This window comes from Oreochromis aureus, linkage group 18, assembly GCF_013358895.1.
Source record: "Oreochromis aureus strain Israel breed Guangdong linkage group 18, ZZ_aureus, whole genome shotgun sequence".
Lineage (NCBI taxonomy): Eukaryota > Metazoa > Chordata > Actinopteri > Cichliformes > Cichlidae > Oreochromis > Oreochromis aureus.
In genome coordinates, this window is record NC_052959.1 from 1635792 (window position 1) to 1779970 (window position 144179).

At 41.7% G+C, this 144179-nt stretch overlaps 6 protein-coding genes across 8 annotated transcripts in view; all 6 read right to left on the reverse strand.

The window, feature by feature from the left end:
• Positions 1–14731, reverse strand: part of xkr4 (XK related 4) — a 20738-nt gene extending 6007 nt beyond the window's left edge. The window contains exon 1 of the mRNA XM_031747538.2: positions 13889–14731. Coding sequence (XP_031603398.1) covers positions 13889–14583 — 695 coding nt within the window. The 5' untranslated portion in view covers positions 14584–14731. The remainder of the gene's footprint in view (positions 1–13888) is intronic.
• Positions 14732–20678: 5947 nt separating this feature from the next.
• Positions 20679–65696, reverse strand: LOC116326318 (E3 ubiquitin-protein ligase RNF31). The gene is made up of 24 exons (XM_039601747.1): positions 65315–65696; positions 62356–62554; positions 61338–61484; positions 59618–59773; positions 55155–55211; positions 51669–51852; positions 51140–51308; positions 50542–50675; positions 49757–49929; positions 48868–49101; positions 48595–48780; positions 48344–48511; positions 48060–48245; positions 44482–44688; positions 44207–44380; positions 40803–40901; positions 35814–35903; positions 34411–34525; positions 32252–32364; positions 30935–31045; positions 29533–29581; positions 26286–26382; positions 23798–23963; positions 20679–22783 (listed from the first exon to the last, which is right to left on the reverse strand). Exons 2-24 carry the CDS (start codon positions 62551–62553, stop codon positions 22733–22735), a joined length of 3264 nt encoding a protein of 1087 aa, XP_039457681.1. The 5' UTR covers position 62554; positions 65315–65696; the 3' UTR covers positions 20679–22732.
• A 4414-nt stretch (positions 65697–70110) lies between these two features.
• LOC116326317 (potassium voltage-gated channel subfamily B member 2-like) lies at positions 70111–84697 on the reverse strand. The gene is made up of 2 exons (XM_031747532.1): positions 84113–84697; positions 70111–72123 (listed from the first exon to the last, which is right to left on the reverse strand). The coding sequence occupies exons 1-2, from the start codon at positions 84695–84697 to the stop codon at positions 70111–70113; spliced, it is 2598 nt and encodes an 865-aa protein (XP_031603392.1).
• An 8731-nt stretch (positions 84698–93428) lies between these two features.
• Positions 93429–101884, reverse strand: LOC116326324 (dnaJ homolog subfamily B member 6-like). Its single transcript, XM_031747542.2, has 8 exons — positions 101266–101884; positions 98827–98933; positions 98240–98349; positions 98005–98070; positions 96692–96802; positions 96406–96549; positions 96070–96283; positions 93429–94256 (listed from the first exon to the last, which is right to left on the reverse strand). Exons 2-8 carry the CDS (start codon positions 98889–98891, stop codon positions 94151–94153), a joined length of 816 nt encoding a protein of 271 aa, XP_031603402.1. The 5' UTR covers positions 98892–98933; positions 101266–101884; the 3' UTR covers positions 93429–94150.
• A 362-nt stretch (positions 101885–102246) lies between these two features.
• Positions 102247–113962, reverse strand: exoc3 (exocyst complex component 3). 3 transcript variants are annotated; one of them, XM_031747539.2, is made up of 16 exons: positions 113807–113962; positions 112499–112697; positions 112028–112247; positions 111730–111902; positions 110816–111028; positions 110237–110415; positions 109705–109821; positions 109262–109379; positions 108854–108979; positions 108098–108198; positions 107442–107552; positions 106127–106268; positions 105243–105365; positions 104939–105100; positions 104403–104524; positions 102247–102668 (listed from the first exon to the last, which is right to left on the reverse strand). In XM_031747539.2, exons 2-16 carry the CDS (start codon positions 112640–112642, stop codon positions 102464–102466), a joined length of 2256 nt encoding a protein of 751 aa, XP_031603399.1. In that variant the 5' UTR covers positions 112643–112697; positions 113807–113962; the 3' UTR covers positions 102247–102463. The 3 variants fall into 3 exon arrangements, with proteins under 3 accessions (XP_031603399.1, XP_031603400.1, XP_031603401.1); XM_031747540.2 differs by having other exon boundaries at positions 112499–112700; XM_031747541.2 differs by lacking the exon at positions 102247–102668 and adding an exon at positions 103465–103767.
• Positions 113963–122361: 8399 nt separating this feature from the next.
• Positions 122362–134773, reverse strand: LOC120434372. The gene is made up of 7 exons (XM_039602374.1): positions 134648–134773; positions 133686–133795; positions 129379–129461; positions 129183–129298; positions 123092–123194; positions 122849–123010; positions 122362–122471 (listed from the first exon to the last, which is right to left on the reverse strand). Exons 1-7 carry the CDS (start codon positions 134771–134773, stop codon positions 122362–122364), a joined length of 810 nt encoding a protein of 269 aa, XP_039458308.1.
• Positions 134774–144179: the final 9406 nt, after the last annotated feature.

Sequence of the window (144179 nt, forward strand, 5' to 3'; positions counted from 1 at the left end):
CACCTACCACCAATGTTCCCTCTAAGTTGCGCACGTGCGCAATTGCGCACTGTTGGCACGGTCTCTGCGCAGAGAAAATCTGTGTTGCGCACACAAAAAGAATTCTAACCTGAATTGAAATTAAAGTAAATATGTGCCGACACCGGTGTTTTAGCTAGCAAAGCGGCGTGGCTGATGTGGCGTGAAGCCACATTAATGACAACGTGTACAACCATTGGAGATGTGAGCAGGACAGACGGAACAATTGACGGAAAAAGTGTGGAGTTTTAAAATTGTGTTGATCGGCCACGTAAAACCAGAGTTATGATAAAAAATATCTGCAATGTTTGGTTTTCTTCCTGAATACTGTCGTTGTTTATATTTACTGCGGGAAGAAACGGTAAAAACGGCGTTTTACAAGGAAAACGCTCGAAAGCCTGTGAGCAAAGACGAAACCAAAACACCACCCACCCTTTCCTATTGGTCGAAAAATATACCATGTCGACCAATCAAAACGTGGCATTTAGTTGTTAAGAAACGGGGGGAAGTTTTAGGAGTGACGGCGGTGTTCTGAGATGTGAGAGATTTGCGACGTTTAGCGCAAATCTTGTGTAGTTAGTGTGTAGTTAGTGTGTAGTGTAGTCAATAGTTTTGTTGTGTGTGTCAGAACAATGAGGCGGCTGCTGAATGTTACAGGTGTTACAGCAGTGATACATCTCCTGTTGTCAGGCCTGCAGGTATCAGGCTGTTGTTCTCCTTTATCTCATAGTGGACAGAAATTATTTTTTGGCACAAAAATAATAATAACAAATAATTTGTGTGGCATCAGATTTGATGCAGAACAGCTGATTGTTCTGTAAATAGTTTGAAATGTTTATTTTAAAAAAACGCCTTGGCTGCATTTTTAGGTAAACAGCTGAAAAAATCTTTGTTTGCCAAACTGAGTTACTTTTTTGAAGTAGTAACTATATAATTAATTACCCAACATTGGTCATTATATGCTGTATTTGGCAGACAGAGTTACAGACTCTCTCCCAGACCACAGACTCATAATACAAGTCAGAGCTTTATAGAAAAAAAAAAAAAAGTTGTGTTTTCAAAATTGGAGTTCAAGTTATTTTTACTTCCAATAGTGTTAACATACTACACAGGTCATGAACAGGATTTTTTTTAATTTTCACTGTAAGTGGGTTAAAGCAGTTAATTAAAAGTAGTCTAACATAAATGTAAATGCTGTGATTTGATTATTTTAATAAACCATGTAACTTGGATGGATTAGATGCTGGCGTGACCACAGTGCACACGTCTGATGTCGCTCACAGTGGTCCAAGGGACGCTCAGGGAGTTTGTGTGTTCACTCAGACACATGAAAGATTAGAGGGAACATTGCCTATCGCGCGTTATTTTTAGAACGTAACTCCTGCCATAAACGAGGGACCGCTGTATACCACGGAGTCAGGTACTTCTGATTTTTTTTTAATTTTTTTTTTTTATTGAGCATCAACAATGTAGTACAAAGATATACATGTAGCAAGGCCACAATGCTCCTTTTTATATATTTACCCCACCCCAAAAACATATTGGACACCGATCCAGAGGGGAGAAAAATTAAAATAAATAAATGAATAAAGTGAATTTAAATGAGGTACAAGGAAATTCACCATATTTGAAGATGAGCACTTAAAGGGGAATAGTTTGCACAAAGTTAATCACAATCACACAGAAAAAGGATGTACGGCAGCTGTCAAGCGTCTGTCAGGTGGGTATGGTTTTAATTTTCTCTAAATGTTTTAGCAATGTATCCCAAACAGCAAAGAATCTCTCCTTCGACCCCTTGAGAGCGTGCTTTATTTTTTCCAACTGTATAAATTGTGTCAGGTCACTAAACCACAAAGCCGCTGTGGGTGGCTTTTTTGACTTTCAATGCAATAATATCCTTCTGCATGCAAGCAGTGTAGTAAAAGCGATTATGTTTTTATGACTCTTCCTTAATGTTCTATGTCCTCTCTCTGTGACACCAAATATACCCATAGGGTACATCTGATTTGAGGCCTTAGTTTTCACAGGAGCTACAGTATCCAGAGTCGTACGTAGTGAGGAGGTAAAATTATTAACAAGATAATTGACCTCTGTTGGAGTAGCGTTCAGATAGCTGCTCTGCTCTATGTTGGTACAGGGCATTGAAGATGATAACAGTGGGTGGATTATATTCTTAAACTTAGTTACAGCACTTTCAGAAAGACATCTACTGTGATAAAGTCTACTCTCCACTGCTGTGTAATCAATTATTGTAAATGTAAATGTTATCAGGAAATGATCAGACAGCAGAGGGTTTTCAGGAAACACTGTTAAATATTCAGTTTCTATGCCATACGTTAAAACAAGATCTAGAGTGTGATTAAAGTGGTGGGTGGGTTCTTTTACATTTTGACAGAAGCCAACTGAGTCTAATAACAGATTAAATGCGATGTTGAGGCTGTCATTTTTAGCATTTACATGGATGTTAAAATCAGCCACAATAATTATTTTATCTGAGCTGAGCACTAAATCAGATAAAAAGTCTGAGAAATCAGAGAGAAACTCTGTGTAAGGCCCAGGTGGACGATAGATGATAACAAGTAAGACTGGTTTCTGAGTTTTACAGCTGGGGTGGACGAGGCTAAGCATCAGGCTTTCAAATGAATTAAAAGTCTGTCTGGGTCTTTGGTTGATTAATAACCTGGTGTGGAAGACTGCTGACGATTTGGTGCAGATGTGGATACTATATTGTTCTTCCTTTGTGATTGTATTTATATTTAAGTTGTTTTTTAAGTTGTTTTTTACTGACCGTTAGGTTGTTTTTGTCTGTTTGGGAGCGGACACAGCAATAGACGTAGGCTGCCGGGGATTCCCATGATGCATTGAGTTTTTCCTTTCCAGCCACTCACTATGTGTTAATAGACCTCTCTGCATCGAATCATATCTGTTATTAACCTCTGTCTCTCTTCCACAGCATGTCTTTATCCTGTTTTCCTTCTCTCACCCCAACCAATCACAGCAGATGGCCCCGCCCCTCCCTGAGCCTGGTTCTGCCGGAGGTTTCTTCCTGTTAAAGGGAGTTTTCCTTCCCACTGTCGCCAAAGTGCTTGCTCATAGGGGGTCATATGATTGTTGGGTTTTTCTCTGTACCTATAAAGCGCCTTGAAGCGACTTTTGTTGTGATTTGGCGCTATATAAATAAAATTGAATTGAACTGAATTGATCAGTGCTGGTTGGGTCCCAACAACAGACTAGAAACAGACTGACCAGAGTAAATGAAATGTGTCATCTTTTATAGGTTATTAGTGTATGTATGTTGATGATACCTGATACTCACCACAGGAGGGAGGAAAGTTTTTCTACAGCACAAGAAACCTCTGGCAGAACAAACTACAACCTGAATCTACCCACGTGTTCACCAGGGAAAGAAAAGAGCAGTATGGGAGGAGCGGTCACAGGACTGTACCAAACATGTCAAACAGTACATGTGGCTGTAGCCACAGATATGAAATTCTGAATTAGAATTTGAAAAATTCTTGATATAATCCATTATAACATATCCAATTTAACTTTACAATAAAACAAAGAGTGAAAATCTATTCTGTTGGGTTGCAGCATGGACAGAAGCACGCACACTGCACCTCCACCTTTCCTCTCTTTACCTGAAGCAAACACTCTTTTGAAGAAATGCATCATTACTTTTCAGCTTGCCTCCAGCCTACATTTTTGTCTCTCTCTATCTGTGAATCATTCATTTCCATTGTCTCTCTCCCACTACCACTGCCACCAAAACACAGTCATTTAGCAGCATGCTAATGGACTGTGAAATTAAGTTCCAGTAAAGCATTTTAGAATTGAATCTGAGCTGATAGCATTTAAGCTGCAGTCTATTCATGGTCAGATGGACCAGACACATGGTGAAGCTGTGGCTCCAGAGGAGACTGAACGGTTGTGTACTAGGGACCTTTTCACTTCTTTGGTCCTAACTGGTGAACCTTTATCTAAAGTTCAGGATTGGGACCACACCCCAAACATATTCTTTCTGTCTGTGTCTGTGGTGGTGTTCTCATTTCTGTGTTTCTACAAACCATTCGATTGAGCTTTAGCAAGTTGCCACAGAGATGCCACCAAATACTGCTGGAAAGTAAGCTATCAAAATTACACTGCAGTTCAGTAACCTCAGCTAGCAAAACTTTCTCTCTGCTCCAGTCCAAACCTCTGATTCATTTTTCCTTCTTTGCCACTCATTTAAATTCATATTTCCAGGAAGAGTGGCTCAAGTCTGTTTATCTGCAGTCAAGAAATCAGCAGAATGATTTTACTAAGTTCACAGAGATGCCCCGGGGTGATCACTTTTGGCCTCCCAAAAGGTTCCTGGTTGCAATCCAAGACCAGAAAAATCAGAGCAACCTTCTGTCTGGTCCAGGCCACGATCTGCTATGTCTCCACCTATGAATCTAGCAAGATGTAGCTGGGAATTATATCAGTCAATAAGGGCCTTCAACTTCCATAAATTCTGCTACATAAATGGCACCAATTAGCTAGCTATGCAACAGTCTTTTGCCATCCCTTTCCTCTTTCCCCCTAATAATCAGTGATCTATAGCAAGACCCAGTTAACATCCAGTTATTTACATTATTTTTGACACCATGTGTATGGCACCAGATTGTCAGATATATCTTTCCCAAGTCTCTGTTTAAAGCTTTTATCTGTCCTCATTTTTTTGTGACTATTCTTTCTCTGTTCCAGGGGTGGCCGTAGCTATAGCTCAGGAGGTAGAGCAGGTCATCTGCTGATCGGAAGGTTCGATTCCTGACTCCCCCAGTCTGCATGCCAAATATCCTTGGGCAAGATACTAACCCCCACTTGCTCTCCGATGCATCCCTTGGACTATGAATGCGTATGAGTGTATGTTAAAAAGCACTAACTAACTGCTTGTTAGTTAAAAAGCACTGACGAAGCATAGAGTGCTTGTATGAATTGGTGTGTGTGGGTGAATGCGGCGTGTTGTGTAGAGCGCTGAGTACTCCAGGAGAGTAAAAAAGCCCTGTTTATATATAAGAATCAGTCCATTCAGTAATCTTCTGAAACAGACAGAAGAATACTGTCTGTTTCATTTATAAGTTTTAATAAATTGTTTGCAAATCACAGCAAATGATTTATTAAAAACTTGATTTGTTGATTTGTTATTTACTAGGATATTTTTTCATAAATACATTAAATAAAATGTAGAGGGACATTAAACTTGAAATCTTCCACTAAAGTAAAAATATGATGGCACTGTCTTTGTGACGAGGGAAAATCTGTAGTTGTCTGGTGAATGCACTTATTTATTTATTTTGTTTTGTTTGATAAATAGTTTTTTCCCCACATTTTGCAACCAATTTGAACTAGTGGCAGAAACCACCTGGTTGCAGCAACAGATTGCAGTCAGTCTGAGTCAGCCTGATGAGCGCAGCTTGCCTGGGCCACAGTTCTTTGCTTTAGGAGACTTGACTCAGCTGGTTGCCAACTGCTTGCATTCTGGTTCAGTTCAATCCAATTCAATTTTGTTTACCAAATCACCCAAACACATGCATGTTAGGTCAGCTGGTCGTTCTACAACTGGCCATAAATGTAAGGTATATAAAAAGCTTAGGTCTTTGGAATATAGTATTAAAAATGTGTAGTAAGATTAGAAAGATGCTGTATTACCTTACATCCCTTTATTGTGATTCCAGTTGATCTCTCAGTTTCCAAAATGAGATGTGCCTATGTGGCACCTCATAGTCCACCTTGAGTACCAACACCACTGTCAGAGTCAAAGTCTGAGTTTTAACAGATACAGAAACACAGCAGGATCATGATCTGCAGAGGAAATACTGACCTAGTTTTTATATGTTGCCTCTACACAACCACCACAGATGTGACTTAAGTGTAAATTTCAGGGGTTTAATAAAATTACTGCATTGGCAGTTATTACAGCCAATATTATCGTTTTTTCCTTTTCAAAAGTAATCCGACTTCACCTGGCCGCAACACTGACCTGGTCCTTTGTTGTTCACTGACAAATCAAGCTGATAAGAAATCTGGAGCTGATTCCAAATGCTGAACACAACCAAGGTGTCCATCACTTTCATCATAGTGAGAGTTCAGGTGAAAAGGTACCAAATTCCAAATATACCAACTATGAAGTCTAGAAAAATAATGACGCAAATGAATGAGAAACCCAACTAAATCAATCAGAAAGACAGAATAAACTTCATTAGAAGCCAAACAATCCATCAGTGATGCAGCATACTCATAAAAAGCAGGAATGCATTGGTCAGCTCAACAACAAAAGGCCTTAAAAATCACAGAAGACAACAACAGTGCAGGAATTCCTCACTTGTTAAGAGAAATCCCTTGCTAACACTGAGCCAGTTAAGAATACTCTTAAACAGGCAGGCGTATGAGTCTATAATTAAGATGTAAAGACAGTGCAAATCCACAATGACACAAAGTATGCTACAAAGCAACCCAAGAGTTTCTGAAGAGAAAGACATTTTTATGTGACACAGATCAGTCATCACTTTTTACCACCACCTTACTCTCTGCCTATTGGCCCTTACAAAGGTGCAACGTTTCTAACCACCAGCAAGGATGCAGTGAATGTGTCCACTATTTTGTATTTTTATTGTAGGAGAAAAAGCAAATGTTTTCTGCAGTTATGCATGCCTCTGTCCACAGGGGGCACCATCACTAAAACATATTTCTTTATCTAAATTGTTTCATAACAGGGTGAAGAAAGTGTAACATTATATTGATTTGAATGATTCTGTATTTGCAATAGTATCCATTTGAAAATGTATGTCAATGGGCAAAGCTTTACTGTACAACTGGAACATAATCACTGCATGAATAAACATCTATTTATTTATGCGCTCAGTGAGTAAACATCAACAAATAACACAAGAATAACCCTAACTGCTATTTCGACCCCTGGAGTCGAATAGTTCTCATAGAGAAGTATCACCCTGCAGTATAACAAAAATATATATGTACACATCTGGTTTTATGTATTTTATGTAGTTTATGGATAAACTTCTGTCAAAGATTTCATATAACTGTGATCTTATTTTCATGAAAACATAGAACTGGGTCTATCATGTAGAGGAAAGTAACCAGCATTTTATTTTACAGCCTGGTTCACTGTCCATGTGCAAACTGTAACTTTGCTGTTACAAACAGTCGACTGCTCTCTCTGCAACCACACGTGCAGTCCCTCTCCTGCTCTGAAGGAAGAGCATGAATAATGTAAGCAGTCGATAAATAAGCCTTTGAATGTGAAACCCACAACAGACACACAGCTTCACAGAACCTAAACTTAACCCGATTAAGCTTTAAGCCAAGTCAATGATGGTTCATGGTATGGTGAACAGTTTTGTAGGTGGGGTACTGAACACTTGAAAATATTGACACAATATTTAAATGTTTCTAATTTTAAAGAACTTGTGCTGATTAAAGAAAGCAGTCCTACACATTTGCTTAATGTTCACATTGAAGGTCAAAAACGCCATCCTGATTAGACACCATATTTGTCAGAGAGTTTAGAATTTCTTCCAAGTTGTAGCTTTCATTGTTTGTACGTGCTTCCTTTAGATCAGTTGGTGTCAGGTCAGTTTCTTTTTCAAAGCGCTCCTGAATTAAACAAAGAAGTTACGTTCACTGCTGTGTGTTTAAATTTACAGTAATAGATTACACAGCAGTGGGGAATACATCACTGTGGCTGATGTCTTTCTAAAAGTCAATTCCTCCACTGTTATCTTCCTTAGTGCCATGTGCCAGCACAGTGCAGAGCAGCTACCTAAACTCTCCTCTCACTGAGGATGATTATCTTGTTAATAGTGTTAGATCCTCACTGCATGTAAGTCTGGATACTGTGGCTCATCTCATCTCACTAATTTAGAAGATCTTTTAGCCTAGAAAAATTGTTGCATTATAAAAAAGCCCTCTGTAAAGCCAGAACATCTTACTACTCATCACTGATTGGAGAAAATAAGAACAACCCCAGGTTTCTCTTCTGCACTGTAGCCAGGCTGACAAAAAGTCAGAGCACTGTTGAGCCATTGACTTCTTAAAATTCTTCAGAAATAAAATTTCCAAAATTAGAGAAAATGATCCATAACCATCCCACAGATGTAACATTGCATACCGCTATTATTTATTAATTATTTATTGTTATTGATTTATATTCTTTCTCTCCTATTGATATTTCTGGGTTAACTTCAGTAATCTCTTCCTCCTGTCTATTAGAGCAGGTCAGAGAAGGCCTACCTTTAGTCAAAGACTCCTTTTTTTAATATCTGTTTTAAATAACACCAGTAGCAGGAGGCAGCTGACTCCAGCCACAGTCGGCCATCTCAGCATGAGCTGAGAACAGGGCCGCAGGACCCTAGGTGCCCGAGAACTGCCTGACACCTGGCAGGAACCTCACCATGCAACAAAGGGGTCAATCCACTTTAGACCACAGGCCTGAGGGCCAGCAACAACACCAAAGTGCCCAGCCTGGTGCCGTGGAGCCAGCAAGTACCCACATCCAACAACCAGTAAGAAGCGACAGAGATGGAAACCTCACACTCAAGAATAGTGTCCCACAGGGACCAAGGCTTAGTGAGCCACACACACACACACACACACACACACACACACACACACACACACACACACACACACACACACACACACACACACACACACACACACACACACACACACACACACACACACACACACACACACACACACACACACACACACACACACACACACACACACACACACAACAAAAGGATTGTTGATTTATCTACCTGTGCATTTTCAAATTTTTTGTGTTCCAGGTGCTGTATGTTTGTTTTCCTTACAGGTGCCATAGTTGAAGAGACATTGTGCATTTCTACTTCTACTCTATCCTTTTACCGCCTGTCCTGCATTAGACATGGTCATACTGTATACTACGTATAATCACTGAAATAACACAGATAGAAACGACAAAATAAACAGATAAGCCCTGAACAAGAGGAGCCTGTAGAGAATCTAAAGAGCTGTTCTTGGAAAAACAAAATGTGTACTCAGATCATTCCACCCCCAATCAAAGGACTTCCCTCTATACACAGACTACACAAACACCCATTACTACTCTGTAATATTTAATTTACATGCAATCACCCACACTGTAAATATATAACACTATTTATTTTTTTATATGTATATATTTGATATTGAAACTGTTCAAATGTATATAGTGCCACAGAACTGTGCACCTTACCCCTGTTTTTTCCACAGTTGTTGCACTGGGTAGGAGTTGCTCTGAATTTCATTGTACATGTGTGTAGTGACAATAAAAGGCATTCAGTTCAATAATTCTGATTGCAAAAGCTGCCATATAAGACAGGATTAAAAACCAACCAACCAACCAACCAAACAAACAAACAAACAAACAAAAAGAAACAGTGTGAGACGCCTGTGACACTTTTAGTCATTTTGAAGGTATTAAAGCATATTTGTGACCACAAGCTTTGATCTGTAGATATTTCTAAGTTCAGCTGATCGGGATTAAATCTTTCCTGTATGGAAGATTTCAAATGTCGATATTCAAGAAACCTACTGTTGCCGATTTCATATTTTAAAATGTGTTCCTGAAACCAAATAAAGTTGAATAACATGTCTTAGATTTTTTTATCCACTTCTCATGCCATGACAGAAATTTTTTGATTCATTTTACTCATAAATATCTGGACTGTTCCAAATGGGAGTTAGTTTACATGGGATAACTGAAGACTTCAATGAGGGTTTTATGTTAAGGCATAAATCAGTTATGGTGCGTGATACCTGAAAAAAGGGCTATTCTATTCTATTCTTGTTCTAGGCCCAGCCATGGGATGTATAAGAAGCTTGATTTAATCCATTTTGAAACATACAGTAATCTATTGGATACAAAGTAATGATAAAAACTTGGTAGTTCTAGACCACCGTGTTTAGACTTTTCAAACCTATTGTGGTTTATTTTTCCATAAACAGTTTGGGATGTTTGAGTCTAGTAACTTAAACCAGGCAGTAGAGGGTTTGTAAGGGACCAGTGAGAGATGGTATTTTATTTTCATTTTAATTGTGCTAACTTTTGAAATGCTTCAATTTTAAATATGATGAACCTGTCTCTATTAATGGGGTGCGTATTACAAACCTTTAAGGTGGCAGTAATTAAACCATTACTTAAAAAGTGATAACTTCACCCAGCTGTTTTACTTAACTGTGGGCAAAGCAGCTAACTGATCGTCTGCAGAGGAATCGTTTATTTAAAGAATTTCAGTTAAGTTTCATCATGGAATTGAAAGAGCTTTAGTGACGGTTCCTCGAGTAGACTTATCTCTGCGCTGTCCTGCTAGACCTCAGTGCAGCATTCAAAACTGCACAACAGCATTTTATTACAGAGATAAAAGCATGCCAAAGATTTGAAATGTGCTGCAATGCTCTGAATTTGATCTAAATGGAATGATTCTTGTACAGCGCTTTTCTACTCCATCTGAGCACTCAAAGCGCTTTGCACAACTTGCCTCCTTCACTTTTTTCTTTGCCCTGTAAGTTCTTTCTATCTAACATTCACACACCTTTATACTCTGATGAATGCATCGGAGAGAACTTGGGGTTAGTATCTTGCCCAAGGATATTTGTTATGCAGACTGGATGAGATGGGGAATCACCAACCTTCCAATTAGTAGGTGACCTGCTCTACCACCTGAGCTGCGGGCTGGCTGTAGCTCAGGTGGTAGAGCTTTAAACTCTACATAATACATTCAAATTTGTTCACGTAAACGGGGAGTCTTCTTCACGCATACAGGTTATTATGGCATTCCACAGAGTTCTATGCTAATACCAGTTCTATCTACAATATACATCCTTCCCTTTGGCAGTATTATTAGAAGGCATAGCATAGCACTTAATTCCTATGCAAATAATATCGATCTTATCTATCCATGAAGCCAGATATGTCATGGTCCTGGGTGTTTGCCAGGACAACACAATTAGTTAAACTTAAGACATAAAGACCTGGAGGACCTCTAATTTCCTGCTTCTAAATTCAGATAAGAATCAGGTTATTGTACTCGGTGTCTAACTAGATACTCTGTCATTGAATGCACATGTTAAACAAATATGCAGGACTGCTTTCTGGCATTTGTTCAAGCTCACTAAAATTAGAAACGTGTTCTCTCACAGTGAAGCTGAAAAATTAATTTACGCATTTATTACTTCTAGGCTAGACTATTGTAATTCATTATTAAATAAAAACTCCCTGAAAGCCTTCAACTGATTCAAAATGCTGCAGTAAGAACCGACAGGGATTATAAAGACAGAGCGTATATCTCTTATATTGGCTCCCTGTTAAATCCAGAATTATCTCTGCATTTAAAGGTCTTGAAGAATCAGGCCATATCTTACCTTAAGGACCTCAGTGTGTGTATGTGTATGTTTTTAAGAACAGTCAAATACTACACACCAGTAGGACTCAGTATGCCCTATTTATAAAGTTATTGGACGGTGAATAACACCTTAGGTCCTCCCATCTAAAGTTACCATTGTGTTTATAATGACAGGCTAATATACTCTCTACATAAAGATTTATATAAGTCACAGTAATTCTCTTGGAATTTGTTCTTTTCCAACACACATCGAAAATGACAAAGTCCCACAAACTGTTTGTATATCAAACAACACAAAGTCCAAACCCTGTGTGAGATTTGGCTTTACAGCCCTGTGTCTGTCCTTTCACATTATACGTTGTAATGGTAATCGTCTTTATGGGTCTGGCACAGAAACGGCCGCCTTCAAAGAAACAGGACAGCATGATTTTTTTCAAATAAAAGATTCACATATTTTCAAAAGGAACTTTATGTTCATTTTAACCAGAATGTTTGGGTCATGGATTGCAAAAACATTGTGGAAAAAAACAAAGCAATGAGCACTAATATCCAAAATCATGCAATATCCAGACTATAACCTTTCCTTTGTGGTTACTTTTTCCAATACAAAAACAGATGCATTAGCCTACCAGTGCATCAAAGATCTGTAAATAAGGGCTCAACCCTGCTCTGCACAAACACAGAGAAAGCAATCTCACCATGGAAGGGTGCATTTTCTGACAAGGCCATATTTCACGATTTTAAAGAAAGAAATCTTTCTTCCTTTGTCGTTGTAGATATTTGTTATTTAGGTTACTTAGAATCCACTGTGAATAAACAAACACCAAACAACCTCAACAAATGATTTGTCCAGATTTTAAGGTGTTACTCTGACTGGTTTCAGGAAGAAGGCAAAGAGCCTCACAAACTGACAAACATTCAGTTCAATTCAATTTTATTTATAAAGCACCAAATCACAACAACAGTCGCCTCAAGGCACTTTGTATTGTAAGGTAGACCCTATAAAAATACTGATTCGATGCAGAGAGGTCTATTAACACATAGTGAGTGAGAAAGGTGACTGAAAAGGAAAAACTCAATGCATCATGGGAATCCCCCAGCAGCCTATGCCTATTGCAGCATAACTAAGGGAGGATTCCCTTAGTTATGCTGCAAACTTTATACTTATACATATACTTCAATCTGAGCTGAAAATGCATAAACCAATTCACAATTTGCATATTTTGTAAATCTGTATTGTTTGAATCTCTCTGCTTTTCCAGAGGAATAAAGGAAGGGAAAATGTTAAGGTTAACAGAAATAAAGTTTGTCAGAGGTGATTAAAGTGCCATAACACCTTCTTCCTTCAGGTCTATAGGTGCAAACCTTAGAACGTGTACAACATATTCAGTTTAGTTCAAACTGTGAACGTATATTACAGTGGCCTACTACTAATAAATGACACTTTCTTTCAGCCTTTATTAGATAGTGTAGTAGTGGAGAGTGGACTATGAAATTGGGAGAAAGACACGCAGCAAAGGACTTCAGGTTGGACTCAAACCTGCACCACTTCATTTTAGTTTTGTGGCTAATGTTCGCCTGCTGACCCTGTGAGCTGTTGCCCATGACCTACGCTTTTAACACCTGCCCCACATCTTTACAGGATTACCAGCAAAAGACGGGTTTTAGGCAATTGTGAGAATGTGAATTTGTTCAAGTTATCATTTACTCTTATTTGGATTTAGCTGTTCTTCGAGCTTCTGATTTCCAATCTACTCCCAAGGTGTACATTTCAAAATCTTCCTTCCATGCATTTATCTTATGGTGTGAACTCTCTTATGGACAGGAACAGTTGATTGCAGACTTTCTTTGCAATCAAAGTTTTTCTTATTTCTGTCTGTTTTATTTACTTTTTATTTAGTCAATATTAATTATTTCTTGTTTAAAATATGTAAAATGTTGCCAGCATCAACAGTCTGTTTTCCTTGGTTTCTCTATGCTCCAATTTTCTCTTCACCTTTCTCTTCTATAACTGATTGTTGTATATGGAAACCCCTCCCTCCCTATCCTAGTTATGCTGGAGGTTTCTTCCTATGAAAAGAGAGTTCTTCCTACCTACCGTTGCCAAAAGCTTGCTCATAGGGAATTGTGCGATTAATGGTGCTTTCTCGCTAATATTGTGGCGTCTGGTCGTTATATATCTATATATTTTTTTAAGGAAAACAGAAAGGAGCCACAACATTTTATGTTGAACCACAAAGGCACCACTACCTTTGTGACTGGGAGGCCTGGGCTAGGTTCCTGTGTTTTTAACACAGGGTGGAGAGGTAAACACAGGAACATGTGTGTGGGGGTTAAAAATAAGCTGAAGATGGCAGCTGGTAGAAAAGAGCTGGTCCTAAAAGCAGCCGTCTGCTCTGTCATTTAAATATTTTAAACACACACATTTGCACGCCAGCCCAAGGCCTCCATCCTACCTCCATATCTGGCCCAGCTGCATGATGTGAATGACGGACTGGCCGAACCAAACACAGAAGGAGTAGTAGGCCGAACGTTTCCTATTCCTGTTTCCCAGCGCTGTGCTCGCCGTGCTGTTAGTAGTGGTGTTCTTGCTGGCGGTCGACGCCTGCCTCTGCGGCGTGGCCGGGTGGTGTTGAGCAGTAACATCACCGTGTGAGGCCGAGCCACTAAGCAATTTATTCCCATCCATGTGGGAGCAATCGGTGACAGAATCGGCACCGTCCTCGGTGCTGAAGTCGTGGACGAACCATCTGAAGCTAAAGAGCTGGACCGAGAAGGAACCCAACACAACGAAAAAGAGCGTCGGGCCGAACCACCAATAGTCGTGGCGGAGGTAGTAGTCGACCGACAGCCACACATCGGTGCCCACATCGGCCAAATAAACGGCCACGGCGGCTACGATCCACAAGCAGTCCCACACCGTATACTTCTGCTGCCCTCTGCCCAGACGAAGGCACGTCGAGTTTGAGCCTCCCCCACCGCAGCACCGCGACTCCCCGTTGGCAAAATCCCCGTCCCCGGTGCCCGCAGAGTCGAGCTGGCCGCCCGGGTGGAGTCCCTGCACCGAGCCGGAGTGCTCTGAGTTTTGCAGAGGCGTGAAGGCCACGTCGCTCTTCTTCATCTTCAGGACCCCGTCCGATTTAGCAGCCATTATCAGTATCTTGATTTATTAGCTAGTGTATTTTCCCCCCGTTGCTCCCCGCCTTTTCTCCTCTGCTCCTGCCTCTCTCCGTCGACACCCTTGTGCGTGTGTCTCCTACTCCTCCTCCTCCTTTCTGGGCAGGACTAGCTCGTCCACACTGTCGTCTGGTCATAATACAGAATGAAGACAAAAGTGAAGAGCGATCGAAGCCCCGTGCTTGGTCCAGTATTTTCGTCCATATCAGATTTGGACTGGCCCTATGCTTTGAGGATCATTCGCTCGCATACAGCGCACACAGGACGTTTCCGCTTCGTGTCCTTCTAAACGGCTTCCGTTTCCAGCGCTTGTAACTCACTGGAGCTGAGGCTGATGTTTGGGATGGAGATGGAAGCAGGAGCTAAGCGACAGGAGGACGGCTGCAGCCATCTGCTTGGCACAGACTAAAAACTATGACATCATCTCCCCCAACCCCCTCGACTTTCCCTCTCTTTGCTGTTTTCCGTCTCTCGGCAGTTTCCTTATCATTTCAGCGCTGTTACAATACAAAGACTCTCCTAAATCAGCCATGAAGAGCAAACATGTGTTCCTCTCAGTCTAACTATGCAGCTGATATGTGAACCAGGATAGAAATATCCGGAGGGCCGAACTCGTTTTCAGCACCATGGACAGATCCAGCTGTTAACTCAGCAGCATCTGCAGTACGTTGCAGTCCATGCTCTTACGGGATTCCCAATGTGGTTAAGTACTATAGTTCTGCCTCCCACTCAAACCTTCCACATACTGTGGCAACAAAGTTGGAAGAACACTATTTTAAAGCTGCTTAAAAAAATGTAGCATTAAACAAAACCAACTGACAAGGACATTAACTATTCTGAGAAATATGGACAGGGCAAAGCAAATGTTTTCGTTTACTTTACATGGAGAGTTCTCACTGACCTACTGAGGGGAAAGGACTGTAAGTGGACTCAAGGGCAAAATGTCATCTTTTAATCTCTTACTCCTTACCGGTTGTTAAAAAAGTAGCCTAAAATAAAAATAAAGCATATAAGGTAGACTGTTACACTACACATTGATAACGAGCCAGTGTTACATAAAAGGCACTCGATTTTCATATACAACATAACAAAGTCTGGTGTGGTATTTCCTATGAAACGCCATAATTAAGAATACAATAAATGTGTCAGTGCTCAATCTAAAAAGAAATATTCTATGGTCACTGAGTGGAGGTGCTTGTGTGTCATGGAGTCACTGCTGAGTGATATTTTACAATGAAACATCAGACAGAACATACACTGCAGTAACTTAATGAAAAATGAACTTAGTTATGTTTTTAGATGGTCAGACCTATCTTACTCAAATCTTTTTTTTTTAAAGCTAACCATGCTTACATTGAACAGAGTATGCACTTAGCCCTTGCAGACAGTCATAGCTACACAGTGTATAGTGCAGGTGGAGTGCTGCTGACCTCAACTGAGGATATTGTCGGGCGGTGGAAGGAATACTTAGAGGACCTCCTTAATCCCACTGACACATCTTCTGAAGCAGGATGAGGGGATGAGGGGGATGGCTTATTCATCACTGGGGGTGTTGTCACTGAGGCAGTTAAAGTGAAATGTCGACCAGGCTGTTGCTGGTTGACATTCCTCTACAATGTAGCAAGGATATCTAGGGGGGTACCTCTGGATTTGCAGACTGGGGATGTGGTTCTCATCTTCAAGAAGGAGGACTGAAGGGTGTGCTCCAACTATAGGGGGATCACATTCCTCAGCCTCTCCAGGAAACTCTATAGCAGGGTACAGGAGGAGTGAGTCTGTCTGTTAGTCAAACCTCAGTTTCAGGAGAAACAATGTGGTATTTGTCCTGGTTGTGAAACACAGGACCAGCTCTTTATCCACTTTGAGATATTTGGGAGTTCCCCAACCAGTCTACATGTCATACATAGCATTTGTATTCTATTTTTATCTTATTGAATATTTTATTCTATTTTATTCTACTGTATATAGTATTTTATTTTATTCTATTCTGTACAGTTGTGTACTGTATTTATTCTTATCTTATTTTATTCTAATTTTTCCTTCACAACTTTTGCACTGTCCACTTCCTGCTGTGACAAAACAAATTTCCCACGTGTGGGACTAATAAAGGTTATCTTATCTTATCTTATCTTATCTTATCTTATCTTATCTTATCTTATGTCAGAATATTCTATGGGAAGTACTTCAGGAGTATGGGGTGTCTGGCCTGTTGCTAAAAGCCATTAGATTTTTATACAACTGTTGCAAGAGCTTGGTTCACATTGCCAGCAACAAGTTTCGCTCCATCAGTTCAATTCCATTCAATTCATTTCAATTTTATTTATATAGCGCCAAATCACAACAACAGTCGCCTCAGGGCACTTTATATTGCACAGTAGACTGTACAATAATACATACAAAGAAAAACCCAACAATCATATGACCCCCTATGAGCAAGCACTTTGGCGACAGTGGGAAGGAAAAACTCCCTTTTAACAGGAAGAAACCTCCGGCAGAACCAGGCTCAGGGAGGGGCGGGGCCATCTGCTGCGACCGGTTGGGGTGAGAGAAGGAAGACAGGATAAAGACATGCTGTGGACGAGAGACAGAGATTAATAACAGATATGATTCGATGCAGAGAGGTCTATTAACACATAGTGAGTGAGAAAGGTGACTGGAAGGAAAAACTCAATGCATCATGGGAATCCCGGCAGCCTACGTCTATTGCAGCATAACTAAGGGAGGATTCAGGGTCACCTGGTCCAGCCCTAACTATATGCTTTAGCAAAAAGGAAAGTTTGAAGCCTAATCTTGAAAGTAGAGATAGTGTCTGTCTCCCGAATCCAAACTGGAAGCTGGTTCCACAGAAGAGGGGCCTGAAAACATATTTGTTCAAAATGTGCATTGAAGGACATGTCCTGGTCAAAAATGACTCCAAGGTTCCTCACAGTGTTACTGGAGGCCAAGGTAATGCCATCCAGAGTAAGAATCTGCTTAGATACCATATTTCTAAGATTTTCAGGGCCGAGTACAATAACCTCAGTTTTATCTGAATTAAGAAGCAGAAAGTTAGCGGCCATCCAGGTCTTTATGTCTTTAAGACATTCCTGCAGTTTAACTAATCGGTGTGTGTTACCTGGCTTCATGGATAGATAGAGCTGCGTGTCATCTGCATAGCAGTGAAAATGTATGCTGTGGAACTCCATAATTGACCTTAGTGTGTGAAGACGACTCTCCATTTACATGTACAAATTGGAGTCTGTTAGATAGATATGATACAAACCACCATCAGGGCTGCCCTTTGTCACTGTTTCAGTTCATTTTTATTGAAGAGAACAGAATTTGTACTTTTAGCCAAGTGGGAAAAGGCTTCTACTTGGATCATCTCAGATTCTCATCTCTGCTTTTTGCAGATCATGTGTTTCTGTTGGCTTCATTAGGTGGTGGCCTCCAGCTCAGACTGGAGTAGTTCACAGCTAAATGTGAACTGGCAAGAATGAGAATCAGCACCTCCAAGTTTGAGGCCACGGTCCTCATCCAGAGTGGAGTGCTCACACCAGGTCAACGATGAGTTCCTGCCCCAAATGGAGGAGTTTAAATATCTTGAGGTCTTATTCACGATGAGGAGAGTGGGGAGCAGGAGATTGACAGATGTATTGGTGCTTAGCTGCAGTGATGCAGACGCAGTACCGGCCTATTGTGATGAAGAGAGAGCTGAATGTACCAGTCGAACTATGTTCCTACCCTCACCTATGGTGACGAACTCTGGGTAATGACCGAACGAATGAAATTGCAGACAGAAGGAGCGGAGATGAGCTTTCTCCAAAGGGTGGCTGGCCTCTCCCTTAGGGCGAGGAGTTCAACCATCCGAAAGGGGCTCAGAGTAGAGCTGCTACTCCTCCAAACTGAAAGGTGGCAGCTGAGGTGGTCCGGGCATCTGACAAGGATGCCCCCTTGGTGAGGTGTTCCCACTGGGAGGAGGCCTTGGGTCAGAGAACGGCTTGATGTTCCCCCAGACATGAGGCTGCTGCTCCTGTAACTCGCCCCCGGATAAGCAAAAGAAAATGGATGGATGGATAGTCATAAGAAATGCAATTCACAATACTAGTTTAAAAAAGTATTGTATGCTTACAATACAATAAAATACATATACAGTCTCCTCAGTTACAATAAAACTAGATATCACTGGCTATCATATTGCCACTGGCTCCAGGTCAGTCCTCTGAGTGACTCGTAAAGTTTCAGGAAGTTACCCACGCGCTAACTTCAAAATCAAAAGTTGAAGATAATCCTTTTTGTTTGATGAAACATTGTTACTGTTAACTAAAATGAGAGTAGAACCATTCAAACAATCATGATTGTTTATCAAGCCAGTATTGGAAATTTAAGGTGTAGAAAGAGCTAAAAACTGCAGAATTTGTTTTTCTGCTTTGAAAGATTAAATTAAATGTTTTCTACGTTTATGATTGTTTATCATCGCAGAAATTCATGTTTTCCCGCTCTATTTACATTATACATGCTTCCCTTAGGCAGTATCATTAAAAGACATAGCATACATTTTCATTTCTATGCAGGTGATACCCAGCTTTATGTGTCCATGAAGCCAGATGTCACAGTTGGTCACAATGCCTCTGGACTGGCAGATCAGTGTGGTGGTACCCCTTTTCAAGAAGGGGGACTGGAGCATGTGCTCTGATTTCAGAGGGATCACACTTTCCAGCTTCCTTGGAAGGGCTATGCCAGGGTGCAGGAGAGGGTTCCACTTGTTAGTTGCACCTCAGATTCAGCAGGAGCAAAATAAATGTAAAATGGTAAATGGCCTGTATTTGTATAGTGCTTTACTTAGTCCCTATGTATCCCAAAGCGCCTTTACACTACATTCAGTCATCCACCCATTCACACACACACACATTCACACACTGGTGATGGCAAACTACATTGTAACCACAGCTGCCCTGGGGCGCACTGACAATGTGGTTTAAATAGAATAGAATAGCCTTTATTGTCATTGTACAGGGTACAACGAAATTGGAGTGCCACTCCCTTGGTGCAAAATACAATAATAAATATAAATGTAAAATATAAAAGGTACAATAAAACAAACAATAGTAAGTACGATATATACAGGACAGCAGCATTAATATAATGACAGTATGAATAGCAGCATAAAAACAGTTTCTGTCCTGGTTGTGGCCTTATCAGGCAGTGACCTCCAGCTTGCACTAGATTGGTTCGCAGCCTGATTGGGAATCAGGACGTCCAACCATTGTTATCAGCTAGAAAAGAGTGAAGTGCCCATTCCAGGTCGTTGATCAGTTGTTTCCCCGAGTGGAAGAGTTTAAGTATCTTGGGGATGACAAGTGAGAGCAGAGCGGGAGATTGACAGATGGATTGGCAAAGCGTTTATAGTGAGATGGATGCTGTACTAGCCTGCTGCGGTGAAGGTGAGCATGAAAGTGAAACTGTCAATTTACTGGTTGATCTATGTTCCTACCCTCACCTGTGGAGTAGGAACATAACTGAAATAACCGTAGCTGTTATTAAGTTGGTTAGGAGCTCTGGGTAGTAACTGAAAGAATGAGATTGAAATACAAGAGGTGGAAATGAGCTTCTTGGGAAGGGTGACTGGGCTCTCCCTTAATGATAGGGTGAGGAACTTGGTTATAAAGGAGGGGTTCAGAGTAGAGCTGCTACTCCTCCACATCAAAATGTTGTGAAAAGTTTTCTTAACTATGTGTCCTATCCTATTGTGAGAGTTTCAGTGAACAACTACCAAATGCAAGTACTCCAGCCTAACATTATATATGCAAGACCTAAATGTTGGAGCATTCTTTGGGCTCAGACTTACTCAACGGTCCTGGACACTATATCTTCAGTCTAGCACAGAGCTCATACCCTATATCCTCGATGGTATGGGAGGGACACACCCATGTTACAGAACATGTTCTTAGCATGAATGAAAATTATAACGATTCTTTTGATCACTGTTTCCGAACTGGATTTATTGTAAAATCACATAAATATAGGCTCTACATAATTTGCACATTGTCAAATTTTTATTTCCATTCCAGACAATATTTAATACGGTTCCTTGAATGTCCTGTTTAGAATAATGTTTGTGACTTTTGCTACACACCACATCATACTGTATATGTTGTATGGTTCATCTGCTTCTTGTGTAGATTAACCAGATGATCAGTATAAACATTACCAAACTGTATAAAAAGGCCATCAGTCATGTTATTAATGTTTTATTAGACACAGTAAATGACACAATACACTTACACAGGGACTTATGTTCTTGCTTATTACCTTTTAAACTCCCAATATGTTATTAATTTGGTCAAACTATTATCTATCTGTCAAGTGTAAGCATTATTATTTTTACATGCAACCTAACAATCTCAAATGGCCAGTAAAAACAAAGTTGTGGAAATGTAATTCACTGAAGTCCAGCATTTTATAAGAAAGGAAACAAAAGATGAATTTTTATGCATCAATAGAATTTGTTTGCTTTCTGCAGTAACAGCCTTTGCAAAACATGCAGTCACCTGTGCATTCTCAGTTTAGAGCCCTTCATTTCTTTTCATCCCTGCAGAGCGGACAACTTTTATTCTCTTGGCTCTTAACCTTATAATGTGAGCTTACTTAGTGATGCAAGGACTTAAAATTTCAATGAGATGTTAATTTGCTCCTAACAAATCCAATGTTATAGTCAAACTGATTTCAATACATCTTTCAATGAACTTTGGCAACGTAGTAAAACAAAAAAATACATTGCTACCTTAGTGATTCATTTGCTGCTGAAGCCAATTTAAAATAAAAGTATTTGCCCTTGTATTCATATCTGCGTATTATATAAGTAAGGCTACGTTTCACAGCTGGGGAGTGAAACAGTGAGCTTGAGAAAAGAGGAAAGTTTTGTTTTATTTGGTTGGCAAAATAAAAAGATCCAGCCGAAATACTGGCTGTTCATTTGAGGAAAAAAGAAGAAGCAAAGCCTCAGTGTACAGCACTGTGTAAATGTCTCAAACCAACTCATTTCTTTGAATTTTGCGAGGAAAATGGGAGCAAGTGCAGTGATTTTTGATTTTGAAACGTATTGAAACACACATGGAAGCCAAAAGCAGCCTCTGTACAATTCTAACGAGCTTCAAAGTCCAAAAGCTGAAACGCAGCTTTTGGACCTAAACTCCATTGATATTCATTACTGTACCTCTCTGATATCCTCTGTCCATATTGATGATGATTTAAGGCCTGTTGCCACTCATTTTCAGTCCGGTTCTTGTGTAGTTTGGCATACTGCAACCTTTTCTCTGTTTCCCTTCCTTAAGAGTAACAAGTTGTATCACGTAAATCACTCAGTTACTGTGTCGGAGCTTTGACAGATTTTTCCTCCTTCTTCAGGACATGATTTTTAGATGTTGTTTATCTGCTGTAGACAGGTTTTTCTTTTACAATTCTTCTTTTGTAATTCCCTTGGTCATGATGCTGTTCTTTAGAAATCACCTTGTTGGTACAGAAATATTATTCTATGCCTGTCAAAATGTGATATCTTTGGCATTTTTCACAGACCTAAAGAAGGGGAAACACACTGTTTTTGGAAGGTTGCAAGTGTGCCTACAAATACGATTTAAAATTGATTTCTTTGTGATGTTGTTTGATATGTGAAGACACATCACTGGTTCATCTCTTGAGTTAGGAGCATTTTTTATGAGTTATAGGTCAGTGTTAAATAACTTACCAAACAAACAAATATTCCTCTGAAAATGAGGCAACATCCAAACTTTGAAAAAACTTGAGAAAACCTGAAGAACTATTGCTCAAGAAAGTCTGTCTCTACGGAAGAAAAATGTAAAGAAATGAGTTGTTGCTCTACAATTTTACACAAAAGAAATGTAAATTGATTTAAATGATTTTGTCAGAGGTTGTCTCATGTTCCAGCCCACATACATCGATTTTGAAATGTGGTTTTCTGACAAAATCAAACTATTTATTTACACTATCACAGAGGTATAAGTGAACATTAATAAATTGTCCACCTGAAAAACATGGATCTTCTTGTTCATCTTGTCTTGTTGCTGAGTTTTAAGTTGAACGGTTAATGTAGTTACAAATGATATAAAACAGGAACTGAGCATTCTCTACTTCTTTCGTGGCACCTTATCACCGAGCGGTACTTCATCCATCAGTTTCTGAAAAGACACCACAACGGTGATGTTAACATATCTTATAGTCATTCAGATGGCCAAAACACAAAATACAGTCTGGTGAAGCAAAGATGCTCTATGTGGTGATTATGAAACACGGAAAATGTCTTTAGAGCCAGTATTCGATGTAGGTAATAAAAATACTAAATCATGTTTCTGGGGCTGCAGCTGCTGTGAGACACAGCTCAAAAAGCCAATTAAAGATTCATTCACTGGCCAGCATTTGTACAAGACACAAAAAAGCATACTTTATAAAAACCAATGCAAATACACACGGATGACATAAGTACAGCGGCATCAATAATATGATGAGTGTGGATGCAAGTGTTTCAGCTGTATAAAAACACAAAACAAAATTCAAACAAATCCTGAACCAACCACGCTCCTGCCTGCTTATGAAAGATAAAACAGAATATTAAGACCAAAACCTTTCAAATAACACCAGCCAACTTCTAACTGGTGTGTCACCTTTTGGAACCCACCACTCACTTAACAGGGAACAGGGAGAGGGGGAAAGCTCACTATGCTACTTATACAATCATTACACTTCCTCATTAACTCGATGTCATTAAATTTTTCATTTAATTTTGGTTATTAAATCTTACCATTAACTGTGAAGTGTCCCCATTTCTGTCTGAACTCTGAGTTGGTTCATGAAAATATTCTACCAGTTTAACATGGCAGTCTTACATTTCCCAAGTTTCTCAGTTAGGTTGGGATGAACTTTGCAGACTTGCTTTTTGTGAAACCAATTCTACATCTTTATGGTTAACATGGCCGCTGCGGTCAGGATAAAAATGTTTCATCATATTGTAAAGGTGACAAGTTTAAACAAAAATTGTATTAATTTACAGTGACCATTCCCAGAAACTAAAGGACCTAAACAATAGCAGAATAATGATCCACATCTGAACTAAAGATGGCCAGCATAGAAATGAAATGAAATGAAATGATGAAATTATGTTCAGCAGTGAAATATATATAGGTAATGATCCTCACCTCAAGAAGCCTGGTGTAGTAGGTGAAGGTGTCCTCCCCGTCCGTGTGGATGTCATCTACCTTGTACCTCCTGCAGGCCAGCAGCAGCTCGTTGGAGCTGTAGAGGGGTGCTGGGTCAATGGAATGGCTATTGATCAGGCTCACCAAGTACTCCCGGTAATGCTTCCTAGAAACCAGCACACCACCAAAAAATTATTTATATATCAAGTGATATCAGTGATCAATGAGTCTTAAACAGGGATTCAAAGAAATATGCCACAGTGAACCAGAGTTGCTCATTTTGTGTGTATACATATATAAAAATTCCCCACTCATCCCTACGGGCGGTTTATCCTTCAAGCTCGGGTCCTCTACCAGAGGCCTGGGATCTTGAGGGTCCTGCGCAGTATCTTAGCTGTTCCCAGGACTGCGCTCTTCTGGACAGAGATCTCCGATGTTGTTCCCAGGATCTGCTGGAGCCACTCGCCTAGCTTGGGAGTCACCGCACCTAGTGCTCCGATTACCACGGGGACCACCGTTACCTTCACCCTCCACATCTTCTCGAGCTCTTCTCTGAGCCCTTGGTATTTCTCCAGCTTCTTATGTTCCTTCTTCCTAATGTTGCTGTCATTCGTATCACTATATCTATCACTACAGTTGTCTTCTTACGCTTGTCTACCACCACTATGTCCGGTTGGTTAGCCACCACCATTTTGTCCGTCTGCATCTGGAAGTCCCACAGGATCTTAGCTCAGTCATTCTCCACCACCCTTGGGGGCGTCTCCCATTTTGACCTCGGGACTTCAAGGCCATATTCGGCACAGATGTTCCTGTACACTATGCCGGCCACTTGGTTATGGCGTTCCATGTATGCCTTGCCTGCTAGCATCTTGCACCCTGCTGTTATGTGCTGGATTGTCTCTGGGGCATCTTTACACAGCCTGCACCTGGGGTCTTGCCTGGTGTGATAGACCCCAGCCTCTATGGATCTTGTGCTCAGAGCTTGTTCCTGTGCTGCCATGATTAGTGTCTCTGTGCTGTCTTAAAGTCCAGTTTTGTCCAGCCACTGGTAGGATTTCTTGATGTCAGCCATTTCTTCTATCCGGACATGATGGTTACTCTTGTTGTTCCTCTTCTTTCTCGGGTTTCTGCTGCTTGAGGTATTCACTAAGCAGACTATCAGTTTTAGTCATCTTCTTGATGTACTTATTGGTTGTTTCATCCTGGACAGGGGTTCTGACACTCACTAGTCCCTGCGCTCCTTCCTTGTGATTAGCGTATAGTTTCAGGGTGCTGGACTTAGGGTGAAACCCTCCATGCATGATAAGGGGCTTCCTTGTTTTGATGTCAGTGGCTTCTATATCTTTGACCAGCATTATCCCAGCAGGGTATATAATGACAGGCAGGGCGTAGGTGTTGACTGCCCAGATCTTGTTCTTCCCATTACGCTGACTCCTCAGGACTCACCTTACTCTCTGCAGGTATTCAGTGGTTGCAGCTTACCTGGTGGCCTCTTCATGGTTCCAGTCTGCCTGTGAGATTCCTAGGTACTTGTAGCAGTTCACAGTATCTGCAGAGTTGCCTTCTGGTAGTAAAATCATTGTCTTGATGTCAGTGGCTTCCATCTATCTATTCTGTCTGTTCTTGTTTATTCTTTTTTTAATTTGTATTTTTATTCTTAACTTTATTCGTTACCAACTGCCTATACTTGTTCAGTCCAAATGACATTCCAATGTCATTGTTGCACATCGTAGTGGTATGGGTCAGTGAATTGATGCCTCATTCACTCTTAGCATACAGCTTGTTGTCATCCATGTAGAGGAGGTGGCTGACGATTGCCTCATTTTGTAGTGAGTCTCGCTAGCATGTTATGTAGAAGAGTTCACCAAGGGGGTTCAGGCCTATGCAGAATAGCAGTGAAGACAGGGCATCTCCATGGTAGATACCGGAATTGATGGTGACCTGTGCAATCGGCTCGAAGTTGACCTCTAGTGTTGTTTAGCACATCCCCATTGAATTCCTGATGAATGCTCTTAGGATTCTGTTAATCTTGTATAGTTCTAGGCATTCAGGATCGATGTGTGATGCATTGAGTAACAGGCTTTCTTGTAGTCATTCCAGGCAGGGCACAGGTTGGTCAGTCGAGTCTTATAGTCTTGGGTGACTGCTCTATCTACCAGGAGCTGGTGTTTTGCTGTCATCAAGTGCTTGCTCATTGGGGGTTATGTGATTTTTGGGATTTCTTTTTAATTGTAAGGTCTTTAACTTACAATGTAAACCGCCTTGAGGCAAACGATTTAGCACTATAAAAATAAAATGGAACTTAACTGAATCATTTTTATGCATGGATTCACAAGAGTAGTTTAAGTATTCTGGGACACAGACACAGGACAGAGAACTGTTAATTATTTTAATTATTAATTCCCTTATTTCTGTTTGTGCCAGAGACTCTGGGATCTAAGGAACATATTATAATCAAATCAAATATTACTCATTAAAAGCTCCATACTCGCAGAGTCCAGCATGTCCAGGTTGGGTCTGAGCTCCACAGGCTGCATCTGACTGCTGCCCGCCCTCATCTTTTTGCTCTATTACTCCACACAGATCTAAAAGGAAGAGAGGTATCCATTTAAAAAATATAGAAAAACATCTGTAAGAATTCCTTATAATATTCAGAACTTCCATTAATTCAGCCTGAGCTGAATTAGTTTTCAGGCCCCTCTTCTGTGAAACCAGCTTCCAGTTTGGATTCAGGAGACAGACACTATCTCTACTTTTAAGATTAGGCTTCAAACTTTCCTTTTTGCTAAATCACATAGTTAGGGCTGGACCAGGTGACCCTGAATCCTCCCTTAGTTATGCTGCAATAGGTGTAGGCTGCTGGAAAGTTTTAAGCCTAATCTTAAAAGTAGAGATAGTGTCTGTCTCCTGAATATTTATAATTTTAGAGATGTTGCACAAATGGAAGAAAGCAGTCTTACATATTTGTTTAATATGTGCGTTAAAGGACATGTCCTGGTCAAAAATGACTCCAAGGTTCCTCACAGTGTTACTGGAGGCCAAGGTAATGCCATCCAGAGTAAGAATCTGCTTAGATACCATATTTCTAAGATTTTCAGGGCCGAGTACAATAACCTCAGTTTGATCTGAATTAAGAAGCAGAAAGTTAGCGGCCATCCAGGTCTTTATGTCTTTAAGACATTCCTGCAGTTTAACTAATTGGTGTGTGTTACCTGGCTTCATGGACAGATAGAGCTGCGTGTCATCTGCATAGCAGTGGAAATTTATGCTGTGTCTTCTAATGATGCTGCCTAAGGGAAGCATGTATAATGTAAATAGAATTGGTCCTAGCACTGAACCCTGTGGAACTCCATAATTGACCTTAGTGTGTGAAGAGGACTCTCCATTTACATGTACAAACTGGAGTCTGTTAGATAGATATGATACAAACCACTGCAGTGCAGTACCTGTAATACCTACAGCATGTTCTAATCGCTCTAATAGGATATTATGGTCGACAGTATCGAACGCAGCACTGAGGTCTAGCAGGACAAGCACAGAGATGAGTCCACTGTCAGAGGCCATAAGAAGATCATTTGTAACCTTCACTAAAGCTGTTTCTGTGCTGTGCTGAGCTCTGAAACCTGACTGAAACTCTTCAAATAAGCCATTCCTCTGCAGATGATCTGTTAGCTGTTTGACAACTACTCTTTCAAGGATGTTTGATATGAAAGGAAGGACAGGCAGGAAAAAAAAAGGGGGGATGAAAGGATGGAGCATAAATGCAAATGTTCGTGAGTGTGAAAGAGAGAAAGAGAGAGAGTGTCGAGTGTATGTGTGTGTGCTTCTTTGTCACAACACGTACTTGAAAATGAGGCTCAGAAGCCCCAATAGCGCCCCCCGGGAGGTAGACGCAGACAGAGGTGGATCTAGGGCTCCCATGGCCAAAGGCTGTCAGTCCCAGAGGACCAGAAGTGACGGGCAACCAACCCTGCTACAGGCCACCCACCCCCGTACAATCCCAGGGCTCCAGGTGCCTAATAACTGCCCAGTACCCAGCAGTATAATGAAACAGGTTACATTTTCAGGAATGCAAATGTAAAAAGATTACCCTACAGAAAGCATGTCCCAGAGCCTAGAACCTACAGACAAACAGAAAGAAATGCTCCCAAACCAACAAAAGACAGATTAGTGCTTGACACAACATACAATACAGAAGGGGAGAAAATCCAACAAAATATTAATTAAGCTGGGGTTTAATTAATTTATTCAATTTAATTTCATTAACTTTAAAGCCTCCGCTGTCACCTATAGGCCAAAGTGTCCCAGCTGCAAACTTTTAAACTGGTAGAATAAAAAGACATTTGATGGATAGGTTAGCCATAAATGCTGTATGATTAGGTAATATTAATTACCCCATTGCTATATTGATAGGTTTCCATAACACTACCCTGTATACCTTACAAACCTTTGAAACCACATTTCTCTTTCTGTACAAAGAGGAACAGACAAATGCGGAGTAAGTTTGTCACAGGAGGAACAAATCCAATTTCTTTGCAATAAGAAAGCTTTTTGGATTTACACAGCCCCCCAAATTTCATAAAATACAGAAACATACACTGATTACTTGGATTTGACTGTTTAAAAAAAAATCTTATTTGTATTTCACCCTTAGTTACCATAACGACCCAAGGTTCCAGCGCACCCTGCCTGGGATAGAGTTACCAGGAGTGGATTGTGTGTCTGTCACAGGCGGCGGTCCTGGCGCTCCGATCCAGGCGTCTAACACTGGTACATGGAGTGTCACCTTGCTGGCGGGGAAGGAGCCTTAGCTAGTGGGTGAGGTTGGGAACTACCGACTAGATATAGTCGGGCTCACCTCAAAGCATAGCTTGGGCTCTTAAACCAGCTTCCTGGAGAGGTGTTGGACTCTGTTCCCCTCTGGAGAACTCGCTGGAGAGATTATATTATCACGGTCTGCTGTCCCCATGACTCAAACCCAAATAAGTGATAGAAAATGGATAGAGATACTGGTTTAAGTATTATTAAGCATCCCTGGTGGAATATTCAATTCTAATCAAAGGTGGAAGTTTGTCATTGGTTGAACACCCTAGAAAAGATACAGTGTTTTCAGGAACTCTGTTTAATTCCCAGATGAAAAGCAGAGTTATTTAGATTAAACGTTATGCACTTCTCTACTTGAGTCATGGCACTTACAAGATTTTCCGAAAACTTGACCTTTGACCTTAACTTTTCAAGGTCACTGGGATTCAGACGTTTTAGTCTGAATGGTATGAATTTTGAAATCCTAGTTGGGTGTCCATGCCGCCCGCTCAGCATCAGCCTTTTAGAGCAGAGTAGTTTAAAACAAAGAGAATCCAGCTACTTCTGTCAGCAGTCACATGGTTTATTTTACGAGTTTCAGTCAGAACTCATTCGAGCACAGGAAAAGCACTCATGAAGGTTACAATGATCATTCAATGGCCTCTGACTGTGGACTCAACTCTCTGATTCTCCTGTGCTTGCACTGCTTTTCACTCCCTTTCACCTCTGCTGTATTTAATCATTAGTAATGATTAAACTTGGGCTCTCTCCTATAGTGTGTCTTTCCCTGTGCTGTTTTCCACTTACTTGTGGGGCTGTTTAGTGTGCCCTCACTAATATGAATGCCATGGAGAAAATTTTAGAAAGTGCACAACTCCACAGCATCATCAAAAGTATTCAAACAAAAAACTTTGATGGAAGAAACAGCCTACCTGTCTGAGTTCCAGGGGGAGGTTCAGTGTTGAAGGCTACTCCATTATTCTGTCATGAAGATAAGATACCATGAGATGCAAAACAAACACTGACCAAATGAACAAATGAAAAAGAACGAAGGGTCTTTAGGATCACAGTAAAAATACAGAAGAGACTAAACAAAACGAGTAACATAACGGCTCTAAACACACATAAAAATATGACAATACACTAACCTCTCTGTCATGGTCCTGGGTCATACGACCCATTGTTTCGAGTTTCTTGTGTTTTGGTGTCATTTTGTATTATGGTTTAAGGTTTATTTTGTAGTCCTGAGTTTATTCTATGTTAGCTTTTTGCACATTTAGGCTCCCCTTGTGTCCTTGTCCTCTATGTCCTCCCTGTGTCTGTGTTTATGTGTGTTTGTGTGTCCTTGTGTCTTGTTTCCCTCTTCTGTTCCCATCCTTGTGTGTCATTCCATGCCCCCCCCATTACGTTTGTCTACGTTTCCCCACACCGTCATGTCTCCTCTTGCTCTGTCTCGTCTCTGTTAACTGTTTCCGCATCCCCCTCGTTCTCTCCTCCCGTTATCTCCCTGATCCATCTCATTCCCCTGAGTATTCTCTCCTCCCAGTTCTTGTGTCACGTTGTGAGTTAGTTTGAATCTTAGTGTTTCCTGTTTTATTTTGACAGTCTTGCGTTCCTTGCTCAGTGTGTTTAGTTTCTGTCTGGATGTGTCTAATTTGTCTCAGCTGTGCTCCCCGTGTGTTTCCTGTTCCCTCGTCACTCCTGGTGTATTTAAGCCCTCCGTTTCCCTCTGTCCAGTGTCCTGATCTCCCTCATTCCCTGCCGTGCGTTCTGCCTGCCCACCTGTTTAGTTTGTGTTTATTATATTATAGTATTTCTGGTGTTTAGCAATAAAGCTGCCTTCTGAGTTTATTCTTGCCTCCCTGACTCTGCATTTGGGTCCTATCCTGCCCGCTTTACACGGTCAGTTCATGACAATCTCACAAAAGACAACATGATGTCAGCACAGAACAGGCAGGGACAGTTTAACATTTAATTCCTGACCGATTCCAGATGTACACACACCAATCTGTTTAGTTTGAAAAACATTGTTTGGTAGTACGTTGCAAAGTGGAAAAGACAGAAATTTCTGCCTTAGGTTGAGATTAGATGCATGTAAGACGGAGACATTTTTAAAGACATTATTATATCAAGAAATGTATCTGCATTTGGGCTTAGGGGATTTGTTGACCGTTACACTTATTTCTTTTTCCTTTTCTGATGATGATAACGATAACATGTATTGAATGACCCTCTGCCTTGTTTGTGTATATTTTCTCTCTAATGAGAATGAAATAAAGAATGAAAGACAGAGAATAACTTTAAATCTCTTCAGTTACATGTATGTGTGTTTACCTGGAGCAAAGCCTGCAGCCTGGATGGTTCCCAGTCTCTCAGATAGAAGAGACAGTCTCTAGGATGATGGGCATGCAGTCCAGACACCGTGCACTGGTCCACTGCACAGGTCTGATGGGAAATAAGAAGAGAAAACAACAGCCATTTTTATTTTTCAGGTCTGTAACCACATTTCCCCCCCTGCTCATGTAACACTGAAATTAGCAAAAATTTAAAAAAAGGAAAATGTGACCCTTTATTAAACACTAATATTGGTTTTAAAAGACAGGACATAAATGTGCAACTGAACTTCCCACACACACGTCATCATTTCGTCGAGTTTCCCAGATGCAATGCAGAGTTAGTTAGATTAAACGTCATGCACTTCTACGACTAAAATCGCTGAAAGATGTAAAAACAAAAAAAATATCTGTACAGACACATTTGATTTATAGCTGTTTATCTTTTGAACTGTCAGTTGTGTTTGGCTCTTATTTTTGTTTAAACATTTGAAGAAATGACAGAATCACTACAGTCTGATCCAGAGGGCATGAGTGATCATGTATGTGTGTGCACTTTTGCATTTTTAACAATATGCAAATACACGCAAAACCAAATTGTAATGCATCAATACTGGTTTCTGTTTCTTGGAAAGATGTTGATGAACTGTTGCACCAAATACCAATGAATTAAACAAACACCAGAGCTGCCAACAGCTGTTTTGAATGTCTCATGTGAAACAGCCAAAAACAAGAAACAAAATCTCCGTGCTGCATTCGTGTGTCATCAGTCAATTTATTTTGGGTTGCTGATGTTCCACCTTTGGAACCAGAAATGCTGTGGCCCAGATGTGTGTCATTATGAAGTGGTTACTTTTGTTTCAGTCATTCAAGATTTCACATGAAACAAATCAAAAACAGTGTTTTAATAATCACATGCTGCTCTCCTATTTTAGGGATAAAAAATAAATCCAAGAGAAAAAAATACAATATTGCTAAAGTTGTACAGATGTTTTCACTACCCAATAAACTCCACAGTCTATGTGAAATAATCAGACATGGACTGGTTCTTTTTCCACTTTACCTGAGGGCTCAAAGTGCATAATAGAACTTCCTAATTCACCCATTCACACTCTAATGTATACATCGGAGAGCATCAGGGTTAGTATCTTGCACAGGGGTATTTGCATGCAGACTGTTGCAGCCAGGGACTAAACCACCAGCCTGAGCATTAGTAGATACCTCTCTGTCACACATGTATCCTAAGTAGAGTATCACATGGCTCAAATGACTCCTTGGAAAATGACACCATGAAGAGGACTGTATGTGACAGACTTACAGTGTGGAAAGGGTTGTTGCAGCCACTGCAAAACTGGTAACGACACTGTGAGCAGCAGAAATGCATGCAGCCTCCTTTAGACAGCGCATACTGAAAGCGACAGTTAGGACAAGCTAGAAGGAGGGAGGAAGGAGAGGACACACAGGTAGCCATTACATTCAAGAAAACCATTTTAGTCTGACGTACATTCCAACATCTTTCCTGACTTACATAAATGAGTTAACTTTACTTGGTCTCTTTCTTCCAGAAGATGATTGAATAAAAAGAAATATAAATGTTTTAACACACTATGAGTCGGTTTTCTCTGTTCTATCATGGGGACAAAAGAATCGGGGTTAATAGGCTCTAGGTGAGGCTAGTTAATGCCGCTGCCTCCCCTGTTTTTAAGTAGTTTGTTGGAACCAATGGTGTGTAAGAGGGACACAACCCTAAAACAGCCAGCCTGGAAACACAGCAGCACAAAGCTTGCCATAGTGGTGCTATCAACTACCTGATGCGAGATGTTGGACCCACAGCATGTACAGCCAGTCCAGGCATCGCTGTGAGGTGTGTCAAAGCTATGTAGAGCCATGGCAATGACTGAGGGCAGAGTCGGGGCTGCGGGTGTCTCCCCTGCTCTATGGGGAGGCCCAGACAGCAGTGCTGAGCCAGCTGCTGCCGTCGTGGGGAGAGTTTGGGAACATCTGCTCCACAAGATCACCACCGCCGGTTCAAGGGCTGTCAGATGGAGGCAAAGGATCACATGTTTGCCTACGGTTGGAGGATCTGTGACGTGGCGGCCAGGTGGCTGCAGCCACGCCCTGGGGAGGAGGAAAAGGTGACTGCTGGAGTTTGTCGTCAAGGACCACTCATTGAGAAGACAACAGAATGGGTCCTCTGCCATCGGCCAGGGAGCCTCGATGCAGCAGTGACTTTGGTGGACAACCAACTACTACGGTGGATGGAGGACCCTAGGTGGATACAGTCGCCGGTGGGGAATCCACGAGTGCCGGCCCTGAGGAGCAGAATCCTCAGCTCTCCTCCAGCACCACCGACTGCTGCGCCCCACAGAAATTCCCTACTGACCCGTTTTCCTCTGCAGGTCCTGGGAGCTACAGGCACTGGACCTATCTCACAGGGAGCCACACAGACGACAGGGCAGGAGTGCTGGTTCGGGCATCCACACGGAGTGCCCACTGATGGAGGAGGGACAGGTGTTCCGTGTCACTGGCCTCCCAGCACCTTCCCCTGGCCTGGGAGTGACATACAACATTCCAGTAAGGTACCAAAGGGCTATACACCAGGCTATGGTGGAGTCAGGCTGCATGCAAGACCTTGGTCTACCAAACTCTGGTTTGACTCTGGGCGTTTTTGGAGACAGAGTGGGTTTAGATCCTGTGTGTGCATGGGGATCATCAGCCATAGCGCCCGTTGAAATTAGGTATAAGGGCAAAAAGCATGGTGTCAAAGCTGCTGTTAGCTCATGCCTTGCACACGCCTTAATCTTGGGAAGGTGGGGGCGGCTATGATTTCTGGCTTAGTCCAGTGGGTTCAGGGGTGGGAGGCTGGGTAATGCAGCTGTGGCTCCATCCATCCATCCATTTTACACACCTAAGTGTTCCCAGGCCACCCAAGAGATATAATCTCTCCATTGTGTCCTGAGTTTTACCTGGGGCCTCACTGGGACATGCCCAGAACACCTTACCCAGGAGGCACAAGGAGTCATCCTTGTCAGATGCCACCTCAACTGCCTCAGCTGTGGCCAGTTGGGTAATTATGTCTCCCCTTTCCTTAAGATATTTAGTATGCAGTGGTCCCAGCATACTACGTATCTTAAGGACAGTCCAGTCAGAGGACTGGAAGTGACCGCTGAAATAACTCGCTGGAAACACAAAAGCAACAAGCTGACTGCCCCCGTGTTGTGTCGTGTCGTGTCAGGTGAACCAGCAGCAAAAACCCTGCTATCGTAAGATTTTTAGAAAGCTTGACCCCTGCCCTCAACCTTAAGGTTGAGCTAACCAGGATTGCCTTGCCTCATTTTCAAGTTATCACATTCACAAACTTGGCTGCCCATGCTTTCCCCCCGACCGGGTGAAAAACACCCCATTAAAGAGAGGACTCCACGGGTTAGGTTTACGCAACTAATCAGAGTCTGTGTGTGTTCATATGTGTGTACTTACTGATGCCGTTGTCTCTGAGGTATCCAGCCAGGCCCTGTCTCTGATATTCTGGATCATTCTCTCTTTTCCAGGACTGGAACTGTTCACAGGACAGACCTGCATGCTGAGACTCCCACTGCACACAAACAATGTTTACCAATGAGTACAGAACAGAGCATATAAAGGATGAATTACTATTGTAACAGTTACATAGAAAAATATTTATAATCACATAATATTTAATTTTCTTTTAAATTATAAATATTAATAATATTAATAATATTTATAAAGGCTTGGATTGCACACAAGCACAAATAAAATATGTGGAAAAAATGGTTGCAAATTGTCTACGAAGACTACTTCCCAAAATCAAAATATTAGTCCAGGGGTGTCAAACTTATGAGCCCCATCTAGCCCATGATATAATTATATATCCACAGCCACAGCCGTCTGTGCAGATCCCCACACAGTCCTCAATGGTTTTAAACAGTTTCTCTGCACTGGCTCTGCCAGGAACTTGTTTGCAGAAAAGCAATTCCTCCCTCAGCATCTCCATCAATGAATCTGACATACGTTATCAGTAAGCAGTCTTTGTTACTGTCAGTGGTTTCATCCATCTGCAGAAAAAGGTGGCTGTCACGCACCTTATCATTAAGCTGCTCCTCTATGTCCTTTGACATGTCAGAAATGCGCTCGCTGATGCTATTATTGGACAGAGGAATGACCCGTAGTTTGCTGGCTGCTGTGTCAGCAATCATAGTGGAAACCAGATCCATAGCACAGGGAAGTATTAATTCCTCTGCAACTGTGTGCGGCTTTTCACACAGTCCTGCACGGTAGGCAACTTTAGAGGAGCTGAGCTGAGCATTGCCAGCACAGATGCAGCTTTAGTAAAGAAACACTGTTGAGCAGTTTTTGTCTGAAAAAGTCAGCTGACTTGTCTTTGTGCTCTGGATGTTTTGTCTCCGAGTGGCGTCTTAGCTTGTTAGGCTTTAAACTGTCACAATCTAGCACTTTAAGACAGACGACACACTGCGGCCTCTCCTCATCACCCACTGTTGTGCAGGTGAAGCCAAAGGCGAGATATGCTTCATCATATTTTCTAGTCTTTGGCTTGGAAGGAAGTTGGCTTGGAAGGATACCTGCACATGGTTATTAGGCTTTCCCCACTTTGAGGGGGAAATGTAATGATTGAAGGGAGTCCATCCCTTCAGTCTCGTATTTTTGCACTATTCAGTTAGGACATAACTTTAACGTTAAGGTTCTTAAAAGAGTGGTGAAGAACAGATGTGCTTGGAATGTCATATTTTTGTGGCTTAACAAATGGATAAAACTGCAGCTCTGCAGAAAAAGTGAAACCATACAAATGGAAGAAGCTGAGCATAAAGTGGTAAGAAAACAAGAATACACAAAGAGAAACTTACAGGCTTTTTACAGTGAGCACAGAAACTGTTTCGACATTGAAAACAGGTGACCTTCAACTGGTCTCCATCATAGATGAATCCATATGAGCACTGAGGAGAACAAACATGAGAAGGGAAAGGAGAGGACAAGATAGAAATGTAATTGTACACTAACACTATAACGTAATCATAGGCAACATTAGTCCATGAAAATGACTTCTTGTATTCGGTAGAGTTGTGCTGGTTTAAAGAAGTTTGACTAAAAAGGTATTTTTAATTAAATAATTTCAGTGGATCTTGAAAGCTCCATGACATACAGAGTGCACAGACTCTCATGTAGTTACCAAGCACTCTGCAAGCAAGAACATTGGGTAAGATTAATTCATTCATTACAGCCTTTTCAAAATAAATTGCTGAACTAATAACTGGTAATGAGTCAGTCGTATTGTTGTGGAAGAATTTTGTCCCACTCTTCTTTGCAGAATTGTTTCAATTCAGCCACATTAAGGTGTGTGAGCATTTTAAAGGTTATGCCAAATAGGAACATTTTTCTTCATTTGTAGATATTGGCTCTCATTATGGTTCACTGGCGTCCCAGTGCCTCTGAAATGGTTCTGTACCCTGTTCCAGACTGACAGATGTCAGTGACTTCTGTCTATTTACATTATACATGCTTCCCCTAGGCAACATCATTAGAAGACATAGCATAAATTTTCACTGCTATGCAGATGACACGCAGCTCTATCTATCCATGAAGCCAGGTAACACACACCAATTAGTTAAACTGCAGGAATGTCTTAAAGACATAAAGACCTGGATGGCCGCTAACTTTCTGCTTCTTAATTCAGATAAAACTGAGGTTATTGTACTCGGCCCTGAAAATCTTAGAAATATGGTATCTAAGCAGAGTCTTACTCTGGATGGCATTACCTTGGCCTCCAGTAACACTGTGAGAAACCTTGGAGTCATTTTTGACCAGGACATGTCCTTCAACGCACATATTAAACAAATATGTAAGACTGCTTTCTTCCATTTGCGCAACATCTCTAAAATTAGAAATATCCTGTCTCAGAGTGATGCTGAAAAACTAGTTCATGCATTTATTACTTCCAGGCTGGACTACTGTAATTCACTATTATCAGGAAGTCCTAAAACTCCCTGAAAAGCCTTCAGCTGATCCAAAATGCTGCAGCAAGGGTCCTGACAGGGACTAGAAAGAGAGAGCAGATTTCTCCTGTTTTGGCTTCCTTCATTGGCTTCCTGTTAAATCCAGAATTGAATTCAAAATCCTGCTCCTCACATACAAGGTCTTAAATAATCAGGCCCCATCTTATCTTAATGACCTTGTAGTACCATATCACCCTATTAGAGCACTTCGCTCTCACACTGCAGGCCCTACTTGTTGTTCCTAGAGTATTTAAAAGTAGAATGGGAGGCAGAGCCTTCAGTTTTCAGGCCCCTCTTCTGTGGAACCAGCTTCCAGTTTGGATTCAGGAGACAGACACTATCTCTACTTTCAAGATTAGGCTTCAAACTTTCCTTTTGTTAAAGCATATAGTTAGGGCTGGACCAGGTGACCCTGAATCCTCCCTTAGTTATGCTGCAATAGACGTGGGCTGCCGGGATTCCCATGATGCATTGAGTTTTTCCCCTTCCAGTCACCTTTCTCACTCACTATGTGTTAATAGACCTCTCTGCATCGAATCATATCTGTTATTAATCTCTGTCTCTCTTCCACAGCATGTCTTTATCCTGTTTTCCTTCTTTCACCCCAACCGGTCGCAGCAGATGGCCCCGCCCCTCCCTGAGCCTGGTTCTGCTGGAGGTTTCTTCCTGTTAAAAGGGAGTTTTTCCTTCCCACTGTCGCCAAAGTGCTTGCTCATAGGGGGTCATATGATTGTTGGGTTTTTCTCTGTATTTATTATTGTGCTATCTACTGTACAATATAAAGCGCCTTGAGGCGACTTTTGTTGTGATTTGGCGCTATATAAATAAAACTGAATTGAATTGAATTGAACTTTGTTTCTCACCTGCTTTTGTTCTCTTTTTTAAGCCTGTCATGTCCAGTAGATCTGAATTCACCGTTGTGGCACAACATTTGTGTTTCCGAGATGAGCTCTATGTTACTCTCTATTGACTCCTATTGTTTGTGTTTATCTTTTTCTTTCTTTCTTTATTCATTTATTTCTGTTATTACTCAAGGGTGCATCATCATCTGTTTCTTTAAATGTGCGGGATAACGTGTTGGCTTCATTTCGTCACACAGGTTCAGTTTAAGTGATTTCTTGATTCAGCAGGTCTGGCAGTAATCAAGCTTGTGTCAGTAAAAATGAACTTAGTTAATTTACTGTTAATTCATGATTTTAATAAGGGGTGCAATTACTTTTTCACAAGGACCAGGCAGGTTTGGATAGCTTTTTTCCACTTAATTAAAGAAATGCTCATTTTGTATTCACTCAGGTTATCTTTGTCTAGTATTAAACTTTGTTTGATGATCTAAAACATGTGCATGTGAGAAATATGCAAAAACATGTGAAATTGGGGAAGGGTAAATATATTTTCCCAGCACTGGAGTTACATATATACAGGGGTGCACATAAGTGGTCCGCAGGTGCGCATTCGCTGTCAAAATAAAAGACGCGCACCAGATAGGAAGTTGCAACGCGCGTTTGCGTACATATAAAAGGCACTGTTTTTGTCCGCTAGAGTGGGATTTTTCACGGCATATTCTGCACCACATCTCTGTGTGTTCATCATTTGTTTGAAGCCAGCTCACCTCCTGCAACCACTTTTCCGAGAATACGCGCTTCTTTTGCGGTTCAGACTCCTTCTGACATTTCTTTGGAGGTGGAGGAACACCAAAGTAATTGCTTAAAGGAGCTTGCTTCGACATCTTTAAGAGTTCTAAACAAATGTCTGTCCTCCTCCAGAAAATCTTATGTACACAAACGCGCGTTGAAACCTCTTGTCTGGTGCGTGGTACGTGTCTTTTATTTTGACAGCGAATGCGCACCTGCGGACCACTTATGTGCACCCCTGTATATAGAACCTTCTCCCTGTGAGCCACTGTGATGCGAGTGTTGGGGTCTGTTTTGCATCTGTGTGACTGAATTCTGGAATTTTCAACTGAAAGCAGTTCTTTGCTACAATGACTCTCAGTAAAGACACGGCTGTAGCAAAGAAATGAAAAAACCTTCAACCTTCATCCAAAAGAAATATTATGGAAGGACTTGAAGTGAGCAGCTTATGTGGGGAAGACCGCCAACATCCCAGAGATGAAGCAGGACTGATTTAGACCTTTAGTTGCAGTCATTGTTGCTCATGGACTCCTTGATTGATGTTCCTGCTTTAAATGTGTGATTTGGACCTGAGCACATGCACAATAGAAGAAACAGAAATAGTTCCAAAACTTCCTTCTTCAGCACATCTAACACCCTGATTCAGTATACCCATAGCTTCCGTGTGGGAAAAGTGAGCTCTTCATTGGTCACCAGTGTTGGGGAGTAACGGAATACATGTACCGCCGTTACGTATTCAGAATACAAAATATGAGTAACTGTATTCCGTTACAGTTACCGTTTAAAAAGGTGGTATTCAGAATACAGTTACTTTGTTGAAATAAATGGATTACACGGCGGTACTTCCCTGTTTCATATTGTCGCGGGTCAGGACTGTTTGGGTTTGTTTGACAGCTACGTTCTGTTGTTCCAGGCGGCAGCATTACGGTTGCCATGGTTACAGGGTGACGCTCTCTCTCTGCGTGTTTCCTGGGTGAGAGAGCGCTTTGTTGTTGTTGTTGTTGTGCTAAGCTAAAAGGCAGAATGCTACAGGCATGGCTCTAAAGAATGTAGCCTCATGGGCAGTGTAGTCCGTGCTGCAGCGAGAATGGACTACCATACCCGTTATGTGTCTGTGAGCGAGGGAGGGAGAGAAAGGAAAAGTCCGAGCTGTCACGGAGCAAAAACGGGAGCTGGAAGCATGTAAATATAATAATAACCACTGCAGCCAAGAAGAGTGCCTGACAAGCCCAGCTGTAAGTAAGCTATTAAGATTCGACTGTACGCTGTGTTCGTGTTTTCCTCCGGAAACAATAAGTTCCGTTGGAGCAGCCTTTCAACGCCTCTCTCTGTCTCTGGCAAGCAAAGTTGACCCAGACAACAAAGTAAAGCTAGTTTTCGGCTACCAGCCTGACACGAACCCGACGTATTAGCCAGAGGTCCCTTTACTACGTTTCGGAGCCGCGGACCTTCAGTATCAGTAATAAATCACAGCAATAGTACATTCACGTAGTTGTAAACAGCATGATAATATATTAAGTATTCCAAAGTATTCAGAATACGTTACTCTCATTGAGTAACGTAACGGAATACGTTACAGAATACATTTTGGGGCATGTATTCAGTATTCTGTAGTGGAATACATTTTAAAAGTAACCTTCCCAACACTGTTGGTCACCAATTCAATTTCAAAATTTGCAAAACTGCTTAGGCACATCTTACATAATTTAACATAAACCAGTGACACACTCCAGGGCCTGATCGACCCTGGCAGGGCCTCCTTGGATGAGGGTGTCTAGTGATAATGGCCAAAACACCCGATGAATCCAAGGTCCACTGCTGACGATGTGTCCCAAATTTAAAATGATAATCTAGATCAATCTCTAATCCCTAAACCTAACCAAGGAAGGAAAATGGCAGATTAGCCTGGGTAAAAGACTGGAAGTTGAGGCACACAACGATGTGTGCTGCTGGCAAAGTTTCTGCCTTTCCTCATAACAGCCATCCCTCAAAATGTTCTCAATTTAAAGCAATACATAATCAGGGACTGTAACATCTAGTCCTTTTAACTGAATTGTTTCTTATAAAGAAAATTGAATCTTTAACACCTGTGAAGCATCAATAATCCAAAAACGTGTACTCAAACTTGCATCACTTTTAAATAGTAATTAAGTAATTACATTAAGTAATTTGTTCATCAAGATTTTGTTGCAAATATTGATCCTGTACTCACGTGACAGCACCAGAGAAATTTGGGGTCCTTGATTAAAGCCTGCTCTGTCAGCTTCTTGTGGAACAGCTCGTAGACTTCTGGCTCTAGACACTCTCGCAGCTGTGAACACCAAGTTTTAGAACGTTAACTTCACAGAATGTACATGTAAGGACTGATTTACCTGTCACGACTCATCCTGTTCTTCCTGTCAAAACATTTGTACAGAGTCGTCTAAATCTCTGGAAGATATTCACCAAGTATGGTGTCAGTCACTCTTTCACAAGTCTTACTCATACTGCAAATAATGCGTTGTATGTTTGTCACTCTTAAATATGAACACCCTTAAAATAAGACAAGCAAAGACAAAATGCAGTTTCTAAGTGACGGTGTTTCTTATTAAGAGAAAACAAATCCAGACATACGGCGGTGGGTGAAAAAACTCTTGCCCCCTAACCTATTAACTGGTTGAGGCACAAACTGCAACCAGGTGTTTCAAATAACTGACATGAGTCGTTAACAGCGCTGTGGAGGAATTTTGGCCCACTCGTCTTTGCAAAATTGTTGTAATTCAGCCAAACTGGAAGGTTTTTGAGAATGAACCTTTTTAAGGTCGTGCCACAGCATCGCAATTGTGTTCAAATCAGAACAGTGACTGGCCCACTCCAAAGTCTTCATTTTGTTTTTCTTCAGCCCCTCTGAGATGGACTTGCTGGTGTGTTTCGGATCATTGTGCTGCTGCAGAACAGAAGTGCACTTCAGGTTGAGGTCATGAACAGATGGCTGGACATTTTCCTCCAGGATGTTTTGGTGGACAGCAGAGTTCATGGTTCCATTTACCACAGCAGGTCTTCAGGTCCTGAGGCAGCCCCAGACCATCACACCACCACCATATTTTACTGTTGGTATAATGTTCCTTTTCTGAAATGCTGTGTTACTTTCACTCCAGATGAAATGGCACATCACACTTTCCAAAAAGTTCAACTTTTGTCTTGTCAGTCCAGGGAATATTTTCCCAAAAGTCTTGGGAATCATCAAGATGTTTTCTGGCAAAACTGAGACGAGCCTTTATCTTCCTGTTGAGTCCGTCGTCGCTGCGCTCCCGGTGTAACGGTGCGTTCACACCGAACGTGATAGAGGCGGCCAGAGCGTCAGGTTTACATGTAAAGTCAATGGAAAGAGCGCGATGACACGCGATTGCGCCGTCCGGCGAAAATTGGAAGCAGATTTGCGCTGCGGCAAACGCCAAAACACCTGAAACGCTGCGTCAGTGTAGCGGCGTGGGGGCGCGTTGACTCGCGAAGAAAACCATGCGTGTCAGATTGTGTGTTGCATTTTGTGCACACGCGCCGTGTCGCGCCAACCGCCGAGTTGGAAAATCTGAACTCCGGCGCCAAATCGCGCGCGACAACCAATCAGGAGGCTGGTGACGTGGCTCTGACCTAGGTACTGACGCGTACTGTCCCGCTATTTTCCCACTGATGTACAAATACCTTTCCGCCAACAAGATAATGTGTTTATTCAGAGGACATCTGCAGGAGAAAGTGGAAGAGCCTCAGGGACACATATAATAAGGAGAAGAGGAGTGGGTCTGCAGCAGGATCGGGGAAGAGATGGAAGTTCTTCATGCGGTCATGGGGTTTCTGGACCCCTTCCTCACCCCGCTGGAGACTAGCGGCAATATGGTGCGGACTGTGGAGAACTTCCCCGAGGACCAGGGACAGCCCGGAGAGGCAGCAGGGGAGTGTCAGTCAGAAGGACAAGGTTTACAGTGAATTAATGTAGGCAGTTAATTTATGCGTGTTGTCATATAGGAATATATTTTGTTTATTAATAAAACAGTATACAGTGGTCCCGCTGTTCACCCGTCACATTTCGCTGATTTTTGTTATTGCACCGTACAGCTTTCAACAATGCGCATTGCATTCTGCAGCCTGATTGACAAATCTCCTCCGTGCTGTGTCTCCAGCGCTTGCCAAACTTATCATGTTTGGTTTTGATAACCATCACGTCCAATAGAAAAACAGCACAAAAACACTCATAACTATGACCCTCATTCGAGATACACACCTGCACCGCGAGGAAAAAGGCGCATCGAAAGTGGCGCGCAGACGGAGAAAATGCACAGCATAATAAAACTTCCTCCCACATTCCTCCCACATTTCCAGTTCACGCGTGTCAAAATATGCAATTTTGACGCTGATGGATTTTTCTTGGACACGCGTTGAGGTGCGAATGTGCACGCGTCAAATTAGGGGCGTTTGGGGCGTTTTCGCTCGCGCCTATCGCGTTCGGTGTGAACACACCGTAAGGCAGGTCCAATTTAAGTCTTTTTTAAGAGATTTCTTAAAGTGCTTTTAATTTTCAATCACTTTTTCCACACAGGGCCACAATAATAATAATAATAATTATAATTATAACAATAATACTAACACCCTCATTTTGTGTTTACTTGTGTCATCTTTGTCTAATATTTAAATTTTATATGATCTGAAAATAAGACATCAGGAAGGAGGCAAACACTTTTTTACAGCACTGTGAATAAAAACTGGTACTGACAGTCACAATCACAGGTATTAATATAATATTAATACTTCATTTCACCCTTTGTCTCCAGTAATAGAAATAGAAACATTCCAGACCTCAACACTGATTATAACGCACTAACTCTAATACAGGTGTTCCACAAGACTGACCTGAACATGCACTGCATTAGGACATAATGATATGACCAAAGTGAAAGTGATTACTACTACCCGTCTCTTACAATATTACTCTCATGAATGTAAAAAATTCTGAATAAAAATTAAAGTTCTGTATAATTAGTAAGCCTAGAAAAACAATATTGCAATAACTAAAGATACATGTCATGTACATGTACAGGTTTTTGATATTTTATGGGCCAAACTATAATCGATGACATAAATAATTATCTGAGAAAGGAATGAAAATATGTTTTACTGTTAAACAGGAGAAAAAATATAATTAGTCCCTCCAAGCTTGCATTTTGAAACTGCTGCTCAGCAGTCTGTAATTCATTTTCAACCCAAACTACAAAGTTTGATGTTGTTTGTCAACTGAATTTTCTGGCAAGCAAAAGTTTGTGTACAAGAATTTTGGTACATTAACCTCTTGTATATTTTGTACATTGTCCAAAATCCTGGAAATAAACTCAAAGAAGTAGATTCAAAGAAAAGCAAAGAAAAAACAAAAAAATGCAGATAATTGTTTTACTGAACTGTAAGTGATGGCAGGCTTTATAGTTATGATTGGCAAGATGACAATGTAGCAGTCAGAGAGAGTCAGTGTGACCAAACTTCCAGTACCACCAGTGATGGACTACATTTCACCAGGACACTTTTATGAGGTGCCCAGCGGATTTTGAGTAGGAGAGACATTCTCATTCCTTTCACAGTCTATTTGCCTACCTGGATGTCCAGGGTGGAGAAGTAGCTGTTGAGGTGTTCGGGGTCATTGATGTCAGGCTCCCAACAGACTGGACACACCATGTCTCTGATGTGTTTGTCCCTTACAGCGATGGTAAAGTGCTGCTGAAAACAACCGCAGCACACGGAGCACTGACACGACGTGAGAGACTGCATCTGAGATAGAAGGGAAGGTGGGAGGAAGTAGAAAATCATGAAATGGAAATCATTCAGAAAAATATTTAGTGACCCAAAAGCATCTGTAAAGTAACCCTAACTTTGCTGTGAGGGAAAACCGAGAGGCAGATGGGACATTCTTTAGCGAGCACTCGCTTGATAAATTCCCTGTCGTGGGACTCTTGTACTGCCTGCACCACATCTTCTAGGGAATAAGGGGCACTGTGCTCCAGAAGAAGTGATAGCGCCAGCTCACAGCGACCCCAGCTGGGTAGATCATAGACTGCTAGTAGCCACCGACATACACGCTGAAAAACAATAAAATCATGTTAAAATAGACTTCAGATTTTCTACCAGTAATGCCAAACATGGGTCTTTGTAAAGTACTGTGTTACAGTTGCAAGTCACTCCTCATTTCTGTATATTTTGCTGGGAAAGTGAGCACAGAAACGTGTCCAAACAGGAAAACTGGTATGTCCACCTTTTTTTTTTTCTCAACACAGCCTGAAGCTTCTCTTCACTGGCTTCCTGTTAAATCTGGAGTCTTAAATAGATGGCTAAAAAAAAAAGGAGGACACCTCAGTCCTGCCAGCGCTAACAGCACACACTGCGCCACACACTGTCTGAGCTGGAACCAGACGGGGAAAAGCTGAGGAATGGTGGCGAGTGAGGCTGCGATGAGGGTGGCTGTAGCTCAGGTGGTAGAGCAGGTCAGCTACTAACCGGAAGGTTGGTGGTTTGATCCCAGGCTCCGCCAGTCTGCTTACCAAATATCCTTGGGCAAGATACTAACCCCATGTTGCTCTCCGATGCATCCATCGGAGTATGAATGTTAGACAGTAAGTGTTTAAAGCGCTTTGAGTGCTCAGATAGAGTAGAAAAGTGCTATATAAGAACCAGTCCATTTACCATTTAAATAACTAATCCCCAAAAGTGGGTTTTGTTCATCTGGACGTAGCGTTTTCAGTGGAAGAAATAATTTGTCACTCATCCAAATGACTTCTTCAGTCTCAGCTGACTGATCCAGCTAAATCCAGTGGAGTGGTTTGGTTTAAACTAGATTAAAACCAACAATGGTCTTAAAAAATGATATATTTTAAAATAAAATAGTGAAACATACTAACTGAAAATGGATTTAGCTACATTCTGGACCATGTTTCCAGAATGCAGTAGCTAGGGAGCTGATTGGAGACTGCAACAGCCAATCAGAATTTTTGCATCCAAGTCTGTTGCCATTTCTCAATTCTCAAGTACGTGAGTATGTATTCGCGTTCTCGGCGAGCACGCACTGGCCAAGAACGCACGGGAGTGCGGACTCGCCGAGAACGCGAGCACGCATCACGCATTTGAGAATTGAGAAATGGTTTTTCTGAGTTTTGATTTAATGCATTCTGGGATATTTAGCTGTCCCAAGTCCACACCGATGCATGCTCGATAAAGCGGGCGGAGCGAGAACACATCCGGGACTTTTTCGCGTTCTCGGCTTGATGCGTGCCGATTGGAACAGTACTTGGTCTCCGACTGATGACGTATCACGAGTACACGAGAACGCAAGCACGCGCACAAGTACGCATATTGAGAAAGGCCCCATGTACACTGTTATAGGTGTGCCACAAAAGCAACCAATCACAGGGCCTTTCTCAATATGCGTGCATTTGTGCGCATTTCATGCTCGTGTACTCGTGATACGCCATCAGTCGGAGACCAAGTACTGTTCCAATTGGCACGATCAAGCCGAGAACGCGAAAAAGTCCCGGATGTGTTCTCGCCCCGCCTGCTTTATCGAAAGCATGCATCGGTGTGACTTGGGACAGCTATATATCCCAGAATGCATTTCGTCCAAAACTCAACAGCGGACTCCCGGCACATCGTTTTCAACCCCCGCTATGGTCTTCTCTCACTACTCAGGTTAAAGAATAAAGAAACCCCAGCAGCTGTCTATAGTATTGAGTGTCCACTAAAATAGAAATAAAAGTGTTCTAACATCTCACCTGTTTGTTTTTATTAAGGTATGTACACGTATGTACATGTACACTATTTTTATTAATAGAGGTTTCACTACTGAGGTTAAAAATGATATATAAGTCACTTAGATCACTTCTAAATGTTAATGTTTGGTTTATTTCAGTGTTTTATTTGTTCCTGAGTAAACCGGTTTGGCTGTGATTAAAGTTAAGCTTCATAACATGTTACTCACAGTTAAATTAGGAGGGGACGGCGGTAAAAACTCCGGACCTGTGACATCATCACGTACGCAGGTGTTCCAATTGTACAAATCGCGAGTCCGTGCTCGCGTTCTCGGCCAGTACGTACTCGCCGAGAACGCGAGTACGTACTCGCGTACTTGAGAATTGAGAAACGGCCAGAGAGTTGAGCGTGCAGGGAGCAGAGATGTTGAGAGCGACTCACTGAGAGCAGGTCTGCAGATGTCTGTGAGCACACAGAGCAGAGATCTGAGCGAGTGTGTGTGTATGGATAATAGCAAACACTGAAATACATTTCTTCCCAGAAATGAATTTTGTTTGCTCGAATTAAACTTTTCTTCACTCAAAATAATTTTTCTCCTCAAAATACAACATTTGCACTTGCATTTTTTTTTTTTTACGTGCGCTCAGAATAGAGACACAAAAATAACGCTGTAGAGTTTTTCCTTCCTACTGTCACCAAGCACTACTCATAGAGGGTTTTCTCTGTATCACTGTAGGGTCTTTACCTAACAATATAAAGCATCTTGAGGCAAATGTTGTTGTGATTTGGAGCTATACAAATGAAAGTGAACTGAACTGGACCTTAATACTGAAAATGGTCAAGAACATGACTGAAAATGAGCGAAAAAACAGCAATGTCCAAAGAAAAACTTTAAATGACCTTCAGAAAGACAATGACTGATGGGTTTAGATTTTATTGTCATTTGTATTAAGGAATATTTAACCATATATGCTTAGAGGTGTATAATTGATTGTGTAGTGATAGGATGTGTGATCTTTAGTAGGCTTTGTGTGCATTCCAGAGTGCTCTGGCTTTCACACCCACATTTTGGGAGCATGGGAGAGGTGGTACCTTGTCTTATTGTTTTATGGTACGATAAACGTGTCTATATCTGTTTTAGTCTAAGTGCCTTTTGTTTAGATGAACTGTTGGACTTCCAGGCCAGCAGGTTTAGGAAGTCATTTATGGGGTCACACTCTGACCCCCCCCCACACACACACACAGGGTATTCTTTGTTCACATGTATGCCTATGTAAGATGTTATATGTTAATGACCCTATGCATATTCATGTAACCACAATAAAAGGAGTGCTATGGGGGACCTGGCTGAGAGTCTGACGGAGGTCAAGTGGGTGGAACGACACTTGGCTCTGGACAGGCTTCCCTCATGCATGAGTAACACAAAGAACTTTGCCTACTTGTGTCTTGTTTTTGCTGTGTAGTAAATTGCCTTGAACGTTCCAGCGAATAGGTTTAAACTACAAACCTATCAATGACCACTTTAAAAAATGCAAAGAAATCCTGACTCCTTGGAAGCAAAATATAAAGAAATGAGGATGACCCACTCGGAAAACATCTACACATTCCAAAATAAAAATCCCCAGTGTGGCCATAAACTAAAAATCTGGGCTTTAAACTGGCCCCAGCGAAACCCAATGAGTGACATCACACGTTTCGTCTGTGGTTTTACCTGCTTGTCAGGATGGTGGATATCAACAGGAGGCTCAGGTTTCTCACTCCAGATGCGTTTGTGGAAGGGCTCCAGAAGTGGTCGCTGTAGCAACACCAAGGCTCCCCTTACCTCACCACCACTCTGCCATAAAACCTCATGACAGCGAGCTTCATCACTAAAGCCGAGTGCACGCAGCTCCTTTACCTGATAGGACAGAATGAAGAAATATAATTGAATGTCTACACAGATGGCAGAGTCATGAAATATTAGGGCACAATGCTAAACGTTTGACCAAGCATCACCTTGGCGAGTCTGTCTCTCAGAGCTTGTCTGGCAGCTCTCTCTGTGTCACCCCCTGCTGTAAGCCAGGCTTGCTTGGCTTCTGCTCTGGAAAGTTGGATCACACTTTCTGTTTCTGCAAGATCTACCACTTTGCCAGCCTCCTTGGCGAGATCCCGTGTTATGTTATTCTGTGTAGCAGGACAGTTTCCCTTTCAGAAAACACAGAACTATAGTCAGAGTGATTTGTCAGGTTTAACAGGAGGTTACTGACCTTGTCTTCAGTTGGGGTCTTATCAGAAAATGACTGAAGGGAGGATGTTGCCACCAACATCCTGATCTGGTCTAACAGCAGGGGAAGCTCAGTCTTTAACCACTTGCAGGGCAAGATGTTGCTGTCCCCAGCTACCCTCATGCTTGTGTATACTTCCTCTGGACTCACTCCTTTCTTCTCCCCATGCTGACAAGGATATAAAGAACAAATGAACTTGTGTTAAGACATGAAAAGAAATCTGTATAGAGATATAATGACAGTACGGTGACTTGCTCTGATTAGTTGAATCAGCTTTAGCCCCTCCTCCTTTATCAAATTCTGCCTCCAGGAGTCCAGATCTTCAGGAGCAGGTTCCTTCGGTTTGATCGGCAGAGCAGGGACACGTCTAACAGGAGAGGGGGGGCGGAGCTTAACTGGCAGCGGTGCAGGCTCTGGGCGAGCCAGGTCACACATCTCACACACCATAGCCGGAGAGTAGTTCAGATAGGTGCAGAACTGACACACCCACTGGAGCAGAGTTACAGAAAGAGAGTCACTAACCATGGAGAACAGCCACAGCATTAAAAGGCTGATGAAGAGTGATGATCAGTAACGATGATCATATCTAACTCACACTGTTAAAGCCTCAAAATTAAAACCATAAACCTGACAGTGATCACTGACCACTGTACATGTAAATTATTGTACTGTAGTGTGGGTCTCTGTACAGCTATAAAATGTGGGGCCTGCCTGGAAGCCCCACTATGGGGCCTGGGAGGGGCCCCAGTAGGGCAGCCCATGTCTACAGTATGAGCATGTGGCAATTCATACTGGGCATACTGGGGTGGCTGTAGCTCAGGAGGTACAGCAGGTCATCTACTGATCGCAAGGTTGGTGGTTTGATATTTGATGAATGAATTGGAGTCATCATCATATCATGTGATTTTTCTGGCTTTCTTTGTATTATTGTAGGGTCTTGGCCAATATAAAGTGCCTCTAGGCAACTGTTGTTGTGATTTGGCACTATGAAAAAAATGGAATCATTGAACAGATATGACTTAAACCACTGCAGCGCAGTACCTTTAATAATTACAGCATGCTCTAATCGCTGTAATGAAATGCTAATAGCAACAGATAGCTAGCAGGACAAGCACAGGAATGTGACCACACTCACACATCTAACCTGACTGTCAGGGTCACCGGGCATCCCCAATACTGGTGCTGGTGGTCTGGGTGGGGTTATGGGTGGGTGTGACAGGGTCACCGGAGGTCGTGTCGCCAAACGAGGTCGTTCACAAACCTCACACAGAATACTACTGGCTGCATTCACCATAGTGCAGCTCTTACACTGCCACTCTAAAAAACAGCGACAAACACACACATCACGTTATTCTCTTCCAATTACTCAAACTGAGCTTTACAACAAAATTCTTACAGAAGCCTTTGTGAGAATTACTCTGTTACAAAGAACAAAAATGATCACGACAAATTAAATAATGGAAGTTTTTAATAGACACTAAACATAAACAGATGTATATGTAGATCTTATATGTAGTTTTTATGAATACTAACTAAGATAATGACAACCTAGTATAATAATGGCGTTTTCCTGCTTCAACAAGTCGTAGGTTACTTCTTTATGTTCTGCCCGAAAACTCGGATCAGCTGCTTGTTAATTGTGGTTCCAAACAAGAACTGCCAGCAGGGAGGCTGCAGAGCGCACCCTGGTGGACAAACTATGTTATAATAACACTGGTAACATGGTTGAAGAAGGTTTTCTCTATTCAGTTACTGATATATTGACTATTGGCCGGGCTATGGTTCAAACCAAGAAGCTCCATGTCATTAGGAAACAGTGCAGCACTGTGCCACCCATCAGTTTCTATGTTGAGAAACCCCCCCCAGAAAAATAAAAGACATAACAATATGCTATTGCTAGAGCCTGAGATACACCAAAGGATAACAGACCGATGATAGTAGCAGGCTGACATTCATCTTCTTTAGGGCCGAGGGGTTCCAAGCGAGGCTGCTCACACTCCTCACAGAGCACATCCTGGATAGAGTTGACTTTAGTGCAGTGAAGGCAACGCCAGGTGGAAGAACTTGAAAAGTAAAAAGGTCTCATTTCAGATGAAAAAAGTTAAACCAGCGATAGTCGTTCACTGAGCTTCATCAAAGACATGATCAGGAAAAAGATAGAATGAACCTGAGCAGCAATAAAGCAACATCTCAAATCACATATGCTGCTCAAAGCTTCTATCTCAAAATATAGTATTGTGATACTACATTTACAACAATATATATATATATATATATATATATATATATATATATATATATATATATATATATATATATATATATATATATATATATATATATATATATATATATATATATATGTGTGTGTGTGTATATATATATATATATATATATATATATATATATATATATACATATATGTATATGTATATTTATATATATATATATGTATAGTTGTAAATTCTGAGGATTACTGCACCCTTGTAAGACAAAGTACATTTTGCCAAGAACTGCTTATCCTGACCCGTCACTGCTCCTGTTTTTGGATGAAGATGATGACGTGACAGCTGTTCGATGGTGGTTGGCTCTCTCAGGGTAGGAATGATACAGTCTGTCACAGTCTGAGCACAGCCCCTGGAGGCAGGTGAGGCAGTGGGCTGAGATGCGAAATATTCCACAAATAGCGCAGTTCTCTGTAAAACAAAACAACAATGACACAACACTGCTTTCTGCTATAATTTGTACCAATTCACAGCAAAAATTCATTGTTGTTTTGCAATGGACCACATAATACACTGTTAAATCTAGACTTAGTGTAAAATTACAACATAAAAATTCATAATAATTGGAATCTTTCCTTCCAGAAGTTGAGGCTCAATTCGCACATCTGGCCTTCAGGGTAAATGGACTGCTTTTCTAGTCCTACAGACTGAAGCTATATTTACCCATTCATGTGTCACACACTCACATCCACACTACGATGACACATTGATGGAGGTTCAGTGTCTTTAGCATTAAGACTGAGGAAGTCAGACATCAATTTCTCAGCTAACCTGGATGTTTGCTTGAGAAGGTGGAAAAGACCTGAATGGACCTAAGGCTTTGGTTTTTGGCAGAGAGCGAGTGGCTACGGTTGCTCTCCCTGGAGGATCGACGGTATAGGGAAACAGCTAGAGACTTGGTCTGGCTGGCTGCATGGCATGACGAGATCACAGCATCAGTGTTGAGTCCCACATCCTACGAAAAGAGAAAAGTAGCTGAACGCTGGCTTTAAAATTAGAGATGGTTCACTCTGTCTGATAGTATATTAATATCAACATGGCTTCATTAAAAATGCAATCATAAAGACAATGTATGTAGATAATAAGAGGAGGCCAATAAAGGGGACAATTAGAAAAATATAAAGAATATAAGGCATGACACTCAATCATCAGTGGAAGTCCATATGAGAAATGGATGGAAAATGTGGCTGGAAATCTGAAAGTCTCTATTTAAACTGTGGATGTATGGCCAGAATTCCCTTTCCCCCAGCTACCTCCTGAAGCTCACCTGCGGGCCTACCAAGTCATTCTCAAGTCAGCTCAGATACATAATGCCTCTCCAGTGGGTCCTGGGTCTCCTCCCATTGGGACATCCCACTGAGGAAGTTCAGATGCCCAAACTAGCTCAATGGGTTCCTTATGACCCTAAGGTAGAGTTAAGCCAGCCTTCATATGCATCCACAGTCTCACGCTGTCAGTCCCTTTCCAGAGCTCATGGCTATCGGTGAGGGTAGAAACATAGATCGACCACTAAACTGACAGCTTTGCTTTCACACTCTCTCTTCACGACAGCACACTGGTACAGCGTCCACAACGCCCTTTACGCCTCAACAATCTGTCCATGACCTTCGCTCAGTCTCTGCTCCACCCTCCCCTCACTTGTGAACAAGAACCCAAGATTGTCTAGGGAGCTTGGGAAGAAAAGCGTCTGGAAGTTTCTTGAAGATGTTTCAGCCAAGAAGCTTCTCAATGAGAGGTGAAACATCTTTAAGAAACTTAAAGAAGTCCAGACGCATTTCTTTCCAACCTCCTTATACTATGATGACCTGGATGACTGAGAACCTTCACAGACAAGACCCCAAGATGCCTAAACTCTCTCATTTGGGGCAGCAAGTCCCTGCCCTGGCTAATTCTCATATCGAACACTTCCCACTTGGCCCAAGTGCAAGCTGGAAATGTCCACTTGAGAAAGCCAAAAAAGCCAACTGTTTCAAAACCACAAAAGAGCAAAATAATTATTAATTGTGGACTATTAAACATTAGGTCACTCTGTTCCCCATTTGTAAACGATTTAATAATTGATCAAAACCTGGTTACAGGAGAAGGGATTAAGGTTCAACATCCCCAAATCAGTCAAATTATTTGTAAAGTTTATCTGAAGGTTTATTTGAAGCATGTAAGTCAGCATTAAAGGCAATAGTGAAACTAATGACTAACCTGACAGAGGACTCATCTCTGTGCTTGCCCTGTTAGAGCTGGGGTGTCAAACGTATGGCCACATCCGACCCACAGTACAATTACACCCAGCCCGTGAGATAATTTCAAATGTCAATTATTAATGGCCTGTTGGTATATGGGATCCGAATCTTCAGCCCTGCTGAGAGTCCATGTAGACGGGGTCAGACTTCATTTTGATGAGCACACAATGCAGCCAATCACATTAAAAAGACTGACTGGGATCATACCACTATGTGAAAAAAGGAAGGTGGGCATATGTTCTGAAGACAGCAAGTGTAGCAGTACAGGCTGGTGGAGATATTTGTAGCTCATTTTAGGATTTAGTAATGTGTTAGATAGGATGTCGAAATATTGTAGAGACACTGACACTGCCCTGGATGTAATAAAGGCCTAAACGTGTCATAAACTGAGGAGTAGGCTTGTAGGAGACCCTCCCCCACCTTGAGCTGTGAAGGTAAAACAGAGAGAAGCCCCAGCTTATTGTTGTTGGTGACTGCTCTGCTGTTATTATTATTTTAATGTGAGAAAGTGGTTTATGAAAGTTATATAGTGACGTATTAGCAAATGTGAACTGTGAAGAGTTTAAGGGATTAAAAAAATAGCTGGTTCCTTATCACAGCATGAAGCGCTCCCAGTATAGAAAGTCATCATGTTTATAGAGGGTCATCTATTCTATAGGGAGCGCACAGTGTGGCGTATGTCAGCACAATCTTAACTAAAAGGTCACAATAAGCCTCTCCTCCAATTTATTCCTCCTTAAAACACCTCATACCTACATATAGACAAATGAAAAACTTCTAAACCTGAGGTTAAAGTAGTAAGAACTGGACCGAGGAGGAATGCATGCATGCAAGCATGCATCAAGATGAAATTACAAGCCTGCTACGTCAACACAGACTGGAGTGTTTTTGAAGCTGCAACCAAGGGGGAGGGCTACACCAGAGGGGAACAGAAACCTGAGGTCCAGAAACAAGCTGAGTGAGGAGATCAGGGTAGCTAAAAGGAGTTAGAGTGAAAAGCCAGAATACAGCTTCTTAGCCAATGACTGTGCATCAGTTTTAAGAGTTTTGAGAGTGCCTGTGCTGTCTGGCACTGTAGCAATCAGAAATATTGTCTGAAGGCCAAGAAAAATGCCCAACAGATTGATTTTCCCAAGTGGATCATTACAGCTTTTGCCTTCCTTCTGTCATGGTCCTGAGCCTGTTGACTCAGTGCTTTTGGTTTTGATTATTATTATCTTATGTTTCAGGTTAATTCTTAAGATTTTCTTGTTCTTAGGGTTTGGTTTCTGTTTTGTATTTTGAGCGCCTTCGGTTCTGTGTCTCTGTGCCTGCCCTGGTTCCACGTCTGTGTTCCCTCCCTCTTGCCATGTCTGATGTCTTTGTGTTAGTCTTACGTGTCTTGAGTTGAGTCTGCGTTGCTTCCTGTGTCTCGTTAGCTTTGATTTGTACCTGCTGTGTTATCACCTGTGCCTCATCCTCTCGTGTCCATCTGTGTATTTAAGCCATGTGTTCTCTCTGTCTGTGTCGCATCGTCAACGTCATCCACACCTTCTCCGTGCTGTCTCATCCTCCATGTTCTGGTGAAGTTCTAGTTCCCAGTTCTGCTTTCCTAGTCTATGCTTCCTAGTTCTAGTTTCCTGAGTGTTTGAGGTTCTTGGTTTGTTTTTTTGTAAAGTTTACTTCTAACAAAGAGTGTTCCAGCAAATAAAGCTGCGCTTTCAGTTAACTTCCTGTTTCTGAGTCCTGTATTTGAGTCCACATCCTGCCCACACACAGCACTAGCCTGACACCTTCCTTCCTTCTTCCATAATGGTATGATCTCAGTCATGACCTGCTCCAAATGACATGCCTCGTGCTTTCTTGGCATATATAATTTTTGATCACTGCTTGTCTGAATCTGGATTATTAAGCTTTCATTTCAGTGTAACTATGGTCAGCACAGCAGCAAGCTCTTTTTGATGACACCGGTTTTATTTCCCACAGTTTGAGAGCCACCGCTTTAACCACTTAAATGAAATGTGTAAGAGAAGAGACTCACCTTGTGTCTGAGTGTAGGAATGATTCTCTCATAGAATTCAGGATGGGGATGAGCCTCCTGAGATCAAACCAAACAAGTCATAATTAATGAAAAAACTACAGTGCATGTACAGTAGTGTGCGTATATATATTTATGTTTGAAATAGCTTGAAAGTATGTCCTGTTGTTTAATATATTCTCTCTCAAAGATGGAACAAGATTTCATTCTCCTATCTGATGACGAGCCACTCTCCATGCTGCATCATAATTGGCTCGTGTTCCTCAAACCAAACATCATAAAAGAAGCTGAGCGGTTCATTTCATCCCCAGAGTTGCGTCACTTGATGCAGTCAGTAGAAAGTCCTCCAGGAAGTGATGGTGATGAGTCAGCAACTAAGTTATGTTTCTTTTTCTTGTTTTGAAGTGTTTGCCATAATTCCGGGTACAGTTGCTTCATTCATGATTTTTTACTATATGATTAATAGGAAATGAGAACACCGTTTTTTCCCTCAATTTAATTTGTTTGTTTTGTGGATCTCTGAAAGATTAATCTGACTTTTGGCATAACTATAACAAGAGTTTCCAGTTAATCGCATCACTCTTAGTCATGAGCCAGTGACCAAGGCTGTGATCCTTGCTGTTGCTGGTAAATATGATGCCAGATTGATTGAGAGACTTCTGCTCTTTCATAAGGTGATTCTAATATTAAGGTGGTTATAATAATTTGTTACGTCATCTTCATAGCTATATACACTGCCTGGCCAAAAAAAAAGTCGCCACCAAAAAAAAAGGTCACCCACTCTAATATTTCATTGGACCGCCTTTAGCTGTGATTACGGCGCACATTCGCTTTGGCATTGTTTCCACAAGCTTCTGCACTGTTAGAAGATTTATTTCCATCTAGTGTTGCATTAATTTTTCACCAAGAACTTGCTTTGATGATGATAGAGTCTGACCACTGTGCAAAGCCTTCTCCAGCACATCCCAAAGATTCTCAGTGGGGTTAAGGTCTGGACTCTGTGGTGGCCAATCCATGTGTGAAAATAATGTCTCATGCTCCCAGAACCAGTCTTTCACAATTTGAGCCCGATGAATCCTGGCATTGTCATCTTGGAATATGCCCGTGCCATTAGGGAAGAGTATAGTATAGTCAGTATATTCAGGTAGTCAGCTGACCTCATTCTGGAGCACATACTGTTGGTGAACCTCGACCTGACCAGCTGCAGCAACCCAGATCACAGCACTGCCCCCACAGGCTTGTACAGTAGGCACCAGGCATGATGGGTGCATCACTTCATCTGCCTCTCTTCTTACCCTGAGGTGTCCATCATTCTGGAACAGGGTAAATCTGGACTCATCAGACCACATGACCTTCTTCCATTGCTCCAGAGTTCAACCTTTATGCTTGCTAGCAAACTGAAGCCTTTTTTTCCGGTTTGCCTCACTGATTAGTGGTTTTCTTACAGCTACACAGCTGTTCAGTCCCAATCCCTTGAGTTCCCTTCGCATTGTGTGTGTGGAAATGTTCTTACTTTCACTATTAAACAGCCCTGAGTTCTACTGTTGATTTTATTTGATATGACTTCATCAAACATTTAAGTGATCGCCGATCATGATCATTCAGGATTTTTTTCCGGCCACATTTCTTCCTCTAAGACGATGGGTCCCCACTATCCTTCCACTTTTTTATAATGCGTTGGACAGTTCTTAACCCAATTTTAGTAGTTTCTGCAATCTCCTTAGATGCTTTCTCATACCGATGCATGCCAATGATTTGACCCTTTTTAAACACACTATCATTTTTCCACAACCACGAGATGTGTCTTTCCACATGGTTGTTTATGAAATAAGAAGCAACTCATTGCATCAGTTGGGGTTAAATAACTTGTTGCCAACTGAAAGATAATCACCCACACAGTAATTGTCCAGTAAGAGGCTCATACCTATTTGCTTAGTTAAATCCAGGTGGTGGCTTTTTTTTTGGCCAGGCAGTGTATATTGTAGGTCTAACTTACAATATAAGGCCTTGAGGTGACTGCTATGTTGTGATTTGGTGCTGTATAAATAAAATTGAATTGAAATATAAATAATAACATGAAATACTTTACTCTGGCTGCTGGTTATTCTGATGTCTGACGTAGAGTTTCCTTATCACAACCGTAGTCGTGTTGAAGTTTGGAGGAACATCTCCGTAACCAGCAGGGTCGGCTACCGTACCTGCTCGCTGTTGGCCATCAGAGGAGCAAAATGACAGTTGCTATATCACCGTGGATAAGCATCTCATCCCATGCAAGACAAACCATCCCCTGGGGCTTTTGAGGAACTTTTCAAAACCCATTTTGTGTTCAGTTTGTCTTCTGATGCTACGTTGCCGAATTTTTACACATTCCTGCAAACAACAGTCTGAGAAAATGAGGGAGTCAGCCAGAGTTTGACAGTTAGAGCCAGACTGCTGAACCCGCCAGCAGCACTCATACTCAGTGAGTGAGAAGTTATAAGTATGTGACCCGTTTCATGTGTCTGTATCCCAACAGTCAGAAGTCAATTTCACATTTAAGAGTTGAACATTTGAAAGAGCCAATCCCCTCGGCTCCAGACGTGGAATTCACAAAATTGGTTGAGTTTATTCTGCTGTAAGAAACTTGCCTCCAAAATTTAATTTGGTTTTGAATAACATTCATTTGGGATCACTTTTTCACAGGTGAGATCTGCACAAGTACGGTTTTTATGTTATACTGGAACCATCGATCAATGATATAAACACTGGGGAGCTAAGGGCTAAGTTTTCCATTACCTGGGGAGCAGTTTATGGTACAATCTCACAGATCACTGGAGATAATCTAGGGATACACAAACTTCTTGGCTCGAATGAGTCATTCAGGAGCCGTCATATGCTGGGCATCCTCTGCACACGGCCATAAACAACCAGAGGAGTCTGTTCAGTGACAGGTTGCTTCTCCCAAAGACAAGAACCAAGAGACTTAAAAACTCCTTTGTCCCACACGCCATCAGACTGTTTAACTCCTCTCTGGAGGGGAGAGGGAGGGGAGACAGGGGGACAAAGGAGGGGGGACAACTAAGCTGTAGTGCCTCTTCACTTCACTGTGCAATACTTATTGTTAATAGTCAACGGTGCAATAGACTTCAATACTTGAAATGTGCAATTCCCTTGTGTTCTTATTCCTATTTATTCTATTTATCCCTTTTGCATACTCTGTATTTATATATGTGTATATATAATATTCTGCTCACGTTCTGTAACTTCTGTCGGTGCTGTGCTATTGGAAACCAAATTTCCCAGAGGAACCCACCCGAGGGATTAATAAAGTTTTATCTTATCTTATCTTAATTGAGAAGAGTGATTCTTAAACCGTATACAGTGAGGATGATCCTTCGTGGAAAAGATGTGTTTGAAATGCATTGCCAGTCTCTCCAGGAAAACCCACAATTGAAGTTTTTATATAGTTTGAAAAAACATTCACACTTAAGTATTTCCATGTTTGTAATTCCGACTTATTTGATATAATACATGATCTTTTTAAGGGTGTATCTCAGTACGTGATCAAAAAGCTCTTTGAATATCTCACGCATCACTTAACGTCAGAACAAGACTCGCTTTCCAGGATTTAGGGTTTTGATGATGGAGTGATTTTGGAGAGTGCTGGCAGTGGCATTGGTTTGAGTTCTATTCAGTGTGACATTATTATCCTTGCAGGACACGAAAACTGGAATTTGTTTTTGTTGTTGTTACTTCACATAATGAACATAGTTTTTCCACTTTCTCTCACAATGACAATATATTTGACCGCATTAGAGTTTGTTGACCACCACAAACTATTTATCCACATAGAATCTTGATACCTAAGCATGATTCTATGATCCACCTACTATTAGGAAATTTGGCCCCCTTATTACACATGTGGAGTATGAGGTTTGAAAAAATTGGGGAAAAAGGGCTTAAAATACTTCACTTTAAATGCAATTAATGCAGAATTTATAAAGGTTTTCCTTTTATAAACCCAGTACAGATTCATATACAACATTCAACTTTTCCCGATATTTAGGGACACTCACTGTTTCCTCGGGGAAAAAGCAGAGTTCACACTGACCAAAAACAAGAAAATGCAACAAGAGACTTTGTTACATATAAACTGGTTCATATTTGGTGCCTTTCAAATGTACATTAGCACTCTTTTTACAACATTGTCATTCAGCCTTTATATCTAACATTCACACACATTCACACTCCCGTGAATGCATCGGTGATGGGTTCGGGAGGGTTCATTGCCCAAGGAAACTCAATGCAGGCTGGAGCAGCCAGTAATCGAAACGCTAACCTTCCAATTACTGGATGAGCTGATCTGCATCGAACTGACAGATCACGTCAAAGCCAACCTTTTAAAACTCTCTTTGGTTCTGCAGCAAACTCACATCGGCTTGGCACAGGGACAACTAGTAATACGCACACAGAAAGTTTACACAAACCTTGATAAGCATTTCTAGTTCCATTCTCAGGCTCATCACTTCCAGAGTTACTGCAGCAACTCTGCCCACATCAGGATCTGTAACATCATCAGGGAAACTGAGTCCGTCTGGCTGCTGATTAGAGTAACCATAGAGACAGAGCACAGCGCGTCCTCCCTGGGAATATAACAGACAGGGTGGAAGGTAATGAAATGTTAGTGGTTAGTACCAGCAGCGGTAACTGGAACAGTTCTGTCACTTCTTACTAGCCTGCATCAGTAGGACTGGGCATTTTCACACAGAGCTCTGATCACATCAATCATAAACATTAAAACAAGAGAAAGAAGAATCCACAACTAATTAGTTTCAACAGGGCAAACGTCATGGCACAATTGTATTAGAAACATAAATTATTTTGAACACTAAGACACACACAGCTGAACAGCATGCTGACTGATTATAGCTAGCATAGCAGTCTGCTGGCACTGGAACTGTCACTACATTGAAGAAGAGTAAGGACAGATGGAAGGTGAAGGAAAGAGATGCTGCCATTAATCTGTGATCGGGGAAGGAGCTGCGCCTGTTGGCGAAGTTTTGTACCTTCAAAAAATGCTTGTTTTGCCATCATCTTTGTTGGTGGTGGGCTTTCACTGTGGGTGGGTCCAACCACCTCCTCCACACACATCAACAAGAAACTAGGAGAGGTAAAGACTGCCTTTTTAAGTGTGAGAGCAGCAATCAGGAAAAATGTGCATCTGCAGCCCTCAGAAGCTCATTGGTCTCATCTCCTTGGTCATTGTTGAAATTGCTTCCTTGTTTTTGTGTTTATTTGCAGATATGTGGGGATTTTCTCTTAACTCTTTGTTCTCCTTCTGGGGTAACTCATTATATGTCTTATAATCGCTTATTTGACCCTCCGTGCTTGAGAGTATGTGCTCTACTTTGACAAGTTTCTTGTTGCATCCATTCAAGTTTCCTGTCATCGAGTGAAGCTGAAGCTTTGTCAGTCAGATAATAATTTACATTTTACGTCGTTTTGCCTCTTTGGCACTTTCCCGGTTTATTATTTGCATCTAATTCTCACATGCTCCCTGGACTACTCCCCCGATCTATCAGCTTTTCAGCACAGCCAATTTTCACTGCTCTTTTCAGTAAAACTTGACCTCTGACCTTTAAACCTTGCACCCGAGGCCATTGTAATTCAACCTTGTTGTTGATGGTATTGATTTGAAACTCATTCACAAACTTGGGAAACCACACCCCTTGCCTGCCCGCAGAGCGGTGTGACCACAACACCCCGTCAGCCTTTTACATCTGAGGGGTAAAAATGTCTGTATCTGTCAGCCAATGAGCTCTTTGCATTCCTTCTCACTCATTCCTGTTCATTTTCATTTTTTCCCCTTTCCTTTCTAAGCAGTATTCTTTCACAGTAGGATTTATAATACTTTATCATTTTTTTAATTTTAATTTTTAAATTTTTTTTTGCCTGTCCCGTTTGGTTTTTTAGCCGTCAGAATTGATGTCTGAAAGCCAACAAAGACACCCAACGGATTTACTTTGCCAACTGGATCAGCACGGCCTTGTCGTTTTGGTCCATTTGATCGGCCTTTGTTGTTCTTATTTATTTTATTTTATTTTATTTTCAGTTATTACAGACGGGATAGGAAAGGGAGAAAGAAAGATGAAGGAACAGAAAAACAGAGGGGAAGAGTGACAGTGAGTGATAGTGCTTTATCATTACCTGGATAGCATCAACTGTGGCCCTGAACACTGGGTTGTTGTGTTTTACAGTCCTCCAGTACTTTGGCCTATTGGGATTTGTCAGATTACAGCCATACTTTTCGAGGATGTTGAGCGCTGTAGATAAGCGCTGAAGAGATCCAAGAGTCTGCAAGCAGACACATTTTAGTTTCAATTTTAATCTGAAATAGAAGAATACAGTTAAGCTACACCCACACTGTTTCAGTTGTACTGGTGTGACATACTACAATACTGAACGCATTCAAACATCTATCTTCCTGTCGACCCTTAGATCACATTTTTAGCTGCCTGTGTGTGGGGGGCGGTGTACCCGCCGCAGTCACATTTATACTCACGTAGGAAGCCGTTGCAGTACTCAGCATCGCCACTACTGAGCATCGTCACTCGAACAGTATCGCTACATAAGTGCTATAGAAGTAGAAGAAGTCAAAACCAGAAGCCTTTGTCGAGTGTTCAGAGTGTTCAGGTCACAAACTCAGCTGTCTGTAAGTCTCTCAACTCCTGAGCTGGAACATCATTAAAACCAACAGGATCGTACAATCATGGACACATCTCAGGACACCTTTGACACATTCGTTTTTTACGGGACTCTGGTCTTGTGAAAACGTAAACTGGATGATTTAGAAGCTTGTATAAACCTCTTTGGATGCAGGCATTTGAAGTGCATGCCTTTATCAGGCTCTCACAGCATGTTGGGGGAATTCTGGTCCCCCTCAGTTTTGCTTCACTTCACTGAGGTTTTCAAAACTTTTATTAAGCTCCCACCACAGCATATCAATCAGGCTGAGGCCTGGGCCATTGCAACATCTTGATTACATTCTGTTTTCATTCATTGTGTTGTCTACCTGCTATTCTTTGGATCAAGTCACGATCCAAACAACAGAGTGTGAGATGTAGCCAAATGTTACCTACAATCCCAAAAAACTTGGTCTCAGTCTGGATTGAGGTTAGACATATTTCCAGATGGGACTAATAAACATGCATTTGATCTTTCTCACCTCCTTCCTGTTGCTGCCAAAGCTGTTCTCTATGACCATCGTTTCTGCAGCGATGTGGTGGTATTTAGAGCAGGGTGGTAAGGGCAGATTAGCCATGGCCACTACCCCAGCCCGCAGATCCATCACTCTGCCCCCAGAATACAGACACACTTCAGCCTGACTCCGCACATCCTGCAGCTGCTCGGAGAGGGACGCCATTCTGCACACACACACGGTTGATGCATGCCGTTTACTTAAAACAACAACAAATAAATCTGACGACACGCATGCACAGTATCTCAGATCAGTGTATTCAACATCTACGAGAAATAAGAATTCCTTTGCTCTTATATTCCTGCACAGATTGGCATTTTTGCTTCGTTTAAAGTGAACTTTTTTTTGAATGCTCTTCTCTGGAAGTTGGCACAAAGTACTTTATTTGAAATGCTGTTGTGCTACCACGCCCACATCAGATCACTTAATTTTCTTGAGTGTTCCTAAAAAGTCCTTTTTCCTCAGGTGATTTAGTTTAGCGAATTTAAACATTCTGCTGTGCTGTTGCTGTTCCTATCATCTCTGATTTCTTGATATTTGACTTCTAAAGAGACAGACTTGCTCAGCAACAGTTCTTCAGGCTGTTTTCAGAGTTTGACTTTGACATTGGCGGCTTTTTCAGTCATTGCAGTCTGACTTTGTACCTGACCATTTTCAATTTCGTATTATTTAAAGCCTCTGAACTGGAAGAGTGGCTGTCAAGACGCCATTCTTGAGAAAGGGAAAGAGGGCTACAGTATGTCAAGTTACACAAAAACTGGAATGATGAATCTAAATGTCACATTTTTGGTTCACATCTTGAGTATGCAAATACCCCAGTGAGTGCCTAAGAGCCAAGTGTAAAACATGGTGGAGGCTTTGTCATGGTTTGGTGCTGCATTAAAGCCAGTTGTGCTAGAGATCAGGTCTAAATATGTGATGGAAGGATGAATGCAGGAAAAGTACTGTCTGCTTTTAACCTGCCCTCTGGAAAGGTTCTTACTGGGAACAGCTTTTACAGCATGCATGGACTGAAAACCCCCCCCCACACACAATGGAAACAATGTGGGATCATCTTGACAGAGAACAGAACAAAAGGCAGATACATCTGTTAATATGGTTTAAGAAGCCTGGAAACTCTTCCTGAGCCCAGCTGACTATGAGCCGCTCATATCGTTCAAACCAAGGGCGTAGATTTGGCATGGACGGAAGGGACATGTCCCCACCAATAATTTGATCTCTTCGAGTAAAGAAAAACAAACCCGATAGAAAGAAAAAAAACGATCTGTCAGCGTCTCAGTCACCCAGCGGTGCAGAAAGAGTTAAATTACGTTCTCTACTGGAGTCCTGCGTCATGTGACAAATATGGCCAATGTGATTGGCTGTGCCTTTCAGGGAGCTCTGTTTAGTTTTGGCAGCGGCAAGCCTGCGCTGCGAGGAGGAGAGGAGGATGGCAGCACAAAGGAAGAACCTGGATATAAGAAAGTGTTTTTCAAAGAAACCTGTAAGTCACTTAAAGTCAAGTTCACTCATAAAATGTGTCCATCATAATAACGTTACAGGCTATTCTAGGCTTTGGCCCACATGAGTCTAAAATTGTATGTAACCATGAATAACGTGTTTTGGAAACTAACTGAACAACAGGCAGCACTATTAGTTCTCTCAGTCTCAGAGTAGCATTTCTAATTTTGATTGAAACTGTCAGAGAAAACAGCAAAACAGAGGGTGTACCATGTCCAGCAGGGGAGACTGGACAGTATAGATGTAAAACCAATATGGCAGCAGTTCATCTCAGTTAACGAGAGGAGAAGGCATGTGTTTGGCTCCTTCACATAGTGGACATTGAGCTGTTGTGTCCATGTCTGTTGCTGTAACAGTAGTTCATGTTTAGAATAAACAGCTCACTGAGCTGATCGGGGCAACAGTGCCTAAAATGTTGCATAATGTTGCTGAGAGATCTTTTACTTTGTGGTAATCTTAGATGAGTAGTTTTATGGACAAAAACCAGCAGGTCATTCAGTGTTCCCTTAGTGCTAATGTATCAGAGATGTTGGTGTACTATAACTGAAGGAATGTTGTTAAGTCCTTAAAGTCATATTCTTTTATTGTCATGAATGTATTTGAAGCTATTTTTATTTTTGTACGATACTTAATTTATATGGAATATGGCTGAAGTAAACTAAAGTCTAAAATACTTAGTCATTTGTTTAATAGTAATTTAACATTATATAATTCACATATAAAACTATGAATTGTAATTTTAAATGGTTTAAAAGCATGTAGAATAGCATATGTTGGCAAGTATATTTCTCCTTTTTTATCAAGAAGCAAAGACAGGAAGAAAAAGAAACGGGGCAGGGTTCGGTGGTTGAATCATCCGTCCCCACCAATGCCAAAACCAAATCTACGCCCTTGGTTCAAACTGTACAAACTCACTTTTTGCTTTATATGCTGCATTATGTGTTTGCACATGTGTCAGTAAATCACTGTATCCCCATTTTCCTAGTTAAATATAAAGAAATGAGGAGTTTTACACAGTCCTGATAAAAGTATATTTTACATGATTTTATCAGACTCCAGGTGCTAACACGTATTTTACCACAACACACAGACTGGTGACTCTGTTTGCAGGTGTTCACTGCCTCCCTGAGCTCTGGCTCCATCCGTCAGATGAGCTGAAACAAGTCGCTGAACATGCAAAGCTGCTAAATACTGTTTTCACGTGCAGTACAATTGAGTGCACTTTGCTGATTGCAGACCTCTTGGTTACAAAACAAAGACACAGAAGGACGATGTGCCATTTCCAGTAGTCAGTGCAAAGCAGCAGGTACGCCTATGATCAGCTCATAGCGGCACAATGTCCTGTAAATGATTCATTATTAATGATTAAAGCAGCACACCTAAAGGTGTTATTACCGAGGATCGGCACTGTGAGCCTGCTTCCTACCTGTGCTGCTGTCCAGCTGCACTGCGGTGGAATCCCGCTTCGTTCACTGTTACGGCACAAATGTCTGTTTGTACCGCCGAAGGAAGCCCCGCAGAAACGGCAAAACACAGCGCGGTGTGCGACTGCTGCACTGGAAACACAGCGGCAGGGCCTCCCCCTCTCTCCCTCTCTCTCCCCCTCCCTCTTCGGGCAAAACGTCGAAGCGGCGCAGATTACGTCACCAGTGGACCCTCTGCGGCGCAAACGCAGCAGCGCCAGCTGCTTTCACATTCACGTAAAGGATACTGCACCTGACGTCTCCAGGTTATTGCATTATTGCACAAGGAAATGTTAAGTGATCATCATGTCAGGCACAGTCAAATGTGTTTTGTTGCACCGTTACCAGGCTGTAAGCATGAGACCCGATAAGATGTAACAAGAACAGTGTTTTCACGTAGGCCAGAAATGTAATATTAAATATTCAATTGTGTTGATGGGAATCGGAGACGATGGAGGGTCAGTGTTCCATTTATTTACATTTTTCTCTGAGTAGTTGGTCTTTGTCTTCCGTATAGGGCACACTGGCCACTTCCTAAAGAGCAGAAGGAATGTGCATCTGTCTCTTCAACTCCTCCCAGTTGGATGCACGTGGAGTACTTCCTCAGGGAGGTATCAGGTGGCATTTAGGTGCCCCAACACCTCAGCTGGCTCCTTTCAACAGGAAACTGCAGTGGATCTATTTTAAACTTCCCGTTTTTTCCCAAATGACAGCGCCATGATTCCAGTGCCCTGTCTCCAACAGCTCCTTCTGTTTGGGCCTCAGAGAGTTGAGCTTCAGGCTCTTTCTTGGTTTTTGTCCAACATAGAAAAAGAGTCATAATACATTTTTCAGGCCTCTTGGTAAAGTGTTCCACATATTATTCCACCCTTTTTTGTCTTAATTATGATTATTATCTCATATAATTATTAAAATATTTATTTTAGTTTAGTAGTATTTAATACATTATAAAGATCATTCATTTTACATGTAATGAAAGTACAGGATATATAAAAGCTGACCTTTGTTTGTTTGTTTGTTGTTTTTGAATATTGAATTACCCATGGTTATGTAATGAAAACAATCATGTGAGTGGGAGTGGAAGGCAAAAAGTCTGGCCTGTTTCTGCCAAACAATAAAAACTCCCAGTTTAGAAACTTGAGGACATTATTTCATCGTTTCAGAAAGAATCAACCAACAGATGAAAACCGTAGGAGTTAGAATTACTGTGTGGTGCTGCAGAAACATTTCATTAATCTTTTGAAGTATTATGTTTGAGCAAATAAAGTTGTTGCGTTTTGATTTGCAGAATTTGTAGTGGTTATATTAGCAAAAACTACCTGACAACGCTGCAGCTATGTGGCATTCACAAATACAGACACAACAAGATGAGGTCACATGAACACATTTATTTGTCTTGCATTTTGATAACTGATTCAAAACTCTTTATCATTTGCTATCATTACACTGAGCTATATATAATAACTCATACTAATCATTGCACAGGCTACGATTCAATAAAGTATATGAGGATGGAAAAGTGGGGCATTAAAGAAGTACGAAGTGGAGCTGGCAGGACAGATCGAGAAGCAGGCTTTACGGTTGTATGTTTACTGTACACAATCTGAATGAACAAATATAAATAACAATTTTCTGACAAATGAGTGGAGATGAGGTTGTGGAAAGCCATAACACTGTTCTCATGCTTCCTGACGTGCAGCAGCGACAAACCAACCTTTGTTAGAACTGGTGCTCTTTTTAAACTTCTCTGAGTTTGGCTTGATCTATGTTAGGCTGGATATATATTTGGGAAGAATTAACATTTAGTTAGTGTTGTGCAATTTATCATAACATAAATCTAGCTGAGTCCACTTGCAAGACATAAAAAGCCGTGTTTTTAGATGTTTTATCACGTCAGTTTGCATTGTTCCAACGATGTCCGTTTGGCTGTCAGTAATCTGCTGCTGCATCCGAGTCACACACCGAACGTGCTACTTTCAGCTGATGAAATAAAATGACAGTGTGGCACTGTGAGGTTGGAACTATGAGCTATGGGGTGCGATAAAGTTAATGAGATAATATAAAGTTGTAAAGGTACGCAAATCCAGAAAATGTGAGGATTTTCATTTAAATATATCTACTGCACAAGGACAAAGAGAGAACACGAGAAAAGAAGACAAAGAAAAAGTCGGGCCATGTCTAACAGTTTTTTTCACCTTCTCATAAATTATCTATTTATGAAAAGGCACATATTTTTAAAAACTTCATATACTGAGATGTTAAGAACAACACACAGCTCAAAGTTTTAACCAACAAAAAAACATGAAACAACTGATGAGCACATCAGGAAACCCAGATAACACAGTACCATTCCCCTGTTAGCATGTGACCTAATCACCAGCTGCTCACTCTGCTCTATTTACACAGTTAAATGTGCATTTGAATCTGTCAGGTTCATTCAAATGAATGCAAATCTGATCTTTAAAAACACAAACAAAAGAAAATGTCAAAGGTTCCCAAAGATAATGCTCAAAGTGACTTCAGGTCTTTTTACTCGAGTGACCCCCTGCAAAGGGCCCTATTGTTCTACCTTTATAATGCAGTCAGCACCTATGCATAAAGGTCACACAGACACACTCCCTCTATTTATCTCTCGGCACTCATCATATTATGATTAAGCTCGGTTTAAATTGACGTGTCTTTGCAATAACTGAAGTCCAGATGCTTGAACCTGCACCTCCTCTCACTAAGAAGACCTCGTTTGTCTCTTTCCACATGGTCTTACTCTGCAGCTGGTGTATAGCTCGTGATATGCTGAGTACAGCTGCTGAATTCTGCTAGCATGCTGACATTGATGCAAGAGACTTTCAGAAGTGTGGTCAGAATAGCATGCTAGCTTGCATGCTGCAAAATGTGAGCTGATGCAGAAAGATATCTAGTTATCTCTGACATGCTGTTCCATGTATTGAAACAAACTTTTTTGTGTCATATTTATTATACGCTTGAAGCATGGAACACAAATGGTTAATAGCCACAGTATGTTCTGTCAGACAAGCCTTTTGAGTCGTCTCACTGTAAACCAACAGCTTCCACTTTTCTAAATTCTTACTTTAAGTCACATTTTGGCCGTTTTTGCTCCGCCTTGCTGTTACTGTCTCAGTGAACAGTTTTTAACAGCGTGACCAAAAACAGCCCGTTGCTGTACGGCACTCAAATCAGACACATTCTTTGAAACATGCTAAGACTAAGTAAGTAAACAAGGGGAATTGAATATGACTCCTGATGGCTGACTTGTTGGTCTTTTTATTTTTTTATGAACGTCTCCATGTTACCAGATCTCATTCTTAGCTTGGTGAGTACACTAGCAAGATTAAAAAGATTAGATAGGGCCGATGTTATGATAAGACACTAGTCTCACAGAGACAAAAATAAAGAAAGAAAATAATGGTACGCTTGGTTGCTTTTCACCAACTCTATTACTACTTCCACAACTCATTTTCCTGAATGCACTCTGCAACATGTGCCTGGCCACTTTGTTGATAAAGAATCCAAAAACAAAGTCAGATCTGAGGTTCATCGAACCCTTTATCACACACACAGTATAAGACTGAACTGGGAATTAAAGCAGTGTATGATCAACCACAAGTGAGTAATGATGGAAACTGCCCACAGTCTGTGTGAGTTTTCCTTTCTGTCTCAAATTGTGTGTCTCATTATGGGTTTGTATTGTTTTTGACTAATTTGTTCATTGTTAGGATATTTCATGCTGGACATTGGTGGAAGCCCTGGGACAGACTGGTGGGCTGTCCAGGGTGTACCCGACCTCTCACCCGGCACAAGCAGAAGAACATGGATGGATGGAAATTTGTGCAAACAGCGCTCCGTCAGTGAATATAGTAGTGATTATATCTCCATTTTACATATTTAGGAACAAGAAAAATGAAAAGAAAAATACAACAAAAAGTAACCAAGAAAGAAAACAACAACATAAAACTGAAATATATAGAAATACTTAAAGTTAGAGCATAAATCACAGTGCTCAATAGCAGATACATATGTTCTTTTGGACAATGCAGTACTAAGTGGGACTTTTGTCTTGTATCATGTGCTTGTGTTTGTCCCGTTACAAGAATGTAATAACGAGTAAGCAAGATCTACAACACAGAATAATGACTGATCATTGATTTTTCTTGCAAGTCTTGCAATAGATAGATTTTTAAAATTTGCAAATATAAAAAATATAATTTCCTTTCACGGTCTGTCTGTCCTTGGTATAACTGTCCATTCAAATCACGCCTTGGGGAACAAGCATTAGGAAACTGAATATCTGACTCAGTGACTTACACAGAAACTCTTCAGGATAGTCCCGAATATTATCATTCAGACAAGGCCTAAAACACAGGTCAGGCTGCCACTGTTCATGTCTCATTTAAATGAAATAAATCAGTAACACTGACACCACACGGTGTCACTTGAATTCAAGTTCAAATAGTGCCCAGTCAGGCATGCGTGTGCTTCTGAATGTCCTCCAGTAATAAAGTCATGACAGCAGCACCAAGGTCAAAAAAGAGATGACCGTTCGAATGTGTCGTGAGATCGGATGTGCCGCACTCAAGACGAGTTGCAGCTTTCATGATAGATTTGTTTAATGTCTTTGTCAAAAAGTCCAATGCTCACACACACAGCATCTGTTTTGGGTTATTCCTGGCAGTTCCTGTCATGCATCCCATCAGCCTTTGCTTTGCCTTGGCCCTGTCTGCATCTTTCTTTAAATTTAAGCTCACATGTTTGTTTCACAGGGCGGCGTTCGGCTTCCATCCAGAACAATGTGATTTTCTCGTTTTTCTACTCTCTGTTCTGCTTCCTCTAATCCTCCATCGGCCACTCCTTCCTTAGTTACTAGGTCTTGGGTGCTGTTAAGTGAGCATGCTTTTGACAATGGAGTAGCACCACTACCCGAGCCAGCAGTAGATCTCTCCATGTGATTCCTCCCCAGGTGGCTTAAGCCAGTGAGCTGCCCTTCACCTTCTAAGCTCCTGCCTGCTGAGCTCTCACCTCCCCCCTTGGGGGTGCTGGGACTGATATATTGCTGAGCCAGGGACGGAGATTGCATGATTGCCAGCGGAGACTTAGTTTCCTGTGTTGTAGAACTGGGAGATAGAGAAAACCTGGAAACCAATTCGTCAGTAAGTAGTTGAGCACACTTTGCAGAGCCAGTGGGGACGGGTGTCGCCACAGGTGTCATCACTGCCACGAGGACATCATCTTTAGATGCAATGAAGTCAAGCTTCAGGGCTCTTGTGTTTTGAGGGCTACCGTGATCTTCCAAAGCTGTGCCGGTGCTATCATATGTCATCCCAGAGCTTTCGGCACTCTGTGATAACAAATTCAGATCCCCGGTCAACCTTCCTTTGGGGTTAGATGTGAACTCATACAAACCCTCTTTGATGAATGTCATTGGCTGAATGCTATCAGGGCCCTGCTTTACCTCCATATTGCTGATCTGACTTAGGTCCAAGGGAGGTGGAATACACTGATGTCTAGTACCAGCTTGACCTCCTTCGACACTGGGGAGCAGTGAGCTTCGTTCCCCTCTTTCCAGTGCAAAATTATCCGCTGCAGTTGAAGATTCCCTGGAACGACTGACTTTAGGTGATGTTTGCTGGGCCTGAGTGGACGACAACTCTTTCATCTCAATCTGTTCTTCTCGAATTTTTTCCTGCTGCTCTTGAATGGCTGCTGTCTTGTTGTACGTATCTTCTAGCCGCTTTGCGCTGAGGTGTTGAGGAGTAGTTTTATTCGACGTGGGCTTGACTCGCTCTGGGGAGCCCTGCTGGGCCACTTCTTGGTATTGTTGAGACCTGCCAGGACTACCTGCCTCTGCATTGTAGTAGTGCTTGTGGTAGCTCCAGCGACTGGGTGACAGGTGATTTTCAATGGGACATTTACTGTCCTCTCTTTTTTCTACCAACACATCTGTTAATTCCATACTGCGGGCAAAAGCATCCTTTAGGTTAATAGAAACAATGCTTCCACTCCGTTTTGCTCTTTCTAGAGCTTCCCTCCTCTTGATGGCCTTCTCTTGCCTCTTCTGCTCTCGGTAGAACTCTGAGAAGTTGTTCACAATGATTGGAATAGGAAGAGCAATGACAAGCACACCTGCTATGCAGCAGAGCCCTCCTACAATCTTACCAAGCAGGGTTTGTGGGTAAATGTCACCATACCCGACAGTCGTCATAGTAATGGTTGCCCACCAAAACGAAGCAGGGATGCTGGTGAATTTTGTAGCATCTTCATCCTTTTCAGCAAAGAATACCAAGCTAGAGAAAATCATGATGCCCATGGCTAAAAACAGGATCAGCAGTCCCAACTCGTTGTAGCTCCTTCGTAAAGTGAAGCCCAAAGACTGGAGACCCGTCGAGTGCCTGGCCAGTTTCAGAATCCTCAAGATCCTCATAATACGGAAGATTTGAACCACACGCCGCACATTCTGGAACTGCAGCACGCTCTTGTTAGATTCAGTTAGACAGAGGGTCACATAGTAAGGCAGTATAGCCAGCAAATCAATAATGTTCAGTGGTGCTTTCATGAAGACCCACTTATTGGGTGCTGAGAGCAGCCGTAACATATATTCCATGGTGAACCAGGCGATACAGACGGCTTCGACGTGGGCTAAACTGGGGTTGTCATTGAACTGGCCAAATTCATCTACAACCTGCAGCTCTGGCAGAGTGTTGAGGGACAGTGAAATGGTGGAAATGATGATGAACAGGATGGAGATCATGGCCAGGATCTGCAAGACAAAAGCAGGTTATTACATTAGCTGCGCATAGTGTTAGCTTCATTCATGTCTACATGCAAAAAAGTCTTGTATTACATCTGTTTTTGTACCTGTAAACAATAACATGGTCTTTAATAAGACAAACCCTGTTTGTTGCTACTAATCACTGAAGTGTACATTCCAGAGTAAAGGTTTCTTGCTCTGACATTTTTGAGACTTTTTTGTTAACCTTCCTGGTGGTACCAACTTTGTCCTGAAGGTGGTGCTATTTGAAAAGCTACTATAGGTCAGGCCTTTTTGATTAAGGCCCTTAAGAAGATTTAGCTTTGAAAGTTGTGCATCCACAGTGACAGTCAGCCCTTAACTTTCATCTGTTCATTATGTCCACGCAGACATGAGAAGCTCATCGGATCTACACATCACCATATATTGGCATTTTCTACTTTTCTCTTTGTAAGCCAGGTTACAGCAAACAGACACTGACTTTAATTTTTTAAGCAGCTTTGTGAAAAATTCTAGCACGGACACTTTCACGTGGAGTCCTGCAGCAGTGATAAGACAAGAGCTTTTATTCAACCTGCAAAAAAAACCCCCAAAACATTTTACAGTGTTTCCTGTGTCTCTTCAGAAAATCATGGCGATGTGCTCAGATGATGTCAGATTTGTATTTTAATGAGAACACAAAGACGCACGAGACTACAAACCTTCTGACATTAACTGCAACTGGAAATGATGACATAGCACTACAATACAAGATGCAAAGCAAAGTGAGTAACACCTAAAAACTTTTTTGGGGAGGAAAATGGAAACAAACAAAACAAAAACTAAGTTAGTTTTTGCCCCTGCGTGTTTAGCTTCACACTTGATTTACTAGGTTTTGAAACAATTTTGTCCTTTTTGTCGCCTTTTCAGTTCAGATTAAAGATAAAACCTTCTTCTCACAGAATGACTGAATGGAAAAAGTGGCCCAGGGGATTCAAGCTATTACTTATAGCCAATTCAAAAACTCTAACTGGGAAAGCGGAGTAATGAAGCTGAAGGATGTGTGTTCTGAGTCCTCTCAGTGTAGCCCTTGGTAGGACATTTCAGGTTTATTGTAATAGGATTGTGTTGCTATGTATAGAAAGGATAGAGAGAGAGGTTAGAATTGGTTACTCATTCTTTCCTCCCCCAACAGGAAGAATCAAGCAACAGTCGGAAATAGAGAATGCAAGATAACATTTTTTTTTGGTCTTTAAATACATGTGACGTGATATCTGACCAAAAACCAGTGCGCTCTTCTCTGGGGACAATTCGATTTTCTGTTAGCTTACATTTCAGTGGCTTCAACACATAAAACTTAAGGGTCAACCAACAAAAGATACAAATGCCACATGAAAAAACGGATTACTTTTAAAGTATTTGCATGTTATTATTGCAAATCATTGTTCAGTCTTCAGGTGAAAAATTATAATAATCATTATGACGCAACTGATTACAAACTGAATGTTTTGTAATTTCAGAATTGCTTAAAGAGACTAAAAGTGAAATCACCTATGAATCCTTATCCAAATGAAACACAACAAAACAAAGATTCCATTCCACGCTTGTCAGCAGCAGAGCCACGGCTGCTGCAGCTAGCATGTTTAAGTATGTGCAAGATACTAAACCCCAAGAGTGCTCCAATTCATACTCCACTGGAGTGCGAATGTGTGTGAATGCCAGACAGAAAGCACTGAGGTGCAGAAAAAAGTGCTTGTATGAACGGGTGAATGAACCATGTTGTGTGAAGCACTTTGAGTGATCCAGTAGAAAAGCGCTATATAAGAACCAGTCTCTTTACTGACAGGGTTACTGTGTTTGAAGAGTTAGGAAGTGATTCTAAAGCCACCAAACACAACACCTCCACCACTTGACTGGACCTGGAAACTCTGTCTTCCGAAAAACCAGATTCACAAAGTGCAGCCCGGGGAGAATTTTGAGATTTGTCTCTGGCAATGCAAAGCAAGCCCTCACTATGGCTTTACTGGGACCCAACAGCCTGTAATAATGAGCCCAAGAAGCCATCCTCCTGAAGCACTGCTCCAAGTCCGTGAAATCAGACAGAGCGACTGGACAAACTCCCACACACCCCCTGCATTTATTTGACCTTTATTTAACCAGGGAGTTCTACTGGGACCAAATCTCTTTCACTAGGAGACCAATGTTGCCAGTATAGCAGCCATACAGACTCAGAACACAATAAAAAATGCAGCTGTTAGGACTGGGACAGAAAAATGGAGTTGACCTACTTTTACCTTAAACATACAGCAGTGCTGTTTTCTGCGAGTGGTCAATGATGGCCGACCCACCGAGTCATAAAGATGGTGGGTCACAGATGCGTGGCACACTAGTTCTGTAAAACTGAGCAGGTGGCTTGCATGTACAGAGTGTCACCAGAATCATTCAAAGATCAAATTTAATTTAAGTGTATAAACTAACCTTAATGTGAGCTTGGTAACAAGATTAGCAACATCTACATTAAATAGAAGCTTGTCATCCATCCTTGTGTTTAACATCACTTGCAACAGTGCCGAAATCATCAGCCCTTGTGGACGAGCTTCTGCAAAGACCAAACTTTGTTTTGGGAGCATTTAAAACTTCTTGCACTGTTTGCGGATGGACGGTGTGTTGATGATGCTGATTATCAATGATGCTTGAATTCCTCTCAGTACCCTGAAACAGACATTCCCAGGACGGCTGCAGAGCCTAATCCTCCTGCACTGCTTGTGACTTCAGTGTGATGTGTGTTAACCAGAATAGGCTACAACATGTAAAGTTTTATCAGAGTCAGGACGAGCCTCATCCAGCCAGGGGCCTGGACAAGGGCACGTTTTGTAACTACCTTGGAGAAGCCTCTATGGAAGGCCTGACAATCCCAAAGCCTGACAAGATACTCAGCAGAGGTCAGCAGCACTCCAACCCCAATAAATATAACAGTTTTTATGCTTGTGCAGTTATTTTAATCTTTATAAAAGTGTGTGGGCCACATAGAATTATTGAACACTAAAGACGTGCTGAGTTATTTATTTAAACACTGGAACATGGACTGAGCGCTGTACTGATAGCTAACACTGTGTGACTGATGAGCAGGAAATGATCAGTTAAAAAAGGAACATCATTAATCTTTGTATCTGTAGTTTTGTTCTTATTCCACCACCACAACTGTCCTGGTGTCTGTGAAACCATGTGATGGATTATCTGAGCCATTTTCAGTGGGGGAGCTTCTGGCCAATCACGGTAACGATAAAAGACACTGAGCATTACATCGGTACAGCTTTTAGACAAAAGTAAAAACTGGGAGAATAAAGTACGAAACATTGAGAAAGAAGAAAGAGGAGATAAATAGAAAGTCAAAGAGGGACAAAGCACAGGGGAGTATAAGGCAGATATATCAAACGGTGTCCACCCAGCAGCGTCTTAATGGCTTAGTGGCTGCCGAATGCTGTGACCTTGACACTCAGGGAAGAGTCTAAGCAGTACCAAGAACAGACAAGCTGCTTTAGAAACCATATAGTGAGTCTCCACATTTGACATTCAGTTGCTCAGCAACAATTTTTTGTATCCAAGTTTGAGTCACTGACAAAGAAATGGACTCCGCTCATCACAATGAATCTCTTTAAGTGAACGTGTTACTGCGTGTCGTCTCTATTTGGTTCATGATTATGAAGCTAACAAACAACATGTTCATTAAGAAAGATTCCAAGTAAGGAAACAAAACAGGATTTATTATTTGTAAGGACACAATGACACTGGACAAAAGATTCTGACTCCAGTTCAAATTTGAGCTCAGTGACTGTGAATGGACTCAGATCTGTGCACTGAATGGAAACACAGATACTCAGCTGCATGTTTAACTGTCGGTTAACATTTTACCCTCTAACAGCAGACGTGCTGCTCGGTTATTTATCCATCTGTCACTGAGGCGAGAGTCGGTGTTCACTGCCGTTTGATTGTCTTTTTAACTCAATTCTCAGACCAGTTTCATGAGAAGACATCACTAAATTCTGGTGCAGAATTGACACACGTTCAATAATACTGCATACCTTTTTACTTTATTTTTGTCCGAGTACAAAGGAAAAATGTTCACGGCAGGGGTCGACAAAAAAAGAGCGAGACAAAGAGGAAAAATGTCTCTCAGATTGTGACCAAAATCTGATAAATTTATAGAACAAGAAGACGAGCTGCAATGAAAGACTGGATAAAGTGACTGAGCAGAGAAATCCAAGCTGGATCAATACGTGGAGTTATTTGTGGAACAACAGGCGCAGGATCTGTTGGACACTGGCTGTTTCTGCAGAGGTCAACATGGTTTATATTTAAAGACGCTGCTTTCATGGGTCACATTGTTTTTATCTCTTGTTACACCAAAGTTAATTCTGAGCTTCACTTATTTCCACATTCATTACTCGAGATGTTCTACAGCCCTTGTTTGATTTTTCTCAGTCTTACAAACTGAACATTTGAAATCCAAAACTATGAAAGCAATGTCTCTATTCGCACATGTGATTTTAGCACGGTAAAACAAGTGATGCTTCATTTCGAAACTGATTCTGTGCAGTGGGCAGCTCCATGAGGTAAAACAGCTAAACAGCCCCTGGTTCATATCCGGGGCCCTCTTGCCATCAGGCGTGCACCTTGTCCATCATGTTGCCTGCAACTTGAGATGTTAAATAACTCAAACAGTAAGAGTCAAAACTGGCCACAAACCATTTACATTTAAAACAACAACTGTTGACCAAGGTGCTGTGCATTTAACATAACTGACCTCAAGTCAGTTATGTTGTTTTGGAGTAAATACTTATTGGCTGGCCATGATGCTGATGTGAATGTGGTCCAGTCCAGACCACAGATATGATGCTCAGGCAGAATAAATGTGTTGGCTTTGTCTTTGTAACAAGAAAGAGGAATAACTCCCATGTTTCTGTAAGAGGATTCATTTATTTATTTTTACTATTGTGGTCAGCATTATGAAAAGTTCTACGTTAACATAAAGTAATGACTTTTAAAAAAATCCTAGCCCAGTTCTGGTGTCTCGCACTGAGTGAGAGAGATGCTACGTGTGGTGTTAGACGTGTGTGCACACAGAAAGTGTTTTGAAAGAGAAAATGATCAGCTGTGTGAAGGTGAACTTAATAAGCTGTGTATGTTTTGAGGTTTGGATGTATGCGTTTATAAAGTACTCCTTGGTGTGTATTTGTGTGTGGATTGTTACCCAGAAATCACTGCACACATTTGTAAATCTTAGTTTGAGCTGGTGTCGTATCATATACATCATAAGAGACTGTGATAACCACATTTCAGAACAGGCTGCTCTGGCTGAACCCACCGCTCGACTCTACAGCAGGGAACATAAGGACTGAATATATCAACTGTATATAAATATTTCTAATGGGCCCAAGTAATCCACACATGCAAAGAAATCTAAACAAGTCCAATTATGTGGAATAAAGTGGAATAACAATCCAACACTCTTCTGGAAGTACTTTCACTTTTAGGATCAAATTTGATTTATTTGTTCTGTACTGCAGTAACATTTTGAAAGCAGTACTTTTACTTGAAACCAAATATTTCTAAATAAAAGATCTGACTACTGCAGGAGATGCAAGAACGATTAGTAATGCCTCTTGGCTTTTGTATACTGATGAAAACTAAAGTTGCAGAAATAGGCTGCTAGCACGTTAGCTCTGCACACTCACTGTGGAGATGTGTGCCAACCAAAGATTTACAGCTGACAGACTGAACTTTGCTGAAGAAAACCACTTTGGCTTTTGGGCTTTGTACTGCCACAGCCATAAATTCCCATCTGAATGGAAGCATTTCAAACTGAAAGCTACAGTACATTAGTGAATACACATCACTCTTCCGCTCCTATGTGAAGGCAAAAGGCCAGTAAACTATAGACCTCTGAGTAGCTGCTTATAGCTGTCGGGCACGCTTATTTAACTGTGCTGAACCAGACACATTACACACACAAGCAGTGACTCAGTGTTGTCCTGCATTTCACTCAGGATTTCACTGTGAATATTACATTTCATTCAAGTGTTGAAATGATTGCTAACTGCTACATGAACACAGGTATTCCATGTAAAGTGGCTGTGAGTGTGTTATGACTCGTTTCTCTTTAAGCTCACAGGTTGTCGTGGATTATTCCCGCACTTCTACAGTGTTTTACATGAGCCCACACATCATTAACAAACTGTGTGCACAAAAAGACACAAACAAACCCATAAAGTAGAATGCATCCTTTTTTAGCGAACCAGATTTACAGCCTTCATCTCACTTTAAGACATGCAGATCAGGCACTAATCCCATCATTTGTTATTATTATATAATCTACTTCATGGAGACCTAAATGTAAGCAAACGCAGTTTAAAAGTTTAAATAGAAAAATAGAAGTACAAAGTCAAAGATGAGGCAGGAAGCAGCTGTCAAAAAAATCTAATGGACAGTCTTTTAATTCTTTCTCTGACTGATCCCGTCAGCTTAAAAAGCCTCTGTGTCATATCATCGACAGATTTTCCTCCTCTGCACACAATACAATGTATAAACAGCTGATATGCTAGTGAGGCACATCAGTCCTGAGCAGAAACGCCGCAACTCTTCAAGCCGAAATATAACGCGCAACCAATTAGCTTTACATGAAATACAAGTTCCCATTTTTTAAATTCTAAATAAAGAGCACATTTAAGTCAAAGTGGCACAAAGTGATTCTGCAGGCAAACAAGCAGACAGCTGGATAGCTGAGACCACTGAAGCTCCCTGCAGTAGGCCACTGACTGTGAGAAGACATTGTTGAACATAAAGGTTGTAAAAAACATTTAAGATCACAGACTTTCCCCTCGTGCGGTCCAGCAAGCATGCAAAAGGTCAAAAAGGACAGTAATACTTTGAAAGTGCTGAGGTGTGGACCTGTGGTTTATCAGAGAGACAGGGATCGTGTGAACAGGTGAACAAGTGAAGCCAGTATGAAAAGCATTACTGACTTTTCCCCTAAACAGTGTGCAGTCTCTTTATCTCATGATATTGAATAAATGTCCTGACTACAAAGTGAGCAAACCATTTTCTCCACCCAAAAAAAGATCTCATTCTTCTTATCAATCAGTTTTTCTAGACTGCATTTCATCCAACCAGTCCTGAGTGTCTGGATGGAGACCAGATGAGGTTCGGATTTGAATCCACAGGCTAGCTGAGGCGTTCCCCGTGTCTGAACGAATGGTTGCCTATCTCTGTGTGAACCCTGTGACAGACTGGCAGAGTGTACCGCTCAGCGTCATCAGCGTCATCAGCGTCATCAGTGACGCTGAACGGACAAGCAGAAGAAAATGGACGGATGCTGAAACTGCACAGCCAGATGCAGTCTGTGACTTTACTGCACAAGCAAAAACATTATATAGTTTGTATAATTGCATAAAATTACATAAATCCAATACTTCAGTGTTGCATACATGATCGGCCTGCAGCCTTTTTTGTCTTATTGCTCTCCTGATCTAGCTCCACCCCACCACCCTCCCCGCTGCAGGTCAGACAGTGGACAGGACAGACTATCCAACCTGCCAACAGTTAGTCTATTTGCAGCAGCAGCAGTCCTGGTAAAAGCTCCAAAGGAGATTAAGCCATACTCCTAAGTCAGACTCATACTGCATTCATGTTCACTATGGACAGTTGACTACACATTACAGCTGTGCTGTCATCACTGTCTGCATTACTCACTGAGACACAGTTACAGCCAGGTCTCTCTTGGAAATGAGATTTTTACCTGGATAAATAAAGGACTAATAATAATACATCACAAAACTGTGTACAGGATAAGTGCATGCACAGGTGATCATATAACAATGGAGCACAAAGAGCTTTAAATACATCTGGAAGAGATGAGAAGTGAACCCAAACAGCCCAACACTACAGTCTGAGTGTGCGTCAAACAAAGGATGCAAAGAGAACATGCTAAAACATCTCTGCCAAAAATAAGAAGATTATACAGATTATGTAAAGTTTATGAAACTAATCTCTATTATTTAAAGATTTAATACTCATATTATCCAATAAAAGTACAACTGTTGTTGGTGGATGTACAGCTGACCATCTGGACATGACAAACTGTACAAATAGCCAGGTGATGCTTCTTTTCTAATAAGCAGTAGCACTGAGCCGCTCACATCACCGGAAAGAGGCCCCCCTATTGGTTAAGTGCTGCTGCATCACTGCCACATGGCTGGTGTCACTGCAGAGTGGCCTAAGCGGCTTCCCTCCTGCTGACACTACGGTTCCAGCCTGGTCACATGGCTCTGCTGAAGGCCAGTGCTGTTGTATTTTTAGAAAGAAGAACTAGCTGTCACTAACTTGGTTAGGTGATTAGGAAATGATTATATAGACATATATAAGACACCTTAAAAGTAGTGTAGAAAAGGATACGAGTATATTAAATTGAATGTTTCTGTTCTTTTAATTTAATATAAATAATCAGTCACTGTATCTGTTGGAATTCAGTTCATGGATTATCTTGGTCACTATAAATGTTTCCTGACCTTTGTAAAAAAAAAAAAAAGTCTTATACTTCAGAAACTAATCAGCTAAGCATTTGTCATGTTGCAGTGACATCTGAATATAATATCTGCACTGAAGGCAATAAAAAGAACAAGAGTTGAGTTCAGTCCTAAAAGCTAATCATCAAATTATTGAGGCTGTATTTTGTTCATACAGTATGGAGGCTACAGCTCCAAGTCCCAGTAATATAGAGGCACTTTTGTTCCACATAATCGAGGATGGTGCTTTGAAAGTGTGCTGTAGCCTCCAAAGCACCGATACTTCCATGCTGGAATACTGTGTGTGATCAGCCGTTCGCACACACACAAACACATGTGACATAATGTTTGGTTTGTTTGATCGTCATGTAATGAAACAAATTTGACTTATCCTGCACTGGCATGGCCACATCAGTGATGTCAGCAATAACTCACTATGTCTTGAACTGGTTTCCACAGTGTGTTCGCACAGAACTGTTTAGCATCGATAAATGATTTTGTATTAGACAGCAAACTTTTCAGTTCATTTTTATTTGATTGATGGAAATCAGTTTAAAAAGTAACAAGACTGTTTATAAAATGGGCACAAATTCCTGTTGTCGGAGAAAAACATGAAAACAAAACAAAAAAGTCTTCCCAGGTAAAATGCACATGTCACAGCGACTCAGCTCACAGCTATTATAACGACACTGTTTCTGTCTTACTGCCACCATCATGACCTCCTCCTGCTGTGGAGGATAAAGAGGGCGCTGGTTCTCACTGAGTCTAACTATGAAACCATCTGCTAGAAGTAGCCATCTCCCTCCATCTGCTCGATACGATCTAAACACAGGGAAATCTGATCAGTTATGACAACCACCAATGTCTTGTCTCTATACTTGTATTTGTGACTTACACGTTGGGTTTGCTCATGTTGACGGAAGCAAATAAAGCCCAGTTTGTTGAAGCTGTATCTCTGAAGAGTCTGTCTTTGTCCTGCTTGCTTACTGTTGGCATGCACAGCTCTTCAGTCAGTCAGATAGAAACTGGGAGTCACTAATAAAATCCTCCCCCTGATTTCTTGGCTCCCTTGCCCACTGACTTCTGTGTACGAGCTCTTCTCCACTTATAGCCGTTTGTTCTTCTCATTTTCCTACAGTTAGATCATATATATAATAATATAGAGTTGGAGGTATGTCACCATATGTGAAGGTAACATCCTTTCCCCACTACCCTAACACCCTCATACAGGTCATGACAAACTACCAGCCACCTCCTGTGTGGATGACTTTAAAGTGTACCAGAAGTCAGAGAGACATGGACTCACTGATGGAGGCCTGTAACCCCAAACTGTAAGAGTGGCTCCAGAACAACATCTGAGGTGTCTATCCAGAAGGATTCAGTCCTGGGAAAAGCTAAGATACTGCTCCAAGGACCTCACCTACCACTACCCCACAACAGCTCATTTGTGCTGCAGAACCACTGTCACTATCTTTATATCTTTATTTTGGACTAAGTGGGTTTTCCTAAGCTCACAGTGATTGTGAGCTATATTACAATATCTCTTAATTCTTCTGTTGTGTTTTCGTCTCTTCTTCTCACAGGTTCCAGTGAGCATACAGTTAGGTCCATAGATATTAGGACAGAGACGATGTTGTTTCTGATTTTGCTTCTGCACATTACCACAATAAATTTTAAATGAAACAACTCAGATGCAGTTGAACTTTAGACTTTCAGCTTTCATTCAGCGGGTTGAACAAAAAGATTGCATGAAAGTATTGGTAACTAAAGCATTTATCTAACATAACCCTTCACTTCAGGGGCTCAAAAGTAATTGGACAAATTAAAAAACTGAAAATAAAATGTTCACTTCTAATACTTGGTTGAAAATCCTTTGCTGGCAATGACAGCCTGAAGTCTTGAACTCACAGACATCAGCAGATGCTGAGTTTCCTCCTGGCTCTCCCAGGCCTTTACTGCAGCAGCTTTCAGTTGCTGTTTGTTTGTGGGCCTTTCTGTCTTCAACACGTGAAATGCTCAACTGGGTTAAGATCAGGTGACTGACTTGGTCATTCAAGAATATTCTACTTCCAGCACTGTTGTCTTCCACAGACATCCAGGTCCTTTTGCGTTTCGGAGTTTTCCTTCTTTCTCAGGATGTACCAAATTGTACATTTTCCCACTCTACTATTGTAGCAATTTCTCCGATGGGTTTCTTTTCTGTTTTCACAGCTTAAGGATTGCTTGCTTCACCTGCATGGACAGCTCCTTTGACCACATGTTGTCTGTTCACAGCAAAATCTCCAAATACAAGCACCACACCTCAAATCAGCTCCAGGTCTTTTATTTTCTTGATTGATAAGGACATAACGAAGGAACTGCCCACACCTACCTGAAACAGCCTTTGAGTCAATTGTCCAATTACTTTTGGTCCCTTTAAAAAGAGGGTGGCACATGTTAAGGAGCTGAAATTTCTAAAGTCTTCATCCAATTTGAATGTGGATTCCCTCAAAATGAAAGCTGGGAGTCTACACATTATGTCTATGTCTATTATAGAACTATAACTTGAATATGTTTCAGTAAACAGGTTAAAAAACTAAACTTGTGTCAGTGTCCAAATATATATGGACCTAACTGTTGGACTCTTATTGCATTTCTTAAACTGAAGAAAAGACTAGTTTTCAGCAGCATGCACTGCTGTCATTGGTAATGGACTGATGCTCTGCTTGGAGTGTCTTTGGAGGAGCTGTCTATGTGCTGTCTGTCTCCTCTGCTGCAGACAATAAAACAGGCGCAGTTAGACTGCTGTGGTAAACCAGCTTGCAATGTGTCCAACACTAACTCAGTGAAAAACATTACTGAACAGAAACTGTGCAGACACAGTTATGAACCTCACTCACTGGAAATCCACTTTTTTTTCTTCCTGAAAACAAATTATTGAATCTTTTCATCAGTTTAATAAAAACATCTGGTCCCCTACAAGCAGAAACTTTGCTCTCACTGATTATACATAAATCTTTCCCTCAAAACATGAAGCACACATATGGTGCAGCAACTGAAGCAAAATGACAAAAAACTAGAGTTGGAGTTTATTATATGGCACAACCTTTTCATCTACCAATGTGGTAAAAGAAAGATAAGATTCAGAGGTTATTGGTTATGAGTTTATAATAAAGCTCTTTGATATTAGCTCTGACAGTTGAAAGTATCAACAATCATCACAAAATCTCTGCTTATGCTTGGTTCTCATTAGCGTCATCACAGATTAACAGTAGATACTGAAGGTTAGCGTGCAGCTTCCTCTGTCTTATGTCTTCTCTCTATTATCCAAATAAATCTTCTGTGTAACAGACCTAATCTGTCCACATATCATCTTGTGTACTTTTAGGAAACCTGAATGTGACCTGAGACATTATCACAGGTTTCATTTAAGTTCTAGCATCAAATCATGTGTGCAGGCTGTGTTTAGCTCTTATTACCTTTGCAGCTACAGAGGAGCTGGGCTTCTCCAGCAGATCCCACAGCTTCTGCCTCTTGTCAGGACAGCAGCCCTGGTCCTCCTCCTCTCCCTCCTTGTCCCTCAGTGTCTCTGCCTCCCTCCTCAGTTCCTCGTTCATCTGCTCCTTCTTCTGGTGGTAGCGTGCCTGGCAGCAGGACTCCAAGTAGATCTCATCAATGCCCCAATAGTCCAGCTCCTGTCCAAAAGACAGAGCGCACATCTCCTCCATCATGTGAAGCTTTCCTGTTCTGTAGAAGTTGAGGATGGAGGAGAAGGCCACCGGGTGCCGGTCGAAGAAGTATTCGTTCTCAGTGAGGGTGTAGTCATCACAGATCTCCAGCAGTGACTCGTGGGTGTTGCAGTCCCTTAGCCGTCCCAGACGAGTTCGGGGCAACCGGTCAAGTGTTCTCCATAACACTTCATGTGTAAGCCCACCGACGTTGAGTCTGACCCGCCGTGAACGGGCCTTAGTGCGGATGATGTCCACTGGCTCAGGGGGGAGGAAAGGAGCTACAGTGGGTCGGGGGTTGACTTTGGGTGTGCTAAAACTCACCTTGTCTGTCATGTTTGCTCTGACTGCTATCTTACTGTGGGGGTGGGTCACCTCAAACACAGGCTTTTGCAGTGTGTGCGTATGTGTATATGGAGCTCAATAAGATGATGGCGGTGGCTGGTCAGGGGAAGATGGCCCAGGCCCACCAGGCCCAGCTCTCTGTGTTCAGGCCAGCAGAAGTCCCGGTAAGATCCATGGCTAAAAAAGAGACATGAGCCATTACACAGTGCGCCCCAGGGTGGCTGTGGCTACAACGTAGCTTGCCATCACCAGTGTGTGAATGTGTGCGTGAATGGGTGAATGACTGGATATGTAAAGCGCTTTGGGGTCCTTAGGGACCATAAAAGCGCTATATAAATACAGGCCATTTACCATTTTACCATTTTACAAGTATAACCAGGTTATTGTAGAGAAGATCTGCTCCCTAGGACTCTGTGTTTTTGACATGACACAGTTACATGCATAAGAAAAAGAAATAGATTAAATAAATTAATAAATACAGAATTATTCTATAAAGTGTGAATTGGCACAGTATAAATAAAATTGAATACATCATTTTTATGTGCATATACATTCCAGAACTCAACAATTAGAGCATCAAGTTTGAAGGTGTTTTTCGGACACTTTGCTGAGCTGTCACGTTCCACTTCCCTGTGTCCCCCTCGCTGTTGTTTTTATCTCATGTCTGGTCAGCTGGAATCTAAAATTGCTTGCCTCCTCTGAAATAAAAACACATCGTAATGTGGGACTGTAGAATTTACTGCAGCTTACGTGCTCCCAGTAAATGATTTTGCTTTGTTTTAAAGCAGATACATCGCAGAGTTTTACAGTAAATTAAAGCCATATCAGAATAGTTATTTTGAAAAGCACATCACATAATCTAATATTTGCTAGTCCAGGGAGTTTTACTATTTTTAATTACAAAGAGTTCTCTGATGAAATCACTAAACAGGGAAGAGCAATTTGAATCCACCTCCAGGGAATATCTGGAATCTAAACAGTACTTTTTAGAAAAGGGAGCCATTATGCAGTTAGACTGTGGAGCTTATGCTGCCATTAGAAGTCCTTTGACTCTTATCTGATTGTGTAATGGAGTTCCACAAATCCCAGTAGTGGCATAAGGCCTCGTCTCCCCTGGCTCAAGTCTACCTTAGTTAATTATAGACCGTCTATCTTCTCCTGGGACACTCATAGGACACAGAGCTGCTACGTCACGACTAAAAGAGCATCTTTCGCGTTTTTCCCCTCCAGAGTCCGGGAGAGCTGATGTCTGCAAACAAACACTTGGATCGGTACACTCACTTCATTAGAATTATGAGATTGTGCGCTCACTAATGATCACGTAAACTACTTTGAACTGCTGCGTGTTTCTTCTCTTCCTTTTCTAGCGGACACCAGCTGCAGCACCGCGACGCTAAAGTTAAAGTCCAAAGTGAGAACGGTCCTTTCTGTCAAGCGATTAAGGAGACTCAGGCTTAACTCGTGATTATGCGCTTATGCATTCCAAGTTTCTAAAGTACAGAAAGAAAGACAAAACTCTCTGCTCTCCTCGTGTCACTTATTGGTAATCTCCGCATGACACATAAAAAATGTTCGTGGAGCTTACCTCTGTGGAGCAAGCTGAGATGTCGGAGAAGTCCAACTTTTGGCTTCCCAGGAGGTCCCACCATAGCACCCTGTGAGTTACCCCAGCTGCTGCTTCATCTCCCCGCCGGCCATTAATTCGTGAATCCTGTCGAGAACACGCAGACCGGCCCGTGGCCACATTTTGCCCCAAAACGCACCGTCAGAGCAGGAGAGGAACACCCGAGCGCTCACGGAATATCCACAAATACGAGCGCGAAGCGGCTGGGTCTGAGAGCGTCGCCGGACTGAAGGAGGAGAAATAGAGGAACAGAGGGGGGTGGGGTTGGGGGTGGGGTAATTGGATTGAGGTGTTCAGCACCAAGGACAGCTCCAGATCAACGGCTTGCAGCTGAACTGCTGCTCGGAGCGTCCTGGCCGCACTGAGCTCTTCTCTCAGTGTTTGAGAGACCTGTGGAGACGCTAAGGAGAAGCTCCTGGTTCAGTTCTTTCATGTGGCACACTTTACAACGCGGTGCAAGTTTTTCTACAGGAACTTGAACCTCAAACAGAGGGGGATTTGATCCACGAAATACAAGTTACAACACACACACAGATCGCAGAAACACTTTATGGTAATGGTAAATGAATGAACATTAATCATGAAAAAGCACCAGTGCATGTATATCTCATAACACAAGAACATTAATTCAACAACTAATCATGTCTATGATGTCATGAATTATGCAATGTCAGGACTATCACATCTTAGTCTGGGCTGTAGTTTCTTGGGACTGGCTAAAAAAACTCAGCTTTTATTGTTCATTTCCAAATGATTAACTAGAACTAACTAAAACTTCTCTATGACTGCACTGTGTGTGTGGAGGCTCTTACAAAGTGGTGAGCTTTTCCTTCAGTAACACGGATTAACAGGTCATTCATGGTAAAAGACTGTGGCATGTAATCAGCACCAGTAGGATGATGTTGCAATACTCACACAGAATGCACTGAAGATACTGAACATCACATTTTTAACAGAAAGGATGAAGCTCAGCAGACAGAAATGAACTTAGTAGCTTGTTAAAAATGACAATAACAGTATATGAACACTTGCTGAAAGCTCATGAAAGTTCCATATCAATCCATTAATGTGTTTTCATACAGTAGCTTCACAATCAATGACTGGGCAACAATGTGTGGTAAAACCTAACTTGTGTTTATCGTGTTCCTCAAAAGATGTTGGTGTGATTTCCTGAAGCTGGAGGATCATAAGGAGCTACCTAGTTAGCTCATTGCACTGGTGGTTGAACTAGTCGTGTGATGTAAGAGTAGTGAGTTTCTCTTTCACCTGAGAGCAGCTGGAAAGCAAACAATCTGTGGTTGAGCTCTGACACACTGCTGCCCTCTTCTCTGCAATCTACTCTTAAGCCAGTTAGTCCTAACAGTAAATAATGCAGAGCATGGCCAGTGTGGTGTAGATGATATTGACAAACTCCTCGTTACTAATGAGATCTCTGAACACAAAGACCCACAAACACAAAGTTTTATACATTTGTGCTACAAATAAATAATAATAATATTTGGGGCGGTAGGAATAACTCCTCCTGCTACTTTACAACTAAAAACTGACAAACTAGCTTTCACATATTTGAATGCTAACATTCACATGTGCAGTTAATCGGCGTAAAAATAGCGTGGTCAGTTCAGGCTGTGAGGGAACTGTTAGCTTGATCTCACTGTGTGCCACCAGAACAGCTTCACTGTGCCTTTATTATTCATTCTTTCATTCTTTGAAAGCCTTCAGATGGATGAGCACCATTCTTTGATATCCTCTCATTGGTGTTTTGATGGAGAGTGCTGTCTTGCCCCAAGTGTTCAGCTGAGTTAAGATTCAGTGACTATGAAAATCACAGCATGTGACTTACACAACTTTCAGTGAGCTGTGGCACCAACGGATGAGGCCGTTGTTATAACAGAAGAAAAACTTACAGATGATGACATTTGACAGAAAGCTCAGGTTGGACTGAGAAAGGCAAACAGTTTGATATACAGGGTGGGCCATTTATATGGATACACCGTAATAAAATGGTAATGGTTGGTGATATTAAAGTCCTGTTTGTGGCACATTAGTATATGTGAGGGGGCAAACTCCTCAAGATGGGTGGTGACCATGGTGGCCATTTAGAAGTCGGCCATCTTGGATACAACTTTTGTTTTTTCAATAGGAAGAGGGCCATGTGACACATCAAACTTATTGGTAATGTCACAAGAAAAACAATGGTGTGCTTGGTTTCAACGTAACTTTATTCTTTCATGAGTTATTTACAAGTTTCTGACCACTTATAACATGTGTTCAATGTGCTGCCCATTGTGTTGGATTGTCAATGCAACCCTCTTCTCCCACTCTTCACACACTGATAGCAACACCGCAGGAGAAATGCCAGCACAGGCATCCAGTATCCGTAGTTTCAGGTGCTGCACATCTCGTATCTTCACACCATAGACAATTGCCTTCAGATGACCCCAAAGATAAAAGTCTAAGGGGGTCAGATCGGGAGACCTTGGGGGCCATTCAACTGGCCCACGACGACCAATCCACTTTCCAGGAAACTGTTCATCTAGGAATGCTCGGACCTGGCACCCATAATGTGGTGGTGCACCATCTTGCTGGAAAAACTCAGGGAACGTGCCAGCTTCAGTGCATAAAGAGGGAAACACATCATCATGTAGCAATTTCAAATATTCAGTGGCCTTGAGGTTTCCATTGATGAAGAATGGACCCACTATCGTTGTACCCCATATACCACACCAAACCATCACTTTTGTTGTTCCAACAGTCTTGGAGGGATCCATCCAGTGTGGGTTAGTGTCAGGCCGATAGCGGTGGTTTTGTTTGTTAACTTCACCATTCACATAAAAGTTTGCCTCATCACTGAACAAAATCTTCTGCGTGAACTGAGGATCCTGATCCAGTTTTTGTTTTGCCCATTCTGCAAATTCTGTGCGCCGATCTGGGTCACCCTCGTTGAGATGCTGCAGTAGCTGGAGTTTCTAAGGATGCCATTTGTGAGTAGCTAATATCCGCCCAAGGGATGTTCGACTAATGCCACTCTCCAGTGACATGCGGTGAGTGCTACGCTGTGGGCTCTTGCTGAATGAAGCTAGGACAGCCACTGATGTTTCTTCATTAGTGACAGTTTTCTTGCATCCACATTTTGGCAAATCCAACACTGAACCAGTTTCACGAAACTTAGCAAGCAGTTTGCTAACTGTAGCATGGGAGATGGGTGGTCTCGTAGGGTGTCTTGCATTGAAATCTGCTGCAATGACCCAGTTACTGCGTTCACCAGATATCAACACGATTTCGATCCGCTCCTCACGTGTTAACCTCTTCGACATGTCAATGACTGTGAACAAAGAGAAACTTGTAAATAACTCATGAAAGAATAAAGTTACGTTGAAACCAAGCACACCATTGTTTTTCTTGTGACATTACCAATAAGTTTGATGTGTCACATGGCCCTCTTCCTATTGAAAAAACAAATGGTGTATCCAAGATGGCCGACTTCTAAATGGCCACCATGGTCACCACCCATCTTGAGGAGTTTGCCCCCTCACATATACTAATGTGCCACAAACAGGACTTTAATATCACCAACCATTCCCATGTTATTACGGTGTATCCATATAAATGGCCCACCCTGTATATACATGTATATCCTAAATATAAACATATGAGCCTGATTAATGATGGTCTCATATTTAATAAAGGCACAAAGTGGATTTTGGTCTTGACTCCCCCACTGTGTGCACATCTCACCTTGTCTCCGTTTACACTAAGCGGCAGAAATCTCTAACAGCAGCAAGCAGATCCAAGCAACTGAGCTCTCAAAGCAACATGTTTAACAACGTACAGTCTGTGATGTAACTACTGACTTCTGTTTTGCATACTGCATGTCTCATATTTTAAAATCTCATATTTAGAACAAAGAAATGCAGCGTGCCAGCAGACTTCCCAGGATTAAGACAGGTACAGCAGCTTTGAGTGTCACATCTGTCTTTATTAGCTTCTGACAGCCAAACCAGTCTTAGCATTTCTTAACAGCTGACTTTTCTCAGGTTGCTTCCTTTTCCACTCGTTGGGGTGACCGTAGCTCAGGAGGTAGAGCAGGTCGTCTACTAATTGGTGGTTTGATCTCTGGCGCTCCAGTCTGCATGCCAAATATCCCTAGACACCAAGATGCTCTCTGATGCATTGATCAGTGTGTGGATGATGGATAGAAAGTGTTTATGTAGGAAAAGTGCTTGTATGTATGTGTAAATGAGACAAGCTGTAAAAAAAAGTGCTTTGAGTGCAGAGGAAGAGCAGAAAAGTGCTGTATAAGAACTGGTCCATTTACCATTCCTTGTTTTCTTTTGACAACTTCATCCTGCAAAGTCATGGCTCACAGTGTGCATTAGCAGTCACATTGATAGAATAAATTAAAACCTTTAAACTGAATATCACTACTGCTACTGATTCTGATTATTCTTATTTCCTTTTAGTCATCATTTACAGTTCACAAAACATTCAGAATTAGAATTACAGAAACAGAGTGTTTTCTTTTCTTGCATCTGTGGCTCGCAGATCATGTGCTGCATGTCCTCCATCTGTTTTCTTCTCTATGTTATAGTAAGCAACTCTTCTTCTTTTTCATATCAGCTTTGATGTTCAAACTTTTCTCTTTCTCCATTTCTTCTTCTTCTTTTTCTTTTCTTTCTTTTTTTTTTTTTTTTTTTTACCATGACCCACAGTGAGTATCTCAGGGAAAATGATACTCAGCGCTCCAATATTTCATTCTGAGAGTTTTCCGGTCCACTTTCTTTTTTTAAAAATTCTTGTTTTCTGGGATAAAATCTTGGCCAGATCAATAATGTGGATCATCAGAATGAGACTTCTATACTGGATCAGTTGGGTCCTGTCTCCAGTCCTTGTTAACCTTGGGAGGAGAAGCTAGGCCAGTAAGGATGAAGTAAATAGTAAAACCTGATTTGTACTTATATACTGCTTTTCTACTGAACTCAAATTACTTTTTACTACAAGGCTTATTCACCCAGTCTCACACACGTTCATACATGCACATATTTGTCCACACAATCTGGTGGCTGTAGGTCAGGAGGTAGCGCAGGTCAAGTGCCAATCAGAAAGTCAGTGGTTGAATCCCTGGCTGCTCCAGTCTGCATGTCAAATATTCTTGGGCAAGATGCTAACCTCTCAATGCTCTCTGATGCATCAAGTTCAAATGGTAGATAGGAAAAAGAGCTTGCGTGAATGTATGCAAGTTGTGTAAAGTGCTTTTAGTGCCCAGATAGAGTAGAAAAGTGCTGTATAAGAATTGGTCCATTTACCAGTCACACTCCCATAGATGCACTGCGAGCAACTCGGGGTGCAAACTGGGATTTCTGGGTCATTGACCTACTGACCTTCAAATTGGTAGACACATCCTGGGCCATCTGACCTCAGGAAATCACATGATAGGGTGGGGCTAGGTTTCCCAATGAGCTCACCCGAAACCCTGGCTGATTGTGGCCTACGCCTGTTTTCACACCTTGGCTAGGGGGTCCTTTGTCCCTCTCGGAGGGGGGGGACACACACACACTCCCGCAGGGCTTAAATTTGGGACTCTCCACCAGTTCACCCTAGAACTGAAGCAGCTTCTTGGATGAGAGGTGAAACATCTTCAAGCAACTTAAAGTCCAGACGCTTTTCTTTCCAAGCTCCTTAGACTATGATGACCTGGATGACTGAGAACCTACACAGACTTCTTCATAAATTAACATCTGACAAAACAACAGGAAAGCACAGGGAACAATTCAACACACTGTACTGGGCTTGGAGAAGGACACAGATCCGGAGAATAATTTCTTCTCTGACATCAGTGACAACTGTAGCTCAGGAGGTAGAGCAGGTCATCTACTGAGCGGAAGGTTGTTTTGATCCCTGGCTCTCCTGGTCTGCATGCCAAATATCCTTGGGGAAGATACTAACCCTAAGTTGCTTTGCGATGCAGCCATCAGAGTATCAATGCGTGTGAATGTTAGTTAGTAAGCACTTAAAATCATAGAAGAAAGTGCTTGGGTGAATATGGCATGTTGAATGAACAATGGGCTGTGAGGTCAGTTCCTTGATCATTAATATGCAAATCCTGGACAGGAAGGAACGCTGGTTTGAGTGAGGAATCAAGGAGGCCATTTCCGTGAAAAGGGAAAGACCATCTCTGAATCGAGGAGGGGGCCTAAGGGTACATCTGTCACCATCTTACAATGCTGTGAATGCAGCCATTCCCCAACTCTCTGTGAATGGGACTCATGGCCATTGATCAGTGGTCATGACAATTTGCATATTAATGATCCAGGAACTGACCTCACAATGTTTCTCCCACTGAAGACGTCCAGATGGACAAAATCAACCTCTTGGAATTTACTTACCTGGATGATTAAGCATACAAATGCATTGAATGTTTTTCAGTATCACACAGGATGTTTACGATGAAAGAAGACAGTTCTGGACACCTGCTGATGAGCCAGTTAAAAGAAAATGATATTCCCCTGAAGGTGCTGGTGCAAACAGATCACGTCAGCAGACAGGAATGCTTATTGTGTTAGGGGACTAGAGTCATTTGGCACAACCAACATGTTTTTGATTTTTGTTCTAACATATAAAATAAATAGTTAACTCTGAGTCAGCTCAAAGAGAAATTGTGTGGTAGGAATATACTAAAATACTTGACGTACGTGTTCACTGTGGTCACCAATACCCTTTCTGGTTTGGTCTTCCTACAGGCAAGACTAAATTTGTGGCCTGTTTTTGCTCCAAACAGGAAGGAAATCACAAAAGAAGTTTAATGGGAAGATTAATTTTTCCTCGGTTCTCAGGAGGCCAAAGATGAGATGCAATCCAGGCCTGTGTAACTACGAGTAAATCACTAAATCTGCAAGCAAGAAATTAAACTAATTTAAAATACCTCATGGTGGTACAATCGTTATAATATTGCTGACTGATACACCTGAGAAACTATTCATTTCAACACAGACTGAATAAATAAACAGACTAACGAGTTTTTAACCGCGATGGACACTGAAAGCTAAAACAGAAGCTGTTCATCTAAATCCCTGAAAACTTGAAGCCAGAGGCAGCAAATATTTCAACATCCTGAAAACAGGATGAAACTCAAGATTTATTGGTTTACAAAGTACACAAAATTCCTTCCATATTCATTTGTCATTTATGGAACGCCTTCCATCAAAAGCTTTGACATTAAGACTTGACATCAACAGGTATACATGCATCATTAAATAAACAGAAACACACAGGTATTAGAACATATAAAATTGCAAAACACATCCTACCAGCATTGGGTTTTTAATAAAAATAAATAAATATTAAGAATCGGTTAGGCAAGCAATAAACGTGGGGTGCTGGGATAGAAACTTTTTACCCACCTTTTCAAAATGAAAAGAATTTTTTTTTTTCGATTCAGATGACAGAGCAAAGTCACGCCTCGTTGTGAATGACGCAAAGCTCAAAGTACTGAAATGGGGAAGGTCATATCAGAACATCAAAACAATACTGTGGTCCCAAACGTTAAAAATAACACCACCCTGAGCAAAAATAAAGGACGGCTTCGATTCATAGACAACAACTAAATGCATAGAAAACCCTTGGAGTCAAAGTGTTGGTTAACAAATGAGAGTCAGCAGGGGAAGGACATGAATGGAACAGCACAACATAAGTAACCAACTAATGAAACACAGCTATTATTACATTGTTTTGTTGCTTTGTTTATTCCACTGTGAGCTCAAGTTTTATTGGGATCTCGGTGCTGAGGTAACACTTCTCCAGTGGAGGATGTTTGCGTGTCTTCACTTGTGTTCCAGTCGCAGCAGCTGCTCTTTGCCATTAATGGTTAACGAGCGTAGCCGGCCGTCCTCTTCCACCTCAACTCTCTCCTGACCGTTCTCTACAATTCTGCAGAAACAGAGAGCATTTTACACCATGTTAATCGTGAAAATCCATTTCCACGTAAATGGGAGCAGCATTCGTACCGCTCGTCTGCTGGTGCAGTGTTTAGTCTGCTGAGATATTACTGAGATGATGATTAGGCAGGTGTAAACATGGGTCAAACTAAGCCTCACCTCCTACTTCCTTCCTACTCTCCTTAACTTCTGCCTGCACTTCAAAAAAGAGCTGTTATTATGTTTGATCCTTCTGCACACGGGATTTTTTGGAAACTTCCCTCCAAATTAAGTTGCAAAAGTGTGTTTGGCTTTTTCTTCTTGATGATGTTGCACTGAACAAAGTGCTGAAAATTACACTGGAAACATCAACAAAGGACACACAAAGCCCCGTTAATAACTACACCTCTGGCTGCTTCTATACACTGATTCAAGCAACGGATCTTTTCCACTCCGAGGTCTCCGTTCGACAAATGTTCCATGTTGGTTCAGTTTGAAATGAAACCATTCATTTGTCTTCTGCTTCACAGAAGAGCTGTGCACCGATTTGATGTGTCATCTGCATGCAAAAGTTGGAATTGATTTAAACCAATAAAAAATAAACTGTGTGAGTGTGAGCACCTGTGTGGAAAGTCTAACCTGTACACAGGAACACTGCGGAGAGTTAAAGACACAAATGTCCAGGACTGATCCAAGTCTTGATTTAAAAATTCACAGTATGACTGTCCAAAAACATTCATTATCTATCATCCATCCAGACCACATTTAGATCATTTTATAAACATTAGGGATTCAGAATGCAATAAGCCAAGTCTGATTAAACTGTGACTCTGGAAAGGTAAGAAACAACAAATTATAAATAATGGTAAGTAATAAGGCAACCTTAAACTGGCAGAAAGCATGAAGCATTTATTCATATTATCTCCGATCATCTGGCTTGTGTGATGCAAACATCCGTACACGGTGCATGATAGTAGTTGGGAAAAACCTGTGGCAGAAAGCTTGATTGATACGATTTGCACAGCAGTTCACAACTATCAGTGACAAATGTGCTGCTCAAGGTGCTCAAGGGCTCCAGAACAGAACTCTGTTTGTTCCTGAACTGGAAAACATACGAGCCAGTTATGTTGTTGGACTTCCACATGTGCACACAACAGGTGCACTGGAAACACTGGAAATCTTCTGGGTTACAGAACGTGAACAGTTCGTTTACATCAAAGTGACTTTAAGTGTAAAGATTATGGGCTTCTTCCTGTTCACAGACCAGGAACACATGGACATTACAAAGATGGCTGCCACATGATGAGATTATTACTACAAGATCACCGCTGTACTAAAGCAAAATCTCAACCAACGTCTGCAAAGCTGATACCAAAAAAACTTCAGCCTAATCTGACTGTGATCTCAGCTGTGATTAAAAAGCATTCAGTTTTTATACAGTATATCCAGCTGAGGACATTCCTAAAATTCCTCAGAATTCCTCTGAGAATCGGTGTCGGCCAGCTGCTCTCACTTCATTTTTAATCTGTGAAAAGCTGCTTCCCTGACAAGTGATGTATTGGATGGGTTATGCATTGAAACGACTCACTGTGTTGCTACACCAGGACACAATGATTTGTGTTCATCTTTCATTAAAGTTAGCACGACTGTTTGGTTTGGAATTGGGCAACACGGAAGTTGAGCTCACTGATGACACCACAGAGATGGAATAAAGATTTGTGCACGATAACTGAGAATACATAAACCGTACAACACATATCACTGCTATGTGCACATGAGAGAGTCACAGTGAGGATTTTGTCACATGCTATCTGGGAGGTCAGTACCTTTTGGTAGTGATCTTCCTGCCGTTGATGGTCTTGGTGGAGGTAGACACAGAGCGAAAGTTGCCCATGCTTCCTCCACCTCCTCCTCCAAAAGAGGTTGATGAGAAAGAGGTGAAGCCGCCACCTCCCATACTGCCCATTGTTGTCATGTGACCCATGTGACCCATGTGACCAATATGACCCACGGCGCTCATGGAGCCAAAAGAACCAAAGCCTAAAAGTAAAAACTTGATTTAATATAAATCTGTTAAATTCATTTAAGCAAAAGATCAACATTGCCAACAGTTTTGGAGCCACCCTGCAGCAGAGTGTGCTTTACATTGGCTAATTGCTTACCTGGGTCAAAAGGGGAGAAGCCGGCACCAAAGGCTGGGAAACCAAAGCCCCCCAAAAAAGAGCCACCTGTCCGGCTACGACTCGCCCGGTTTTGGTGCCGCCGGCCACTACCAAAAAATGAGTCATCACTAAATGGATCTGCACCTGAGAGGAGAAAGAGTCAGAGCGCAAGAATAACTGAGAACCACAGCAGGAGGCCCAAAGTCTTCAAACATGCAGTTCAAAGATAAACACAGTCACAGACTCAGTGATGTACCAGCTTTGTTCAGCTGAATGGAAGTCTTACCAAAAAAGTCTGCAAATGGGTCTCTCGCACCAAAGAATTCCCTGAAAACATCTTCTGGGTTACGGAACGTGAAAGGTTCATGGAAATGTTCTCCATTGTGGAAGTGTGCCCCTGAAATACCAAGTCAGTCAAAAGTGATGTTAAAAGTGTACATCCGACCAGAGCCGGAAAATAAGCCAGTACATTAGATGCTGTCAAGTCCATGTTTACTCCATCTGCTCCATTCAACATTAGATTGTGCATGTGTTTAACACACTGTTCAGCCACGCCTCGTGTTTCTGCCATGTGTATCAAGCTGCAGTCCTAGCCTCTGAAGTCTATACTGCCCAGAACATGTGCATGTAGGGATGGGAATCAAGAACGGGTTCTTGTAGGGAACGGGTTCCCAGTAGTCCAATTCCTTGAAATCGTTAAATCTGCCTGCCTATCGATCCCGCTTATCAGTTCTCGCACTCTCGCTACGATCGGCTGATTTCAGTTCGTGTGTCGGAGGAGGGAAATAGTGACGCAGTCTCCAGCGTGGATTTGGACATTAGTTTTATTTTTATTACACAAAAGGATGAGAGCGTGATGGTGGGGTGGAGACTGCTCCAGGACAGAAACAGCTGCATCACACTGTTAACACAACTTTGGCAGCATATGCTAATGCTCAGCTAACAAGAACCCAGAGTGACGTTAAAGCTGAGTAAATGCCGACCCCAGACCAGCACCGTGATAAAGTGAGCCGCTGCTGAACTTCAACAGGTAACAAACTGATGAGCAGTCAGGCTGCAGCCTCCGTTTGTATCTGTTCATGTTACTAGGGTGGTTTTCATCTGTGCTTTGTGCTGAGGCTGTAGCCTCAGGTTTGTATTACTAATTATTGGACCGTGTGTTTCAGATGACTTTACAGAGCAACATGAGAGTAACATAACGAGTAATTAAGTAGTGTACTGCATTACTTTTAAGAAAAGTGTTGCGTGTAATATGTGCAATAATGACTTTGAGTAATGGGCCCGCCACTTATCACAACAAAGAGGGGAAACACCTCCAACATGCACAAACATTTGACCCACTGCATGTGATTATTTTGTGGAAGGGAATAAGGGAATTGATAAGTGACATTAATAATGTAATGGGAAGTTCTAAATTCTTATCAGTTCCCATCCCTATGTGCATGATTTGCCAGTCTCCATGGAAAATGTTAAAGTGCATGTGATGAAGCCCTCACACACATCATAAAAATGCTATAAATATGATCTCGTGCCAGTGTTCAAACCAAACACACAAAGACGTTATTAAAGTTACAGGTGCATTTAAAAAGAGATGCTTACCTCTTCCACCATTGCTCCCTGTCAGGCCCTCTTTGCCATAACGATCATATATACTCCTCTTGTTTGCTAAAACAGGAAAGTGACAAGTTTCAAAAGCTGAATAAAAACTGTGGGAAAACAGTAATAAATACAATAAAATACAGAAATACAAGGATCACCGAAGAGACAGAATTGTGTGTTTTCATTGAGCCGACCTCAATGAAAACACACTGTCACACACAGATGTGATACAAACCATCAGACAGGACTTCATAAGCCTCTGACAACTCCTTGAACTTCTTCTCAGCCTCCTCTTTGTTCTCTGGGTTTTTATCTGGGTGCCACCTCAGGGCCAGCTTTCTGTACCTGCACACCAGAAGTAAAAGGTGCTGTTGCAGTGAAAACAATGAAAGCATGGGCTTTTACCATTAAAGCATTGAAGACATTCAATGAAAAAGTACAGATGTAAAAGAGCAAAACACGAGCACTTCTGATCTGAATTTTCTGACCAGGTTTCAAAGTGAAATGTGCCGGTATGTGTGAGCTAAAGCCTTGAAGCATGCTGCAAAGAGCTATGTTAAGTGTTATGTTATTCATGTACATGTCAGAGGGGAAACTTTTACTCTTCTCACTCCCAATTCAGATAAAGGATAGTTCATTCAGCTCCCAGGTGGTGCAGATGTGACGCAGCTCTGCAGCTCTGTCTGCATTTCCCTGTTAGCTTGAACTCCTTCAGCGGTTTGTTAATAAAGCTCAAGAAACAGACGCAGCCTGAGAAAACTGCAAGCGATGGCATCTCTGTGCAGGTTCTCAGCTAGGACCACATTTAAAACTTCAACTCACGCTTTCTTTATGTCATCTGCAGACGCATCCTTCCGTACTCCTAAAACCTGGTAGTACTCCACCATGATGAGTGGATGACTGGAGAAACTTCAGAAAGCCTGGTGAACCTGAAACAGTGAAGACAGCCACTGCTTATTAGCTTCATCACTAAATATCAAAATCACTACGTCCTCAACTTAGCAGTGAGAAAGTTTGCAGAAATATTGAATTCATGCCTCTCTGGAAGACTTTGGATTTCAGGAGGTCTTTTTGTGGGATTGCAGTCAAACAATCAATTTGTTAAGAAATGTTCCAGACTGAGCCAAGTGCCTCAGATGTGTTTGCATGGCAGCTATAATAAGATTAGATCAGATTCTCTTAACAACAGATAAGAAACTACACTGGCTCCTTCATTACCTTATTCAGCAAAGAGGCACTTCCAAAGTGAAGCGAGTGTTGCATTAGTTTCTAGAGAAACTGAATGCTTTAATAAAAGTAAAGATGAATCATGTTTCAAAAATATAAACAGTTAGGTGCTGAATGGAGCCTTTTGGTGCTGGAACAAGACATAAAAGCAAACAAAGATATCACACAAAAAAGGCTGTGTGCGTGTTTGGTGGGTGGGTCTAGCATTAATGCTAATCGGATGGTTGGTGGTTTGATCCCTGGCTGCTGCAGTCTGCATGCTAAATATTCTTGGGCAGGTTGTATGTGAATGTTAGACAGAAAGTACTTTCATAGTAAGAAGTGCTCGTGTGAATGACGCAAGTTACATAAAGCGCTTTGAATGCTCAGAGCAGAAAAGAACCTGGACTGTGGGAGGAAGCTGGACGTGCAAACTCCACACAGAAATGGTGGTGTCGGTTCCCAGGATGTTCTTGCTGTGAAGCAACAGTGCACCACCATGCTGCCTCATATGATTTATTTACTTCTAAGGTGGACTATTGTAATTTGTTATTATCTGAAAAGCCTTCAGCTGATCCAAAAAGCTGTACCGAGAGTACTGACCAGGACTAGAAAGAGAGAGCATACTTCTCATACTGGCTTCCTGTTAAATTCAGTATTGAATTTAAAATCCCGATCCTCACATACAAGGTCTTGAATAATCAGGGCGGATCTCAACTTGAAAACCTCACAGTACCGTATCAGCCCGATAGAGCACTTTGCTCTCAGACTGCAGGCTCACTCGTGGTTTCTAGGATGGAAACAAAGCCCTTTGTATGACTGTTGGGTCTTTACTCACAATATGAAGCTGTTGTTGTGATTTGGCGTTTTAGAAATAAAACTGAATTGAACTGAAATTGAAAACAGTTTTTTAAAATGAAAATTTATGCATTTCTCTGGCACAAGAGCATTAAAAACTAAAAATGACATTATCAACAAGAACCTTTGTAGTAATGTTTTTTAAGGTCCCACCTGGTGAGAATTTTGTTAAAATAACAGTTTAAAACTGGCCTAGTAGGTGGAAGTCTCCCCTTATAGAGCCAATGAGAACATCACAAACCAAACGTGAACGAATTCTGTGTTGATGGCTGTGGGACACATGCCGCTCTGCCACTGAATCACATGCATTTATCATAAGGTGGAAAAGGGCTCACCTCTGATTCAGTGTATGCAGGTTATGAGGTCTTCTGATCATTTTGAATTATGGTTCTGTGGATCAGAGTCATTATAATGTTGTACTTTATAGTTAGTTTTCATTTGGACTTTTTCTTTTTAATCCAGTTTAATTTCCAGAGTGGGCTTGCTCACTTCTGTGTTATTGGTTGTAAATGTTTAGTTTTAGTTACTTTAGTTTCATTTCTACTAGTTTCAACTTTAGTATTAGCCTTTTTATATGAGCATTATTAAAGAATGGCGGGGATATGCCATGCTTTAGAAAAATCAGTGCAGGTATTACAACAAAAAACACAACTTTTTGAAAGGAGTGCCACGCTTCAAATTAAAAATAACTGTGAAATATTCTATTTTATTCTTCCAAGCTCAAGTTTTACAGTTTTTCTTTCAGAAGTCCACCTTTCAGTATTTTGAAATGGAGATGTAGTTCAGCCCTGTGAGCCCCTCCTGTGCACAGACGTGTCGCCTGAACATGAAGACCAACAGCTTGTGTCTCGCACTTTTATTTACCAGTTAAATATAAAGATAGTCTGAAAACAGGCAGACTGTGAAGATTTAAACGTAAAATGGAAGAATGCCTTTCAGTTACCATCTGAAGCGGACCAACACTCACTGGGCTTCACTTCTCTGAGCGGAACCCCGAGTAGCTGCTGCTACCCGGCTAACAAGGGCTGAAAGAGCCGCTAATTGTAACAACGAGAAGACTAAACATAAGTATATTCAACAGAAAGACATCTCACTGAAATACTACTCGTACCAGTAGCTGCTTGGCGAACCTAAAGTAAGCTAGCTCTGGCCGGCAGTAAACAAAAGTCGCCATATCATGAATGCTATCAGTCTTACCCAGCGGAGGATCAGCTGTCTGTACTCTCAGTCGGTTTGTCGAACAGACACACGGTCTGATAATTGGGACGGGACAGAAACTAAAGAGGTTTACTCATCTTCAGCAATCTACACATTCACAGATTTAACACAACGTCCTGTTTCTTTCTTCTTCCCCGCCTCGCGTCTTCTTTAGCAACGATGCTTAACAAGCAGCTTAGCGTCTCTATACCGCCGCCCACCGGACACAGGCTGCATGGCTGCTGACCACTCGCTGAAGTTTCCAGGATCACGACTTGGACAATCATTAAACATTCCCATACAGACGTATGGGAATTCGTTTGTCGAATACTTTTACCCACTGTCAGTATTTACAGCATGTTCCGTAACTAAAATTTGCCATTATTATACACCAGCACTGTACAGAAACTGGATACAGAAACTCCACGAACAGGCATGCCACAAAGACATGCATGTCAGGTTCATTGGCTGTAGGTGTGCACAGTTGTCTCTCAGCAACAGACTGGTGACCTGTCTATGGTAGACCCCACCTCTTGTCCCATAACATCTAGGGTGCGGTCCGGCCAAACTATGACACTGAATGAATTAACTAGAAGGGAATTGATCTCTGAACAGGAGAGCATCAACTGATTCTCTGGAACCTTCGTCTGGTTGGTTTAGTAAGCTTCTGGTGATTACCAGAACTTTTTGATCCAGTTGTTTTTCCTGTGAACTTTCTATGAAATATATTTAAAAAACCCCAAAACAAAACACTTGAATACCAGGGCCTCTTGAGTTATTTTTCCTGTTAAGGCATCCTGCTTTTGTTCCATTTCTTTTCATGCGCAGTCCATACATGTAATTTGAATTATCGACTAATAAAAATGAAACTGTTTGCAAGTTAACTGAATGCTGTACACAAGTCAGGGGACAGCTAATGTAAAGAAACATGACTGACAAGAAACAAAGTAAAACAGGGAAGTTCAGTAAAAGGAGAGGACATAAAGTCTTGTGATGCTTTGCACCTCTAATTAAAGCCATGATGCAGTCCATTTATACAATACAAATTGTAATATTTTGTTTAAGCAGGCATGTGATCAGGAGAAAACGAACATGATGAGTGAATACAGAAAACAGAGCAGGCTGCAAGAACCAGTGAAAAATAAAGTATGTTTTGTTATGCTAGTGTGACCGAAGGAGCTGGACACGGAAATAGGCTTTATTTTAGCAGCTTTGAGGTTGCCATGGAGGTCATTGTAGTCATGGTCGTCATAGCAATGGTGGGCACAGCGATGTCTTTAAAAATGGACTGTGTGACACCAGAATGTGACACTTTATTCTCGCTGAGTGTTCCGATGATCATCTGCCGCATCTCCCTGCTGGCATCACCACGCACAGCAAGCAGCGCCTGGATGTGCTCCTCCCTACAGAGAGCAGGAGGGACAAACAACCTCAGCCACGTATAGCAAACTCATTATAGACACATGCTGTACTCCTCTGTGATGTACCAGTGGAGGGCCTTGGTAGCACTGTCACGGCTCACTGAGTGTTCAGACACACTTCAGCATTAGTGAACCCCACGGCACTCTCTTTTTAAACTAATGTTGAAATGCTTTTTCCTCATGGCATGGTCATGCTTAACAGAAGGAACACCAACACGATTCAGCGTGTACGCCCTCATCAGGATGTTTAAACAGACTGCATGAAAAACTCTTTTCTAACGCTGCGACGCCAGGAGCAAATTCCCACCTGGAGTCAGAGTGGAATAGTAATCAGTTCTTTGATGTTTTAACTTTGTATGTATTCCTTCCAAAGAGCACTTTACCCAGAAGCATTTCAAAGTGGACATGAAGCACTACATGTACAAAGGCTAACTTGCATCATGGAGCTCTGCTCTAAGGCTGACACAGATGTGATTCTGTCTGTGAAGCTGGATTTAAGAAATAAGTGCTCAAAGTTTATAACCCGGTGATGTAACCTTCTGTACTGACAGAAGATGGCGCCAAACGTTCAGAAAACTGTAAGCACTTCTTAAATCCAGCTACACAGACACTGTTACAGCTCTGTCAGTTTTTGAGAGCAGAGCTCAATAAATTCGCCTTTATACATTTAGTGCTTAATGTCCACTTTAAGCTCCAAATCAGTAAACACACAGCATTGAGAACATAAAACTGATAACTAAAATGTATCAAATTAAAAAAACACTACCTGCTCTCGAGAGGCAAACACTTGAATATTTATTCCACTATAAATTTGTTAGAAGTTGCCCTGGCTTGATTTATTTCCCCTGGTTCCCAGCACCAGTTCTGGATCTCCACTGTGGTTCCCTATAACTGCCGTGGAGTCTTTCTTTTAAGTCTGTCTCCTGCATCCCGCGTTTGGGTCATCACTCGTGGTGGTCGAATGGCTGCTCTGTCATTTCGCAGCAAAGGTGTCTTGAACCCTGGCTGGGGCCTTTCTATGTCGGGTTTTTATGTTCTCCCTGTGAGCGTGTGGTTTCCTCCGAGTACATCCTCCCACAGTCTAAAGGCATGCATGGATTTAAGGTAGAAAATAAAATACTATATGAATGTGAGTACGTTACATTACTCCTACACTAAACACCCCAGCTACACCTAACAATAAGTACTTTGATTTTTAGGAATGAATTTGATGACAGGTTCTATACTTACAGATAAATCCAGCTACACAGACAGAGTTACATCTATATCAGTTTCTGAGAGCAGGAAGTACTCTCTGTGCAAACTGGAAGAAATCCTGTTTCAGTCTACTAGCAGACTTTCACAGCTTTTTTTTTTTTTTTAAAACTGTTAATTATTGTCAGCAACTCATTGGCCATGAATGTCATGTGACACTGTACAGATATAGTAGAAATGTATTGTGGTGGGTAAAAACCTTATTTTAAGGAAAAGCAACCTAATGTCTTGTATTCAAACTCAGATCTGACGCTGAGACGCAATTTCCTCAAATGACCATGAAAGCAGCAATTTGAGAAAAAAAAAATAAAAAATTGTGTTTAGTGTAAATGTGCCAATATAAAAAAAAAAAAAATCCCATCATTTCAGTTCTTGTACACGTCTAAAGTACCATGCTGAAAATATGGGAATGATGCTGACAGCAGCTGGAATGCTTGTCAGCATTGGCATGTGACAGTGTACCTGATATCAGGATATTTAGACACCAGCGTGGAGACCTCCAGGAACAATAATGTGGGGTCAGTCAGCTTGAACACTTCTGCAATAGCAGTGATGGCACCACAAAGCCAGTCCGTGTCTTCACCCTACATGGTTGAAAAACAAAAGAGAACCAAGAATATTTTCGTGGGTTGCTGTGTGAGGAGCGTGTGTATCACCTGCTTGGCTGTTAAACTCTTCACAGTACATTAATTAGAGTTAGGGTACAAAATCCACACGAAAACAAAACAACATTAAAGAGTCTGAGTTCATTTAGGTCAATACAAAAATGAATGAGGTATCATGGTATAAATTAATATACATTTTAAATATAGTTAAAAAAAATCAGACATTATTGTATTTCATTTTTTGATTAATCTAAAATATTGCAGTCATTCGAAATACTGGAGTTTTGGATTTTCATGAGCTATAAACAGTAATTATCAAAATGAGAGAAGAACCACACACTTAACTGTCCACATATTTCCATACCAAAGACCACTGTACACATGTGAACTTACCGCAGCCAGTTTTCTAAAGAGGAACTTGAACTGATCAGCTTCCTTCATCATCCTTTCAGCTCCCTCCTTTCTCTCATCAGGGTTTTTAAAAGTGATCCTCTTTTGCATCACTGCTTTAATGTACTCGACTACCACCCTGCGCAGGGCCTCACTCGTCATCTCCTGCACACAGCACATCGAGCAGGTTAGGCCTCAGAGTACAGTTGCACTACAGCTGTGGAAGCTACGGAAACAGCTCAGATCTACATGCTGAAAACATAGTTATTCAATTTCACTGGACTCTGACTTTTAGCAAAACCTCTACCTGATTGAAAGGTTTCTTAATCTTGTTGAAGTCATTGAAATAGTCCTCCACTGTCACACAGATGGTATCCACAGCATGAGAGCCTGTCAGCCACTTCCTGGTCAGCAGTTCGTTCAAGTGACTCTGAGAGAAACAAAAGAGTTTTAATGCATCAAATAATTTGTAATCAGTACATAAACATATGAAAGTAAATTCTTATCATTAACTTGTAATGGTAAAATAAATCGTCATTTGAATTTTTTGTTGTTTTATTGCAGAGTTTAAGAGGTTTCACAAGTTCCTGTGAAACAGCTGATGCAGCTGAGTGTTGACCATCACTCAACTGCACCCTCGAAATTTTACAATAAGAGAATTTGTCTTAAATAAGAGCTTGACTCACTTTCAGCTGATAAACCTGTAAAGTTTTTACTGTGTTATTATTATTACAATGTGTGAGCAAGGAGAGCAGGCTGGTCATTTACTCGCTCAAAGACCCACGAAGCAATAGCACCTAATATACAGCAGATTCATTTATCTTTTATTGACCAACAGGGAATATATAATGAATTTAAATTTGATTATAAAAACCTATATTCTTTTGAAGTGACACCAAAATAGTAGCTAAATGCTTTGCTGCAAGACGAGAGAAAGTACTTCCTCTGAAAGCCGTGGACTGAAGGTGACAGACGTGTTTTCTGGACCACCCAAACAGTAAAACACTGCCTCCAGGCTCTGTGCATTTAATGAACATGACTGGTATCCTTTTATAATATATTTAATAAAAATCTGATTACAATACCAGACAGAGATTCTTTTTTTATAGAAAATGAAACTAGATGTACAACAAACAACATATAAACATGTAGTAACTATAGTATTATTAAAAACATACTTTGTTTTTTTACCTCAAGATCAAGGAAAACTTCATCTAACAGGAACTGACAACCCTCCTTTGCCACCTCATTGAGCGTCCTCTCTATAGGAGCATCACTGTCAGTGGGCCCTGATGACTGAGAGTACTTCCTCTTCAGACTGTTGATGGACTCTCTGAGTGACAGATGGAACTGTTTACAAATGAATCTTCATAACACGACCGAGCCATAAATCAGTTTCACTGACAGACAGCATCAGCGGTGAGCCACTTTAACTACCGTTTCACCAGCCTGTGTTTATAGAACATATCACACCCTACTGGCTTATATTAATATTGGCATATTTTTGCATGCTTTTCTCACCATAACTTCCAGAACACCACTTCTGAATTTGTGATGCTTTTCAAACACGAACAAAACAGTATGCAAAGTTTTGAAAACTAATTAAAAAATAACAAATAATACAAAGACATAACCTTATAATTGTTTAAACAGTGTAGTCATTGCTAAAATGCAGAAACATCAACATTTTTTTAAATTTAATTACTACTTATAAATTCAATACCAGTAAAGCATGAATTTGGGTAAAACCTGTGCAACAACAAAAACCACATGATGCAACATCTTCCAGCTGACTGTAGTTGATAAAGAGTGACAGGAGACTCTACGAAGGACTGAGGAGCACATATTCTTTATACTGGCTTATACTGAATATTTCACAGCATCATCCAATAAGCAGAGGCTTTTATTATGAAAAGGGGGCAATCCTGTGAAATTCTTATAATCACTGTCCCATTACTTTTATTTTGAAAATCAACACATACTTGTGGTCAATAAAATAACTTCCTGTATAACACTAAGGGCTTATATTTTGAAAATCCAAAAATGTCTAAAGCACATTTGACACACTTTGTCCCTTCTGTTAGCCACTGCTGTCTCCTGTGCACCAGTATGTGTGTGTAACAAACAGGAGCAGCGTCACACGATGAAAGTGATTTGCCTTCATTGAGATCTCAGCACATCACAGCTTTCCACAGCTGTATGTCTGACCCCGAGCTCAGTGTCACTGAGCTCTTACTGTATCGAGCACAGGTAAGCAGACACAAATCTTCATTAATCTTTGCCAGCACACTGCCCGTCAGCGTGATTTGAACTTGTCTGAGATTATTAGTAGATGCACCTATGGTGTCACAATCTTAGGCGTCCATGCCAACCGCCTGCCCGCCCAGCGGGCTGATGTCAGTACCCCATCAGTCTGTTATGGCTGACGGGGTAAATACTACAGGGCAATCCACCTCTCATTTGGATAATATGTTAACACTAGTTCATGAATGAAATTATAACTCACTTGAATGTCTGGCAGTTGTTAATGATGGCTATCATATACTGTACATAACACTGAGGCAGCTGCCTGTCTCTCAGGTGCTCTTCTTTGTAGCTCACCGCCTCCTCCCTGTACCTGCAAACAAAACACACATAGTTACTGGTAAAGTTATTGCAGTAGTTTGTTCTCTTACTAGTTCTCTAAATGGATGCAACTACTATTCATTATTTAGTCACTTTTAATTTGGAGAACCAGGGACTTTTATGAACCACGTTGAGGGTGTTCATTTTGGGCCCAAGGTTGCAAGGTGCACTTGTATCACACCGATTCTCTCAAATGCTTAATGTACTTCAAGCTTCTATTCAGTGATTAATGACAAAGTCTCATCACGCTGGTTTTAACTGGTCCACAGTTTTTCAGGGAACTGTGTGAATTGTTTCAATCTGTCAGTCTCACAAAGTGGTGCAGACAAGGAAATAGCTACAGGAAAATACAAGTTTGTTTACACAGCGCTAGGGTTTGCATATGTCTGAGCATGAAAATCAAGGCCTGAAACTCACTACTCAAGGAGGTGCTTATCATAAAGCTGTGGTTTAAGTGACACTTTCATACAATTTAGAATCACACTGACATTTTTCTTGAAGTGTTACAATAAATTAAAAAAAGTATGACAAAAATACCTGATAAGGAAAGTGTTCATTTGTTTCAGGCAAAGCTTCAGAACCTTTTCTTTAAAATCTCCATCAATCTGTGCAGCAACTTGTAGGTTCTGCTCAAACATCTGAGGAGTCGAGACAGAATCAGATGAGTACTTTCAAGAAGCAAGTACAATGTAGCACACAGTACACTGGATGTCACAGCAAATCCTTTAAACTGCAGTCAGCGAGGTACAGCTTGTACTTCAGTCTAATACTGCCTAATATATCTCCTCCTTTCTGTGCTCTGCCTCTTCTCTGCCACTCAAAGCGCATTACTGCAGCAGTGAACCAGGCTAAGGCAGGTGACCATGCCAGTGAGTAAGCAGAGAAAAATGTTTACAGGAATAAAAATGGTGCAATATCGAAAACTTAACAGAACATGTGGAGCCTGTAAAGGATCTTCTGCTTTACTGCTATTGTTGAAACATTTGTTACAAATAATCAAGTGAGGTGTGTTTCAAGTAGTTAAACTAATTAAAATAGTTACATGGCTTATTACATTTTAAAGAGGTAACTAGTAATGCTATTGAAAAAACAGGTGTGGTCTGTAATACGAGCGCTGACGCTTGGTTCAAAAAACAGTGGGGACATCATCTGGCTGAGAACATTCACACGAGGCGTATGTTATCAACACACCAAGTCCACAGCCACTTAACTCGAGCGAACCCACCGTCCAGGCATACTGAAAATCTTGAAGCTCTAACCGGGCTCACTCCTCACAGGGGAGCTGTGTGTTACCTGAAAGACGATGGCCGGCAGTGTGGTCTGATAGTATCCGTCTTGATCAGCCTCAGGCTCTGTTTCCTTTTGCCAGTCTTTCTTATCTGTTTCCAGGGCCTTGCGTAGCCAGCCTGTTATATTAGACTAAAGACGTGAACATCAAACAGAAAAAGGAAATGACTTGATTTCTGTTCCTTGTGATATATTGTCATTTTTTAATGAGATGTTGACATTACAAGTTACAGATATGAGGACATGAGGAGTTGGTTTTTAGCAGTTGGATGTTCAAGGACCCGGTCTATTGTAGTGCAGCACTCAGTTTTTAATTACATGAGAATTTAAACCACACAATATATAGTATAAATAAATATTACAGGCAAAACAACTTGAATGAGACAATCCAGAGAGTTCCTGGTAGTAACTTACTGTAAAGGTCTTCACATATTTGCTGAGCAGGTCGTCCACCACCTCTCGAGGCAGCAAAGGCTCCAGCTGGTGGATGTCACACTCTGAACAGAGCTCTGGATGGCCCATCATCTCCACGCTGGGACACACACACACACACACACACACACACACACACACACACACACACACACACACACACACACACACACACACACACACACACACACACACACACACACACACACACACACACACACACACACACACACACACACACACACACACACACACACACACACACACACACACACACACACACACTCGTTCTATAACAGTACATCTGTCACACCTGCAGATTCCTCATGAGTTTTGCTCAACAGTGGTAAGATGCCCCAGGGTTAGGTCAGTTTGAACACGTGCTTCCAAGGAAAGACTCGCAAAGTGTGATTTTGTGTGTGTACCTCTTATATGTGTTGAGGACCCAGGTCAGAAGAGACACAATCTCATTAGCCTCCAAGTCCTCAGAGGCCAGTTCTTTGACACGAGTGGACACAGCATTGTGGTAAAGACGGAAAAACCTGAAACACACACACATGGTGCACACGTGGGTGAGCACGTCTCTGAATACGATACACAAAAGCATATATGTAGAATATAATGTTGACTCATGTAAGTCGGTGACTGACTCTTTAAGCTGTCTATCAGTTTTATCATGTTTATGTTTATTTAAAAGGGACAATGCATATGAATGAACATGAGCACTTAAATATACCAGATTTAGCCAGACTCATTTTCACCTGTAGTCCCTGGCGGGGGACTGAATGTACAAAACCCCTTTACCTCACTTTTGTATGGAAACAGTTTGATAGATCTGCAGATCTTCAATTTTTAAGTTATGTACAAATAACCTGAGGATTATAAATGTCTTTCAGTCCCAACAAACATTTAGCGTAAATGTGACTTCACACTCTTACAAGAAATGATATCTCTGACCTGTTGAATGTGTTGTAGTGTGGGGGGAAACACTGCACCATGAGATTTTTGACAACAATCAGATCATCCAGAACATATTTCCTGGTTATTTCTAGAAGACGAACCAGCCACATTTTATCAGCCTCTCTTGTGACTGCTTGTGTGCCCTCAATGCGGGTGCTGACTGTACCCTCCAACACCTGCAACAGAAATGCACCAAAGGCTTCATAAATGCTCACTGGCTTTGAGGCTGTGTCAACCATGACTGCAAACATAGGTTTAAATGAGTCAAAGAGGTCTCCGTAATACACCAGTCCTGCAGCTGACAGAATACTAACCATATGGTCAGAAATACAAAGACTGAAATATTTCATGAAAATAGCGAAGATAAAAGCAAAGGTAAATTTACAGGCAAATTAAATGTAAACAAGTTTTGGATAAGTACACACAAACACATGATTGACTGATATGATTTAAGAAGAAGAAGGAAGAGGTGGCAGGTACTTAAAAAAAAAAAAGATGTGGAGAGTTTTCAGACCCTTTGAAATTGTTTCTGTTGATTTTTCTCTCAGTAGTTACAAAGTATTATTCTGTTCTGACCTCAAACATCTTTTCTTTCCACTTTTTGGGTCGCCCAGGCGGGATGAACCCAGTCTGCTTTTTTCGGTCAACCATACGCCGATCAATCTTCTCCTCCCGCTCAATGATACGAACTACTGACACCAGCATGGTGGGGTCACGACGAACTGTTACCATGGACCGCTGCAGTACCATCCATAATTGTTTAGCCAGCTCGTCTGACAGTCCCTGAACCTGGAAGAGAACAGAGAGAGCGAAAGCTTTTTGAGAGGCTTCTGTACAACTACTAATGTTGAACCAGGCTATATTCTTAATCACGGGAGTTTTTTGGTCTGGTTAAAAACAAAAAGAATGAATGCAGGTTTAAGGAATTGGTGTCACTTCATGAAGCCAGGTCAAACTTTTTTAATCATAAACTGTATTTTTTTAAGCACTTAGTATCTGCTAGTATCTACTATCTGAGATTTTTATTCACTTTTTTCAGATGTAGCTCTTTTATGCCTTTTCAATGCCAAGTTTTGAAATGACAAAAGTACCTGTGCTGTGACCATGTGTGACTGACACTGACTTGTCCAATGAAATTCTTAAACAAGGCAGGTAATCTATGCCAGTTGACCAGGGGTGCACAAACTTGTAACCCAAGAGGAGAATTCCAAGCGCCAACTGGAACTCCGCTTTGCATGTATTCATTTCCTGTACAAGGAAGTGAATACATGCATATTATTTGCATGAACTTTAAGCACAATGTAATGGAGTTTGACCACAAAATGTATTCTAGCAGGCACGTGTGTGCAACCACACATGTAGTCTGAGCAAACTGTACTTATTTATGACGTTTTTTTGTATTTTGTGATGGATTTTATTCCAACAACATTTTTAGGGGGACGGCTGCCACTGGTCCAACTCTCTACATCAACTTTGCTATGCTCGCTTACATCTTCAAAGTAGATGGAAATGAGATTCATGTCACTGGTGTTCTTGCTGTCCATACGGTACTGCTCATACATGAGGTCATCACGTGAACACTCCAGCTCCATCAGCTTCCTGTGGGCCTGCAGCAGCTCTGCCTGTTCTATCAGCTGCTGTGTCTCTCCCACTATCTCTGGCACTATACACAAAGCAAAGGAAAAAGACACCCATGGCTGTAAAAACCAAGAGCAGATAAGGTTTCTATAGTAACGGGATGTTGTTGGCATCTTTTAGATTGAAGTTTTTAGGTTTAGCTAAACTTACCAGAGAAGATATTTTTTAGGTTTTCCACAGCAGCAGCCAACTGGCTGTGCTGAACTACAGCATCCTTGACGTCTTTTAGGTTTTCAATGGTGTTAATGCTCTGCCTCCAGTCTTTACTCACATCAGCCAATGAGCTCTGGATATCTTTGACATCTAGCAGAGCACTGTGCAGCTGGGTCAGTCCAGTCCGAACACCATCCAACTGGGACTGAATGGCTGCCTGAAGAACATCAAGGACCATCAGGAAACAGATTCATGTTCAGTATCATTGTTGAATTACTGTGACTTAATAACGTTGTGCTATATACAAATGCTTTGCTTTCTTGTTTACCGTGTATCCATTTACTGTGTAGATTAATAATTAATACAGTCGCTATAAAAAAAGCATACCTTTATCTTAGCTGTTATTAAATACAAATACTAGACAATGCTAAGAAAACAATAATAGTACACACAGATGAAACACATCACCTTGAGCCGCGCTTCCACTGACGCCTTTTTACGGGCCTCTCGTCTTCTGTATTGCTCCACTTTATCCAGCTGGTCTGACCTCTGCAGCATCCCTGCCACACGCTGCACTGCAGTGGCAACTGCCTCCCTGCTTGTTTCCTCCATTGTCCTGCTCAGGAAATAAGGTGTCAGGTGTGTCCAAAGGTTTCCACACAAGGACCTGCTTAAAGAGAAAAATATCGAAAGGGTTGATCTTTATGTAGTGCTTTTCTAAAACACATTTAACCATATATTCAATGCAATGCTTTGCTTTACAAACTTTAGCACTCATGACTGCTTTAGATACCTTGATTAATGTGGACATGAAACCCTACGTGTATAAAGGCTAATTTACACTATAAAGCCCAACTCTAAAAACTGGCATAAATTTTCACACTGTCTGTGAAGCTGGATTTAAGAAGTAAGTTTTTCAGAACATGTTTAGCACCATCTTGTGCCAGTAATTCAATTCAACTTAATTCAATTTGATCTACAACATGCTCTTATCACTGTGATAAAATTTTGAACGCTGTAGGCCATAAGAAGATCATTTGTATCTAATTCTGTTAGAGAAGGATACTGTGCTGTGATGAGCTCTGAAACCTGACTGAAACTCTTCAAATAAGCCATTCCTCTGCAGATGATCAGTTAGCTGTTTGACAACTACTTTTTCAAGGATTTGCGAGATAAAAGGAAGGTAGTCAGCCACTGGTGTTGGGGACTGTATGCTGCGGCTCTAAGATGGTATTCCACTTGTGAAGGCACATACATCTTTCCAAGGTCCTGTTTATAAAACCAATAATGCTGTGCAATTATTGAAGGTAATGTCTAATCCTGACACATCACATGCACGTGAATGTCACGTCCATTATTTTCTTCCGGTTATCCCATTCGGACGAAGGGGCGCTGGAGCTGTCACAGAGCAAGAAGCGGACTAAACCCTGGGCAGCTCTGTCGCAGGGACAGAAAGTCATTTCCAAATGACTCTGGCACAGCCTTTGTCTTCTTGACAGTACTTCATTGGCAGACACAGTTAAATGGCTTCTGTGGTCCTAATGCCCCGCGTAACGTTAATGCAACACAATAAAAGCTAGTGTTGTTTTTGCACTGACAGCTATAGCACCACATCCGAACACAGTCGTGACTGGATCAAGTATATAAATCAACTCTAACGTTGAAATGAAAACAGATGATCCAACGTAGTAAATGCATGCTAAGCTAACAACAGGCGAAAACGACCCAGTGTCAGCGACAATAAAACAAGCTAGTTCTTCAGACCCGGAAACTTACCTCACTTAAGGCAAAACCAGAGGGAAGACAACAACCATATCTACCAGTATTAAATATATTATTATTTCAGCTAACACAGCCTTTGTTGTCGTTGTTCAACTTCCTGCTTCCAGCAGCGCAGGAGACGCCTGCTGCTTCTTCTTCTTGGTGTTTATTGGCTGTTGACAAACAACGAATTGGTGAATACCGCCACCAACTGGTTTGGAGTGTGGATCGGAATGTCATACAAATGCGTTTGTCTAAGACAATTAAATATGGCCTGGTAACTTTTGCTTCCTCATTTATTTCTAAGTAAATCATTTAAATCTAGTTTAAGTTTAAATCAATTCAGGCTTTCAATCAGTTGTCTTGCTTCTTCCTCATACAGTGTAATATAACATTCTCTATTGTCTCATCAATACTCACATTTTTCATTGCAATGTTTCCCTAAAATGAATAGTGTGCCGTTTAGCCCAGTGTGCCGAAATCTGAGATGTGATGATTGTTTTTTTTCTCCTCCATCCTGTAGTTTTCATTCCTCCAGTTTTCTTTGGATTTTATAAATCCACCATCCTGTCCTTTCTTTCTCCCACTGTTTTTGTCATCTCTCCTTCATTTTGTGTTTGTGTTGTATTTTTTTTATTTTTTATTTTATTAAAGCTGAACAAAAACAGTTTTTGGTTGCACATTTTTTATGTGTAATTCAATCCAAGTAGAGCACGATTTAAAAGCACAACTTTGACGTGCTGTACAAGGCAACTAAACACACCACAACAAATCAATGAAAAAAGTAGGAAACACATTTTCTGAAGAAACTGCAGTGTGAATGCTGATAGCTGAATGTTTTGAGCTGAAATGAAATAACTGCTGAATGTTAAGTTAAAAATGTTGAATGAGCTGAAAAATGCGGAATTTTTCACCTGAAAAGAAAAGTGCAGAACTGTTGAGAGCTGACAACCACAAAGAAGTAGCTGAACATGTTTAAGATGTAAATTAAAAAGCTGAGAAATGACAAAAGAAAATTTAGAGTCAGAAAACATCTGAATGAATATTAAAAGTTCGTATTCTTTGAATCACTGAATAACTGAAATGTGGGAGAATTCACTACAGACAGGTAAATGCTGTAAGTTTTAACCATTCAGTCAGAAAAGATGATTCTAAAAGTCATCAAGTGACTCCAGCAGCCCAGATCTGAACCACCTGTGTGCAGAAGAGAAATCCACCAATGAACAATAAGCTTGAATTTAACGGGCCAATCAGAATGCTCTATCCAGCTGGCATGCACTAACCCAGGGGTGGGCAACTCCAGGCCTTGAGGGCCGGTGTCCTGCAGGTTTTAGATCTCACCCTGGGTCAACACAGCTGAATCAAATGATTAGTTCATTACCAGGCCTCTGGAGAACTACAAGATATCTTGAGGAAGTCATTTAGCCATTTGAATCAGCTGTGTTGGATCAAGGACACATCTAAAACCTGTAGGACACCGGCCCTCGAGGCCTGGAGTTGACTAACATTGCACTAACTACTGACATACTATTATTCTGTGGCAAAACCCTGTCAAATCTGCCTTACTGCACCTGTTGAAAAACTGCATCTAAATCCAAGACCGTAACTCCTATCAAAACACCCTTTGAACCGTGAGGATCCCGACGACTAGTTCTACACAACAGTGTGTTCTTTATGTTCCTGCTGTCAAAGAACGTGGTCACAGAAGTGATTTAAAAACGTGAGGTCTTTTCTGCTGTTGAGACAAACTCCTGAGTGAAAATAAAATATTTTTCTATGGGTTAGAAGGTTATCTCTCTACTTGGATCCACACAGTTCAAAAAGTTTACATCTCTGACCTTTGAAAGACACACTGTTGGAAAGAGAACAACAATGGCTATGTTTTGAGGTTTAAATGATGGCTGTGGAGCAAACACTGCGCACACAGCGGCTGTTGAAACAGAAGTCTTTAAGAGTAATCTTGGGAGATTGACAAACAGAGCTTATTAAGGAGGCAGGTGTGAGCCTGGTTGCTATCCAGTCTTTAAGTGATGACGTGGTGAACCCTACTTCAGAGCCCGAACGACTCTGCGTTTATTAAGGCTGTTGTGTTCTTAACAAGTTTTAATGCTTTGTATCTTGCTCTATTTAATCTCCACGAGCCCCTAAAAACAGTAAGGCAACAGTAAGTATCACTGTCGGCCTCTCTCGATTTTTATTACCACTGTTCATCATAAAGCTCCGTTTTTAAAACCACAGTCCAGCAGTTTGCTGACATCACCAGTCAGGCTAGAGCTGATATCACCAGAAAGGGCAGATGAGAGCGGCTTGCCCCGGCTGGGCAGCCAGAACAGCACCACCAAGGCCGGAGATTGAGCAATACTGAAAGAGCATTTGGGAGAAGGACACAGTCCATAACAGCAATGCTCAGTGGCTAGTGAATTTTAGATTAGACCACAGCAACCTCCCTGAATAGGGTCCAGTAACCATTACAGTGGCAGACATCCAAGAGTAGGCCTCCAGTATGAAGAGTTGGACATCACCAGGCCATGACATGGTTCACGGCTTAAGAAGGTTGCACTCCATAAGCATCTGGCAGCACAAATGAACCATCTGCTAGTCGGCGAAAGACACCCGAAATGACCAGTGTTGGGACTAACGCGTTATTAAGTAACGCGTTACAGTAACTACGTTATTATTGTGGTAACGAGCACGGTAACTAGTTATTATGCCAAAACCAGGAACGCGTTACTCGTTACTGGGATTTAGATAGGCTCGTTACTCGTTACTTCGTGTGGTGGATATCGCGGAGCTTCCACAGATTCAATAACATTAGCAAGTGGTGGAAGCCAGCAGGTGGATGAAGGAAAAGGGAGGCAAGAGGAGAGACCCGAAGCGGCCGCCGGTGTCAGGTGAACTGAACTTCAGGTAAGAAGTTATGACCTGCAGTCTATCTGAGTCAGATATAAACCAAGTTTAGGTGGAGTTTATTTTCGGTATGCTGACATTTTCGTACTGCGTGCTAGCTAGCATGATGGAGTTTCTATACAGCTGGGTGGGTGCTATGTTACTGATGTTGAACTTTATTTTGTTCATACGGTTAATTATTAGAGTTTCCAACCGTCCCGTAAAAAACAGAATCGTCTGGTATTCAGAGAAAATATTACGCGTTTTGTATTGAGGTGAAAAGGAACACAGTTTGTCCCGGACTTCAGCTACAATGAAAAAGACACAAAGCTGAAGCTGCACAGCTGCCTCTTCTTCTCTCATTCTCTCCTGTTTCTACTTCAATCACGAAACTGATCAATGATCAGCTGATCGGCTTTTCTCTCTTGTTTATTTATCGCCCACTTTGCGCCAGAAAGAGGAAACCAGCGGATGTCTCGCTAAACAACAGCAGCACGTTTAAGCTTGATCAGCTGTTGTTAGAATTTATTTAATATTAATTTCTAGTATCAGCTGATGTTTGCTGGAGCCACAGCTGTAAAGCTGCTGGTCATGATATCAGTTTGGACATGTGGTGAGAGGGAAACATGCAGATGAAACCAGGAGATGTCCTTACTGAATCATCAGAGCTGAACAGGTGATGGAGAAACAGGTTTACCTTTTAGGTGACATGGATGAGTTGAAGGGAAGTTATGAGCTGTTCCTGAGAGACAAATAACACCAGGATCCTTTTCTATGTAGCTGACAGCTGGTAACTGTGCAGGGGCGGATCTAGCAAAGTGTTGCCAGGGGGGCAGGTAGGGCATTAACAGGGAAGGGGGGGCACAAGGAAATACTTTTCTTTATTATTCTCATTTAAAATGTCTCGCTTTAAAAAAATAATTTATCTGAGTCTTACAACAAACAATTGATAGATTGATACATATATACCATCAGAACAGTGTACATCACTGTCACAACAGTGTTTGTTTTCATTCAAAGGCTTTATGATTTTTCCTATAATGGTGGGCGGTCTCTAGTCAAAATGCCGGGACGATTGTTTTGTCCCAGTCCAGCTCTGTATGCAGCTCATCTGCAGTCTGGTGTTACCTACATCTTCCTATTCAGAAGGCAGAATTTCCAAGTTCTGAGTACAATCAAAAGCACCACGACTGCAGTTTTTGTGTTGGATGTAAAAAGCAGGCTAGAATCATGGCGGCCGTCAACGACGGTCCAGGCGTGGGATTTCTCTCGAGGAAATGTGCACATTATTTTTTCCTTTCTATTGGTAGGTGGCACAGTGCACTTGTGGCAAGTAAGCAAGCTAGAAGACTGGCAATCTGGCTGGGTATCCAGTTACGGAAGCAACACATTAACAAGAGAATTCTGAGTAAAACCAAAGTTACTTTCCCTAGTAACTAGTTACTTTGAAAGTAACGAGTAACTTGAAGTAACTGAGTTACTTTTTTAGAGAAGTAACTAGTAATGTAACTAAGTTACTAATTTAAAGTAACTTACCCAACACTGGAAATGACTAACCGACAGCCGGATGGTGCTGATCCTCAGGGACTCCAGGAGGGGTCAGTCCCATCCAATAACCTGCCTCAGTATCACATGGAAGCTCTTGTCGGGCATCATAGCAGCTAAGATGAACAGGCACCACCACCACTATATCCTGTTGGTTAGCTGAATTGGCAAGAATACCAGAGGCGTAGACGGACAAAATGGTGGCTAACCAACATCACCTGTCTGGTGATGTCACCTAACCAACAAGATATAGTGGTGGTGGACAAGCGGAAGAAGACGCTACAGTTATCGATGTAGTGATACTAAGTGACAGCAACATCAGGAAGAATGAACACGAGAAGCTGGAGAAGTACCAAGGGCTCAAAGAGGAGCTTGAGAAGATGAGGAAGGTGAGCACTAGATGCAGTGCATCCCAAACTAGGCAGGGAGTTGTAATTAGGGGTTCCATCTTAGTTTTATGGAGTGCCGTGTCATTAATTTACATGTGGTCATTTGCAGTGTATAGATCCCCTGTTAAGTGTGGTGACCAACCGTCCTCTTTTCCCCTGACATGTCCACTTTTCACGTTCTCTCCGGGGCGTCCGGGGAGATTTTCGAGATTGATGAAAATGTCCGGGTTTTCCTACAGAGGACCCATATGTGTGACGTCATCCTCGAGCTGCAGCTTTGTGAGTTGTTGTTCTGCCACTGTGCTCACAGACGGGACAGACAGCACGCAGCAGCGGGCCTGGTGATGTTTAAAAGATGCCAAAGCACAAATGCAGCTTTTCAGACAAATTGCAAAATTTCCCTCGTACCGTCCCTGTACTGGTAATTTGTCTTATACAGATGAGCCCTTATTTCAGTACCATTATTTAATTTCAGAGGTTTTTAAGTTATTTTTTTTCCCTTGTTGACTTGTAAAAGCCTATGTGACATTTTTGTTTCACCATTCATTAACCGCACAGAGAAGGCATCGTTTAAATATGTTAAAATTTTCTTTAAGCAAACAGTATTATTAAAGTTCTTCATGACTGGGCCAAGTGTCCTCTTTTTTGGAAATCAAAATATGGTCACCCTACTTTATACTGGTGTGGACAGATTTGTCCTCCCTGGGAACATAGCTCGCCACTGTCACGGTCTGCGGGAGGCAGACCGAATGGAGAATGAGTGGAGGACTTAGGTGTGGACACTGACGAGGAGACGGAATTACTTTAACGAAAAACCAGCCTTTATTTGGGGCTGATAAGAGAGCATACAAAAATTAAGTAAGCAAACTGGTAGAGCGCAGACTAAGAAAACTATGACTAAACTATTACGAGACTGGAGAGACTGTGAAAGCTATGAACGCTGAAAATACTCTAAAACATGAAGGGACACTATGAAGTCTAAACCTAGACATGGGGAAGGGAACACAGACGACACCACACTGAGCACAGGAAGACTGAGGGCTTAAATACACACACGAGGTGATCAGGGGAAGTGGAGACACATGAGGACAACAGCTGACTGGAATGAACATAATGACGCCACAGTGGAAGTGAAAGCTAAGTACATAGAACATGGAAACAAGACTTCCAAATAAACAGGAAACATTACAAGATGCAGACATGACATAAATTTAACCAGCACCACAGAGACATAAAGCATGATTTTCAGGGCCAACTCTTGATACTTGAACCCACATAACACAACCAGGAGTTTTTGTAAATCGCTCTAACACATTAATTTGGCAGTCACAAATTAATGAAGCAGGGAGACTTAGAACAGGGGAGAAGACAAAAGGATCTGCAAAGCAAAGGACTAACACAGCAGTCTAGGCATCGTAGCACTTAATAAGGTAAACTAAACTCAAACCAGAACACGAATAGAAAACAAAATACAATAAAACTCAAACACTGGGTCACACGACCCAGTACCGTGACAGCCCTCCCTCAGTCTTTGTCTAAAATCCTCCTTTTAAAGTGTTAGTTGTGAAATAAAGTTTTGTATCTCATCTTTTGTGGTTTTATTTTCAGCTCTGACTTGTGAATATTACATCCTGTTGTCAAATATAGGTTACTTAGATTAGATGAAACTTTATTTATCCCTTGGGTGGGTTCCTCCAGGAAATTCACTTGAGAAATATGGTGAGAAGAAGAGAAAGAAAATAATTACATGCTTTGTCAATTTCCTGCTATTATGGTTGATATCACTGAAAATAGGGACATATGAAAACGAAATAATAATTCTCTGCAGAGCTGAGCAGAAGCAGTTTAACATTCACTCTCCCAGGATGGAGTTAACTTTAAGAGCAAACTTGTTCAGGAAAGACAAAGAAGTATTAGATCATATAAGAGTGTGAACTGTTGCCCGTTCCTTGTTGGCCCTGTGATGCACCAGTTTTATGCAACCTTATTACAGTCTTGCCAAAGGTGGCCGCTGGGGGGGTTGTAGTGACAGCTCCTCTGGAATTAGTTTCTGTGTTAGTTGTTCCTGTGTTCAGTTATTTCCTGTTTTATTTTGTTAGTCCTTTGTCTCTGGGGCTCGGTGTTTAGATTAACATCCCCTGTGTCGTTGTCCCTTATAAATTTCGTCTGTGTCTCCACTCTGCCCCAATAACCATTCTCTGTGTATTTAAGCCTCAGCCACTCCTTTGTCCTGTCCTGGATGTTGAAATCCAGGTTTTTTCAGCTGAGCACTGTATTGTTAGTCTGTTAACAAACATTTACTACAAAGAATGTTTTCAGTCTAATGTTATGACTTGTCTTAATATACATGAGTTTTTCCATTGGTTGGTATTGATTGCTTTTGATTAAGTAACAATTCAGGTACGATGCTGGTTAGATGACGAGATGCACATTTTATTTGCATGGTTTTTAGGAGATAATTTACCAGAAAAACTGGGAATAGCTTCTGAACATTTTCTGTTCTGAAAAAAAAGTCATAAAGCAGTCTTGTCTGCTTGACTATGTAAAAAAGAAAACCCCCCAGCTCCACACAGTTAGCAGACAAGGCAACACAAAGACGTCTCTGATGATGAAACAGTTAATTCAGACCTCTGCCATCGACACTTTATGGATACAATGTACACATCATGTGTTGAGTGCATTAAAAGTTAGTGTGGTGTTTAAAGAACAATCAGCCCCAAAACTGTACAAAGAAAAGAAACATGTTCTGTTGTTGCTCTGCAGGAACTGGCTGAAGTGTTTCAGAAAGGTTGTGTTGTCATACTTGTTGTTATATATTAACAATTAAACGGCAGTGTAAAAAAACAATTTAAATAGAAATTTATTTATTTGAAAAATAAATCAAAAAATGACACTTACATAAAAAATAAACATAAACATAATCAGACAAAAGCAACAAAGTGACTATTTGAGTTAGCAGCTCAGATCCAATAAACTTTATTAGTGAGGACTGACTCACTGCATTTTAAAGATAAGCCATAAGGAAAATCCTCTCTGTTCTTATAGAGCCAGACTGCTTTTATTCCTCATGTTTTACTTTTATGCCATTTTAACATTTGCTGGCAATCATGGAAAATGACTCCCACTCCCTGCATAACACACTGGACAATCTGAAGAGCATTTTCAGCAACAGGTACCTTTAACCTCGCTGTCTGAGGTTCACACTTCTCACACTTCTGTTTAATCAGTTCTCTGTTTGACGTTTATTCAGCTGTGTGAAAACTATAACTTTAATCTCAGCCAAACCGATTTACTCAGGAAGAAATGAAACACTGAAAAAGTCAAACAATTTTTAAGTTATCTAAATGACTTATATATCATGTTTAACCTGAGTAGCGAAAGACGGCGGGGATCTGAAAACGATGTGCCGGGAGTTTGCTGTTCTTGCTGGCTTTAGTGAGCCTCGACCTCCCGGTCAGCTGTCGAGCTGGTGGGCAGATATTTGATGTTTACACAGCTACAATCTTGCCTGAAAATATGTTAAAAGTTTATTTTGTGACCCAGAAAGATGATATTTTAAACTCTTTAGCCACGCTCCTCCACCATTGCAGTGTTTGAAAAATATTTTTGTTATCGTGGAAACATTATGATTAATAATTTAAAGTATTGAAAAGAAAGTAGCTGCTGCCATTGTTGGAAACTGGAATTGGCTGGGCCACGCTATGAATTCTGGGACAAGTTGGGCATCAAAGGATACACTGGACCCATCCTTCAAATTCGGGGAAATGAAGGACGCATTTGGCGTCCGGATTCGGAGGAGCCTATGAATTGGGACAACCTTTGTTGCATCGCTGTGACATGCGGTCTCCGAAGGATGTGACCTAGGAATTGAGACACAGCCAAAGTCTTTCTGATTCTGATTCTGAATTTTTCTTCCTGTGTTAAAGAGTGAATCTCCTCCTTTGTGTGATGTGCTGGGACAAAGGTGAACAGATGAGTTTGGCTGTTGGAAGTTGGGGACGATTCTACAGACAAACATCAGCTGCAGCTTTTAACAAATCAGAAATGTTAGGTTTCTATTTAAATATGTTCCTGTGTGGGAAATTTGTATTTATTTATTTATCTTTCACTGTTCCTCTTGAAATTATGTGTTAATCAGTTCCTGGAGAATTCATTTTCATGTACGTTAGCTGTTACAGGAAAAAAGAAACTGAAAGAGAAACAAGTTAAAATATCAAGAGATTGTTTCTATACTTACATGTGCTCAAAAATATTCTTCTATTAGTGCACCAAACATTGATATAATAGACTTTTGTTGTACAAGGAAAAGGCTTCGTCTCTCCTTCCCGCATGTATTCAGATGAAGCTTTTACAAGACCATAACGAGCATATCGAGCAGGATCCACTACACAGAACGCTTCTGCAAAAAGAAAAACAGGAAAAGCAAACATGAGAAGAACATTTTTAATAAACTTTTGGAGTGAAAATTATTTTTTTATACCTTCACAGGTGGGTAGTTCACACCAGTTACCATCACTGTAAAAGTTCACAGTCTCTGCACCAGTTAGTTTGTAATAACAATTACACTGGTATTTCACCTGGACCTTCTTCCACAATTACAGCATTTTCTTTTTTTTTTTTTTCTTTTTTTTTTGTCTGTCCCATTTGGTTCTTTAGCCGTCAGAATTGTTGTCTGAAGACCAACAAGGATACCAAATGGATTTATTTTGCCAAATGGATCATCATGGCATTGCCGTATTGGTCCATTTGATCAAACTTTGTTGTTATTATTTATTTTATTTTCAGTTGTTACAGATGGGACAGACATGACTGGGGGATAGGAAAGGGAGAAAGAAAGAGAGGAAGGAAAAGAAAACAGAAGGGAAAAGGGACAGTGAGAAAGGGCACTTACAAAGACAAAGAGAAAGAAAAAAATCTCCTGGATCACCTGTTGAGAGAAAAAGAAGAGAAGACAAGCAAAAAAAAACCAAACAAAAACAAAGCAACATACTAAACACAACACCATCACGTTAATCTAGCTAAGTGTGAACAGCAGTAAATACTAAATATTGAAAGTTGTTGTGCAGCACGCAGGGACAGACAGCGCACAATGTGCTTTGAAGTAGCAGCTAAGAAAGGTGTAGTTTATGTCTCACGAACAGTGAACACCCGTGTGCACACCTGTGTGGATCAGCGCTTGTATACAAAAGGTTTCCCCATGTAACAGTCTGCTAGAGGGTGTGGAGGGCCATAGCCCCGTCCCCAGGGCATGAAGCAGGCATGGAGGAGATCCAGGCTCCAGACATCCAGAGGCCCCAGAGTGCGAGAGCCCAAGGAGTACCACCGAGGGGCATCCGTGCCACCCTCCTGGGAAGGGCTGAGGAGATCCCCAGACGAGGGGGTCACCCAGTAGCCACGGGCAGAAGCCAGAGGGGCTGCACCGGCGTGCCCGCCGGCTCTGCCGGCAGCCAGCTGTGCCAGAGTGAACCGAGTTGCAGGCCCGAGGCCGGAGGCCCGAGAGCCCCTTTGCCCCGAAGAGGCCTGACCGAGCGACAGGCACCAGGCCCCGCCAAGTAGCCACCGGGAGTGAGCTGGTGCATACCTGAGCGCCCAGCCCGGACACCAAGAACCACCAATGCACCAACCCCTGAGGGCATCAGTTACCAGCAGGGAGTGTGGTGAGGGGAGATAGGCCTCCACACTTGGAGGGCCTGGGAGTACCAGGGAGGTGGAGTCTAAGACCCGACCTGACATATAGACACAGACAAACAGGCACACACAGACATAAACATGCTTTCCCACCCTCATGCACACATATACAAACACTCAGCACTCACCCAACGTAGGGACAGACATACATAGACATGTACACATCATACTCCCCAAACATACTCTATACCCCGGGTCAAGGTACCCTCGCCCCCAGAGGGGGGAAACGGCACCAGACCCAAGAGATGTGACCCTTTCCCCGGGGTGGAGGCAAGCAGACCGCCCCAGGCTCCGCAGCAGCAGGGAGGCCAATCGGACAGCCAACACCTCCTCCCAGCCCCCGCCCTGATGGCTAGTAGAGAACGGGGTGTGTGAAGACCCCATACCTCCATCCTCCCGCTCATGTGTAGTGTTGCTGTGTGTTGTTCTAAAGTGCATTTAAAACAAGGGAGGGCATGGTGCTGCTGCCAGAGAGCAGCAGGTGTTAGCACGGCCCCTCCCGAGAACCCTCAATGTCTACATGGATTTAAAATTGAGAGGTGGGCACCGCGCCAGAGGTAGGGTTGAATACACAGACCGTCCTCTGGACGCCGTTAACGTCAGTCACCCTCAAGGCCCTATATATATATATATATGTGTGTGTGTATGAGAGTGTGAATAATGTGGATGTCTAAGTTGTGAAATAAAATTGAGGCACAGGTGGCCAGAAGGGGACAGAGGGGGGGAATGCCTCCCCTGCACCCTGGTGACACACCCGCACCCCAAGGCCCTACCTGTGTGGGTGGGTGTGGTGGAGCGGGAAGAGGGAAGAGGGAGGCAGCCGGGGATGGGGAGGAAAAGAAGGAGGGCAAGATGCCCTCCTTAGGGCCAACTCCCCGCTGACCCCAGTAGGCACCCCCGTCCTCTGGTACCCACCAAGGCAAGGGAGCCCAGGCCCATCCAGACCGGGGCCTATGGCAGCAGCACCGCCAAGCCCCACAGGACCTGGGGAAGCCCAATTACAGCATTTTCAATGTATGGGCAGGCTCCACACAACTGAACTAAAATAAAAAGGGTAATGTTGTAAAACCATCTCAGTGGAACAATTACAGCAACAACAACAACACAAGTGATTGTAATAAAATGAACATTGTGTACTTGGCTGTTTAGTTTTCCAAATCTATGAATTCCTGTACAAAGTACCTACATGAATCATTTTTGATCAACAACTTTAATTCATTTATTCTTTCATTAACACTGGCTTCTAATTCCAATCCAGCCGCCTGTTGTCATTCAGATAAATAAATTAAATATAGAAACTGAATTTGATGTATATGTTGATTAAGTGGAAAAGGTTGCAAGCAACTTATTGTTTATGGGACTGTTGTCTCTGTTATTTGAGCCCGAGGTGGCAGAAGATCCTACAGGATACAGAGCAGATAACGCAGACAACACATCAGTTAGCATCACTTTATAAATTATTTGACTTGTAAATCAGTCCTGCTGGCAGCTCCCTGATATGTCATCACAGTGAATCATCCTGTCTCTAATATCGTCTTCTGTCACAACAACCCTCTGCATCTCCTGTTGCCCCACGTCTAAGAGCCACTTCTGAGGTCTTTTTCTTTTCTTCCTGCTTGGCAGCTCCATCTTCAACATCCTTTGTCCAATATCTCCACTATCTCTCCTCTGCACATGTCCAAACCATCTCAGCCTCGCATCTCTGACTTCATCTCCAAACTGAACAACCTGAGCTGTCCCTATGATGTACTCATTTCTTGTCCTGGTCACACCTGATGAAAACCCACACTGATGCCTCCAGCTCCACTTCCTGTTGTTTTATCGGTGCCACCATCTTTAAATCATACATCAGAGCTGGTTTCACTGCTGTCTCATAAACCTTCCCTTTCACTCTTGCTGCTATCATTCTCTCCCAGTTCACCTCTGACATTCATCTCCACCCACTCCACCCTGCGTGCACTCTCTTCTTCACTTGTCTTGTGCACCATCTGTTACTTGACCCAAAGCATCTCCACTACTACTTCTACTCCTTGCACCTGCACTATCACAGTTCCTTTGTTGGCACATTAAAGAGTCATGCCAGGACTCTGCAGTCTATTCACACCTACAGGCCAGTGGACATTCTTTCAATGATGAGGGTGTTCACTTCCTACGTCCGAATGCCCTTTGTGGACTACAGCTCAGCCTTTAATACAATCATCCTGGACATCCTCATCACCAAACTGGTCACTCTTGGCCTCCCTCCTCTCACATGTGCCTGGATAAAGGACTTTCTCACAAACCGGCCCCAGACTGTGAGGCTCCGCACTCATCTCTCCTCCACTCGCACACTGAGCACCGGCTCCCCACAGGGCTGTGTGCTGAGCCCCCTCCTGTATTCTCTCTACACCCACGACTGCAGTTCGACCCACAACAACAATCTCATCATCAAGTTTGCTGATGACACCACGGTAGTTGGACTCATCTCAAAGGGAGACGAGGCAGACTACAGAGAGGAAGTCCTGAAGCTGGCAGCATGGTGTTCAGAAAACAACCTGACACTGAACACTAAGAAAACCAAAGAGCTCATTGTCGACTTCAGGAGGCACAGCACTGACTTAGCCCCCCTTTACATCAACGGGGAGTGTGTGGAGAGGGTCCACACCTTCCGGTTCCTTGGTGTCCTCATCTCTGCTGACATCTCCTGGACAGACAACATCTCAGCGGTCGTCAAGAAGGCCCAACAGCGGCTGCACTTCCTGAGGGTCCTCAGGAAGTACAAGCTGAACTCCAACCTGCTGCTGACCTTCTACCGCTCGTCTATTGAGAGCCTGCTAACCTACTGCATCACGGTATGGTACGGCAGCTGCACCAAGGCAGATAGAGCGAGGCTTCAGAGTGTAGTTAAGGCAGCACAGAAGATCATTGGCTACGCTCTCCCCTCCCTGATGGACATTTATTCCCCCCGCCCCAGTCCTTAAACACTAAACATAAAAAGTGCTGCATGTTGAGGCATGGATCAAAAAACTGTGAGGACCTGAAAACAAAAATGACAAAATGCCCTTATTAACAGCTTTCTTGTCAAATGTGTTCTGTGTTGACCAGTATTAATTTTGGTGACCAATAATTTTCATCATAGTCTGCATACTGTGGTGTCTAACCGGATACTTACAGATACTTTGCACTTAACCCAAAATACTGCAGCAAGAGTACTGTCAGGGACTAGAAAGAACCATTATACTCCTCCTGTATCTTTACTTTATTGGCTCCTTTAAAATGCAGAATTAAATTTAAAACTCCTCTCCTTACATACTAGATTTAGACTGTTAGGGACATTCATGTGATGCACTAAGCATTTATTCTCTAGTCACCACTTTTCACTCCCTGTTACTGCTGTAAGTACTAAATCTTTTGTTTTCGCTCTCACTGTCCTCGTCTCTTTATGTCAATGTGCTCAATGTTAAATCTGCAAATCTGCATCAGTTGTGTTACAGGATACTATCATGTCAATATGGACAAAATTTCTGAACAATGTTTTCCACACCTTATTATTTTTTAAAAGAGGTAAATTATCTTTAAACTTTCATATAGGTTTCAATCAGATTCTGAATAAAAATAAGCAATGTTGGACTTTTTGATTCTGACATGTAAACAATTTTATATTCTTTTAAAAGTTCACATAAAATGTAGACTTTGTGCCCAGAAACATTCATAATAACAATTATATCTTTATTATCTTTATTATCTCCTGATCAGTGAGGTTCTGTATATAAGGGCTTTGGCTTTATTATGTTCATTGTGTCTGTATAGGTTCTCAGTCATCCAGGTCATGAAAGTCTAAGGAGCTTGGGAAGAAGGTGACCAGAATTCTTTAAGTTGGTGAAACACATAATACAAAAAAAAGAAAGAAAAGAAAATCTGATAAATTAGAATTTTAAACTGATGTTGGCATGACATGAAAGTCACATAAAATAAAAACGGGGATCATTCTACCTTACTGTCTGATGAAATCTGTGCGTAAATATTTCAACCAAGACAAACAAGAAAAGAAAGAAGAGCTATTTGCAGGACTTACTGTCACGGGCTGGGTATGGGACCCAGCATTTTGGGTTCATTTTGCATCATTGATATGTACTTTTGAAGACATGCTAAGTTCTTGTTGTTACTATTGTTAGTTAGGATTTAGGAGTTGCCTTGTATTTTGACATCCTTTTATGTTAAGTCATCTAGTTATTTTAAAGTTCCTTAGTTGCTCAGTCTGTAGTCCTTGTTTATCTAGATCCTTTCTTGTCGTCACCCCTTATGTTCCAGTCTCCCTTGTTCATGTTATTAAGTTGGTATTATGTCTGCCTCCGTCATGTTTCTCGTTTTATTTTGATAGAGTCTGGTGCTCTTTGTTCTTTGTATTTAGTTTCACTTCCCCTGTCCCGTTATTAGGTTCATGTGTGTCAGCTGTTTGCCCTCATGTGCTTCCACTTCCCCTAATCGTTCCTGTGGGTATTTAGTCTCTGTGTTTCATTCAGTCTGTGTCGGATCGTCTGTGTTACCACCCCTCTTGTCTCGTCATGATTTTGGTCTGAGCATGTTCATGTTTCTTGTTCATGTTCTGATGTCATAGTTCCTCTCATGCTTAAGTGCAAAATCATGTTCATAGTTCTGTTCTAGTATTCCCAGTTTAGGATTTAGTTTATTTCCGCCACAGCCCATGTTACTTGTTTTGTTTCTTGTGCACTGCCGAAATAAAGGCTCGCTTTCTGTTTAAACATTTATGTCAAGTTCCGTGTCCCTCTGTGTCTGCTGTTGGGTCTGTTAAACTCACACACTGGCGTACCCCGCCATGACACTTACCTATACACTGTGGCTGATGAGACCATTTTCCTTCGTGATATGTGCTGGTTGCCCACCAACCCTTCGTTGCAGGTGTAGCTCAGCTTTGTGCCATGAGAGTAAGTCTCTTGCTTTGGGGCAAAGAAGCCACTGTCCAGTGTGGGAGCATCACAGGCCTGTGTGGTGCTCTGTGCTGAAACACAACACTGAAGTAAGTGCATTCGTTATCGACCAGTGTAAATGTTTGTCTGTGAAATTACTTGTTGTTTTCACCGTGCAGCACTCCAGGAAACCAAAGAAGAGCAAATGCAAAATATTTGATGCACATTTTTAAATCGTCCAACAACAAAGCTGCACTAGCAGTTAAAGGTAATCCACATGAGAAGCAGCTACTGATCACAACTGTCACCCAAAAGTTTGTGCAATCATCGTGGCCCTTCCCATTTTGTGGGATGGAAAAAAGTTCATACACATCCAAAACAACTGTTGAGAAACCACAGGGGAAAAAATACTGTTTTCCACAAACTTTTATCCAAATATGTCATCACAATGTTTTGTATTCAGGTTCTTTTTAGACATGAAGAAAAGTAATATGAGAAAAACTTGAGCTAGGTCAGAAAATGAGCCGTTAAACACTAAATAAATAAATAATAGATTTTAAAATTCATAAGTAAGTGTTAGAGCTCTGATCCAAATCTCATTTATAAGCTTTCTTTCAGAGATCATTTATTGAGAGTCATCACCCGAAAAATGAATTAGAAAATTGTTGGTTTTACTTCACTGATCAGTTTGATTTAAATATAGTGTCCTGCCCTCAAATTACATTATTCATTAAATTCATTATTTTAGTCCTTATTTAATAATTAGAGCAACAGATATTTTGCATTGATTGTATTAATTACACATTGGATGTTGTGTTTGAGACATGTCAGGGACATTTTCTCTGAAGCGAACCAGAATCATTTACTTTGAAACATCAAATCAATGAAACTATTTAGTGTCCAAATTTCAAAGTCATTTCCTGGACTCGATGGATCAGAGGTTTGTGTGTTTGACCTGATTGTGTAATTTATTCGGCTGCATGATAAGTAACTGTTTCTAAAAGTACATCTCAAAACAGACATCTTGGTGCAGTGCTATCATTTTTCATGGTTTTCATCTAAACTTATACACCACTTAAAATGAGTATAGGAAACATAGGTCTGTGTAGTAAAAAGCAATGATAATGTGGATGTATATTCACTGAGTACATGACTCTAATGCGAGGTTTAATGCAAGAAGTCAAAGTGAAGCAGTTGCCCCCTTGGTGAGGTAAATAAAGTCACATAGCTCCACCATATCTCAAAAAACAAAAATTATTTTAGGTGAGCAAATTGCTAACATTGTGGTGAATGGAGGTGTAAGACCGGACTTATATTCTCTGCTCTAATACATCCCATAATTGTTCTATCAGGTTGAGGTCAGGACTGTGAAGGCCAAAGTCACTCATCTATGTCTTTATGGAGCTTGTTTTCTGCACCGGTGCGTAGGCCTTTTCGAACAGGAAGCCCATTCCATGAAGCCTCTACGCTCTGTTCTTGAGCTAACATGAAGTTTGGAGGTCTGTAATGACTGACTCCACAGAAAGTTGGTGACCTCTGCTGACTATGTGCCTCAGCATCTGCTGACCTCGCTCTGTGATTTTACATGGTGTCAATGGAAAATTGTACTTAGTAGTCAGTATAATCTTTTAATGATATAAGTTTCCATATATGCTTAGAGGTGTATAATCGATTGTGTAGTGATAGGATGTGTGATCTGTAGAAGGCTGCAAGGACCTTTATGTGCATTCCAGAGTGTTCTGGCTTTCACACCCACATTTTGGGAGCATGGGAGAGGTCATACCTTGTCTTATTGTTTTATGGTAGGATAACCGTGTCTGTATCTGTTTTAGGCTAAGTGCATTTTGTTTAGATGAACTGTTGGACTTCCAGACCAGCAGGTTTAGGGAAGTTGTTTATGGGGTCTCACACACACACACACACACACACACACACACACACACACACACACACACACACACACACACACCTAAACATCCACATTCCAATGTAAGGAACAAACACCCACTGATGTATAAATAAAGACCAGGGCAGTCTCAGAGTGTCACAGAGCCCTCACTCTCACTGCGGGTGCTCTGTGCTGCCCTTGTATACAAGTAAATTGTGTTTCTCCTCTCTGATTCTCAACTGAAGAAGTGCTTTAGAATACATCTCTTGACACATGGTCTACCTCTTTGTGGTTGAGTTGCTGTCGTTCCCAGTTGCTGTAAAATATTTAGTAGTAAAGACATTTCACAGCTGGACCTATCGTATCACTGAGCTCCTGAGAGTGAGTCATTCGTTTACAAATGTTTTTAGACTTCTGCATGGATTTTATACACCTGTGGCTGTGTTTATTTTAGAAAAAGTTCAAGTATGCACTCGGTCACTGCGACACTTTTAACAGGCCACAGTTTAACAGCCATGAGTTTAAAACTTTAATGTCACAAATCGTTTTTTCACCACATTGTGGACAAAGTAAAGTAAAGTAGTAGACAAGAAAAAAATAACTGAAAAACAGTTATACACTTGTTTCTTATTTCTTCTTCAAGATGCACTGTAATAATTTCAGTGAAACCATAATATCTTCATTTGTGGTGTTTGGTGTATGACTTGAATTAAAAGTAAAGCTGTAAAATTAGTGGTTGTACCATGCATTTTTGTTACATCCATCCATCTTCCGGTTATCCAGGGCCGGGTCGCGGGGGGAGCAGCCTAAGCAGAGAAGCCAAGACCTCCCTCTCCTCCAGCTAGTCTGGGGGAAAATCAAAGAGTTTCCAGGCCAGCTGAGAGATATAATCTCTCCAGTGTGTCCTGGGTCTGCCCCGGCCCCCCCCCCCCGGGACTCGCCCAGATCACCTCACCCAGGAGACGTCCAGGAGGCATCCTTGTCAGTCCTGGCATTTAGTACATGCAAAACATTTCTCCATCTTTATTCATTTGGGCCCAAATGCAAGATTCAGAGGCTGTCAATATATGAAAAAAATGAAATGAAGACCAAACTGAGGAAGGCTACACCCTGGACAAGTCGTCGATCTGTCCTCAAGAAACATTATACGTTTGTATAATTACACCTATGTTACTATGAAGATGTGTAAGTTCAGTAATGAAGATCTGTAAGCATTCATCTGTCTGCTTACCTGGGTGTTTGGGTACTAGTCTATTCATCACATCAATTCCACTTTTTCACAGTGTCCTAGTCAGTGCTGACATCATTGCTTCAGTCCAATCATCTAATCTAATCTAATTGCAATTCAGCTACACTGAAGGGTTTTCAAGCATGAACGCTCTGTTTAAGGTTATGCCAAAACATCTCAATCTGATTTAAGTCCAGACTTCGACTAAACCGCTCCAAAACCTTCATTTTGTCTTCTTGAACCATTCACAGGTGGACTTGTTGGTATGTTTTGACGTGGTGACTGGAAATTCAACTTCAGGATTTCATAGTAGAGAGCAGACTTCATGGTTGCATCTATTACAGCACGTGGTCCAGGTCCTGAAGCAGCAAACCAGCTGCAGACCACCTCACTATCATGATGTTATTTTCATGAAATGCTGTGTTAGTTTTATGCAGATGTAACACGACGCAAACCTTCCACAGAATATGTTCCCCAAAGTCTTTGGGATTGTCAAGAGTTTTTTTACTTTTGATATTGTGAATCACAAGAATCTTTGGGCTTGCCTCAAATGCTGGGTTGGCAATAAGGACTTTCTCTGTGTCTGATGGTCAGTTCATCAAATCTTCTGCCCGTTTCTTGTGTGTTTCTTGGACGAGGACACCAAATGAGGGTTTTGTGCCGTCACAGACAGTTTAAAAACGTAAACCTAAACATCAGTTGGACAGCTTTGACCACTCAGTTTATGAACTTAGCAGGTGTAAAACTTGATCAGCCGAGGGACATAATCTCTCCAGCATGTCATGGGTCTGCTCTGGAGCCTCCACTCAGTGGGACATGCCCAGAACACCTCACCCAGCAGGAACCTGAATCATCAAACCTGATATCACAGCTGAATGTGTGATACACACACCGGTCCACTGTGTCTGTTTCACACTTTGTGTCTCCAAAGTGTGAAATGGACACGCATGCAACACAAAGACGTCTCTGATGATGAAACATTTAATTCAGACCTCTGCCATTGACACTTCATGGATTCAATGTACACATCATGTATTGAGTGCATTCAAAGCTCAAATCATTTATGGACAGTTTGGTGTAAAAAGAACAATCAGCCCCAAAACTGTACAAAGAAAAGAAACATGCTTTGTTGTTTCTCTGCAAGTTCTGGTTGAAGTGTTTCAGAAAGGTCGTGTTGTCAGTTAGGTTCTCTGAATTCGTAGCAATATTTCTGATTAAAACACAAACCAACAAACAACAGGTGAGTGGAAAACAAAACAAAACACGCACATCTATTTCAAAAGAGCTGACAGGTAAACGCTGTAAGTTTTAACCATCCTGTCAGAAAAGATGATTCTAAAAGTATTCAGCTGACTCCAACTACCCAGATCTGAAGGCAGCGGTGGTGGCGACATTGTTCAGGAGGCTGCCTATGACGGTGATGACGTCCAGCCAGTGGCCTGGAAAGTGGCCGGCAATGTTGAGGCGCTGGACCTAGATCAGATGGCGGCGTAGCAACCGCAGGACCAGATGAGGCAGGACCAGACAGCAATTAAAGTCTCCCTCCTTAGAATGAGTGGGTGGAGATGGTGGCTGGATGGGTGGCTGAACTGACTGTTGAGCTGAAACCTGAGCCGATAACTGAACTACAGACTGTGCTAAAGGCTGATCTGCAAGCTGTGCTAATGGCAGAGCTACGGGCAGAGCTAACGGCTGAAGTAGTTGTTAGGGTGGAAGTTGAGTGGATGGCTGTGGTGATGAGACTGCGCTGTGGGCGGCTGAGCAGCAGACTGTGCTGTGGGCGGCTGAGCTATGGACTGAACAGCTAACTGAACAGCTAACTGAGATAACGACTGAGCTGAAGGTTGGGCAGCTGACTGAGCTAAAACAGTCTTATCAAAAATAGGTTTTTGTCACGATTAGTTAACGGACTCAGGCGCAGACCAGGAATCCTTGTAGAGAAGACAGAGACGAACTGACGGAAAACAACTAACAGATTCAGATTTTTAGACAACTGAGTGATTGACGCTGATAGCTCAACGATCCAGCGACGAGTAGCACAGTGCTGCCGTCTTAAGTAGGGCTCGGGATTACAAAGATAGGCAGGTGTCGAGATGGCAGCGGGTGTGGAGATGACAGGTACGTGGGCCCGTAATGAGCACCACCCCGACAGGAGAGATATAATGATCCTGAGATATAATGGGCAGAGGAGAGCGGCTTGCTGACGTCACCAGCCAGCAGCACATTCACATTACAACAGGGCCTGTGCATCTGACTGAGCCCATCTTCACAACATCAGGGCCTGTGCTGCACTGGTGTAATGTAGCTGCCCTCAGCAGGTAGCACCAGCCCTCGTGTAATGTAGATGGCCTCAACCAATAGCACAGGCCCTGATGTGGTGTTGAAGGCCTCAGCCAGCAGCAAAAGCCACTTGTGTGGTGTAAATGGACTCAGGGGGAAGTGCAGGCCCATGTGTGATGTAGAGGGCCTCAGCCAGCATCACTGGCCCTGGTGTGGGGAAAATGGCCTAAGCCAGAAGCACAGGCTCTGTTGTGGTGAAATTCTTCTCAGCATGCAGCACAGGCCCTGGTGTGCTTTAGATGTCCTCAGAAAGCAGCACAGGCAGTGGTGAAATGCAAATGGCCTCAGCCAGCAACATAGGCCCTTGTGTAATATAGCTGGCCTCAACAGGCAGCACAAGCCCTGGTGTAATGTACGTGGCCTCAAACAACAGCAAAGGCCCTGCAGGGCTCTAGACTAACTTTTTGCCATGGGTGCACCGGTGCGCCCATGGCAAAAAGCTACAGCTACATCCACTTCTGTCGGGCCTGGGCTGCTCACTAGGGCTGGGTATCATCACTGATTTCTATAATCCATTCGATTCCGGTTCTCAAAGTCCTGATTCGATTCGATTTAGCCTCAGACAGTCAGAAATATTATAATTCTGATCATTTATCAGCACTGATACATGTGTGACTTCATCAGAATTGTGAACATCACAGCAGATGCTTTTGTGTCAAAGTAACTGAGAATAAAACAGAAAAACATGAAGGAGATTTTCCTGGTCTGGCGTTTTATAGCAGATAACCTTAAAAATATTCTGCAATTTTGCATAAGTTTAAAAAGTTTAAATTTCTTCAGTATTGAACAGCAGAAATTAGGCTTTCTTGTCCGAGGTCATTTAAGTGAAAAAAGAAAAAGAAAAGAAAAAGACAGCAGCTGACAGCGCTGTAAACAACTGTACACTGGTGGGTAATAAGCGAATGAATAATGCAGAAAACAGAGATTTGAGACGGAAACTGGTTTTGAAGTACAGAGAGAGAGAGAGAGAGAGAGCTGTGCATGAAGTGGTGGAAGCAAAACAGCAAAAGTCAGAGGGAATTCATGACGACATTGATCAAATGTGAAGCGTAGTTTGCTGCTTCTTTTGCTGCTGGCTCGGTGAATTTTGGTTGGAGAGACAAAACCTGCAGCTCAGAATCAGCGCAAAAAAGACGGAAACACAGCGCGGACCCGACGCATCAGAATCGCTGAGCTCTGACAGCGTGTCCGTGTTCGGGCCGTGGGGTGAGAAAGCCGAGAAAGACAAAGCTGATCCTGATGCGTCGGGTCCGCTCTGTGTTTACGTCTTTGTGTGGAATCCGTGTGCCTGCTCTCATTTACAGTTTGGTGGTTGTTGAAATAGTTTTGTGAGCTTTAACCTGAGAGTCTGGCGTTTCTGGCAAAACACAGTTATATTTAAAAGTCAATTCAGGATTTAATGAATTGATATCACTTTATTCAAGCTACTCACCTCTCTCTTCCACCTGCACTTTCAACTGGACCACGGCCAATCAGAGAGGTCCCGCCCCTGACTATCTCTGATTGGTTTAGTCCACGATAGGGGCATAATGTGTGTCTGTTGTTGACCACACGGAGAGTTGCAGAAATTTTTTTTTGTTGTTGTTACTCGAACAGTTGGTCGCACTGGCTTACTGGGCCTAAGCCTGGGTCATTTTTTCAGAAGGGCGGGGTCTTTTGGAGTGTAATTTGATTCATAGTTAGATGCCTGACTGACAACTGAGCGCACAGTCGTAAATTCCCCCTAATTTTGGTATGATCCGAGCTCAGGCACTGGGCAACTGAGCACTTACGCCTGTGAGCGAGGGTAAGTGGTAAATGGTAAATGGCCTGTATTTGTATAGCACTTAGGGGCGGGGGGGAGAAGCTGCTGCCTGCCAGTTGCTGCAGACAGAGGAGAGCTTAAGTTTGACCAGGTACCAAAGCAAATCATTCGTACTGTACAAATAATGTAAATATGACGGTGTATCACAAAAGACTGATATCAAACTGATCACTTGGTTGCGTTACTTGCTCTTTGAGTGAATCAACAAATGGATAAATAAAAAGCCGAACGACAATGCTGATTTTTTAAGAGAGTCTTAGCTTACATTTCATATGTAAGCTAAGCTTCCACGGCTAAACAAACTCTCTAAACCGGTTTCAGTTATGTACTGATGAACACAACAATGGACATAAGGAGCTTCTTTCAAAGAAAAAACTCAGGTAGATGTTATTTTATATATTATGCTTTGTATGTTGTTCACTATATTTCTATGCAAAACAAGAGGAATTTCAATACACAGCAGCATATTCACAGTTGAAACCAGATGTTTACACTTTAGGGAGAAAACATAAAAACATTTTTTTTACTTTTAAACATCAATTTAGAGTAAACTTGTTTTGTTTTAGATAAATAAATGTTGAAATATCTTTTGAATTAGTTAAATGTCAAAATAAAGAGAGAGAGAGCTGGCTATTTTTGATCACTTTCATCAAATTTAGGAGTATATATACACTGACTTTACTGTTAATTAATAAGAAAACTCCAGACGATTCCATTCTGAGCTGAAGAAGCTTCTGATAGGTTAGTAGAGTCCATGTGAGTAAACTGGTGGCACAGCTGTGGATGCATATGAGGCAAAACACAGAGCCTGTTTCTGTGACATGGGAAAATCAAGAGAGATATAAACCAAAACACCAGGAAAAGAATTGTGGAGCTCGATAAGTGTGGCTCAGTTTTAAATACAATTTGGTGCCATTTGCAATTAAGAAATAAGATAAGATAAGATAAGATAAGATAACCTTTATTAGTCCTACACGTGGGAAATTTGTTTTGTCACAGCAGGAAGTGGACAGTGCAAAAGTTATGAAGCAAAAATTAGAATAAAATAAGATAAGAATAAATACAGTACACAACTGTACAGAATGGAATAAAATAAAATACTATATACAGTAGAATAAAATAGAATAGAATATACAATAAGATAAAAATAGAATACAAATGCTATATACAACTGAGTAAAAATACAACGATGCCAGAAAAGATTATTGCACATGTGCACATGTGTGTGTGTGTTTGATCAGTTAAAGTCTTTGTTGTGAAGTCTGACAGCAGTGGGGAGGAAAGACCTGCGAAATCTCTCCGTCCCACACCGTGGGTGCCGCAGTCTCCCACTGAAGGAGCTGCTCAGTGCTGTCACAGTCTCATGCATGGGGTGGGAGATGTTGTCCAACAGTGATGACAGCTTAGCCACCATTCTCCTGTCACTCACCACCTCCACCTCCAAATACAGACAATTTCTCTCTTTATGCTTAAATTTAACAAATCTGTTTTTTATATTTATCAATCTAAAAAAATAAACATTTAGTCTGATTTGATGTTACAATTAAAAAGTGTTTTTGTTTTTATCTGAAGATTATGTAAATATCTGGTTTCCACTGTATATTTGATGATGTTGGTGTTTGGCTTGATTGTCAGCACAAAGAGGGAGAGAGACTTTTTGACTTTTCACACAACTTTATTTACACCGAATTAAAAACCAAACTAAACAAAAAACCAACACAAAAATGCTACCACATAAACACAACATTCATTGTACACTAACCATTAACTAAGGTACCCAGCACACACACTTAAAAGTTAAGAACAAGTGTCCCATCTGCTCCTACTGAACACAAAACCCGTCCAATCCCCCATATACAGGGAGTGCAGAATTATTAGGCAAATGAGTATTTTGTCCACATCATCCTCTTCATGCATGTTGTCTTACTCCAAGCTGTATAGGCTCGAAAGCCTACTACCAATTAAGCATATTAGGTGATGTGCATCTCTGTAATGAGAAGGGGTGTGGTCTAATGACATCAACACCCTATATCAGGTGTGCATAATTATTAGGCAACTTCCTTTCCTTTGGCAAAATGGGTCAAAAGAAGGACTTGACAGGCTCAGAAAAGTCAAAAATAGTGAGATATCTTGCAGAGGATGCAGCAGTCTTAAAATTGCAAAGCTTCTGAAGCGTGATCATCGAACAATCAAGCGTTTCATTCAAAATAGTCAACAGGGTCGCAAGAAGCGTGTGGAAAAACCAAGGCGCAAAATAACTGCCCATGAACTGAGAAAAGTCAAGCGTGCAGCTGCCAAGATGCCACTTGCCACCAGTTTGGCCATATTTCAGAGCTGCAACATCACTGGAGTGCCCAAAAGCACAAGGTGTGCAATACTCAGAGACATGGCCAAGGTAAGAAAGGCTGAAAGACGACCACCACTGAACAAGACACACAAGCTGAAACGTCAAGACTGGGCCAAGAAATATCTCAAGACTGATTTTTCTAAGGTTTTATGGACTGATGAAATGAGAGTGAGTCTTGATGGGCCAGATGGATGGGCCCGTGGCTGGATTGGTAAGGGCAGAGAGCTCCAGTCCGACTCAGACGCCAGCAAGGTGGAGGTGGAGTACTGGTTTGGGCTGGTATCATCAAAGATGAGCTTGTGGGGCCTTTTCGGGTTGAGGATGGAGTCAAGCTCAACTCCCAGTCCTACTGCCAGTTTCTGGAAGACACCTTCTTCAAGCAGTGGTACAGGAAGAAGTCTGCATCCTTCAAGAAAAACATGATTTTCATGCAGGACAATGCTCCATCACACGCGTCCAAGTACTCCACAGCGTGGCTGGCAAGAAAGGGTATAAAAGAAGAAAAACTAATGACATGGCCTCCTTGTTCACCTGATCTGAACCCCATTGAGAACCTGTGGTCCATCATCAAATGTGAGATTTACAAGGAGGGAAAACAGTACACCTCTCTGAACAGTGTCTGGGAGGCTGTGGTTGCTGCTGCACGCAATGTTGATGGTGAACAGATCAAAACACTGACAGAATCCATGGATGGCAGGCTTTTGAGTGTCCTTGCAAAGAAAGGTGGCTATATTGGTCGCTGATTTGTTTTTGTTTTGTTTTGAATGTCAGAAATGTATATTTGTGAATGTGGAGATGTTATATTGGTTTCACTGGTAAAATAAATCATTGAAATGGGTATATATTTGTTTTTGTTAAGTTTCCTAATAATTATGCACAGTAATAGTCACCTGCACACACAGATATCCCCCTAAAATAGCTAAAACTAAAAACTACTTCCAAAAACATTCAGCTTTGATATTAATGAGTTTTTTGGGTTCATTGAGAACATGGTTGTTGTTCAATAATAAAATTATTCCTCAAAAATACAACTTGCCTAATAATTCTGCACTCCCTGTAGTTACAAAGGAGTCCAGACTACTAGTCAGAGAGTAAAAAGCATGCTCCACTCTCAGACGGGATGCCAACAGGCCCTTTAGACTCTGCACAACATCAGTCCAACCCTGACCTAGCATCTGGTTCTTCCTAGTCTTCCATATTGCCAGCTTAGCTGTGCCAAACAAAAAATTAATCAGAACCAAGGTCCGTCTTTTCTGCACTGAATACTTGGGGCCAAAAACAAACAAAGGTACAGAGAAAGTCTCCCCTAAAGATTCCACCCACTCCTGCAACAAAGAAAATAAACCCACTAGCCGCGGACAACAGACCACCAAGTGCTCCAGCGTCTCCCTTTCTGAACAAAAAGGACAACCCTCCCCAATGCTTGGGTCCAGGTGGGCTCTGTGTCTGTTCGTGGCTATTGCTCCATGTACAATCCTCCACTGGAGGTCAGCCATCCGTTTTTCAACAGGAGGCTTATACAGGACCCTCCACCTGCCTTTAGGGGTAGAAAACGGAAGCAAAAAACTCAGTCCAGTTTGACTCCTGTCAAGAGGAGAAATATTTTACCGCTATTATTTGCTGTTATTAGTATAATCATCATTACCATTTCATTATTAATAGTGATGTTGCATTCAGATGTTCAAATATATTGGTATCATATCAGTCTTTATTACAGGAGCCGTTATAACCACTTTAAGCTGTTGAGTTGAATTTATAATCTTAAATGTTTGTATGCAGACTGCATGGTGAAAGAAAAGGCCCCACGTAGAGTAACTCCAAAATGAGACAGGAAGTTATAGGCTTTTGAAGTTCCAGGCTTGCAGAAGTGAAACTGAAAGCCGAGTCTTATATATTAGTCAAGATTACTGCACACATACACACACACATAGTTTCAGTTGTGCTGGCCTTCTGTCTGGTGGAAAGGTTACGAGGGTTAGCCGATGAAGTGAAGGGTGAAACAAAGGGCAGCAGAAGCTGACACACATACACACACATATTAGATAGACTCATTTATATAGGTAAGAGTTTATAACTGCAAAGTTTGGGTGCGTACGTGGTAGTCTGTTCCAGGAAGTACACCAGATGTCCCAGAGATAAGCGACAGCGAAGGCGAGCTGAGAGGAAGCACCTGGCTTCGACGCGAAGATGATGTTCTGTTTTAAACTATGTTAAAAGTCATTGTGGTTTTGAGTTGACGTATGCTATATTAAGTCTGCCTGGCAACAGAAGAGGGGGTGGCACAATTCTCACCTCTATAAAGCCTTTGTCTGACTATTGTAAAGCAGTTCAATACTGAATCTGAACAGTATTGGCTCCGCATATGTGTATTCATTAAAATGCCGTCTAATTGCACCAGCCTGGATCTGTGGTTATTTTTGGATTTCCCCTCAATATTTTGAACCTTAACACTCCCTGATTCCAACCAGAGAGCGGAAATTCAGCACCTTAACACAGCATAAATAAAGCTGCTTCTTGCCACAAGAGCTGAAACTGTCCAGCACTGGTGTCCCCAGGGAGAGAAGCATGCCACTCCCCTCAGGCTGCTCCTCAAAGGCAGGACTGACCATCAATGAAGGGAAAACATATTCGCTGTCATCAGCCCATTGATCAGCTAAGACACGGTCTCCAGCAAAGTCTCTCAGTGATGGCGACAGAGATTGCCAAACTTCCTCCATAATTCTCTCCAGCACTCTGTAGGACTTAATGCCTGTGACACCACCAAGTGCACCCATAGACATCCTTGTAAGATGACCCAGTTTGACAACGCCAGCCTCCACAAACTTGGTCCTTATTGTAGCAGAAGAAAATACAGTGCTGGGAAAAAAGTCATTAAAAAACAGTGGCTCCTCAAAAAGCCACATCCCAGGTCTGGGCTCAGGAGTACGTGCGACCTTCAGTGTCCGCCAGGCGTTAACCACCGAGCTGTAAAATGGCACAAGTCCAGACAGATCCACTTGATCCAACGTCAGAAGAAAGAGGTGTTTGTCCAATCCAAGGCGGCCCGCTCTGCTAAGCAGCAACTGAGCAGAAAACATCCAGCTGTGACCACAGCCATACAGCAGCCTCTGTGCCGTCTGCAGTCTAAAGGTTGCAGTTCTGGACAAAACATCTATTAGGCCTTGTCCCCCCTCCTCCACAGGAAGATACAGGCCCGCCGCACGAAGCCAATGCTGTCCCGACCAGACAAACTTCACCAGAAGCCGCTGCACCTCTTCCAGAAGACCGGATGGTGGCACTAAAACAAGTAATCTGTGCCATAAAGATGAGGCAACTAGATTGTTAGCTACTAGAACTCTACCCCTGTAGGACAGGTAGGGGAGCAACCGGTTCCATTTAGACAGCTTAGCCTCCACCTTTTCCCGCACTCCCTCCCAGTTCTGCTTCACAAAGTCACCACTCCCCAAGTAAACCCCAAGTGTTTTAATGCCCCTTTTACCCCAGCGAAGGTTCCCAGGAAGCTTGGGAATACTCGACAAATTCCACTTCCCCACCAAACAGGCCTCACTCTTATCCCAATTAACCCTAGCTGAGGAAGCATTTCCATACAAAACCAGACATTCCTGCAATTCCTGCACATCCTTTTGATCCGTAATAAAAACATTAACATCATCAGCATATGCCGACACAACAACAGGAGGGCTCTGAACCATATCTGGCAAAGAGAAACCCCTCAACTTGCTTCTCAGTCTACAGAGAAAAGGCTCAATAGCAATGCTATAGAGCTGTCCAGAGATAGGGCAACCCTGTCTAATCCCTCTCCGAACCGGCACAGGACAACTCAACCCTCCCCCCACCTTCACAACACAGCAAGCATCGCTATACAACAGCTTCACCCAAGTCAGAAACCCCTGCCCAACACCAAAGATCTTCAAGGTGGAAAAAAGAAAAACATGGTCCACATGGTCAAAAGCCTTCTCCTGATCAATAGAAACGATGCCAACTTTAGCATTGTACACATTACAAATATCAAACACATCTCTCATTAAAAATAAGTTATCAATCATAGACCTATCCGGAATACAGTAAGATTGAGCTACACCAATCAGCAGTTCAATGACCATTTTCAGTCTGTTCGATAAAACCTTGGAAAGAATCTTATAGTCTGCACATAAAAGGGCCACTGGTCTCCAGTTTTTAAGAAGGGTTAAATCTCCCTTCTTTGGTATGAGAGAGATAACTGCACGCCTGCAGGAAGCTGGAAGTATCCCTTCTAGAAAACATTCCTTAAACACGTCCAGTAGGTCCCGACCCAGAAGACTCCAGAAGTGCTTAAAAAAGTCTGAGGGTAAACCATCTATTCCCGGAGCTTTGCCTGAAGCCATCTGAGACACCACCGCAGACAGCTCATCCAAGGTTAGCTCCCTGTTTAAAACATCCCGATCCCCTGGGCTCAGCTGAGGAAGCCCCTGCAGAAGGTCCGAAGCAGAGTCCACATCACAGCTATCCGCACTAAACAAGTCCGTGTAAAAGGCCACTGCATGCCTTCTCATCTCAGCCGGATCTGTGGTCACCTTTCCATCCGAAAGCTGAAGACACACCATTTGCTTTCTGTGAACCACAGATTTCCCCAAATTAAAGAAAAATGTGGTCGGAGCATCCATGTCCTGGAGCCTGGTGAAACGTGCTCGAACCAAAGCTCCTTTAGCTCTCTCATGTAAAAAATGGTTAAGCTCTTGCCTTTTAGAAAGTAGACAGTCATTATTCTGCTGACCTAACTGTGAACCAGAGACATTCTCCACATGAGTGATCTCTTTTTCAAGGTCCTGCACAGTTCTCATGATATTGGCTGTCAAAAGAAAACTATATTGCTGACAAAACACACGAATTTGGGCCTTTCCTACCTCCCACCATTGAGCAAGGGAATCAAAATCACCCTTCCTTGATCTCCAGTAATCCCCAAAACACCCAAAATTGTCACAGAATGTCCGATCATGCAATAATTTTATATTAAACCGCCAAAAAGATTTGGATTTGCTGGTGGTAGATAGAAAGAGCTCCAGTAAAACTAAGTGATGATCTGTAAAAACAACAGGAAAACACTGACAGTTAATAATTCGAGCAGTAAATGAAACAGACACATAAAACCTGTCTAATCTCGCTGCAGTCAGTCACTCTCACCCAGGTATATTGCCTGGCTGAGGGATGCTTCATCCTCCACGCATCAACCAAATTAATTTTCCTTAGGACATCTGATAAAGCAGAAGATGACTGAAGATGCGGCTCCGCCCCAGTCCTATCCAAAGTAAACTCAAGACAACAATTCCAGTCCCCCCCCAACACGACACAGTCCCCTTGAGCAGCACCACTTAATTTTTCCTTTAATG

Excerpts from the sequence above, each read along its gene's own strand:
- LOC116326318 (XM_039601747.1), bottom strand. The coding sequence starts at position 62,553 with ATGGCGTCCCTCTCCGAGCAGCTGCAGGATGTGCGGAGTCAGGCTGAA. Across the intron at positions 48,246-48,343 it reads TGAGAGACAGACTCGCCAAG|GTAAAGGAGCTGCGTGCACT; the intron begins GTGATGCTTGGT and ends CTGTCCTATCAG. Across the intron at positions 26,383-29,532 it reads TCCCCCTGGAACTCAGACAG|ATCTGTGTGGAGTAATAGAG; the intron begins GTAGGCTGTTTC and ends TCTTCCTTTTAG.
- LOC116326317 (XM_031747532.1), bottom strand. The coding sequence starts at position 84,697 with ATGACAGACAAGGTGAGTTTTAGCACACCCAAAGTCAACCCCCGACCC. Across the intron at positions 72,124-84,112 it reads GCTCCTCTGTAGCTGCAAAG|ATCCTGGCCATGATCTCCAT; the intron begins GTAATAAGAGCT and ends TTTGTCTTGCAG.
- LOC116326324 (XM_031747542.2), bottom strand. The coding sequence starts at position 98,891 with ATGGTGGAGTACTACCAGGTTTTAGGAGTACGGAAGGATGCGTCTGCA. Across the intron at positions 98,071-98,239 it reads TTATGAAGTCCTGTCTGATG|CAAACAAGAGGAGTATATAT; the intron begins GTTTGTATCACA and ends TTCCTGTTTTAG. Across the intron at positions 94,257-96,069 it reads AGGAAGATCACTACCAAAAG|AATTGTAGAGAACGGTCAGG; the intron begins GTACTGACCTCC and ends CTGTTTCTGCAG.
- exoc3 (XM_031747539.2), bottom strand. The coding sequence starts at position 112,642 with ATGGAGGAAACAAGCAGGGAGGCAGTTGCCACTGCAGTGCAGCGTGTG. Across the intron at positions 112,248-112,498 it reads CAGTGGAAGCGCGGCTCAAG|GCAGCCATTCAGTCCCAGTT; the intron begins GTGATGTGTTTC and ends GATGTTCTTCAG. Across the intron at positions 102,669-104,402 it reads TCTAAATATCCTGATATCAG|GGAGGAGCACATCCAGGCGC; the intron begins GTACACTGTCAC and ends TGCTCTCTGTAG.
- LOC120434372 (XM_039602374.1), bottom strand. The coding sequence starts at position 134,773 with ATGGGCCTGCACTTCCCCCTGAGTCCATTTACACCACACAAGTGGCTT. Across the intron at positions 129,462-133,685 it reads ACCGCTGCCTTCAGATCTGG|TGCAGCTTTGTTGTTGGACG; the intron begins GTAGTTGGAGTC and ends TTTAACTGCTAG. Across the intron at positions 123,195-129,182 it reads ACACCTGCAACGAAGGGTTG|GTCCAGGTGAAATACCAGTG; the intron begins GTGGGCAACCAG and ends TTGTGGAAGAAG.